At 40.3% G+C, this 144,179-nt stretch overlaps 1 protein-coding gene across 1 annotated transcript; it reads left to right on the top strand.

Moving 5' to 3' along the window:
- The first annotated feature begins 37,664 nt into the window (after positions 1–37,664).
- inpp4b (inositol polyphosphate-4-phosphatase type II B) lies at positions 37,665–142,706 on the top strand. Its single transcript, XM_070913925.1, has 23 exons — positions 37,665–37,828; positions 40,495–40,611; positions 62,530–62,609; positions 83,634–83,745; positions 86,534–86,603; positions 89,809–89,956; positions 96,801–96,931; positions 104,162–104,266; positions 104,945–104,971; positions 108,238–108,346; positions 116,002–116,179; positions 121,327–121,434; positions 121,491–121,516; positions 121,587–121,656; positions 122,457–122,595; positions 126,567–126,739; positions 127,094–127,217; positions 127,881–128,007; positions 131,634–131,774; positions 132,141–132,238; positions 132,645–132,757; positions 133,602–133,756; positions 140,721–142,706. Exons 1-23 carry the CDS (start codon positions 37,823–37,825, stop codon positions 140,851–140,853), a joined length of 2,490 nt encoding a protein of 829 aa, XP_070770026.1. The 5' UTR covers positions 37,665–37,822; the 3' UTR covers positions 140,854–142,706.
- The last annotated feature ends 1,473 nt before the right edge of the window (positions 142,707–144,179 follow it).

Genomic DNA, 144,179 nt, shown 5'->3' with positions numbered 1-144,179 from the left:
GTTCAGTTTTTGGTGGCATTGTTGGAAAAGTGCAAATTCAATTAAATTGTTTATTATTGAGGTCACAGTTAAAGGTGGTGTTGTACTGGGCTGCATTTATTGAGAGGTGTTGCATTACATTATACAAGTGTACCTAATAATGTGGACAGTGTATTTGTTTTCTAACTGTGGAATGAGTATTCAGGTAAATCAGGAAATGTATCAGTGTTCATTTTGATTATCAAAGCAAGTTTTTAAAAAGCGATTATAAAAATGCAAAATATAGGTGAAAATCTGTGTTTAAGGGACCAAAAGGGTGGTGGGAAACCAGTGAGGGTCCTGTCCTTAGTGGTTAGATGGGGCACCTGCACAGAGAGGGTTTCACATTAACCTCACACGCTTACCCGCCTGTTGAAGGTCAAAAGAAAAGCATGATGACACCGTGTGTCATGACACCGGCCAACTGATTTATACTGTCTGTCATCTGTTATAGACTTTATTGGAGTCCTCCTCTGCATGTGTCGCCGCTTTCTGAGAGTTTAGTCGGGTATTGGTACGTGGTCGCGTGCTCTACAGTAATAATTATCAGTAATATAGTCAGTTTCTGCTAATGGCACAAAAGATGGATGCACAAAGTCGCCTCGACTGAGACAAATAGATTTGGTACATATAGTTGAGTGGTTAAGTCTTGTAACTGTGTTGTCTGTAAAACTGAATTCAACTTGATCTGCCCTCTGCTTCTTCTGGGCTAATTAAAAAGGAGCAGTGAAAGCCCATCTGGACTTGGCTTTCATTATTTGGTTTGACAGCTCTGGACTAAAACATATTTCAAAAGTTTCGACCCCCTGCCTCTGAGTAGGGGCACGGCAATTTACCAGCACACCCAGACTGCTTTATCTCTAATAATGTTAACAGCACACAGAACTGTCATTGTTGAAAACACTCACTGGCTCTACCAGTGTAATTATCCCCACTCAACACTGACTGAAATGCTTTCCTGCATGTCATCAAGTACATTAAAAGAAAGATTATTGGCTGCGATGGAAATTATGAGCTCTGTAGGTGAACCGGAGTGCTAGCGGATGCTTGCAGTCACATTTTTCTGCTGCACTGTGTGTGTGGCAGTAATGTAGTCTGTGTTCTACATTAATGTGATGATTGCGATGACTGCGAAGATGACAGTGACATAGATTATTCTGCACACACTCACACTTGCCCTTTCTTTGAGTTTGTGTGTCCTTTTTTTCTAACCCCCTCCCTGCCTGACTGTGTTCCTTTTGCACTAAGCTACGCTGTGTTAAGCTGTATTGTACTGTTGGAGCATCCTGAGTGCTTGTGTCAAGGAGGCTTGCACGCATTGCTTCAATCCTCTGAGCCATGCAAATAATTGTGTTCCTGACTGATGTCCCATGCATTTTTCATACCGGAGCTTGACTGTGTGAGCAATGAGTAAAAAGTTTTTTCCCCTTCCAAGAGCCCCCACCTCCTCACCGCCGTACTGTGTCTTTCACCTCCCCACACCCTCTACCTTTACCTCACGCTCATCCCTCCACACGCACATTTCCAGCCTCTATCATTGAAATCAATGGAATTGATTCTCCTGGGGTTAATGGATTTTGCTGCCAAGGTGAGGAGGATGCACTTTAATCATGGCAGATCTTAAATATTTTATCAGGGAGAGCCAAAGGTTCAGAGCTGGAGCTGGCAATGTAGAGGAGGGAATGATAGGGGAGAGAGGTTCACTGTGCATCTCAGCACTCTGGTCTAACAATGGGACAAATGTTGCTCACTTCAGAAAACAGCAGCAAAATTGTATCATGGAGACTGTGGCCGAATGTGCTTTTGTGCTTGTAGACAAACCAAATAATGCAATTGAGTTTAGCTACTAGGTAAACAGAAGGCATTAATGTGCGTGTAGACAGTGTTGTACACAGATAATGGCCTACCGCACTGAGGAGCATCTGTGGGAAATCGGACTTTATGATGTTTTTTTGGTTTTGCATAATTTCCATAAGACAATTTTTTGGATGGATGAATGAGAACACTTAAGGAACAGAAACTGCAACATTTTCTGTAACCTTTACTTTGACATGGCAGTGCACCAAATGCTTCCCTGTTCTGTGACAGTTTAAAGATTTCACACCTTAAACACTAAAACACTAAAAATGTGTGAGTCTGAGAACTGCGCAGAGAACAAGAATAACTGCCACAGAAACATTTTATGTGCTTTTTATGTGAGTACTGATGCATCTACTTTTTGTACTATTTTAATCATTGAGTGGAGTGTGCAGTTTTTCCTCAATGAGGCTGCTTGCAGCAATCAAAGCCAGCAGCGCTGTCTCTAACATATTTTATTCAAAATCTGTTTTAGTGCTGTTTTTGTCAATGACACATTATATGCCAGTTTTATTATATTAAGCCTCTGTTAAGTGGAACATTATAATACATTTAAATAGAAGGCCCTTATTTCTTAACATTTTTCTCCACATATGAAATATCCAGTTTCCTGTGCTCTGCAGTAACATGTGGTGTCACCAGCCATTTCTTTTCACATACTAGCACTGCAATTGCATAATGCTAACTGCTCAAGTTCTACACTTTACTACGCAGGCATCCCTTCCAATTAGTAGAAGTCAATAGTGCAATGATAAGGATGAGAATCCTCGACTAGCTTCCCACTGGCAAACATGGCCAATTGTGTTAGTTTGAAAGCCCAACCAAGATGGAGGTACCGCTACTGGGAATCAAATCATCTTTTCAAACATGAACTAAACCCCTGCACCTCCCGAAAGCTTTGCTGTAATTAGAAGTTGAATCACAGTAGCTTAATTTATCACATTAAACAGATCACTGCAGCCTTTCAACTTTAAATTGTTACATTGTAGACAAAAAGGAAGGGCCTTAATGAAGCCGGGACTCTCTTCAGAGGTCAGTTAGCCATCGCACATTTAAATTCAGGTTGAGACCTGAAACGAAAAAAGAAAAGAAAAAAACGACAATCAGATTGTCACTCCAAACTGACAACCTATCACTCATTTGTGGTCAATAAATATAGAAAACCAATATCAGTCTTACAGTCCATCATTTATGTTTGTGCACCTTTTGTTATCAATATATATAGACAATGAATACAAAGCCAATTACCTAAAGCGCGGGTGCTTAAATCAACACAGAAACATGTCCAACACGTCCAATGACAATGCAACTTTTACATTAATACATGTAAGCAATTAACCATTCTATTATGAATGAGGACAGGGCTGATTTGGACTCACTTTTAGCCACAATGTGGAACACTGTAGGCCCAACAATGGTGTGTGGGGATGCTATCTGTATGACTCCAGAGCACAATTTACCTGACTGGGGTTCAACCACTTTTGCATGCACCTCCATTATGTCCATTTTTTTCCTTTCCCCTGGCAACAGTCCTGCGCTTATCTATGTGATACACTGTGCAAGTCGCACTTTACCAAAAGTTCAGGTGTGTCGAACTTTGAGGCTGGACTGCACTGACATTTGTGAGCACTGCCCCATGGCTTTATGCTACTGCTTATACTACAATCAAAGATGGACAAAAGTAATAATAATAATCCATAGTGTAGAACTTACCACAAAATGAAAATGAAAAATAATTCTTACTTACTAAGTTACTTTACGAGGAGTGCCAAGCAAAAGCATATGTTTGCATACTGTATGCATGAGTTACGATAAAATCTGTGCCTACCATTTTTCATGCCCAGTTTCTGCAACTCTCACTATCACTGAATGGTAGTGTTCCCCATTGTGAATGTCATATTCAGAATTTGTCACAATATCATCATTTGTTATCATTCTTTTTAGGAAGCAATGCCTCTAGATCAGTACAATTATTACACTAACCATTTAACAAACTTAACAAGCCCTTCTCTGAGAGAGCAGGTGTCTAATTACTTGCATTTTTAATGTGAAATGTGTGTTGTTTCATGTTTTCATAATTTTTAGAATCATTTCAGATTTTTTTGGGTTGACACCAGTAAATAAGCTTTAAATGATTGTCTTGGGGGATTTCTGCTTGCTTCTTCTGTCAGTTACGCTTGACTATAAATATAGATGTAAACTGACTGACTCTAACTCGAAAAATGCTGTTGTTTGCTCCTTTTTATCCAACAAAACGAACAAAAAAAGGAATTAAGAAATCAAAAAGGAGACGGAGAGAAGAGAAAAGAGCAGTTATAAATGAACAAACTGTCGAAGAGAAAGGAAAAGCATTTTATCACATTTGATCATAAAAGTGTTGAGCATAACGTATGCATGAAGTATGCAGTGACAGAGTCCATGCATTGGCCATTTATGTGAACTAGAAATGTGATGCTGATATTTGTGAATCTCCTGCAATAATAGCTGTAAAACAGATCTCGAGAAAATGACCCTTGTGGCACTTGAAAACAGGCACGTTTCTCTCTAAAAAGACAATTTAGTAAATTAATGTCGTAAAATGAGCCCTGCCATGTTCTTCTTGAGTTAATTATTCCACTTAGCCCTTCAGAGGAGAAGGGTCATGTAGATTCTACTGAACAAAATTTGTTTTTCCAGCAGCTCATTTGATGTCAATTCTTACTGGTCCATAGATAAAAATGTCAAATGTTTTATACTTAAAGAGCACACATCCTCTCCATGTCCTCTCCAAACCCGAAGAGCTTAATTCCACCTCATGTAGTCTACCGCAGCTCTCTGCTCCTGCTTCAGTCAAAAGTCATTCATAGATGGATGGATGAACAGTTTTGCACATGCAGGCCTTTTTAAATGTAGCATTTTTATATCTGCCAAATGTATAAAAATGTGTTAAAAGTCTTGAATTGTCCATAAATTTAAAATATAGATTCTTGCTGTATTTATCACTTTAAAATGAAACAGAAAGATGTTGAAGAGTGCACACAGTAGAGAGACAACCTTTCCTAAGTCTGTCCTTGTCTGCTATCAGGACCACATGCGTCACTGCATTCATTATGTCTGAATATAACACATCATAATGAAAGCAGTTTCATGTTCTAGCTTAATTGACAGTGTGAAAGTAGCTTAGTCATAATTACTACACTTCCTACTCAGCAGAAGGTTTGAAGAATGAGACATCTGCACCCTGAGACAACACTGCACACAGCAACATCAGAGGCAGAAATCTTAAATTAAATATCATCAGGGAATGTCACACCGGGCCATGTTCATAATATATTATTATTCTCTAATTCAGATTCATGTATTACTGATTTAAACACATTTTGAGGTTTAAAAATAGATTCCCGCTATCTAGATGTAAGGCAACCAATGTCATGTTGACAATGTATGAAAGAAATAATTCCAGTTTATTGGGTTGGAACTTGGCATGCTTTTGTATTACAGTTTCTTTTTAAGTATGCATGAAGAGATGTAAACTGTTTTTTTTGCTTGCAAAACATTTATGTATGGTCTCAGAGTTCTGAAGGGGCTCATTTAATGAAACAACATGTATGCTAGTATATACTTCTGAGCCAACTCATTGCTTCATTCCCAGTATAGCAGCGTCTTTGGCCACTACCAAAAATCAGCCGAGACCCCACACTTGTGCAGCATAGGTGTATATGATTTATTACATTTTCTGGTCTGTAGAATTAATGCCATTTCCTCTTTGAAGAAGAAACAAGCTGTGGTGTCGGTACCTGGGTTAAATGAAGGAAAAAGTATGGCTGTCCCACCATGGACGTATACCCTGAGTGCCTCATTTACTACGCTACAGCATCAGAAGCTCTGTGTTACCCTGAGACTTAATTAAGAGTTATAGGAGACCACATAGACGCAGTGTAAAATGTGTGAAGATGTATGCTGTGTTGAACATGTTGCCCCACGAGGAGTAAGATGAGCCGACACCGAGGACACACATGAACCCTCTGAGTAAGCGAGTGATCACCAAGGTTTGGCCAACGCACCATTGTCTGTGCTTACTAGTGTTGGGGGTGATATAAAGAGATGGTGATTAGGTGTCTGCATTAGCCTGTGGTAAATGGCATGAAGAGTTTAATGGCCATTAAAGCAATTCATCGTAATATGCAAATCATAGGGAGTCAACCAAACTAATTTCCCTCTAAGCCTTTGCAATCTTATGCAAAGAAATTTCCCTCATACATTTCTTTCTCTGCTGACTCCTAAAAAGCTGCCTTTGGAAGAGGATTTTTTTTTCAATTAGAAAGCAGAGCCAGATGGGAGAAAACGTTACTACTTTGAATCTGCCCGGCCTTTTGAGTGCCCATGTCAGGCTGTGGGATACCTTCTTAAAAATCAGTCATTTATATGTTTATACATTAGTTTTCAAAGTTTTCAGTTACTTTGACACCTAAGTGTGAAGAGCAATGGCCGAGTGCCAGCCTGAATATTTGAGCAATATCACAGGTCTCCAACAGAGTCCCAGCAGCCCAGACCTCTTCTAATCTTCTGATCTGTCTTTCCTGCTGGAAAAGATAGAAAGTCATGCATGCTGGGTTTGCATATAAAAAGGCGGGAGAAGACCACTTGTCATTGGCTAAGACTTCAGCAACATGGAGGATCGCAGGGTAACTTGTGAGAGGGCTCAGCAGTGATTGTAGAATTACATTTACAATAAGTACATTTACATGCACTCTACTCTTCTGATTTTGAGTCTCATCCTGGCTTTGATCATATTTGGTATATTAAGTTTACATGTCCAACTGAGTTACCTCAGCAGTTGAGGATGAACACTGCAGCATTCACCACTCTGCTGGATGTAGCTTCTCCATCTGATTACCAGTAATGGAAGACAGTGGTGACAATTAAATGTATCCTCTGCATTACCAGTATCAGATTATTATCATTTAAGCATGTAAGTCATCATTACGTAATTTATCTTAATTTTGTGTCTTATTGAATAACTGTTTAGTCACACTTGCTGAGGATGCACCTACCAGCAAAGAATCCATGAATAAGCATCTAACACACAACCAAAACTGTTAGCACAGTGGGGGAGGCCTAAACGGGGATTAAACGGCAGGGGGCTGTGTGTTTGCGTTGGGACGTGTTGTTTAAAGTACCGGTGAGACAATGAAATAGGAACTTTGGAAAGTTATCACAGCAGTAATTATTTTATCTTTCAAAGGAGATACAGTATGTTAGTCCTATGTGGGTCAGTTTGTGTGGGAAATTCTCCCTAAAAAGCAGGTGCTAATTTGCACCGGTACAGTATATTTAAGGAATCTTATTCAACCTGCATTTCATAAACAGGAGGGTGAGTGTACAACAACATAATTTAGCAAAAGAGCTGTTTTAAATTAGTACAAGATCAGTTTCAGGAAAAATGATGCACTAACAGACAGTTGAGTAAAACCATAGGAAGTGAAAGTTGTATTTTTATGATGAACTGAATGATGACTGCAGTTCTTTGACATTTACAATTGCCGTGTCTTTTCAAGAAGCAGTCTTTTATTGTGCATCTTTTTGTCGTTCCATGTCTTTTTCATTTCCTTAGAAGTTTGATTAATGACTCACTAAATTAGTTAAAATTAATTTTATTTTAGAAGTAACAGACACCCATAAATTAAATAAACAGTTTAATTACAGCCTTAGCAAATGTTTTGAAATTGTGTTATTTAATTCGAGTATATCTATTTTTGCATAACTGCACTCAGTTTGATTTATTTCTCTGATCTTGTTAATTTTAGAGGAATCCCACAAGGCTGTCATAGTCGCTGAAGCATAATTAGCCGCAGCCTTGGTAAATCAGATGCTAATTACACGCAGATTATGAGCGCAAATTGAATGAAAGGTGCAGCGCAAACGCATATCTGGCCAGCGTTAGCAAAGTGTCCTTAGGGTTAATCATGCCGTCTCACCATATACATTATGGGTGTAATCTTGTGCTTTCCTTTTCATAACCAGCTTGTTTAACAAAATGGGCCAGGCAATGTATAAACAAATGTCAAAATCAAGAATGAGGGACCAAATTAATACGTGATTGCTTAAAGAAACGCCTGATTTTTAGGCAGACTGATTATGTTCTGAAAAATGGTCTCAATTTTGGATCATAGAGAGATACTTGTCTGCATGTTGTTGCTCTTTCACCAATGCCATCATGGGGATCCAAAACCCTGCCCAGCATCAGCAATCTGTCATCAGTACCATTAGCATTAGCATTCACAATTCAGTCCATTTGTACAGCATGCGGGACTGCAGCACAATGAATGAACAGTTTTATCCTCCTGCAGCCTAGCAGGGGCAAACCTGCATGCTGGCAATCTGTAATTACCCCTCAGTGGCCTAACTAATCTGGATTGCATTGTGTAATGCTTCTGTGAGCTAGCTGCAGTGAGAGACATGCCCTACCCTAAGAATGGGCCAGACAAACAACAGGAGCACATGGAGCTGAGTATGCCTGCTGTCAGAGAATGACAGCAGGCATACCCAGCTGACAGAGTGCAGGATCAGGGGGCTACTCCTCTCAGCTGTCTCCGTGCCCTACCTTCAGCACCAGGCTGGCACGAGCTGAGTCGGCAGATCCCACGTGAATTGGTGCCATGCATTTAAATACAGATCATTGTTTTTTAAAAATGTGTAAGGGAAGGCAGTGAAAATAGACTGTGTTAAAGCTATGCTTGTATTTGTGTGTGTGTGTTTGTTTATATTTGTTTATGTTTGGAAGACATCCTGCTGGCCTGGTATGAGGCTCTCACATTGCAGCATCACCACTGTGCCTCAGATGCAGAATGACAGCTATGAATTGGAATCAACTCATGTTTCTACCTACAATATCTTTACTCCTCCCCTTATCCTCGCCTCCCTCCCTGTCCTGCAGGTGGCCTGACCTTTCCAAATAAAACTCATCCCTCGGCTGATCCCTTCTCACAAAGCTCTTACGTGTAGCAATGTTGCTTGTTCCTTCGACACACGAAAAAAAAAGACGGTAGCTTTTTTAAATCTGCTAATCTATAGGATGTAGGAATTTGTCTGCATCCAAATGTTTTGTTGATGGAACAATCCTCCTATCTGCTTGGCTTTTTAGCCCCACGCGGCTGTTGAAGAATGCTCCAAGAGGCTGTTTGAAAGAAGCTTAAAACTGAGGTTTGTCTATTTAAACATACAGTAGCTCCTTTGAGCCGGCTGACACACGAGTCAGAGGTGTGCCGAATGAGAGGAGGCAGGAGATTTCAGGGAAGCAGGTGTGAGATTTATGGTTTGTGGCTGACATGATACTGCGCACACATTACCATTAGTCAGTATTACATTAGTATAACATAAGAGTTGTACTGCAGTGGTCCAGTGGGAGATTTGATAATGGCATTATTCTTAAAATATAATCCTCTTGATTCTTAATCTTGAATCCTTGGCCACTTGAACTCGAGATGCAGATTAGTCTCTTAATGTGGAAAGAAAATTATGTAGAAGTTGTACATATTGTATGTGAAGTTGTATTTAAGTCGCACATCGTTAAATTAGTGCTTATTATTATGGTTGTTTTTTACACATAACAGCTTTGACGAGGAAGAATACATTTTTGTCATGGCAATAGTTGGAGAGTATTACAGTCCCATGGAACTGCTAGCAAGGCTATGGACTTGTTTTCTCATTAAAAGCACTGGCACAGCAGTTTGATTCACAGTGTAGGTTTTCTTCTAAGGACTGTGTAGGTTACTTAGTCACTATGGTTACTTAAGATGTCCAGCTACAAGACTAGAAGCTGGAAAAGTAAACTAAGCATAGGATTGAATATGTAGATAGCAGTGCTGGTATTTCTCAACCTGTCCCTCTCATAGCAAGTAAGTGGCTCACTTGCCACAACAATATGCATAAGCAAGGCATTTAACTTAATTACTGAAAACACTGAACACTTCTGAAATGAATTCTAATTTCTGTGTCTGAAGCTGGCAGAGTAAAGGGTAATGTTGTAGTTAACACTAACAGCTTGCCAACTGTGCTCAGTGTTATCACCTTCTTCTATAGACCTGTGAAGTGGGAAACAAATTGGAGTTAGCATTAAAGCATTAATATACAAGTGACATGTGGTTTGTGTTCAATTTCAACCTGGCTTGGCTTGTAAGTGCCACAGCTTCCACATTTAAAGTTTATTCTGAATATTTCCTTAGATTTGATATCTCAGTACATCACTAATAATAATAAAGCGATGTAGGGCTACATTACTTTGCTAGTTATATTAGACAACCAGACAACACACCTCACAATAGTTTGTGGGATTCCCATGTTCATTGGGGGTAGCCATATTTTGTCTTACAAGTCAAAAAGAAGATGGAATAAAAGTAGTTCAGGCACACAGAACACCTGTCTGAACAGAGAGTTGTGTAATAGTTGGGGGTTATATAAGTATTAAACTCTCTTGGTGGACATAATGTTACTTTAGAGGAACAATAGAAATATCCAGAGAATCAGGCTTGTGTAATGGAAAAACTCCTGCTGCTTCAGTAAGAGTAAGATACATGGATGTTGGCACAGTGATGTGTGTGTCTCTGCAAGCCAAGTAATTCAGAAACATAGTAGAAACAGCTAATCCATATCTATCCTGTACTGTCAACATTGCTGGTCCTCTCTGGGAGATTGTGTGCCCAAAGCCATTTCATTTCCACTGTATCAGAGCCACTGCTAGCATAGCTGGAGTCCCTCTCTTTCTTCTTTGTCAGAGAGACTATTGGAAGAAAAAGGAAAAAGTATCACTGCACAGCCTCTCCTGCAGCACCTGTGCTATAAAGGCTCATTTGGGGGAGTGTATTTATAATCAAACCACAACTGCCGATTCTCAATCAGCCTAGCCCAGGCTAAGTGAGTGAGCAAGTTCCACAGTGATAGTCTGAACTCTGTGGGAGTTTGGTATATACAGCACTGACCTTAATGGGCAATAATGAATACAGCATTAAATTGTTTTTGTGAAGGTAATTAAATACATGCATACAGTACCATTGAAGTACGTTTCCATCCACTTATTCTCATGCGCATTTTCAATTTGTGCATAAAAAACCAGAGTAGAAACGTCCACTGAAGCATCCAAAAACAAAGGGTGAAAAATAGCAGCAGATGAAAACATCAGATCTGTGTGGACTGATGAGGAGACTGTAACATTCCCCAAATTGATAAATGAAACAAACATTAGCTGGCTATTGGCAAGTTTGACAAGAAATGCAGCACTAACATCAGTAAGTATATTATGAGCAAGTGATATACATGTATGTTTATACTGTAATACACTGGAAACCATTAGGACTGATAGTTTTGTGGAAGACCAACCACTTTTTTCTGTGAAATATATTTGGCAAGAGAATGTGCCTTTATTCAACAAGGTGCAGCCAAGTATATAAAGGCAGGAGGAGAGACCTTGCAACTTCAGTCACAATGTCAAAAGACAAAGTGACGATTGTTGAAACCTTTTACATGGATTGAAAGTTGTGCCAGTACATGAAGTTAATCAATTTATTTCAAGTCTGTCTTTAAACAATACTCACATTGTTTCATTCCCCCTGTTGATATTGACCATGAATGATATTTTCATAGTTCATCTTCAATATAAGAGATGGGTGACAAGATCAACAGTTCTTGTTCTGTGCAAAAATGCATTTTTAAGTTCCCTTGAAGATCATATGCGGCTAGGAGCAGTTTGTGTTAGTCAAATCAAGAAGGTATCTTAAGTATTTTAAGTACAAAAGCTGCTCTTTGCCATCTCTTTCCTGCAGCTCAGAAAGGAAACACAGTCTGAGGAAACACAAAGGGGGAATTTTTTACTCAGAAGACTGAGAAACTTTAGCAGATACTCACTTGATTTGACTTACTCAGACTGCTAAAACCTCATGTTTCAGCTGGAGTGCAACGAGGACTGTGGATTTTGTCTCCCGTCACTTTGTCAGTTGCACTAGGAAGGGATCCCTTCACCAAAAGGTCATAATGTACTGTACGTATGGGCTTTGAGTATTGCTTTAAGACACGCTTGTGACGAAAAAATGTGACGTACGTCCAAGAATGCAGATGTTGAGTACCTGAAAGTGTAATTGCTCTAAGACATTTTCTGCAGGATCAGTGTTCGGTTTGGTCAGTGGGTGTGTGTGAAGGATGCTGGATTTCTAGATCCAGTCTTGTCAGATCCATCTTCAAAAAAAGTTCCTTCCCCAGGCAACTCAGTGAATCCCTTTTACAAGACACTGCAAGTCAACAGCTGGGATGTCAGTAGTGGTGCAGTAAGAGAGGATGTTGTAACCTGACATGACAAGACATGATGATAAATCAATACCCTCATCTCTCCAAATTCTCTGAAAGGAAAAGGAGTGAAAAGGAAAAGGTGGGGGGGGGGGTCAGTTCATTTTTAATGTGAAGAGGATTCATGTGGAACTTGACAGACACTGATTGTTGGTCATTAGGCCAGATGACAGCTGAATACAGATAATGTATGAACAGAAACTCTACATTATATACTGTATACTGTATATTTTATATGCACTAAATATGATGTACGCTTTACAGTATATACACTACACATACTAGTTTTGTTAATCTTGCTTGGTCACAATATTGACATGTCCATTATGTACATTGAACAGGTTTTTAGTTTCTGTAATTGTTCCTGGATTATTGTAATATCTACGGGATTTTGCTTTTATTTCATCCATTTGAAATTTCAACCTGTTCTCAGAGTGTTGTTCAGTCTGCCAGTTTAGTATTTCATTAGCGGGTAATTGCTACAGCGTGATACTATTCATGTCCACCTTGATTCCCACTGTGTTTAATGAGTTAAGTTTCCTAGTTACCAAACATACTGTATTTTCAATAAGAAATTGAATAATGTGTGTGTGTGTGTGTGTGTGTGTGTGTGTGTGAGAGAGAGAGAGAGAGAGAGATCTGCTGCCTGCAAGACCAGGATTGTTTCATTATTTAGCAAGCATTTACCAGAATAAACAACTCTAAGCACAATGCATTGTATTGGACTGTTTGTTGACACTGCTCGTTTTACTCATTGATTTGTATTAGCTACAGCCCTCCACCTTTAAACCAAATCTTTACGAAACATTGTAATGCTTTTCAGTCTACACATTCACCAAATTCTCTCATTGTTATTGCTTATGCTGTCGTCCCATGTGTGCAGTGGCTTGTGTCTGTGCCGTTTTTTACATTTATGGCTCAAACATGTAAATATCAAAGAAAGTGCACCCAGCAGGGGTAGCTGTCTCGAAGGTGAATACTTGATGTTGTCGGTCTTGCTCTTGTGGTTGCCACATTCAGCTTGCTGATGTCTTTAACCATAAATAAAACATTAATGCACAATAGATGTTAAAAATACAAGAAAACAAACCTGCAAAGCACACGTGTAAATCAATAGATGCAGGGATTGAAGACATTGGTTTAAGTGAGGGCAGAGAGTGCCCTGAGCAATTATCTTCCCTGCTCATTTTTGGCCACGGTGTGTATTTACACCATGAGAATGGGATGTCTCTCGCTGCAGCTTTTACTGCACTACAGCTGTGTAACACTGGCGGAGGCAACATGCACCCCAAGTCAACCGTGAATCAAGCTATTGGCTCTCCTCAGTTAATACTGTGAAGGAGTGTATCACAAATTCTAATGGGCCTCAAGTGCTATTGGAATGGGTAAATGTGAGGATCTATTCTCCAGGCTTTGGGGCCGAATAGCTAAAAAGGGCATGTTTATTTTCTTCTCCTCTCCTCAGTGTACTTGCACTATTCTCCATCTCTAGTGCATTGTCTATTGATTTTCTCCAGCCCCCTCTATCAGTCAGGCTTTAATAAGACAACACATGTCGCCTTTAAAAGAAACGTATTAGAATGTTAATGGATCACAGACCTGTTTGCCTCTCTGCTGTGTTGTGTGTGTGTGTTTGTGTGAACACACGCGCACGACAGTGTTTTTGTGTACGGGTGTGCCACCACATTTTCATTAACGCAGAAGAAGACAACATTCATCTTGATGGTTTTAGGGAGTAAAGCGGGTGGAAAACAAGGAGAATGTGGCAATAGGGGGATGAAGGGATAAGGATGGAGAGAGTAGTTGAAAGTGAAGAAGAAACCTCCTTGTGCAGACTGGATTCATCTTCTGTCTTATTGCTCCTGCAGGGACCAATTTATCTTCATTTAGGTTTTTGGCACCGACCCCAATCCAGACCGGCCGCCTCAAGAAAGCACATGACCTCAACGTGGCTCTTTAGCCCATGTGGCTTGCATCTAGGGTTTGACTAGTGCTGGTTTTTAAAGGCTGATTATATTGTTAGAGCTAAGGTTCCTGACAGTCTGAACAATGTCTTTAAATTCAACCACTTGTATAACAAAGAAAGAAATATTGTAAAATTTGTAAATAGGCAAAAAAGAAATTTGGGGGGGGGGTTATATTGAATGCATTACGTAATGGGACACACATTGTCTTCCAACCCACATAAATGATATTAGCTGGCAGGTCCAGTATTATTTGACATTAGCAAAAGATTCGAACTAATGGTATGAACATTAGTGATGTTTTTTACAATGTAGGAAATATTTTGTTGTTAAATTAATTGTATTCTCACATTGCTCATGCTGATAATTTGATGGGGAAAAAGACCGCATCAACAGTAAGGGAAAGCTGGTGCTAAAAATTAACCATTACAGATACTGTATGCAAATATCTTAAATATAGTGGTTTTTAATCCGTTAAAAACGGGCTAAAAGCAAGTAGTTACAACTATGTATCGCCTTTGTTTACGTGTTTATCATCTGATTTTTCAGTCTTTACATTTCAGGGTGATGCTACATGTCTTAGTATTCAATAATACATTTTGTAGATGTTCACCTCCTTTAGGAGTTTGGGGCTGCTGCCTTTTCCGCGTCTTTATTGAGCTTTCGCTCAGTCCACAACACCCTCTCCATTCAGCAGGGTATAAATTAACATTGATTTTAGATATGGTCTTACAGTAGCATCATGGCCTTGGTGGCCAAATAACTAACAATAACCTTCAGAGTGTGAGTGGGTGGAGAGGCGGCGAGGTGAACAAATGAAGACACAGAGGAAGAGAGCTGCATTATTCTGCAAGTGTAACTCTTCATTATGAATAATTGGTGATTAAAACAAAATCTTTTGTCGCCTCACTTTCAGTACAGTACTTGCAGATGTCCTGCCCAGATGTACGCCTGATGTAGATATATTTTGTTTAGATAACACAAGAAACATTTATTATCTCTGTCACTCTCTCTGTTCAACCTGTTGATTTAACCCTGTAGTGAAGTTGCCATGTTGGGTTATACTCATCAATTACATTATACTGCACTAAAAACTCTGTACTGTGAATTCTCTCTCGCCTTTGCCTCCTCTCCCTGTCTACCATATGTAACTTCCCAAATCACATGCTTCAAAGTGCTGGCTTCACCGTATGGAGCTCAGCAGTCAGATGCTTGTTAATTGTTTTGCTTCTGGAAAAGGAAAGGGGAAGGGGTGGTGGAGTGGCAAGAGGCGGCTGGGGAGGGGGAGGGAGAGACGGATGTCAGAAATCAGAGGGACCCCTGCTGCCATGTCTGGATGCAGTGTTGGCTGCGCAGTGAGAAGAGAAAAGGAAAGAGAGAGGGAGAGAGGGGCAGAGTTGTGTCTTTCTGACTGTGTTGCGCTGTGCAGTCTGGTCTAGGTGCCCCACTGTCTGACAGCCCAAGATTGATGGATAGAGCTGTGTATCGCACATAACATCAATTCTGTCCTGCTTTCTCTTTCATTCGGAGTCTCACTCCCTCATCACTCCTCCCTTCCCCTCTCTCTCCTGCTCTCTCTCTCTCTCTCCCTCCCGCTGCTGCTCCAGGTCCCTCGCCTGTCCCTCTCTTCCGTATTAGTTTCCAAAAGGCATCTTTAATGCTGCCGGAGAGCGCGCTGTGAGGCAGCAAGAAAGGAGGCGAGCGGATTGCTATCTCTGTGACAGCTTTTCTGCTTGGCAAGCTGTGTGTGAGCCGGGGAACTGGACTGGACTGTGGTGTTTCGTGGAGGAGGTGGTGGGAGAAGAGGTGGAGGCGCAGGAGGGAGAACTGAGGGACAAGCTGGACAGATGGAGGACGGCACCCAACAACTGGGACACTGCATGGTTGACATGACAGAGCTGAGCGCCAACCCTGAAGGACTGACCGCTGCCGGTGAGCTGACCGCACTGTGTTGTCTGTCTGTCTGTCTGTCTGTCTCTTCATCTGTCTCCTCTACCTCTCTCCTCTGTCCTTCCACACACAGTTAAACTCTGTGGCACCTTGTCTGCTATTCGAATTGATTTTGTCTCCTGTGCAGTATCCTACTGTCCCTATAAATGCGTGTCCCAATGCTGTCTAGTTTGTGCATATTTTCCCTCTATTTGTGTTTGCAGTGGTACTCTCTCTCTCAAACACAAATACAGAGAGAGAGAGTATGTGTGTTTGTGTGTGTGTTGGGGAGAGAGAGAGAGAGAGAGAGAGAGAGAGCGAAGGGTGGAGGTACCAGTGAGAGTGAGTGAGGTAACCAATTTTAAATGCACAATGATCAATGATCAAGTGACTGAATGCAGCGCAGTTGTATTGTGTCATCTGTATAACTCCGCCTTGTTGTCATATTGTTGCAATTATTACAAAAGAACATTTTACACGCTATTAACATGAAGTGATACTGGAGTTGGAAGTAATATCATGTTGATACATTAATAGTCAAGTGTCTCCACAAATTATTCCAGAGAATTGATTTTAAAACTTAGTGGCTGCCTTTCTGCCACTAAGTCTAAGCATTAAGTGTTGGGTTCTTGCAGTGTGGTTGAATTAAAATCACAAATTGTCTCAGAAATGTGGTCAATTATGTCAGAGAAGTCTGCCTTACTTAGTTTTGGGCAACACTGACTTTGATTTAGTGGCTCTGCAGAGAAAAGTTTGGAAAATCAGTTTGTTGACATGTTTGTGTCTACAAATTCTCATGTCTTTGTGCGTGTGTGCCTGTGTGTTCATTCACGTTTCTGTCTGTGGGTGTTCCTATGTGCATGAGAATTTACACGTGTGTGTGCTTTACATTTTTACTGCAGTCATATTCTATATGGCCTGAATGTGTTGTCACTAATGAGCACTGGCAGAGGCAAACTAGATGTCTCAGTGCCCATCACAACAGGAGAATGCTAAGGAGATTAGCCATATCAGTGATACCACAAAGCCTGCTCTCCAAGTTTAATACCTTTGCTCACCAAAGGGACAGACACTGCATGCAGCGCCGCTAAGCATTTGCATTGGCATGCAAGCTCCACACCATCATCTTCCCCATGGGGATAAGTAAATGGAGCCGTACAAAGAGGAATGAAAGCGCAATTCACGATGCCTTGTCTCTTTTGCCTTGAACCACGCAGATGCATGCTGAACCAGCTTACATTACACACATACACAAACACACACACACAAGGAAATAACGAAACGTTTACACCTACTCATCACGTCCTCACATAAATACACACATGCTCATACAACAGTTATGACCTGATCGCGAACCTTAGATATGCGCTATTATAAAATCACACAGTCACAGTTTGGAGATGACATCTGACAGGTGTAGGAGTATAACAGTAATGACAAACACCTCACTGTACCTCTGTTTTGTTTCCCGTTAGCATCCTGGGAGACAAAAGGGAAGAGCAAAGCACATAATTACCATGTTTGGCACGAAAGACAGGTTGACAACCCTGCATTATCAGTCGCAAGGTGAAATAGTTTATCTCCTCCTTCTTGACAGGAGAGAAAAGTGGGACCAAACCGGGTGCAGCTCAGTACTTATTAAGGTGGGACTGAATTGGCATTTTACAAACTCCCCACCATGAGGGGTAAAATTATTTTATTTTTCACTATTGACCATTCATACAGTAAAACTAGTAGAAAATAGAAAATAGTTTTCAATGCTGCAACATAATTGATTGAGTTTTCATTGCACAATTATTGACATCACGAAACTATTGTGGAGCCAAATGTCTCACCCCCTGTTCTTGTTAACCCTCCACACTCCATCTCCCATCGACACGCCAGTCAAGACCTCCTCAGCACGCCCAACTGATTCACAACACTTCATTAAACGTTGGCAACAAAACCACCTGTCCCCTCTCAATCTCCCAGGGCAGTAATGTGACGATAACTCACTCTCCCATTCAGCACCACTTGTCCTAATAGGACGCCTGTTTGTGCAAACATCAATCGAGTTAGAGGTATGTTAGCCTGGCTGATGACTGCATCATCAGAAAGGATGTGCAGGTGTTGTTCAGGCAATTTAAACTACAGAATAGAGAAGAACGGGGGATGTTAAGATAGAACAAAATAGGTGAAAAGAAAGAAAGATTGCATTTACTGTGTGTGTGTGTGTGTGTGTGTGTGTGTGTGTGTGTGTGTGTGTGTGTGTGTGTGTGTGTGTCTGTGTGCATGTGCAGTGAGGATGATTGGAATTGTTGGTGGTGTTTTGTGGTTGGAGGGGAATGGTTTGTTGAAGCCAGTTATATCCCGGAAATCTAAAATCCCATGGTGAGCCAGCCACATAAGTGAATTATTAATATCATCTCAAAATCCAAAGTAAATAATATTCAAAATATAAACAGCATTTTTTCTTAGGCAAAGGCTCTTACATGTAATATCTATTCATGAAGAGGATAAGGAGGAGTGATTAAGAATGTGTGCTATACCCACTGCGAGTGGGTTTATCAGAGCTCTTTTTGGAAATTGCTTGATTTTCTTAGTTGAGCTGGTAGCATATGATAGGGACCAGAGCAGCGACAGGCAGTACTTTGGAGCTTTTCCACAATTATTTTTTGTGGAGTCAGGAATAAGCAGCAATCCCATGTGAAATCGGTGTGCACACTCCCCCACATTTCCTACTTCCATTCCTCCTTTCAGAGTATCTGCTAGAAGCTAGTGAGTGGTTATCACACTGTGCAGTGGGCGAGGAAGCAGGGCAATGAGAAGGGAAGAGGGTTAAATGATCATCTGCAAGATGGACAATTTAAGTCCCTGTACATTAATTAACTTTGTCATTCCAGAGAAATCACCTAGCCTACTCACATCCTAATAAATTACCCTCTCCTCTCCCTTCAGCGTGCCTTTTCCCCCACTGATACCTCCCGCAGACAGGGGGGGGGGGGGGTGATAGATTGGAGGTACAGTGGGGCTGTGCTGTTATTTCTAGAGCCAGATGAAACTGCAGTATAGCGGGCGGGCACACCTCATTTGCTCTGGGCCCCTCTGGGAGTTGCATCTGCATGTGCCGCCTGCCTGCCTGCCTGCCGCCTGCCACCTTGCTGAGCTTATTACCATATTCATAATGCCAGCGGATATCGATTTTAAATACCACACCTGTTCCACTTTTCTCCACATACTTATCCACACATTGGATGCTGGATCACCTGTGAGCTTCATATGCTAAAGGAGATATGATTGAGGTGGACTGTACAGGCGGTTGACCTCTCCCCGTGTAATGGGTAATTATTGTAATTAGACTTGTGTATTTGTTTTGGTCAGCCTGATTCTCACCGAGGGGTTAATGAGATGCAGTGTGTTCAGTGCTCGGAGACAAGAATGATGTCACAGTGTACATAACAGGTGTTCTGTCCTCAGGTTGCATAATTTGTCCATGATTTTAATAACTGTGGACACTGTGAACATGTGAGCAATAGCTTCCAGAGCTACACTGGAACACTGTTAAATGTCACGTAGTCAGTATTCGTTCTCAAAGACGCACCATAACCTGTGTTGCCTTGTCTTATAATCAAAGCATCTGGCGTGATCCTTCTATAAATACTTGACACACTGGCAAGCTGTGCTCTAAAATTCAGACATCTTTTAACTCCAATCCTCCTCCTGCTTCACTATCAAGCATATCTAGTTGCTTTGCCATGTGTGTATGTCTCATGATCAGTATCCTCACCCCGTATCAGACCTAGACTTAGCTTTACTTCTTATCTGTCTTCAATTATTTCTGCAATGACAGACATTTTCCGCTGCTTTCTACCACTCCAGATAAGTTGGTGTCTAGCACAGATGGAGTCCTCCAAAGTAACTGGGCTGTTCAAGTGACAGTCCCTTATGATGGCACCAGAGACAAGACCCGGCAGCTGGCACTGTCTCAGCCCACCTAGCTAAAGAGCTCTCTGTTGCCGCCACACAACATGTCATCCAGGCTTATTAAAGTTTCATCAGCACTCACAAAGAAGCCTTAGTGGTAACAACATGAGGAGACATGACCCCTGAGGAATGGGATGATGGTGATGAGAGTAATGTGAAAACCAGATAGCGACTCAGAAAGTTTATTTACATACATAATTGGCCTATTTGTGTAACTGTGTGTGTAAACTTGCCTGCGTGCTTCAGCTATGTGTGCACTTGATTAATCAGTCGTTTACTGTACTTGTATGCATGACAGATATTGCGCTAAGTTTGCATAAGCCTGTTCATTCAAATGTAGCCTATCCTAAGTACAGCAACTGACAAACCAAATTCCCTGAAACTTCAGAAAACACTGGCAAATTAAGGTTTTATTCACAATTTTGTAAACATATTCGCTGAATTTAGATATGCACTGCAAGTTGCTTGTGTTTTTTTTTTGTTGCTGTGGATTTGGTTTTATTGGCCTCAGTAGGCAAGTGACTCTCAAGAGGGCACCGGATAATGCTAATGATTTCTGTAATTTATTATACTTGTTATTCATTAGCAATCCCTGTAACATTGTTTGTTTCGCATGCATTTAAATAAGCGTTCCAAACACCACACGTAAAACTCAACTCAACTTTATTTATATAGCACTTTACACACAACACAGTTGATCCAAACTGCACACACAGAACAAGGAAACAAACAAGAGAAGACAAATCAGAGTGATGATCGTAATAATAATAATAATAATGATAATAATAGTAAAGGCACATGGTCACACAGAGCCCATAATGACAACACAGACCTACAGAGACTTGAGGGGAAATTCCTGAGCTGGTTAAGTTCGGCACAGTTCAAGGCTAATGAGTGAAAGTGTGTTAATGAGTGTTTTAAGATGCCGATCTAAACGATAGAGAAGGCCTTGTCCCCTTAACACTTAGTCCTGGATCTCGGGACAGACAGCTGTCTTCGGTCAGACGATCTCAGTTCTTTCACAGTGTGATATGGGGATAGGAGTTCCGTAATGTAAGAGGGGGCGAGACCATTTAACACTTTGAAGACAAACATCGCAGCCAGTGTAAGGAGGCAGGAATGGGAGTAAAGTGCTCCCTCTTTTTTTGACCTTGTTAAAACTCTTGCAGCTGCATTCTGAACTAGTTGGAGACGGGATAAACAAGACTGAGTGATATCAAAATATAGTTGTAATAATGGAGGCAGGAGGATGTGAAGGCATGGGTGACTTTCTCCAGGTCAGAAATACAGGGAATCGTTTGGTGTTAAGAGATGATGTGGAGCAGCATGAAGCTTAATTTAACTTCTTGATTGATTTGTTTGTCAAACTAAAGTCCTGAATCGAATATGACTTGAGACTTTTTACATGTGGTTTAACAGAGGGGTCAATGGGCCAAGATGCGGAGAAATGATGTTGGTCAAATGCTATGGTCCAAATAAAATAACTTCAGTTTTATTCTCATTGAGCTGAGAAAAGTTTGCAGCCATCCAGGATTTGATGCCTTGAAGACAGTTATTGAGTTCAGTTAGTTTGAAAAATATTGTATTGGTATTCATACTATTTTAGTAAGAACTTGAAACAAGTTCCACTTAGTGTGGAAAAAGAATGGACACTTCTCAAGAGTTGGTTCGATTTTAACACACCATCTCTGAGTTTATCAAGACTAAGCTCACCATACGTTTCATCATACGTTTGATGTGGAAATTGAAAGAGTGTCTGAAATCAAATCATCACAGTATGTTGAAGTAAAAAATGTGTTCAGTCAATTGCATTACTGTATAAAATGTATGATCAAGTCAAGTCTTCATTATACACTTTATATTGTTCACTTATACTTTGATGCATGTATTACTATGTGGAAGTATGGAGAAGGATATATAAAGCAAATAAAAATCCAAAATCCAACCTATTTGAAAATAGTATATAGTAATCCGTCCTAAACATATTTTGGAACATTTCTGTGATCTTGGACAGTTCCACATTTATCTCTACAAGATGGAAACCGCGGAACCAAGACGTACAGCAAATCTGTGATGTAAAAGAACACCTTCTGAACATTCACTGACAGTTAAGGGAAACTACCTCTCTGGATACTGTTACGTTACCCGGGGGGGATTGTCAGTTATAAGCACGTATTTTCTGCCTCTCATCTATTAGCATACCCGTGGTATAGTAGGAAGTTCCTATGGATATAAAATATCCAAATATCTTCCTTTCTTTGTCAAAAGAACATCTGCAGAAAACAACAGTTTTATAGATGTTAATTATACAGATCATTGACTGTTTTGTTTTGTGCCACCCCAGGTCTCCTCAGTATTGTTTTCTTGCTCTTTACAGGGGTCAGTGGTGTTAGCTTAGGATAGGTAGGTTTTATGTCTTTCCAACATGCAATCCTGTCTTGCACTGTTTGTTACCTTGATATTGCATCATTTTGTCATATGATTGTTGTCCAGTCAGATCTAAGAAGACTTGTTCTCTGTGAAGACCTTGAAGAAATGCTTTGTGATGAAAGGCTTCACAAACAAACTGACCTGATTTGACATAAAAGCTGCCAAGAAGGTGTGGCGACTGAAGTAATTATAAAACACAAGTAAATCATTTATTAAATCATTATATAAAATGACTATTACCTAAAGTCGTGTGGCTCCCATACATCAGTAAGCATCGAGTATCCATGGCCCATTAGTGGGGTTGATGAGCCTTAGAGGGGCCAATTGTGTCCAAGCATCCCAGGAAGAGGAAAACGCCGTTTAGTGGTTTAGAGTCCCTCTACGTGTTGCACCATCATGCAGGTGTTTCATCTGTTTGGCGTTTGAATGGCTGTGTGTCGGACTGGGAAAGTGATGAATGAGAGACATCGTTGGTGACAGATGATACAAGCAGTCAGTACTCGACTCATCAATATGGCATAAGCCCTCAAGGACAATGGATACCTAGAAACTCTTGTTCTGACGCTCAGACAAGATTGCAGTGTGTTTGCATAATCTAAAATTAACAGTTATACCTATCACTGCGGCGTTTTGGGAGTCTGTCATGCTCCCAGCATGTTAAATTACTAACTAACAAAGAGATTCTTTTGCTGCTTAAAATAGTTTCTGTCTCCATAGTGTTGCCGCATTGGGGAAAACAGATCAGATTTCCACCCCTTAGTCTACTTTATATTCTGTGTCTATGGGCTATGTGGTTATCCATTTTCCTTTTAAAATAGTGGAACACTTTTTCAGGGCTGAAATAATTAGTCGATTAATTAAATAGTCAATTGTGAGAAAAATAACGAACAATTTTGTTAAATAATCATTTAAGGAAGGAAAACATGCTAAACACTCACAGTTTACTGCTTGCAAAATGTGAGGATTCGCTGCTTTTTTTGTTTTATATTATTGTAAATAGAATGTTTTTGTATTTCAGACTGATCATCCTGTACAAAACAACTTCTGGGACATTGTGATGGGCATTTTCCACTATTTTCTGACCTTTTATAGACTAAATGATTAATGTAATTGTAAAGTAAGCAATCAATAGTTGTGTTTTAGACATCAATGAAATCAAAGTGCAATAGTCAAGGTTCTGATTCTCTTTCAGTGTGTGTTATTTCTTTGTTCTTTCCATTGTTCTAATGTTTTCCTCTTCCTTACCTTTATCTCCCGCTCCCTCTACTTTTATCTAAACTCCACTCTATCTTTCTTTCTTTCTCTGTCTCTCAGGTGTTATTCTAACACACAAGCTGCCTCAGGTGGAGTTCAGCCTTGGTAAGTCCTGTGTTTACTCTGTGATTCAAGGGTCATTTTACTTTACAGGGAAGTACTGAAATTTAAGATGTCCCACACTTTCTTGACATTCTTGTAAGCACATTAGATAAAAGACATATGGACCCACTTGCATGGACACTCTTCCTTTGCCCAGAAACACAGCAAAGGTTTATAACAGCCCCCTTGGCTAAAATAAATCCAAATGTAAACACATACCAACAAACAGTCACATGCTGACAGTTACACTAATGCAGAAGTCAGTCAGAATTAGTGGCATATCTGCAGACATCCTTAATCTTTTGAAAAGATTAAGGATGCACATACACACACCACAACACAAAAAAAGGCAAAGAGAAGACATTAGACAGAATGGCGAGAGGGTGCTTTTGAACTTTTCGTTGAGATGGCCTCATTCATTTTTTATGCAACTGAGATGTTGGAATTCTATTTCTAGACAATTCATTGTGGCTCAGGTCAAACTAAAAGTGAAAATCCAAACTCAAATATTATTCCTATAGTCTTTGACAGACGAGCATCAAAGACTGGCGTCTTGGCTCCCTTGTCTCTATCTTTTGAGGCGACTCCAACAAAGGCTTCCCACTGTTACGTTCACAACAAACTCGAGAATGAATACAGATATTCCAGGGATGTGGCTACAGTTTCTGTTTCATCTCAATACTATGAGGAAAGACGATCATTCCACAAACGTATCCTCCCTGGTGTCACATGATGACATCCTGGCCTGAGCAATGCTTTCAGTGTGTTTAAACCGCAACTGCATGTTGATACCTCATGATTCTGAACGCTCTTGATAGCCCCATTGCCATTACATAGAGGGAATTACAGTGAGCCATAAAGACATGTGATCAGAGTTCATTTATACAGAGATTGTGTGGGTTTCAATAGGAGAACCATTATCCTGAAAACATGCACACATGTGGGTGTATGCGCACATATAATGGATACAGGCGTGCCATTATATTCTGCAAAAAATCTAATAAAGCCTTTGTAAGGCTTGCTTTGGTTTCTAAATGTTCATTCTATTTGAATTTTATCTCAAATTATACTGTGGGTTGAAGGTTTGCACTTGAGTAAAAAAACGATTTGAATGTAAATTCTCTGTGATGGTAGATAATACCGCTGACAGGTGGCACAGAGAAATACCATGCCCCTCTTTAATAGCCCTGCTTGAATGTGTGCTCAATGTACAGTACTTCTGTCCAACCTTTCTCTGATCTGTCAAACACTCAATGACAGTGTTTAATTTATTTCTTTCACAAGATATTTGCTTATTCTATTTTTATTCTTTGATCTGAAAGAAAGAAATACAGAAAAAGTTGAATTACTTTAAAGCTCTGGAAGAAGGTTACATGTTTTAATGTAATGGATTCTTTTCAACAACCAAGCACTCATCCTACAGTCAATAACATGCCCCTAGCGTCTTTGAGTGTGGTTTAAATGGAAACAAGCAGACGGGAAAGAAATCTTACCCTGAATCTGACAACCCACACAAACTACTCAGTGGCTACGATACAATACTAATTATTGAAAGGCAACAGAAAAAAAAATTGTGTTTTGAGGCTGCTTTTGAGCAAATTCCTCAGGAAGGTTATTTCAGCAACTTGGAGCAAAAGAAAAACAATGGCAGCACCATCAGACTTTCAACTGACCCTCAGTCTAGACCAGTACCTGATTGAGCAAGGCCGTTCAGTGCTTTATAGATAAGAAAGAGAACTTCAAAGTGAGCTCTAGTGTGTTCTGGAAGCCGATGCAGTGATTTTAGGAGAGACGTGATGTACTTCCTTTACTTCCTTCATGTTAAAGCTCTGCCTGCAGTTTTCTGAATGAGCTGCAGCTGCCCCACATTCCCCAGAGGTGAAAAAATAGTATAAGGAGTAATTGTTGATTGTTAATCGTGTGCACGTGTCCCTGTGTTTGTGGTTGTGTATAGGAGTGGTGCCCAACATCCACAATTAAATAGCAGCTAATTAACATTTAATTATATCACTGTAGACAGACATGGTGTTTAGGGGAAATAAGGCTGCGCTTAGCTGGTAATGATTAAAAGGGGCACTCCACCGATTTTACCCGTTGTGGGGAGTAACTCTCAGCCTGTGCAAACAGCCAGTTGTGTGGCTGCAGTTTGAAAGTTGGAAAAAATTACCCTGAGGATGTCATCAGGGTTATCTCGGCTTGAGCTTGAGACTTGAAATATTTAATAGAACTCCTACAATGGCAATGAGGGTCTAAGTAAAGCTGCTATCCAGCTGCATTCTGGGAAATGTAGGATCCAGCATTTTTGGACTAAAAGTCAGGATATCTCAGCCTCTGCAGATTTTGATTATTCTGATTTCCATCTGTCTCTTGTATGTTCCCCAACTATATGGAAGTGCTATAATAAATCAAACAAACAAATTCAAAAACACATGCACTGGTCTTTGCTGCAGCCAGTGCAATACCATAAACCAAAGCTTAACAATATGACCAGTGGTTAACAGCGAACCACATAAAGCCTCTCAGTTTATGTGGACTTTTCACAGACTGAGAAAACATCTCCTTACTTCTGCACAGATACAGTGGAATACAGTGGTCAACTGTTTATCAGGCTCATCACTTGCTGGATTTTACTACTGCAGCTTTGAACTTGTTTTTCAAACCAAAAATAATGAGGATCTTTGTGAGTGGTGCTATTTGACACTGTGTCATAAAACCTGATGTGAAGAATCCAAAGTGAACGATAGAAACAATCAAGCTCTCCGGAGAAATTTAAATGTTGTGTAAGTTTCTGTCACTTAAAATACCAACCAATTTAAAACAGTGACTTCTGTGCCTTAGCAGAGACAGTCAGCAGGAGAATTATTCCATTTATTCCACTTCTATCAACCATTGGAGGAGAAGAAATATTGATAAAATGAATAGTTAATTGTTTGTCTTGTTGTGACCCCCAACCGCCGAACACAGGTCTCTTTTTAAAGAGGTAAGTCCCCCCTGGCTCTCTCACAATGCAAACACTGAATTAGATGCAGCAGTACCGGGAAAGAGAGCGATGACTGTGTTACGACTTCTACCATGCTGGCCATTTTCTATGCAAGTAAAGTGTACGTTGCCACTAAAACTCGAAGTAGAGTAAATTGTGCCTCATACAGTTGCACTGCACATTCAAACTCTAATGCCTGCACAGACAGGAACTTAACAGCAGCGTATTGTAATTTGAATATTGCATACATGTGTCTCTCCTTTTACGTTTTTTAAATCTCAGTTTAATGATGGCTGTGACATGTTGAATATCAGGTCAATTCTGTGCTGTGATTAACCACAGTTATTTACCAAGTTATTTCTACAAAGACTCCTGCAGAGGGCTTTTGTTCTCTTTCAAGTAATGTTCTTGGTTCTGTACAGTAGCGACAGTGGAGTTTTCAAAAGACTTTCTTCCAAAGTGAATTTATAATACTCTTCAACCATGTTTGAGCTGCAGTGTTACAAGACTTTCTTTCAACTTTAACTTTCAACTTTATTTTTTTCCCCGGAGGGAAATTGGTTTTTCAGCCAGGCATAGTACAAATCATGAAAGAACATTGACATACAGTATAGTAAGGGGGAGGGGAGTTGCCGCAACAACAGTAGTCACTGATGCCCAACCTTCACAGTGTACTAACCCACAGCATCAACAACATCGACACGATTAAATAAGAAGCGCCAGAATATGACCATATAAATACACAAGGAGTGTAATGTAAACTACATAGTGACCAGGTATGTTGATTGCATGATCAACGTCTCTGCCATCACAACACAATCAACCATAATCAACGGCATAGACATCATATTTGTCATTGTCATCATCATCATCATCATCATAAACAACATCATCATTTCATCACAACTACAGTACACACTAGTGAGTAGCCTTAGGACTCACTAACTCCTCCCCTGGCCTGCATTCAGAAGAGAAATGGCTGTGGGGGTGAAGGAGTGGTTGTACCTAACAGGGGGGGGGGGGGCAGAAGGCAAAATCTGAAATTCAGTAGTATAGTGGATGGGCGCTGTCGGATAGGATGGCTGTAGCCGGCTGTAGCCTTCCTCCCTACCTGTCTGTTAAACCGGTCAGATAGCATACTCTGCTGTAGATCTTGCAGTTCACTTTCACTCTCCTGGTTAGTGCGTTTTTGGCCTTGTTGCTGAGGTTCCCGAAAAAGCTGATTAAAGAAAAGGTTAAAACAGACTCAGTATAAGATCTATAAAATAGGATCATGAGGGTCTTGCCAACATGAAACTGAGAAACTTTCTGGAAGCAGAACAGACGTTGCTGGCCCTTCTTACATGGCTGATGTCTAGAATATGTCAGTACTCATGTCCTTAGTTTTAGAGTCGTCAGCAAACGACTAAAATGTATGTGTTGTCGTGCCGGCCGTGGCTGTCATCACTATACAGAATAGGAGTAGCAAAGGAAAGGACCCTGTGGATGATGACAATTCCCCCTACATGCTTCCAGCCCACAACATTAAAATCTTAACCACAATTCTTGATGAGCTTGTCTATTAAAATGTGCAGTTGGATCATGTTAAAAGCAGACAAGAAATCCACAAATAGCAGCTCGGCATGTGTTCTGCTACCTTCAAGATGTTTAAAAACAAGGTTTAGCAGAGTGGCAGTAGCATCTTCTACCCTTTGCCCATCCCTGTAAGCAAACTGTAATGGCAAGCAGGAGCAGGAGCTCAGTATTGATGAGAAGTTCTCTTTTCATCAGTTTGTCTAAGGACTTAATGACTAGGGAAGTCAGAGCAACTGGCCTATAATCAGTAAAAACCTTGGGGTGATTGTTTTTGGCCACCAGGCTGCTTCCAGCTTTTGGCACCCTCTGCTGGTTGAGTGACAACTGAAAAGTGTAATTAAGGATGGGGGCTAATTACTCTGAACAGGAGGAGAGCAGGCTTATATTGTCAGCCCCTGGGCTTTTTTTTTTTAAATCTTCATTACTTTATTATTACTTTTTGCACACAAACACACACACACACACACACACACACACGTCTGAGCACACACAGAAACCCATACACATGCAGTTGATGTGGAGAGATGTCAGAGCCATGGGTCTGCCGCAGTAGAACTGCAGTACAACTTGAGGCTCCCATCATATATGAAATGGCAAATTACAGGCATTATAGTCTTGCAAGAATTCAACATCATATGCTTGTCAAAAACTCATGACTTTACGAGAGTGATAAGCAGCTCTGTGCAGCAGGTGAAGGACATGTTTATCACAACACGACAGCCCTTATTTTCCCTCAGTTTTCCCCAGACCCACTGGCAGACAGGTGTGCAAAATGGCGGCACATGCAAATAATGTTGTCAAATTAATTGAAACGTTGAAATAATTATCGTGATGAATAAGCGTCTTCTGGAGATGAGCATATATTCTTGTCTCCCGTGGCAACTCCCAGGGCTCCCCTCACGATTAAATGGAATTTAGATTCATTGTGGGGTCTCCGAGGCCCACTGCATTAAAACTCATTTCCAGCAAATTCATCTTGAAAGAACTCAGCTTATTCCAATCACACAAAATAAATACAGCATAGTAATTGAAGCCTCCAAGGATGGGCAAACATTATTACTCCAATTGCTCAATTGTTATGGTAATTTAGGAATCAGTCTCAGTATACTTTGATGGTTGAGTTGCTTGACTAAAATTGCAAGTCACATCATTGTTGAATTAATTTTCACCTAAGCTAAAGCAGGTAATTCACTAACAAATGACCAAAAATCTACAAATATAATGTTCTTTATGACTCTTTTGGTCACTCCCGCTCTTCAATCCATTATTTGACTTTAATAGGCCATACCCCGTTTTCCTCCTTCCATGTCACTCCCTCATTATCTCCCCTCTCACTCAGGCTTCCTTCCTCCAACCCTAAATGTCTCTCTAAGGGACTCCCTTGTCCTTTCCCTCTGTCGCCCTCTTTATTTCCCTTTCCTGCCACCCCCACCCAGCATCATAATAGCTCTGACCTCAGAGGGTCAGTCGAAGTGTCATATCCCTGTAAGAGAGCCAGTCTTGTGATGCATGGTTGGGCACCCAGTCCCATTTCCATCACCAGTCTGGCTGTGGTTAACTTTGCGGCGGGGTAGGGAAGATCCCTCAGGCCAGTCATTATATATGTCCCCTGAGGTGACTGATAGGGACAGTCAGCAGCTTATCTGCAGTTTAGGTCTTGTGTGTATGTGAGTGCTGCAGTGCAAAAGAATAAAAATAATGTTAGTCATGTCAAGTAAAGACGCCAGAGTAATTTAGATACATGGGGAGGTGATTATATGATGAAACCGACTGAAAGAAAAAAGGTCGAGCTCTTTGGAAACCTTTGTGGCCTCTAGCGATTACTGTATGTACACGTGTGTCATTACATACAGCACATGCTTAGGTTTGTCTATGCAGGTCCGTAAACCGTTTAACACCATTTGCACCTACAGTATTTACACAACAGACCTCCAATCACAGGCACACAGATGCTGTTTGTGTGAATATCAGTGCCATACATAACATATTTTCTGCAAGACTTCGTTTTGATTTTTGCCTGCACACAAACTCCTCTGCTTCAGCCTTCCTCCAGCATAAGCAAATGTGAGACCTCCTTTAATGTGAGTCCAAAAGACCTGGCAACAGGATCTTGAAGAGAGAAAGGGAATGTGGAATCAGAATAGCCCCTAAGAGATAATACATGCATGAGCTCTGCTGCACTGCTGCACAGATATTCTACAACTCTGTCTTTTCCCAAAAACAGCTGTTAAAGAATCAAAGGCTCTGAATGTTACAGTTGTTTGTACTATTACCAATCATAAACATATTTGCTGTCTTCTTTTTTCGAATTGGTCACAGAAATGCCTTTCTCCTTTCTTTTTTGCAATTTTGTTCGAATAAAACTTAATTGGAATTGTGAATGATAAAAGAACAATCAGGGGTTGCGTGTTTATGTTGTGAGCAAAGAAGTTGTTTTGGCCATGCAGAAAGGGTGATTAAAAGGTGTAGAGTGATTAAGAAAAACTGACAGTGTCATTAGTGATGCATATGACCCACCAAACATGCACAGGCACTGACAGGACATGGGAGTCCTTGGGTTGTCTATATAAATCCACCGGTCATCATCGGGTTCATTGCAGCAATAATGCAATAAAAAACATGCAATAAGACCTACAGAGACACCTACCAGACACCTACAGAAATTGAGACCCCAGATCACGTCAACCTTATCCATGTTTCATTTATTCTCTTTCATTACCTCCTCTCGTTTTGTGGGAAAACTTGGAGATGTAGATCAATGCTTCTCAATCCCAGTTCTAAGAGGTGCAGTCATGCTGCAGCATAGCCTGGCCATCCAAGGTAAATTCATACAGATTAGATGGTCACTATTAAAATGATCCAAGAGTTTTCAATCTTGTTAAAGAAACCCCTGATCTACCCTAGATGTCAAATCTAATGGATCATAATCTTAACAAATAGATTTCTTCCAACAGCATTCCCCTCTTTTTATCTCAGTAGCAGAGCAGCATTAGTAATGCATGTTTTTAGGTTTGTAAATGGCTTGTAATGGCTGCATGCACTGAAGTCCATTTTATTCCCCCTCATGATTCACTCTATGCTCCCCTGCTGTGGCGGTGCCCCTACTCCCAGACTTATACCCATTCTCGGGACTCAAGACTTAGTGTGCCAGCTCAAGGATGTAGAGACAGAGTTGTTAATGGCTTCAATAAAGCACTTTTCAATTTGATATCACAAAACGAGATGTTGTATTTTGAATACTCTTAAGGGAGTCTCATGACGAGACATACCCTGGATGAATTAGCAAACTGACTGCATTGGATTTGGTCTAATGCCGTCAAAGGTCTATGTCAGAATTGATGTCACATGGTTTGAATGTAATGTAAAGATGGGATTTTTTATCAATATCCATCACACAAACTTCACATCTAGTTTAGATCCTGAACAATGTACATTTAGCTATTTTGAAAAAGAAAAGAAGAAGTTATTCAGTCAATCCAAGGTTAGTTTTATATCCACTGATGACCCCTTCATTTGCTAGTTTATGTATGTTTGATGTTTGTTCAGGTTCAAAGCTAAAATCTCAGTTTACTTAATCTATCATCATTCAGGAACTGATGTAGATGCTTTTCACAGGCAACCCATCTTATCTGTGTGACATTTATACTTTCTGTTTGCTGTATGAGACATTTGTGTCCATCCATTTCTTTTTTTAACCACTCACTGAAGCTACATCAGATACGTCGCCTTTGGAATAAGATACAGCATGTATTTCTCAAAAGGCTTCACAGATAAGATAAAATTTGGATTGCTTTTTTGCTTTTTGCTAATTTACTGGAAAAAGACTACAAAAAAACTAGAAAGGTTAGGGAAGAGGAATGCAAAACGTGAGTGGCAGGGAGTAAATATGTACATTTACTCAAGCACTGTACTTAAGTACAATTTTGAGGTACTTTATTTGAATATTTCCATGTACTGCCACTTTTTACTCAACTACATTTATTCTATTACTTTAGTTACTAGTTACTTTGCAGATTCACATTATTAATACAAAATATAATCAACTAATAAATGATTATGTATTATTATAGGTTAAATATGATAAGATGTACAGCTGCAATTTATTTTCAATTTTATGAGGAAAGTCTTTAACATTTTAGGGGTTGTATGTATCAATCGTTTAGCAACATTATCTTGTGGGATTACAGGATACGGCTGAAAGCTTCCAATCTTTTCCAGCATAACTGACTGATGTGGTTGGGTGTGGTTGGAAGTGTGCTCTGTTGCACCTGTAACTATAGCCAACAGTGATATCATGGTATATTGCCACACCCTAGAGTACACTTTAATTGTGAAGTCACAGATTACAAAAAAAACTTTGAGTTTTGTATGCTGAAAGCGTCCTCTTTTATTCCTCTACTTTCTTGCAGACAAGTGTGTGACACATGCTCATTAAATCCCTGCTTTGTTTGCGTTGCTGTTCTTAAAGGACCAAGGACCAAGGTCACCTTGACAGCACAATCAGCATTCCAGTGCTGCTGGGAAATGTCTGGTTCTGTCTTAGTTTTACAATAGGTGAACATCACTGTGGGTTTGTGCATGTGTATACAAAGCAAGCCTTATGCTGAATACTGTATGTGTCTCTGTACATCTTGCAATAAAGGTGCAGTTTGAAATTAAGGGTTGCAACAGGTAGAAAAGAAACGCTTTACCATGCAGTTTTTCTCCTCTCTTTACCTAAAACATCAGAGACACGTAAACCACCCCTAAACCTGAGAAAATAAAGGAGCGTGTGATGCCCTGCTAATGAACCCATCATTTGTTTTGCCAACTTTATTCTGGCTCTTCAGTCCTTTTAAAATGCCTCCGACAAGAACCCCTTTCATCTCCTGTTGCTGTTCAGTTGCTTAAACATTCAAATAATGCCCATGAAGATGGAACAGCACACAAAGAAGCAACCATCTGCCCTTGCTTGTTTTTTTTAAATTGAATTTCACCCACTGAGTGATATTATCCAGACTTGTTTTGCAGAGAAATGTGTGAAACTGACCAGGCATTGCGAGTGGATCAATTGCTGTTTACATGCCAGAATTGTGCTAGGTAGATAAAATGCAGCTTTTGGACAGGACCCAAGGAGGTTGCTGAACACAGATTTGTCATTACTGTACTCGAGTGTATACAAATGTTCATTAATACATAAATTCAGAGCCATATGGTGTAATTTACTGGGTATCAGGTCGGATGTTTTATAGGCCTTCCATTTGAAGCAGATGTGAACAGAAGAGTCGCATCTTAAGCTTGTTGTTTTGAAAGACTAACCATAGAAATGTGATGATATTTTTCCTTTTTTGAAAGGTTCAGAAAAAATCAAGCTGTTTTGTTGCTGTTTGACTTGGTCAAAAGTGCAACTTTACTGAAGTATATCTGATTTTACAAAAGAGATAACAAGGATGTCTTAGTACAGTAGCGTTTGTCAAGGAAAGTTGCATCAGTTTAGCTGTGATGCGATCAGCGAGTGTTATCTTGTTAGGGGGAGATTCTATTCGTAACCAGGAAGCGTTGGTTTCCTATAAAGGAATTGTGGGATGCAAAGTCTTCCTGTCCTTGGAAGCCAGCAGGGCTGAGTGACAAGCTGCTTTTGTTGTCGGAAATGAAAGCCCTAATAAAACTGATATCTCACTGCCAGAAGGAATTCTACTTGCCTGGCTGCCATTTTATTCAACTGCTGAGGCAACAATTTTATATCTCAATGTGTATATATATATATATATACATATATATATAATTTATTTTCCCAAACTTTTATTGAGGCCTCAGAGAGTGAGGACAGTAGATCTAACTCCTTTGTTCCTTTGTGCTCTTGCAGCTCTTTAGTGCTTTGGTATGTGACATCTAATCTGACAAGAGATATTTATAAATCCTCTGTCTTAGCCGTTTTCTGCTCTTTCTTCTCCAATGTTTATTTACCGTGTTTCTCTCTCATTTACTGTCACATTCTCCATTTGTGACCCAGTGTCGTGTGATTTGTGTCACTTAAAGGGTTATCTCCCCCTCTCATCTTGATTTTTCGTCCTCTTCTTCTCCTCCCTGCTCTGCTTTCGTCTCCTGTTCTCTCCATCCTCTCCTCCCCCCATCGTCTCTCCCTCCCTCTCTCCCTCTCTGTAGCCTGTAATGATCTGGTGGCCTCAGGCGGAGACAGGAAGCCCAATGCTTTGGTCCAGGTGGCTGTCATAGATCCCCACAAGCAGCACCTCGTCTCTCATGCCTGCACAGAGATAGTGGAGGTAAGGCCAGACACACACACATACAGACACACACACGCACAATCCTCTCTCTGCCTCTCTCCGACCTTTGATGTTTGTTGTTTTGCTGTGTCTCTGGGTCACTGGGTCTTGGTTGGTGTTCTCTCCATCTCTGTCTCTCCATCTCTGTCTGGCCTCCTTTTTCTCAACCTTTTTTTCCCCATCTGAGTCATCGAATTGGAACAAACAATGAGCGTTAACCTTCTATGCTGTGACAGTCCAGACATCGAAAAGAGCTGGTGTGTGGCTGTCAATGAGTATCATCTCTCAATATGTAATATGTTTTTGTGGGTTTAATTGTGAAGGAGTTCCATACAGTGTTTTTGTGCTCTTTGACTTCTTTAAATGCTTCTTTTATGACCTCCAGTGTGACAGTGCTGTTCCCAAGGCAACAGCCACACAAGTGTTTTTTGGGGCGGCAACAGCTGCCCCCTGTCCCACTATGGAACACCCACTTACACACATATATGTACACGTACACACACACACACATTTTTTTTTCTTTCCTCATATGAGGGCAACGTTTCCTGACACACATTATTTTCCTGCTAATCCAGTAAAGCTAAATTAGCATAACCGTCTCTTTCAAAGACTGCATTTCGACTGCTTTTCCCCTCAGTCCTGTCAAGGGAACAGCAGCGTGTGTGTTTGAGCATGTGTGTATAGAAACACAGGATGTGGTAGGATACTGTATGCTGGCTCAGCCAGCTCTGCAGACACTCAGAGTGCCGCTGGAGTTTTGATTTCATGGCTGTAATGTTCAGGATTGGGAGCTGAGGATATGGACTGCTTTCGACTTCACAAAAACAGGGTATGTTCACATTCTGTGTGATTTTACAAGTCTGTTTTAAAGGAGAGCTTTGCAGCCTCATAAGAGGTGTTTCAGATAGTCTGAGGAGTTTTCTCTGCCATATATTCATTTTATTAGTCTGGATAGTGTCATAAAAGTGACGAACCCTACTATTTCATATACCAGTATATTTAACACTTGACACAGAAATCAGATCAGTAATATTAGTTTTTGTTTTATTATTATGAGTCAGAAGCAGCACAACATTGAACAAATTCGATGTGACTTTGAAATCCTCCTTGAATGAAGTGTTGTTGTTGTTGTGTTGTGTGTTGTTTAGAGGAACAGAGGTTACTTGTCAGGGCAGTGGTAACCAGTAGGGTTCCCCACTCATACATTACAATCCGACATGCACAGCAGCAGATGTTCATTAACCTGTGTGGCCAAAAGACAACCTGTGTGTGTGTGTGTGTGTGTGTGTGTGTGTGTGTGTGTGTGTGTGTGTGTGTGTGTGTGTGTGTGCGTGCGTGTGTGCGCGTGCGCGTATATATATATATATATATATGTGTATGTGTGTGCTGAGGAGCCCCACTGTGTGTGCAGTGTGAATCTGAAGGCAGCCCAACTGCCATTTGTGCTTCTGCTGTTTGTCACATTCCCAGGATGCCCGCTATCAACAGCTGCTGCCGGCTTTGCTGGACACTGATTGGAGTCTTGGCTGCATGAAAGCTTCAGCATTAGTCCTACTCATGTGTTAGGCGTATTATCAGGAATACGATCAGGAATTTGATATAAGGGTTTAATTTAAAAGATAAATGATGGAACATGCCAGCTGCTACAAAGCCCCCTTTAGTCTTACTCATGAATCACTAGACAAGGGTCAGATAAAAAGAACAGGACAGCATTTAATCATGTTGGATCTGGACTTTACAATGCTGTACTTTAAAGAAATGACCTCTCCAGGTGTTACTTATTGTAAAAATCAAAGTTTTACAGAATACAGAATATGCCAAATGTGTTAAGCACATATCTGTCTTTCAAGTACAGACTGCCTGTAAATATATCATAAATTACTAAATGCAACTGTGCCAAAATGTAAAACAATGTTTTTGTATTTAATATATGGTGTGTCAGCTGACAGTTTCCTACAATGCTGCTGAAAAGAAGAGTGAGAATTGTAGATGGTGGTGCGACGGCCTCTGGTGAACACAGAAAACAAAAACAAAGTGATAGATCCCAGCAAACACATTTACTTGGTGTTGAATTTTTCAAATGTGAAATTGGCAGTTTGTTTATTTGCATGTATCAAAGATAGAAAAGACGGTAAAAAGAATTATCAGGTTGAAACACAAAGATTTATGTAGAGCCAAAAAAGCCACTCTGTTGGCTGACTGAGGGCACAGTAGGTTCGACACACAATGACATAATGGTGTTTCAGTTCATTAGAACTAAGTTGAAACTTTGGCATCTGTCAAATCTGGCAACACTGATTGGTGCAGGCCTTGTTTCATTTCCTATTAGTACAAAACAGTGAAGTACATTAATTTATTTTATACTAATTTCCCAAACCATTAACATAGTACATAGTAAATACAGTATACACTCAGTAGTATTAAGACACTGTATGCTATGGAACTGGGACACAGTGCCATATTTCCACAAAAGCCAGATCCTTTTTATCTCCACACAGCGAGTGTCTACGTCTCTGTGTGGGTAGTGTATCTTAATCTACTGTTGGTAAAACAGAAAGGACCAGTGACAACTTAAGTAGAAAATCTAAAGCCCTCTAAATCTCTTTAAAGTGCAATGGGAAACATCTTCGACAAATTGTATTTGAAGCTGGCGATACAAAAATGCTGTCTGTATCTTGTAGGAAAACCCCATTCGTAAAACATGGGCAACGGGTCCAGGAGTGGTGGCACTCGAGGGGGATTTGATGTCACGCAAAGCCAAGGGATAAAACAGCCTTTGATGTCATGCTAGTCAAGCGAAGAAACCCCCTGCCTGGAACAAGTCCAAAAAGTCTAGTCTGTGTGTGTGTGTGTGTGTGTGTGTGTAATTATGAGTGGTCAAGGGAGGGAGAAAAACCTCCAGTGTAGGGAGATTCAAGCCAGAATACTTGTACTTCCCCTCAACCCAATCACACACAAACACACACACACACACCCTCTAATGGCCTGAATTGACCATTCCACCGAGGTTTGCAACCCAAACGGACAAAAAGACAAGAGAGGGGCATATGTTGACCACTTGTATGACAGACTGGCTTACTTCTCTGTGTAAATGAAGACAGGCTTAACACTTAAGCTCATCTCAGCCCATCAGTAGCGCTAAGAAGATTCAGCCGCAGCTGAGGCTGCCAAGCATGCTGGTAAGTCTGAATGAGGCCTATTCAGTGTGCCAGAGAGGGAGGTGTAAGGGGCTGTGTGTGTGTGAGTGTGTACCTGCACATTCTTGAGTATAATGGCTCTGTGTGTCTTTTTGTCGGTGTACTGTACTGATATGTATCCAGATTTGCGCTGAGCTCAAAGCAGTGGACTGGGTTCCACTGTGTCTGTACCCGCTGTGCTGAATCGGGTTGTGTGTTTAGGATGTTGGTGGACACAAACCACAAAGCTTCATGGCTGGGCGGCAAAATGGCACAGGGCATCAAGACCGATGTTACCATGTCTACAGAGGCTGAAACAAGAAGCAATAGACTTGTTTTATTTCCCCTCCGTCAGCGCATGGAAGATTTCTGAAGGATCAGCGGGGTTAGTGGTGCGGTGAGGAGGTGGGTCTGCGGGTTCCCTCTGTGTGTGTGTGTGTGTGTGTGTGTGTGTGTGTGCAGTTGAACACATAATTCTGTCTTTGTGTGTATGTGTTAAGCACACTGCTGTTTTTAGGGCGCTTCATGCTTTGGCTCCCAATTCTCCGGCCCCCTTTGTTGTAGTCAAGGACTCAAGGCTTGTTGGCGTGTCCATCTTATCTGAGCTTATCGAAAATGATTTACCATTGATTTGGCATTCTTAGCAACGCAATCTTTGGGCGTTTTGATAATAATCAGACATTGTGCAGGAATGCTATGTTTAAGGTCTGTGATTGAAGGACCTGCACACGGACTCTAAACCACGAATGTATTTAAGTAGAGTAATAGAGGGTGTGATATCCATTTTGACCTAACTAAGATCCAACTCTGATCGAAACATTGTCCTTTTCATCTGTGCAGATTTCAAGTTGCCTCGCACCTACATGTGATGTGCGTATAACTACGCTGCTTCTAATGTTTAAGGTTTGGGCAATAACTCGGTGTTATTGTTTATCGACTTTGAGAGACATCACATTTTGATGATATATCATTTTACACATTTTTTTCATTAGTTTGTCATCAAAATTAATTATTCCAAGAAAGAAGAAATTGCTAAGTACAAACAATTAAGTAACAAAATGTTGTTTTGCATGTGTTAGTTTTATCTTACAAAGTGTAGTGAAACACAGACAAACACACATTATAACTGCACAGTTATAATATTTCACTTACTGATTTTGCTCACATTTGCCATAAATATCAATATTGAAATATCAAAATTATATAATATAATTTCAACCATACTGACAGCCTTAGTTTCTTTGCTGATGTTTCTTTGAGTCAAGGGTGTGACCATACATTCATACATGTCTGCCAGTCTGTCTGTGTTGGTCTCATTACTGCTCCCCAGCCTGTCCCCACACAGTCCCTAAGGGTTGCATTCTAAAGACGCCCATCAGCGCGAAGCAGAGGAAGAGGAAGTCCCCAGTGTAAACACAAAGTGCTTTGAATTGGTTTAAATAGACAACACCAAATGGCTAAACAATCCTTGAGTGTTCCCAGAAAAACCCATCAGCTCCTGGTGTAATAAAATTCACTCATGTAAGGATTTATGGCAGATCTAAACACTTCCATCATGTCCAAGAGTTTATTTTGGGGGGCATGTCGCCCACAGAGTATCAGATTGAATTTAAAGAAAAGGACGATTGTGAGAGAGATGACCTGAAAAGGTTCCTGGGCTGAAAGGCCATAATTGGGCAGAGGTATGCACCTCAGCCAGCTGAATCTCTCAGGATGCCACAACATATGCGTCTAACTACAAATCTCCAGTTGATGCGGTTCCACTTGGTTGTTTTGCAAATGTTTTTAACAACAATTAAAACAACTTTCTGACAACAAGAATCTCCTGTCTTCCAAGATACAGGAGATTCTTGGAACAAGGTATATTACTTTGATGCTGTCAGAAAATGTCCCTTTTTTCAGAATGTTCTTGAAACTAGGGACTTTTTTTTAGATACTAGTAGAGAAACCTGCCTCATTTCATGATGCTCTCTGTTGTTTGAAGAAAATTCCTACCAACAGGTGAAACTGCACAGGTTGAAACAAGTGACATACAGGTCCACACTCTACTGGCTCTGTAGAGGTCGTAGAGAGGGTTTTAAATCTAAAGTAACACTTTTGTCAAGGTGGATATTTTTATGGTGCAAGGTCTCTGCAGGCCATGGCAAAACAAGCCCTGGCATGGAAGTTAAAGGTGACGCCTGGGTTATTGTGATTTCAGGAAAGTGAGTGAATATTAGCAAATGCCATATAGCCCTCTGGTATGTTTGAATACCAAACACCCAACAGAAATGGTTTAATCCCATTGCCACCCTGCCACTGTGCCAGTTTACCTGTCAACATTTGTTGCTCCTGGCCTGCAGTCTCAGTCCGGAGACTGTAGTTATGCCAGAGCTCCAGGTAGACCCACCAGGGAGAGCTCTATCTACTCTTTTTTTGTGCCCAGGAGAGGCAGCAGGGGAGGCAAGAGGAGTGGGGAGAAACACCGGGGGGAGGAGGAGGACAGACTGAGCCCAGCTGTTGGCTCATTTACCCACACAAGTCTCCCTCCCTCTGTTTCTCCCTTTGGCTTCCTGCTTTTTTATGAACATGTGTGTTGCAGTACAAATGTGCATGAGGGTACACACCACCACACATCCACACACATATAGTATCTCACCCTGTTTCTGTGCTATCCCTCTCTCTGACAGGCGAACAAAGACCCGCTGTTTCTGACGGGGGTGACCTTCCCTTCAGAGTATCCTGCTAGCCCGGAGACTCTAGTCAAGCTGACTGTGTATGATGCGAAGGACAAGAGCCAGGAATCAGTGAGTAAACAGTTGTTGTGTTTCTGTGTGTGTGTATTTGTTTGTTGTATGTTAGCATGTTGAATATCCAATGTGTGTGTGTGAGAGAGAGAGAGCGAGAGAGAGAGAGATAATGATGAGAATGTGTTCAAAGCCAGTCGTGAAGCAGTCATCTTTCAAGTGTTGGTTGTGCAGCACCCAGCTTTAAACTTTACAGGGGATGAACATGAAAAGCTGTGAGAAATCTGCAGCAGAATCTCATTATGTTTAAATTTATCCTACAGCTTCTGAGGTGCAAAGAGTTGTGTACTGATCAGACCCTGAGACCTTTGCCTTGAGTTTAGACACAAAAGAGGGTGCAGCCTTCGATGAGCATCTGAGCATGGCGTTCTCTGGCGTTGATCCCCTGGGAAAACCAGTGGGACTGGGAAAGAGAGCCAGTCATAGAATCCTGAATGGGTCAGGCCCTCTGATACAGACATTTTTTTTAAAACATGCTCTTCAGTGTGGGTGTATGATCTTAATAAAGCACTCCACTCAACCATGGGTGTCAAGATCTTAATTTGGCATAACTTACTTTGAAACATTCATGAGCTTTATGATGAGCAAAGACTCCATTGTAGCAGTGTTTAGTATTTGCAAAGGTATCACATGAAGGCCTCTGATTTTTGCACTTAATTACTGTTGTTTTGTTGCTTGAAACAAATCCACTTGGGGGGTGGGTTGTGCAATTTGTGACTTATTTCAGCCTGAAACGGTGTGTTGTTTTTCCACCTGCTGAGACAGTTTCTTATCGCTCTCCAAAAACGCTTTAACCTTTTCACATATGTTGAGTTTTGTGTCCTCTACTTTGGTATCCATTTTATATATATTATACACCTTACACACTTAAAGGTATGATATGTAACATTTCTGCATTATATACTAGACCTATCTCCTATGTTGAGTTGTGTACTTACATTTTCCCAAATGTTTCCAACAATCAAACCCAGAGAAATCTGTAATTTTATTCACAGTAATTGTGCGTTTCATTTGGTCGCCTGTCAGTGGCGTTATTTCCCCTTTACCCCCTCTAGTTGCAATAACTTACGGGGAAACACAGGAATTATTTGAGTGATGTGGTGGTTGAAGTTGAACACTGGTTAAACAGTGTGGCTATCTTCAATCAGTACTTTAATCTTCAGATAATACACCGAGCTTTACTAGAATAGGTAGACAGGCTTCTGTGTTTTTCCAAGCACAGACTGGTATATACCACTAAGTGGCTCCATCAAAGATCTCAGGACATTTCTTCTTGAAGCAACTCCAAACACCATTTCCTCTGGATGATTGAATTAATATTTCCATTCGTTCAGTGGGATTATTATGGGAAGCTGTCAGTTCATGCAGTTACGTAAACATCCAGACTAATGCTTTTCATACAGAATATGCAATAAACATGCTGACTTACTCAATAAGCTTTTAATTACTCAGGTACAAAAAACTTATAAGAAATAGACCATGATAAATTTAAACCCATTTTATTGTCCTATAGGTTATGTAGCTGTGGCCTACCAGCACAGGTTCTGTCTTCTTAAATAACTTGCATGCATTGTTTTGTGCGCAGGAATTTCTGTCCCCTGAGACGTAAATTTAACTGAAGCAGGGGTCTTGCATGCATATTGTAGTATTTGGGACAATGTATATTTGTGCCATGCGACTCTGCACATCCTGGAGACAATATTCTCCATAGAGAAGTGAACCTGGGCTCACGGTCTCCTGGTAATAAAGGGAAACAGGGGAGCTGATTTGAGGCCAATACAAACTTCACCTGCTGATAATATATTCGACCAGCTAGTAATGTATTCATCCCGCTCTGGCTTCTTTTCCAGGCTGTGCTGTGCCAGAATACCTTTGTTTGCCAAAGAATTGGTTCTGAGCATGTTCCCAGAGTTTGCTGTTGTGTTTGCACCACGTTTCAACAAATTAAAGGGATAGGTGTTTAGATCATTTTCAGATTCTTTGAAATTGAAACTCAAATGTATGCTCTTTCAAGGAACACGCTGTAATGTCTCTTGTCCAGTCAGTTAAAAATTCTTACTTATACACCAAAGATTTGATGTTGAAACATAAGATCTGTACATCAATTTACTTTAACTTTAACTAGACAACTCGTGTGTCTACCTGTATGGTCATTTACCTCTTTGAAATCAGCCTTGAAACATAATCCCAGAGGAAATTTGCTTGAAATGGGAACACAATGGTTTATTCTAAGGTGTGTATTGAATATTCATGTTGAACAACACCCATGTGAACTCAATCCTGTATAAACTCTCCATTCATTCCCTGCCTCCTTCCTAGAAGTATCTTGAGTGGTGCAGTGCCACCAGAGGTTTTACTGAAGTGAACATGTGGGCAGGCAAGCTAATGCCTAGATACAAAGATACTTTACTGATTCCTGGTAAAATGCTTACCACCTAAATTCAAGTTTATAAGAGCGGCTATATTAAAAAACAGGATATTTCCCTACGTCGGTGCTCTCTAACGGCACTATAATGTACCGGCACTGGATAAAATACTTTATTTTATTAACTCCTTTACAATTTGGGGGTTTGAATGTCTCTCTGTCTTTCATGCTGTCTCTCACTCTCTCTCCGTGAGTGATATTTCTCAGTAGCTCCTGCCAGTCTGTCAAGAATGTCACTGATACACAACACAGCATTTCACTCAAGCTTGGCTTTTAGAGCACAAGACTGAACCAACAGCCTTACAGGGCAGGTCCTGTTGAGCCTTTCAAACTTTTCACATACGCCTTCAAAGGAAAATGTTTTGAATTATGAACTCCATTGCAACTTTCTGTGACCATTTAAAAAAATATAATTATTTGAACAATGACTTTCTGAAGCCATTTCAAAAAAATGCACCAAATCCCACTCTGCCTCCCTCTCAGTAGACTTCATGTAGTGGCCTCGCAATACTTTATTTCCTTTTTTCTCTCAGGCACCACTGCTCTCGTGCTATGGTTGGCTTTTAGATTTCTGGCTCCGCTTGACTGGGCACAGTGTGCTTGTCTGGGTCTCATTAGAGAGTCTTTAAGTGACACAGGCATGACCCTGAACATGAGCTGGCACAATGCGTCAGCCCCCAGTCGTTTAAGTGGCAGATCGGGAATCACTCAGCCACGGCTCAGTCATTTAATGTTTCTTTTTTTGAGAGAGAATGAGCATGGGGGGCAATTTGCTGTGTTTGTGTGTGTTTTACAAATCAGCTGTCAAAAGTTTTTACATATCACTTTCAGCTCCAGTAGCAGATGTTGTGCAACGAGCTGATTCACTGCAATGGAAAGCAGATAGCACACATGGTAACCACAGATTATATATTAAAAAATTGCTGCAAATTTATAATTTTGTCTGAAATGTGATGCCGTCTATTTACCATAAGAGTTTTGCAGAGGAAATAAGAAGGTAAGGAATTTCAGCAGTGAGGGGGAGGGACCTGATGGAGCGAGGTTTATAGATGACTGCTTTAACATTCATAGAGGACCGGAGAATTTCATAGTAGGATGATTTCCCTCTGCCTTGGGCTTCCCATTTAGATATTCTAAGATGACACTGGCTGCATGGTCATGAATATTTGAGAACACGCACAGGGCTGAGAGAACGATAAGTGAGGGAGTGGAGGTGTGAGAAGGAGTACGACAGGGTTAGATATCTCTCAGGTGTAAGTGATCCCCCCCTCAAGCCCTAGTTGTCAAAGGATGACAGGCTAGCCTTACTTTGTCACCGATGTCTTACCTGCAACTGCACTTTGAATGGCTCCCAGGGGCGATAAATTCCCTTTCAGCTCGCATTCTGATCACTGAATCAAGAAATATTCACTCCAGCTGAAAAGAGGTATACTTCACAGACACTACTTCATTTAAAGAAATCTATCATAGGCTCAGCCAAATCTTTGAGCATAACGACTTAAACAAAGATGATTCAAAGTATAACTAATTTGCTGCATCGTGTCTCACACATTGTTTCAATGAGGAATGAGAGGAAACCATCTCTTGCTGTCATGGCAGAAAGCACAAAATGATAATTACATCTTAAATACAGGCTACAGATTCAAGTATAAAACAGCTTTTACCTGCGTTTGAGGTTGGCGTGGAAGATGTGGTCAGATGAACCATTTAGGGCTCTTGGATTAAATTCTAAGTAGCCAGTCATTATCTCCAAAGTTCAGAAATCAGAGCAAGGCTCCTTTGAGAGACGTCAGATGAATATAAGGCCTTGAGTTACAAGCATATGCAAGAGGCAAATAAGATTATTTGTAGGTGTTGGGTGCAGTAGGTTTGTGCTCACTTACCTCTGTGAAGAGGCACGAAGACACCCTGCTAATGACAGACCTGTGGTTTGTTGTCAGTGCAAACCTATTACTGAGTGTTCTTGTGGTATAAAGGGATAGGACAGCTGCCTCTGGAAGAGCTCTTCTCTGTAATCACAGCCTCATTTATCCTGCCTTTGCTTTCTGCAATCTGGAATAAACGTGTGTAATGCAGTTTTCAGTTTACATTCCTATTACCGGCCGTAGTGAGGAATTTTGATTGCTTTCTGTGATGTGCACCATAGTGTGACAAACAAAAGACCTCATCTGAGTAAAACAGGAAAATGGCGCATGTCCGGTCATTTCCATAAAGCCGCCATAAAATGTATTCAATCAAATAAAACACAAGCAGAGGGTTTTTTACTGTGTTGCTATAATGGCCGTTTCTTCCTCTGGCCACCACAAGCAGCCTGATGAACACACACACACACACACACACACACACACACACACACACACACACACACACACACACACACACACTATCTGCACTAAAGGGATAGAGCAAGATATCTTTGATTCAGAGGGCAACGGAGAAAGAGCTGATCAAAGTTCAATCTCAAACTGCTTGCCCGTTTGCCACACCCACCCACCCACCCACACACACACACACACACACACACACACACACACACACACGTACAAACACATGCACAGACACATACACTGAGAAAGACTGTATTAGGATGACGTATTGTTGGATTTTTTTCAGTGGCTTCCCTGCTTGAACTGTTCATACCAGTTCAAATATGATTTTGAAACAGAAATAATGAATGTAGTCTATGTGTTTCTCCATTTGTTCTGTCTCCCTGTGTAGTTACAGTAGTGACTTTGTCGTAGAAATCAGGAAGAGGGTGGCCTTACTCTGGTTGTTCGTACACTGGAAGCATTTCATTACCTGTGAGCAAATACACAGAGTCCAAATGATGTGCAGCAAGATACCGAGGGGGAAGTTGTTACAGCCCTGTACTAATCTGAATAACCCTCACATTCACCAGTTTATTGTAAGGAAGGATATATCTACTATACAGTCACACCAAGTAAAGGTAGCTGCAGATTTGTAAGGCACACCTGCAGTAACACTAAAATATCTACACAGTTTACTGGAGACTGACAGTGGTTGAGTGGTCACCACTGAATAGAGAAGAACATTACATGCCACTCTTTACCATTGAGAAAACTTGAAAACTGTCAAACCTGGCAACTACAAATACTGAACAACACACAACTAAAAATATTTACCAGCAAAAATATCTCGCTCTACCAACTTAAACTTGTTGTGAAAATATCTATAATATCTTTGCTAATACAGAACACTGACAACTGCAGCTAAATTACATATTTGATAGAGACGTTGCTCAATCTTGCACTTCTGAATTTGATATACTGTAAGTGAGTGTTTTGTTTCTTGCATTGGGCGAACCATAATTTAAAAAAAATGCTTAGCTAGCTCAATCTGTATCTATTTAAGTAAAATATTCACTGGCAACACATCGATGTATTAAACAGGCAATATCCACAATTTGCGCATCACCAATTGTGCTCTCGCAGGTCTATGGATGTAGTAGAGTAGACTGTACAAATACGTGATTTACTATTGTCTCTTTCAGTTAGATATCTGTTACCTTTTGAATTGACCTGTGTTCACGAGTCTATGTGAACAATATGCTTTCATGTTTTATATGGCTTTGTGAGAGTGGATTTTCTTACAGCATCAAGTTCACGAGTGGTGTTTTTACTAAGTGTACATATTTTCCTTTGTCTGTTTTGAATTGTGAAGCTATTTGCCAGATGTTTCCGGGACTTAAGGCCTTTGAGGAAACACTGAAGATTTTATTAAAAGCTAAAGAAATTTGAATTCCCCATAAACTTAAATGCTACATTCAAAAAGAACTCTTGTACAGATATAAACTGATTTGACATTACCCAGCACACAAGTGTGTTATCTTTGAGTCACTCATACCATATACAATTCTGCATTGTTGTGATCGTTACAGATTCTCTCGTTATTCTGCTGTCTACCTGATTTGAGAACTGTTTGACTGGCAGATATTAGACACATCTCAGGAGGTAGTTTAAGCAGCCACTGTTCCATGGTGAATTGTCGCTCCAATTATGAACTGCTGAACTATAGAGAATCCCAGCCTCAGTTAATCCTGCCCTGTCAATAATCATGATGTGTAAAAGTCGGTGACTTGACATATTTTTGGCATAGCCACTTGCTTTTAGTTGGATGAGTGTCAATGTGGTGGGAATTTTCTGTAAGTGCACAAGTTTACTGCCAGAAATAGAGAGAGTGGGGGGAGGCAGAGAAATGGAAGCAGACAGGGAAACAGAGCAGACAGTGAGAGAGGGCTAGAGGACACACACACACACACACACACAGAGAGAGAGAGAGAGAGAGAGAGAAACACAGAAACACACTTTTACAAGAACCAATCTCAGAGATATCCAAGAAAGGTCTTGGTAGTGATTGGATGGACAGCTGAGCAGTGATAACCTACGAGAGTAACAGTCCTCAGATAAGGACTGTCTCTTGTCTGATGGCCACTTTGCTTCCCTCACCATCATTGTGGCAATGTCAGCCAATGTCACAAGTGCTGAAAAGGACTGCTGTTCAAGTCAACAATACTAAAATTAGTCAAACTAGTGACCTCTCGTTTTTTTCTTGTTCGCTGGCAGTCTTGCCAGGCATAAAATGTAAGATAGTTTAATGGTACTGGTACTTTAGCTATGAGCACTATAAAACCATTTTCCTCTGTTTTAGTATTAGGTCTACTGCTGTAATGGATTCATGCCATGCCAATGGATGCGTACTTTCTTGTCCAATTAGTGTTATGCCAACACATTAAAATGTCACAAAGACAATCAGTACATAACTGTGTGTCCTACCTTTTAAATTAGGTTATCTGTTCTTGTTTTTTGCCTGCAGAATACAGGTATATTCAGAGCCTCCTCTACAATAATGTCATGTCTTTGTCATCTGAGAGCAATGTTGTTTCTGTTTTAAGATTAATGTTTGACGCCTTACTTGCATCAAAATATTGACTTAGTATCATTGAACATGTATAGTATTTTTGAACCATTACTTATTCAGGGTGGTCTGAAAGTAGTGATTTCTTTGAGTGACACACTTTCACACCATAGTAAATGGACTGCACTTAAATAGTGCTTCACTATTTTAACAGACAATGTACATTTCAATTTGCCTTTCATTCACACACACACACACAGACACACACCGATGGCCTGACCATAAGTCTGATAGTCTGACATGTTGGCCACTGAGAAGCTCCATTGGTGCAACTAGGGTTAAGGGTCTTGCCCAAGAGCACCACAGTGAAAATGAGGGAGGGGAGAAGCACCTCTCTTTGACTTTTTCCACACATTCAGCCTGCTGGGTTCAGGAATTAAACCAGTGGTCTTCCTTAGACTGACAATATAGTGAAAACAATACATGGCATGCCAAGCTGAGACATGAAGGGGCTGTGCAGTAACTCTAGAAATTAATGAGTCAAAGACAGTTTTAAAGATATAAAAATGTTAGTGTGTGCATGATAAAAAATTCTACCTAGGCTTTCATCAGGGCGTTGAATTTCCTGAATTTTAAGTCATTCAAACACTTGAAACTGAAATCATTTGTGAAAAGTTAGCAGAGGTGTGACTCCTGTCAGCCACAGTGGAGATGAGTGAGCTCCATGGATGGTGACAGGTTTGACATTTGTCAATCATGACAATGGCAAGTGGGCCACACGGATGGGGACAAATCATAACAGCGGGAACTTGAGGGGTGGCTACGGGCATCACTTGGGGGTGTGGGTGTGAGAAACTCTTGGCTTTAAGCATACAGCTGCAGTATGATGTGTTGTAACGCCCTCACTTTCACCAGAGAAAAGTGCAGCAGTACCAGTGATTATGATATGATATACTGCACACAGAAGTTCTGCTTTTGCCATTCTCACACATACCCATTCCAACTGGCCATAAATTATCTTCATTTATGTGCATTTAATTTCACATTCCAGCCAGGCAGGCAACAAAGACTGCATTTGATGGATTGCACAATTACACTTCTGTGAACCTCCAGTTGCCTCTCTTTTATCTGCCCTGTACCCATCAGGCATCACAGAGTGTCTTTGGAAATCCTCTTTTATAAATTCTCCTTGATTTGAACTCATTTTTCTAAGTTGAAATATATGTGCTTTGACAGCCTTGCTAATTATTCACTTGATTACTGAGCCTCTGATTTTGTTTTTAACGGTACTTCTATTACTGTCGCCAGTGGCCTCTGTTTCATGCCCCATTACAAGCTAAAGTGAGAGGATAAAACATCAGGCAAGAAAGGAGAGAGGAACCTGTTTTTCCTTGTATGATAATTGGTGAAGCCTTCACTTTGGCAGAAATAAAACACCTCACCCACGTTAAAGCAGCTGGAAAGTACTGTTCATGGATTAGTAGAGGCCAGTTGCATGCAAATGTATGGATAATATGGCAATATTAGAGGGGTAAAGTGTGCCTTGTTTGTGAACACGGTCTGCAAATTAAGCTCATCATTAAAGAACCGCGGCAGCTTTTAATATTATGGATTCAGAATATATAGTTTATGGCAAGCCTCCAAAACCTGAATGGGATTTGCCTTTCATAAGACCGATACATTTGACATAGTAATAAATTAAAGTGCTTCTTCAACATGAAATACCGTACAGATAGAGCAAGATTACCCTCAAAGCTTTGCTCTTTCTGCCTTTTTCTGATTAAAAAGAAAATCCTATTAACTTTAGCACACTTGTAAAAGTGTTGGAGCCAGACGGATGACAATTGAAGGGAAATAAATGATCCCTGACCCCAGAGAACCGAAAATTTAAACACTCTAAAGCACTTTTATTGACAACTGAGCACTCACTCTGCCACAACAGGTTAACACTACATACGTCTTGCATGCCATCTGAAAAGCCCCATGGACTGGCTGTTTGTAACATGTCACGCTGGAGCGATGTGTTAGAAAACGTTTCAGGCTCTTTCCAAAGCCTTTCCACATTAATGATATCATTTTCATAGACTGACAATACCGTGTTGACATGCACTTCAATAAAGTGACTCATTGTGCCAATGAATATTTACAATTGTTGGAAATTAAGTGCACTCTAGGTTTTGTTGTGAGGGTTTGTGCAGTCATTTGTGAAAATAGTTGTTGGAATAGTGCACGCTCATTAAAAGCAACCAACTAAATCTAAGCAGAGAAGCTAATTACTTATAAAAACTGCTGAGCAGATGTCTGGTGCTGCTGCCATGAGGAGACGCCCTTTCTTTCCAGGGTAAAGCCACAAGTTAACACAAGTGAAGCACACCAGTAAACTGTCTCTTTATAAACAAGTATTACAAGGAAGCCTTACTGAAATGGTCATTTCAGTGCCAATGAATTAAGTGTATTTTCATTTACAGTGGTGCATTTTGTAACACTGTAGAAAAGATACTGCACTTACGGGTGATTTAGAAACGCTTAGTCACTGTCTTGGTGAGAGAAGATCGGTAGCACTCTCATATTTGTCTGTTCAGTATTAAGTTAGCGCCAGCAGCCGCTTAGCTTACCTTAGCTTAGCATGAAGACTGGAGACTGGGGAAAACCACCAGTCTGTCTCGGTCCAAAGGTAGCAAAATTTGCCTGAGTTCACTAAGTAACATGTTTTGTTTGTTTAACCAGTACAAAAAAACTAAGAGTAAAAACAGCACATTGTAGTTTTCTTTATGCTAAGCTAAGCTAACCCACTGCTGGCTCCAGCATGTTTACCGTACTGACATGAGACTGGTATCAATCTTCTCGTGTAACTCTTGGCAAGAAAGTGAACAAGTGTCTTTCCCAAAATGTCAAACTATTCCTTTAAAGAAGGGATGGGTACATAACATAATAATTATATTTATATAACTTAACTTAGTATTCACTTACAGTAGGATGAAATGGACCTTAAAGTTGGATATACATCAGGATCCAATTAATTATAGAAAGAGGAGGAAACAGAAACTGCTGGTGCTTGAGTTTTTTCAAGGCCATCAGAAAGAAAAGGTTATGGACATGTGCAATATACTGTTCAGGCTAAATCTCACATAATCTATTATTGTGCATGTAACTCGCAGTACGTTCTGTCGGCATGCAGCTGACATGCATATAAATGGGGCACTGCAAATTGCCTTATCAAGCACCAGGTAACCACTTGATGCTGGAGTGCACCTTTCCAGGAAACCTCCTCTTTGTCATAACCTCTTCCAAACCCTTCCCTGTATAATCCTACTCCAATCTCCTCAAGGTGGGATTTGTCTGGATCAATTTCATAATGCATTATTCATTTGAGAATTTAATCAAATATCTTCTCCACCAATCAGCCCAACCTATAGCACTCCATCCACTCCCTCGCCTCTCTACCCGTCATATCAGTGATTGTTAGTGTCACCTGCAATAGCAGATTATCAGCCAAATGAATTACTGGGTCACAGGTGAATTAGAGGCTTGGCTGACTGTAATCTTGTTTTCTCTGGCAAAAGTAGCTTAGTGTAAGTTAGTTTTTTTCCTCTTCTTTTTGAGAGAGGAAGAGAGAAAAAGTGCTTGAGAAAATCCCCTTTCTGCCTGGCTTCCCGCGGGTTTCTGCAGTGTAATGGTTTCCTTTGAGAGCCGCTGGTGGAAAGTGCTGATGCTTGTTGGCTGTGTGTGTGCGTGTAAAGGCAGCTATTTTCCATGGCTAACTGAGCCACTGATGAGCTTGCCAGCCAGGCCAGGGTCTTGTACAGTTTGTGCATTTATGTGTGTCTACACATGTGTAAGTCTGTGGGCAAGCAGCATTTGTAATCGTGTGTGTGTGTGTGTGTGTGTGTGTGAGTGTCAGTGTACTGAAAAGTCATGCTGGTGGGTGCAATTAAAACCCTACAGTTGGTCAGTTGAGATAGATGTAAAACAGATTTTTACAGTAATTCATAACTTTCCGTGTCTGTCCAAGCATCGCTGTGTGCAAACATTAAAGTATATCAGCACTTGTACAACAGTCTGCCTTCAGAGTTTGTTGGTGAAGATAATGACATGTTGCTTTTCCCCTCCTCTCCTCACCCAGGAGGACTGAAAAGTAAATGAGCGTGGGGCAGAAGTGTTCTTGTCGCTGCTTTGTTGTTCCGTTGTTTTAGCGCAGATGGAATTATATGATAATCACAAATCAGCCAACATTGTTTCCCCTCTGCACACCCGAAGAGGGTGGGAAGCCTTTAAACATCTCAAAGAGGCTTTTTTTCCCCCTCCCCAGGAAATACAAATATATTTGTTTTGATCTTATCTCTTTTTTTTGAAGAAACAAAAAAACACAGTTTCTGAATCTATTCATCTGCTATTTCATAGCCACCAAGGACAAAGTCTACTTTCACATAAGCAGTATATTTAGTTCAAAAGCCTCTTTTGTTGGTGTTTTTCCACATCAACTGGCAAATATGTCATTTAGGCAACTAATATGGCTGTGGTGTGCTGAGGAACAAAAATAGCTAGCGGCTGTTGCACTTCTCCCACTCTTTCCTGCATCTTGTTGTTTACTAAGTCAAGGTGGTGCGAGCCGTCTGAAATTGCAGCTTCTGTATGGACTTAGCTTGACGTTATCCCACGGGAAAGGAAGGGGTAGGAAAGCTTGTTCTGAAACTCCTACGCAGTAAGAGCGAGTGTGCTCTCACAGCTTTTAAGCTACAGTTTGCGACTCACCTCTTGCACCGTGAGTGACACACACACGAATACACACTCACACCTGACACCGGATAGTGCGGTTTTTCAGTCTGTCCTTTGAAATAAAAAAATTAAGGAACTTAGAGGTAAGGAAGATTATCCTGACAAAATTTTTTTTTTTTTACCTGTTCTTAAGTCGTAAACACAGAGAGACAACAATTTAGGTCAGAATTTCTTTTCTCATTTGCCTCTCAGGTGTTCTGTAGCACAGAGATCACATAAGACTCTCATTATTTTCTAATGAAAGTTTATGCTACATGGTTTTTATGTATAGTGAAGATATTTATTAGTATTAAAGCACTACCAGAGAAATATTGCAGGAAGAACTGTCCACCCACACAGAGCTTTGACCCCCATCTGCTCCAACTTGAAATGTATAGCAGCAAAATCCACCCAATAGAGTTTGAATCTCCCACACTGAAGGACAAATGCTGGCAGGTACAGTGTACGTATCCTCAGGGCAGAGTGTTAACGACATGTATGTTCAGCGAGGATACAGTGCACCTCGGATTTGACTGTACACTCAAGTCACTGAGGATTAGACTCTCTAAATATTACGGGGCATCAATCCCTGTCTGTCTGCCTGTCTAGGCTGTTAACCACCTCTGGGCTGCACCATTGATCTCCGTAATTGACTCCTACTCTTCAAAGGAAGCTGAGAGTTGGTTTGATCCGAGCTGTTTACTTTCACAGCCCCTATAGCCCTGCTCTCTGAAGAAGAGAGCTATCAACCACTTCAGGCATGAGCTAGCATATTATAGTGCCATTACTGTGCATGCGCTTGTGTTTGTGTGTGTGTAAGAGAAAGAAAGCGAGGTAGAGAGGGAGAGAGAGAGAGAGAGAGAGAGAACCAGCATAGCCTGTAGCCTTACAGGCCTGGGGGTTAGCTAGCAGCTTCTTGCTGTTACATAAGAGCAGGGAATTGCAACCTGCACATTGTAACTCTGCTGTGCACAAAATTACAGGCCCCATTCAGCTATTGTTTGTCTGCGAAATGTTTTCCCGATGCCAGAAACCAAAAGCTTCATATTAATGTCACGATCAAGGTAACAGAGATGACGTGACAAACAGGATGTTCAGCGTAGCAGCATGTTTTGTGGATGATAAAGGTCATTCTTTCTCCACTCTGCATGCAACTTCTTTCCTCTGCTGCATTTGTGGGCCTCAACTTGAACCGCAGAGTCAGAGAAGGGGAAGCTGCTAACCACAGCCTCCTTCAGGTCTTGCTGATAGCAGCTTGCACTAAGTAGCTGATAATAAACACTTGCACATTGTGGGTGTATGATCATATGGGTCGGTCTCATCAAATGCAACTCTATCAAAGGAGCTTCAAGTTTGTTGTGCTGTAATTTACATGTAGTACTCAGGTCAATAGAGGGGATTTGAATGGGGCTGTACAGTCTTTGGACCTGCTACCAAGTCATGTTTACAGACTGTGAGTGAAGGAGCCTTGATTTTTATCTCCTAGTCTGCAGTGGGGTTAGCCATTAAAGTTTATGGACCAAAGAGAGAGTGTGTGGGGGGATGGCTTCCAGTGTACCAAGGGCAGGCTGCATGTACCACAACTTGAGTTTCTTTTCCTCCTACGTGCAGCTTTGTCTGTGACATAGATTGTTTCTTCTTCTCCTTCTTCTCCATTCTTGGACATGGAGGCTTCTGTCAGAGAGCCTAGGTTTCGTCGGACAGTTGGCCAGGCACAAAAAGGATGCAGCCAAAACGTGTTTAAGTAAGCAAGAGCAGGGACAGAGGCAGGGAGATGTGAAAAACGAATAGAGTGGAAGGAAGGGCTTCTTGTGTGGGGGCAAGCATTGACAAGCTGAAGAATGTATGTGAGAGCAGGTATGAACACTTGGCCTGTATCGCCCTTTTTTCCTCACTTCTCGTCTTCTCGTGATCTCGAATCACAGATACTCTGGAACCTTAAACTGTTTTGAGAGAAAGAGGGATATTAACTTGTCTGCCGCTCTGCAACGTTCATCATACATGTCTCTGTAGACCTCTCTGTACTTACAGCAACTGTACAAGGAGGAATCATAAAAAGGAATTTCCCCTGTCTCGCAGCAGTCAGCTTTCAGTGAGTATTTACCTTACAGGCTGAAAAAGTCCATCCTCCTTTGAGTTCTTATCAAGTCTCTGAGTTTCTGTGCTAAAACTATAGGAACAAAGAAGATTTCTTTTTTGAGAAACAGGATCTATGACATGTATTTTCAGTAGATAAACATATTGGACTACCTACGACAGCCACTAGCAGCACCTCCCTCTGTGTTTGGATGACGGGTGATTTTGTTATATTGTCTGTGGTAGCACACATGAATTGTGACATTATCTGATTGAAAAGCAAATTTCACAGTCCCAGAAAATATCTGGCATACTGCAGATATACAATGGTAAAAATAGCACACTAGAGAGACTGGTAAATTAATTCATGGGAAAATCTCCAGGCCCCAAAAAATACAGAGACTTGATATTCAGTGCAACACTTTCAAAGATGGCATAATAGGCTGGGATAATGATTGAGTTTGTTTGTCATTGTAGGCTATATTTCAGTACAGCGAGCTATATTCCTCAAACAGCTGGCTAATTAAACTACCAAATGCATTAGGCATCGACAAAACAGCACCATTCCAATTTTAACATCACTCAGATATTAAAATATTGATTCAGTCCTTAATCATGATGCACAGTAATGTATCCCTTGTTGTTCTTCCTCATAGTCCACTTCGTGATTTAGTTTAGATATGGATTTTTCTTAAACCCTCCGTGTGTTCTCATGGTAATTTACACTTGTCTGACTCCAAAGTGAGATAAGCATTATCACTGAATTATGTGAGCACAGAAGTTAAGTCATGGAAAGCTATGCCAATTAAGAGCCCACTTCCACGATTTTACACTCGATAATCTTACAAGAGTTGAAAAAGATTAAACTTTAGCTTTCTTTTTTATCAAAACCATACCCAGAAGGCATTCATCTCTCCTGTTTCAGTTTCATGTTTGCATAACGAGTCATGCTTTTTGTTTTACAGTAGGTGTGTTTGGTGCCTTTGATACATTTCAAAAGTTATTCATAAAGAAAAAAATGGTACAAACGATTAATAAGGCATGTAATGGCAAAAAAAAACACACTAGAAGAACACATCAAAGTATTTTCTATTTTAGAACAAATCGGTATTATTACACTCCGATAAGTCTCCCTCACATTGCTTGGAGCGCACATACTCCGCCTTTGAACCAGCGAGTCACACAACAAGAAGTAAACACCATCTGGAGCCTGCTACACTTTACCTGCACAGGTCAGACTGCAACAATTAAAAATCCCTTAGCAATTGATTATATCCAACTGACCAGTATCTGTACATTGAAACTCAGAGGCCGAACCTGCCGTATTGGCCCAAATATAATACAACCCTGATTGTAAGATGACCCCCTTTTCCAATACCTATTTTGGAAGAGACTTTTTGAAGATATGAAACACTTTCAGACAAGTCCAGTTGGGAAAGACACTGTAAGTCCAAGGAGAAGATCATTCTCATTCTTAAAACCTTTTCTTTTATAAAAGTGAAAATACTCCCATTAAAGCGGGGGGCTTCCAAAAAACTTGCAGGGCTGACTAACTCTAAAAGCGTCACTATAAACAGACTTAAAGAAACTTGCTAGCCGAGCAATAATCCATAATACAGCGCTCTTATTTAATACCACCTCCACTTCTTCAATCATAATTTCTAGAAAAATATAACATCTTACATTAAAACCAGTACAGCTGAAGTGAGAGAGAGTGCTGTTTGGTTGTCCCCTTCATGTAAGCTGCTGGCCATGCAATGAAGAAATAGAAGGGCAAACAGGGGTGAGCTCAGGTCTAGCTGCATCTCTGTCTGCAGACTTTTTTTTTCTTTTCTTTTTTAACAGATCAGAGGGAGGGGAGTGAGGTCAAGGTAGAGAGCCATGAAAAGAATAAGTCAGGGAAGAATGGGAGGACAATGTCGAGGGTAGACAGCTAAGAATGAGAACATCAGCTCACCCGGGGAAAACACAACTGCCTGCTTTTGTCTGTGCTTGTCTGGGTATGGGGGTGACTGAGATCCCTTGTTGCCGTCTGTGCGAAAACTTCAGCTGCCAGTGGCATTTGCTCTATGATTTTTACATGGACTAACACATCCACTGCCTACAGATTTATATAAGGTCCATGAATAATGTGCGTGTGCAGTGTGCAACCAGGTGTGAGTGCTGGTTGAACATTTCGAAAAAAGCAGGAATTAAGAAGTACTAAGGCTTTTCCTTTTACAGCCAGGAGAACATATTCACTGCAGTAGGTAGCTTGTGCTCCCCATGCTGAATGTAAGACCAATCCCTGCCAGTCTCAGTGTGCTTTTCAGGAACTCACAGTTTGAATGCTCTAAAATATGTCAAATATTTTGAACTTCAAAGTAGGGCATTAAAAAATGCCCATTTTCAGTGTGCTTGATTCATATTTTGAACAAGCTTTGATCTAGGATTTTCTATGGATGTTGTTACTCGACATATATTTCTGTTCCCTGTAAGATTCAAACAAATTCCTATTGTAAACAGATTTTTAGAGTGGGAGTGCACACAAAAAAAGGCCACAAAACACATCAGTAATCACTGTCAAAAAATGAGCAGGAACCAACAAAGCATGTACAAATGGATTTGTCAACAGCAGGGATCCACATAAATGCTGTTGCATAGTCAGAGTAAGCGGTTTGTTTGCAGCCTGAGAAGCATCTTGGGTAATCTGTTGGCAGGTATGAGTTCATGAACTATCTGACCCTGGCTTCCACTTGGCATCCAGGTCATCAATCCTCATGGTAATGAAAGCAGCAAGAACACTTCAAATCCAGTGTTTCCACCCACACTCCCCTAATTCCTCACCCCACCTCCCATATTAAGAAAGGTTGACGACTCATCACCATGACCTCCAGTGCTCAGTGTATTCGTACATTACAATTTGTGTGTGCTTACAAATGTCTGGGTGGGTGTGCGCGTGCGTGTGCGCTTAAGTGTTTGTGTGCGTGTCTTATTGTGTTTGCTTGTGTACCTGCTCAGGGTGATAAGGGCCAGTGTGGAGCGTGTCCTTTGTTCTGCCGGAATGACTCATCCCCCTGTGTCAGCATGGGTAAATTAAACCCTGCTTTAATCCAAGGTTCAAGCCCAGATAGTCAAAACCTAAGCTTGGTGTCACTGGTGTTGCTGTGTGGGTTTGTGCCTCATTGTCTCGATGTCTCTAAATCGATTGATGTTTTTTTTTTTTTCCTTCCTCTCTCAGTGGCAGCTGCATGTGTCAGTAAATATCTGGTTAAAATGTATAGAGAGCACTTCAACAAGCCACTCGTGTGATCCTCGAGTGTGTCAGTGTGTGTTTTGATGTGTTTATCCGTGTTGTACGCAAACACATACTCCTACACATATACCTTGCACCGTGTGGTCGAAATTCATGTTAATTCAAGCAGCCATAACAAGTGTTTCTTCTTCCTGTCGGCCATCTGAGTCACAGGCTGCAACCGAGGTGTGACACACAACTCTGTCTCTGTCTCTCTCTGCCTCCCCTCCCTTTCTCTATATTCTTCTATATCTCTCTCCCTTTTCTGTGTTGCTATCTTGGTTCTCTACCCATTAATTGTTTGTCTTCCTTCCTTTCTGTCTCTTCCTCTTCTGTGTTGTTCCACCCTCCTCCTCCTTCTTCCCGCTCTCCACCTCGACTGCTTATATTTGTCGACTCCCTCCCCCCACCCCCCTTCTCTCTCTCTCTCTCTCTCTCTCTCTCTCTCTCTCTCTCTCTCTCTCTCTCTCTCTCTCTCTCTCTCTCTCTCTCTCTCTCTCTCTCCCTCCCTCTCTCTCCCTCTCCCTCTTGCTGGTCTCGCTTACTGTCAAGCCAGCCACAGCAGCAACAGCGGTAGCGCCAGTAGCTCACTCTAGCCAGTTTTCAGTCACAGCGGAGGCTGCAGTGTGTGTGTGTGTGTGTGTGTGTGTGTCTATTTGTGTGTGTGTGTTTCATGTGTTGGCGTGTTTACAGTGTATGTATCAGCCAGTGTGCCTGCTGCTCTCTAAAGAGCGAATATATCGTATACATGGAGTTACTCTAACTGAGGACTGGAGGAAGATATGTAGGAAGACCGTCCTGGAGCTCATTAAGAGGAAGAAAGAAGACAAAACATCTCTTTTCTCTCTCTCTCTCTTCTTTATTTCAGTCTCTTTCTCTTTCTGTCGGCCTCTCCTCATTTCTGTAGCTCCTCTCTAACTGTCTTACTGGCTTGCTGCTGCTAGGATTGGGTGCAACATAACTGTAAGTGGACTTCCTTGTGTGTGTGTGTGTGTGTGTGTGTGTGTGTGTATAGTCACATAGTGTATGTATGTTGTGTGTGATCTCAAATATGTGTCAATTTTAACTTGCTGTGTCCATATTTTGTGCCCAAGTGCACAAACTTGCATGTTAGTATAAATGGCATGTCATGACATCTCTAATGACTTAATTAGGCCAATTTGTGAAGCCCTATTTGTAGTGAAGGAGCAGCATATTCATGTAGACACTACTGACCTCCATGGTATAAATCTGTTCATATTCATAAATGTTTCACAGATGTGTATTATTCAGTGAGTGCCAAAACTGTCACCGCTGCCATTTATATAAAATGTCATTTCTTGGCGTAGCATGTGAATGAATGTCCTCTCCTCCAGGTATTCTCTGCAGTCTGTCTATGTGTGTGTGTATGAGAGAGAGAGACAGATAGGGAGAGGGAATGATTGAGCGAGTGTGTGTCTATGTGTGTGTCACTCTGTCACTCAGGGTGTGGAGAAAATCAATAGATCTACAGCTTGAGTTGGACCGTTTACCTCTGCCAAGTGATGGGCAGACACTGTGGCCTTCAAAGGTCCACAGAGAAGTGCTTGAGATTACCTGCATATGTACACTATGTCAGCTCTGCGTGCTCCTGCACAAGTGTGTTTTTTTGTGTGTATGATTGATCTTTTATGCGCACACGCGTGTTCTCGAGAGCACTTTTGTGTTCGGTCAGGAATGTGTATTCATCTCTGAGCTCTGAGCGTGAAATGTCTCGCTGGCAAGCAACTGTCACTTTTTTTGAAAACTAGCGACGGAGATCTTCGACCCAAAGTTTCTCTTGTAGCTTGCAACCGGTATGGCCAATAGAACCAGTGAAGGGAATGAGCAAGAGCAGGCGAAAAGATAGATAGAAAAAAGAGAGAGCCAGCGCATGTGAGGACGGAACAGAGCGAGACCATCATAATCAATCCTCCATGATCCTGGAAGAGCATCATTTGTCTTCTTTTTTTCACTCCACTCCTCCTCTTGCCCCCATCTTTCTCTCATTTTCTGTGGTACAGCCACTTTGATCTTGCGTAAGAAGACGGTCTCCAGAGCTTCATTACTTTTAAAGCCTTCATCGTGAGGGGCCATAAAAAGATGCTAAGGAATGGATTTCTAAGACCATTTACCAGACGTTCTGTACCGGCTTGCAAGTAATGGCTACATAGGGATATAATGTTCCTGTGTAATGGCCTTCTGTGCCTTTTGCTCTGGGTTATCAGGGCAAACTAGGATTGGCTATGATACGTCAGTGCTGAAGAATATGACGTTGTGCATATTATGTAGTGCCTTCTGGGGGTCCTGGCTCTGTTTAATTCATAAGGACATGGCACTATGCTGCACAAACGTGTAACTGAATATGATGCTTGGGGTTGTGTGTCTTTCTTGGTAAATTTGAGCTGCTTCCTAAACCTTTCACTGTGTTTCAATGTTATGTATTGTGGTATTTTTGTGGTAGCATTGTGACTGACTTTGTTTTTTGGTCTTTTCCTCTTCCTCTTTGTGTGTGCACGCATGCGTGCGTGTCCGTGTTTGCCTACTTGTGAGTGGGCCGGGGCAGGGGAATGTGTTTGGGGCAGTGTTTTGCCTTTGCATATGGGGATTCGAATGGGGTAGCAGGAAAATGCTCGGGGAGGAAATGATTGAGAGAAAAGGTCAGTAGACAGGATGCCCTTTTTTATCTGATACAGGAGACTGCAGAGAGTCCAAAATAAGGGAGAGAAAGAGCAGCGCAGTGGTAGGAAGAGGGAGGAAACAAGATTAGAGGTAAAAGTGTAACCAAATAGCCAAACAATAAAAGAAAAGTCAGAACAAAGGTGAAGAAAAACAGCCCTGCATGATATTTTCAACCACAAACAATATCTAATCTCACAAAAGCAGTGAGTCTTGTCTGGGACGACTTTATAACAGGGAATGCAATAGTCATGTGACCTGTGTGTCAGTGTTTCAGGGTGACACCTCTCATCAGTCATGCCCTCTTTAGCACAGTTGCCATATGACCCTCGCTCTATGACACTGTTACACTTTTTCCAGTATTTCACAGTAGAGATGCTCTTTTTCCCCCCCAATTTTCCCACTAGTGACAAAGTAAAGTGGAGACACTGAATGTTATAGTAGTAGTGACAAAGACAGTGTATTTAATGTGGATTTGTCATGTCATGACTAGAGCTGAACTGATTATGAAAATTAATTGGCAACTATTATAATAATATAATCGAATAATCATCGCAGTCATTTTCTAAGCAATTGTGCCAAACATTCTCCAGTTTCAGGTTCTCAAATCAAACGATTTGCTGCTTTTTTTGTCATATATGATTGTAAGTTGAATATCTTTGGGTTTGGATTGATAGTCTGATAAAACAATGAATTTGTCATAGAGTAAACTTTGGATCGATTAATTGAGAAAAGTATCAGGGCTGATCTGACGTATCGGATCTCCGCATCTCATTTCCAGTCTGTCTTTATTTGTGCTCTGTTCTCTGTGAGTTGGAGAGTAAAAATCTATTGAGTGTGTGAAGCTTTCTGATGTTTGCTTACAATACCTGAAAATTTGCATTCATTACACAAACAGACACAATCCTGTTTTCATCTTCACAGGCAAGGTACAGCCTTTGACAGCTATCTAAAGGAACAGGCATGGGGCAAGACACAAATTGTCTTGTTTTGTGTTGTCACTTCAGTGTTCGAAGAACCATCACTGGAACTATTGTAAAAGCCTAGAAATAAATAAAAAAAAACACCTAGGTTTGGTAGATAAAAGGGCTAGTAATGATACTGTAGCATCTCAGTATCTCAGTGTGTGAGTGTGAACAGGCTCCGGATACTTTAATTAAGATCTATTTTCCCCCCCAGTAAGATGAAATATGTGGCATCACCTTTGTACCTGTTGTTAATTACCTACTCTGTGTTTTAGCTTTGTTCCGAGCAGCCTGTGTCCTTGGCTTGGCTCGGCGTTAGCCCTCCCCTCCTGCAGCACAAAGCTTGCATGTTGATGGCGTTACTTGCAGGTGCAGGACTTTTCTGTACGTGTGTGTGTTGAGTTGCATGCGTGCGGGCATGCCTGTGAAGGGAGTGTGAGTGTGTGTGCGCTTTCCACGAATGTGGATCATCTCTCTTCGTTATTGATGGGCTCGTCCCCTACCTCACTCTCCATGACCCAGTTCTCGTGTGCTGACACCCCCTGTTCACATCATGCCTGCAGCAAACACATGTTGTCAGAGCAGCGAGAAAGGGGAGACAGAGGGTGAAAGAGAGACGGGAAAGGAGAGTAGATTGTTCGTGCCCGTGCCTTGTGCCAAGTTCAACAAGATCTCACACTTTTGCCTTTCTAGATCACAGGCTGCAAGTAATTTCTGACACATTATGTCTGACCTGTTTCTAACACCTCTATGGTACGATCAAAAGAAAAAAAGTGTTGTTCAGTCGTGTCTTTGTATTGTTTTAACTGTTTACCTTACTGCTTTTCCTTATGTTAACTGGCTGTGTTTTTCCTCTCTGTCTGGTTCTACAGAGCAGCTTCCTGGGCAGTGCCACATTTTCAGTAGGCGATCTGCTGAGGGCTAAAGATGAACGCCTGGCCTTGAGTCTCAGGTAAGTGCATGTTTCTGTTCAGTGCTCTCTGTGTTTCTCCAGGCTAAATAAAATTCAGACTTTAGAGTCCAAAGATTGTGCCTCTTCACACGAGAAGTGGCAGACCAACTCAAACATCAAACTGAGATGAGTTGGGAAAAGAAACCTACCCACAGATGTTGCAACAGCAGCAGCTTCAGGAACGTAGTTGTAGCTGCCAAGGTTGTTTGTTTCAGAGATGTTGTGTTAGTGTGTGGGAATACAGTACTCTGATCTGCTTTTTTTGGGGGGGGGTTGTGGTAAATGGGGATGGGAATAAGTGTCTTTCTCTAGTTAAATGAAAGGAATGAAAAGGAATATCTGTATCTTGTTTGTGGGGCATCATATTGTGATTACTCTGAAAGATATAATGATTCAGATATGATTCATGATTAGTGGGAATGATCATTTTTGCATCACAATTTTCATTTTCACTGAAAAAAATAGTAAAATCATGGCGATGTGACATTTGTTGGTGTCTGTGCTAAACAAACCAAAATGTTTTCTTCCATTTATGGAACAAGGTGTGACGGCCAGGTTATCTCTGCAGCACTACGGTACTTCAATTTAACACTGTTTTGTCACACATCTTACCTTTATCAAACAATTGTAGGTTCTGCAATTTGGATATTGCACTTGGCCATATGGCAATTTCAGTAATATTTCGATTTAATGTTCAGCCCTACTTGTTTGAAAGGTGGGCCAAAAACATTTACTTTTCAAGGACATTTTAATATATTTCGGGATACACATGGAGCCAAAGACTGACCATCGTAGAGTAATAAATCAAGGAAGAACATTTTTTTTTAAATGTTTGGTCTGTATGCAAGCATGCTGTATAAAGGTTGAGAGCATGGGTGATAGCTGCTTGATAAAATCAGCCAACAGGAAAAAAAAAAAGAAGAAGGGAGAGTTTTATTTTCAGAAAGTTGATGTATATCACAGAGCACTACCTTCCTTAAAGACAGGACTATAAGGATGTAATCAGTTCATTTTACCACAAAGAAGATTGGTCGTTTACCTTTTGGAGGACGCGTCGACACGTCACAAACAACAGATAAGCTGTGCACATGAACATGATTAATGGTGTGTCCATCTTATGAAGCGCTTGACATGATTGCTAAGAAATACAAAGCAGTTTTATAAATGAACGGCCACCAAGGCTAGACAAGCATGAAATGGTATTTTGCTGGTAGAATGTTTTTATGGTGGAAGGATTGAATGTCGAAACGGTGCCAAGTGCAATTCATGCATCGGTTGAAAATGAGTGTTTGATAATTGTTTCAATACTTTGCGCCACTTTAGAGCAAGAGGAAACAGCTCTGGCCTCTTGTGTGTTAATTGACTTGCATTTCACTGTAAATTGAGCTGACAGCGTAGGTTTACGCAGGAATGTGAAGTCATTAGTGCCACAAAGATCAGGTGATCATCACCTACACACCTACACAGAACACATCCACATACTTGACTCATACTCATTTATTAAAACTGTTTTTTAATATAACCAATTAACAACAACTCTGTTTTTTTTAAGCCTGTCTTCACTCATCTAATTGCTACTGCTGATGCTAAATATTTTCCACTGGATTGGAAACACCACCAACCACGCCTACTTAACCCATTTAAATCAGGAGAGACTTAAATGAGTGAACAATTATTTACTGACACATGCATAATAGAGATAAGAAATGTGAAAGTGATTAGACCCTAGCGTGATGCCATCATATTTTAAGGGGGTGGTGAAGCCTTAGTATAGCATACCCCCCCCGATGGAGTCTAGACACTGGTGATGGTGGTGAAAGGATGCTGAAGATCTGGATGTGATGAGGAGTGGCGAATGGGGTGGAGGAGGGTTGCTGCGATTCCACACTGAAATGGCCGCTGACAGAGAGGTGGGGGAGAACAGATTTAAATTTTGGCAGCAGCAATATGATTGGCTGATGGAGATCGGGGCAAAATCTGGTTGGATAGTGAGAGAGTAAATGCCCATGATTAGCTGACTAGAGAAACAGGAAGAGAGAGAGGGATGTGAATGAATGAGCATAGTGTTCCTGACTGACTCATTGAGTTTAAAGAGTAACCTGCTCTTCCAGGTCTTTGCTGACCTCCAATGGTTCAACTTTTAAACCAGGACCCTGTGACATCACTGTCGAATATGGTTACAGGTGCAACATATCACACTTCTGACCACACCCACCATTAATGTTGGAAACAGACTGTCGACCAGAGAGGACAGTGAAACATTGCTTTTCCTTTGGTTACTCTTTAAGATGATGCTGCTGCTCACTGCTTACTGTTGTTAATCACTATTAACTACTGCGGCTGTTCACAGGCCAGCTGCGACTGTTGCATTTTAAGCTGATTCATGAAGTATTTCTCCATAAAGTGTTACTCAACAACACCACATTTTAGCATATATTTCATCATCTAGTGTGTTGTCATATACAGAATGCAGAGAAAACACAAAATAAACCTTAAGGCTCCACTCCATTGACTCTTGGGTTCTTATATACTTGTAGACCAAAATGTTTGTCCCAGGCGCAGTAATCACACATGGCTGTCTTGACCGAGGAACCATATTGCAGAGGCTACATGGAGAAAGGTCAGAAGGGTTACCATGGTGACCAGGGACAAAGGTCCATCCACTGGCCGTCCTGTAAATTTTGTGTATGCTTCTAAGTGTTGCATGTGAACATTTCCTAGTATGGGTTTGTTTTTGTTTGGGGGGGGGGTTGTAGTTCCATACTCATGTCTGTGGCAGTCAGAATAAAATGAGGTATTCACAATGCCTTATGGCTTTTCATGCAAGTAACTGCGATCCAGTGGTCAGGATGTTTTCCTCCACCTGTAAACTGTTGAGATGAAATTGTCTCCACTTCTCCCAGTTATCAAACTGAATTTCCTTTTTCCTTCACACTCATAGTTTGGCCTGAAAATATGCCCCTTTGGCAATCCTCTCTTTTTTGTCCATCTTTTTCTACTCTCTTTTGTTATGCTTTTCATTTCCTGTAGGTGATCCCAGGTCACTGGGTATAATTGTATCTTGCACAATTGACTGTATGAGCTGCAGTGAGGGTTGAGATTACAGCCCTTTGTATGTTTGCACACGTGTGTGTGCATTCACACTTTCATGTAGGTGTTGGTCTTGGTCAACATCATCATTTTACTCCTTTGTTGTCACACTGCATTGTTGTGTTTCTGGTTCCTTTTGTTGTATGGTATTGTATTTTTTTTATTACAGAGGATAACGTGAAGTCAGATGCACTTTTTAATAACAGAAAGAAAAAAAGTTTGCTTCATTATTCAGAAATTGCTGTTGCTATGCTGTCTTTGTCACTAATACTATTGCTCTCTCCACCTACACATACTACATGCTACACAGACAGTGACTCCCAAAACTGATCTCAAAATAAATCAGAAGGCTTGCAAATTTATTAACAGGGTAGGACAGCAGAAAAAAGCATATTTCTACCAAACAAATCACGGTCATGTTTTTTTTGTTCTTGTTTTACTTATTTAGATTACTCAAATAAAACAAGGAAAAAACAGTTGGACTGGTCCCAACTAGGAGGCAACCAGTGATGAGGTGTTGCAAGAGGGCATTCCTTCGTTTTGAGGGGTCATAATCCAAAAAGGTTGGGAACCCCTGCTTTAGGGGTTATTACAGATTGTTAAGAAAGCCACTCACTGTGTAAAAAGAGTAGGTTTTTAAGTAAAATGAGTACACCAACCAAATAAATCAAGCACGATTGTTTTAAGAATCAAGGAAAGGAGCCTGTACTGTGCTAAATAATGACAGGTACCATATTTAAAATCTTCTCTAACCAAACAGACACACACAAAGATAACATGGCCTGAAGAGCTGTTGCTGGTGTGGTGTTGGAGCTCGAAGGTGTTACACTGCGCAGTCAGCGGTGCATGCGTAACACATACAGACACACAGAGGAAACTGTCTTGATTCTATATGCTGTTTGCTTGTTGGTTCAGCCAGTGAGAAAACATTTCAAAGATGAGCAGCTTTTCATGAGCATGTATGATTCATTCTGGGCTGTTTGACCTGTGGATGAGCCTATGATTCACAGTTCAAATTAGTTCTGCTGGCCAAGCAGCTCAGATGCTGCAGCGCTGACATGGAAAGGAGTGCAACTCTTTCTGCCCGTTAAGGAACAGATGCTTCCTTTTAATACAATGTTCTAATCCCCACTCAGTTAGTTGTTGCAGAAAGTCAGTTAATTTGAATTGACTTCGCTCAGCAGAGGCAAAGTGGGACTACTTTATCTCCATGAGGCATGGATTGATTCCCTTCAGTGAATCTCAAAACCAATATGACTTTGGCCAACTTCTCTTCATAAGCTCAAGATTTACTTTGGTGCTGAGCATATGTAGAGAGGAAATTGGTATTTGACCAGCACCAGTGTGTGTATGTGACTTTTGCTTTTACTTTGGCCTTCAGTAAAGTTCCCTCTGCTACAGGGCTGTCCACCTCAAAGCTCATTCCGTATTCCCATGAATTCTCTTTGCATTTCAGCTCCTCTCTCAGGTCTCACGCTCACTTTCATGTGTGGCTGGTTAAGATGTTTGTCACGGATTGTTTTTGTTTCTGCTAAGGCACGACCGGTTTGATTTGGGTCACTTTTTTGGAAGGTCCCTGACAGTGTTGTGCGTTGAGTGAGTGGGAGTGGTGGATACATGGACTCAGCCCTTGTGCAGATCTGTCTCTTATGTAGACACCTGAAGCCATTGAGGTGATGATGAGAAAACCACCAGCATATAAACAGAAGCAGTGCAGACCCACATGCCTATATAAAACGCAGACACAAACTTTCAACAGCTTAAAGGGCAAATTTGAGAATTTATTTTTTTCTTTGAAGTCTGGACCTTTATTAATCAAAGAGCAGACATCTTATTTAAAGGGAATTATTGATGATTTGTTTGGCTAGCACATAAAGTCAGCTCAGGTTTCCCTGACAAAAACGACGTGGATTTGTTAGTAAAGATGGGAATGAATTTAAAGCAAAATGAAAGCTGGAAGCTGAGGGGAAATAATCTATCACTACTTGTATGAAAGTGTCTGTGGGCTGATAGAGATTAAAAGTCTGAGCAGAAGATAAATACTCAATACAGAAGTCATCTAAAAGGAAATTAGTGAGCAGCAAATGTCACTGTGTCATCTGAGGTCAGGTTTTAGATAGCTAGCATGATATCAAGAATATGTACATCTGTATGCAGGTGTGTGCGCATGCCTGCATTGCATGGCCCCGTGTCTGCATTTGTGTTTTGAAGATACGCTTGCGTCAGAGCAGCATGTCCTCTGTGTTCTTCTGCCTCAGGTTGTGCCTCCGAGAACTCAGATGCAAGCACCTCACAGCAGCGTCTTTGTTGTAACATAAGAGCAGCATCATGTCCAATGATTTATAATGTATGTGTCTATTTCTGTGTATGCTTGTGCATGTTCTGTAATGTACTGTATGAGCACTGGGCAATTATTGTCAGTATTAAGTGTTTGCTGCAGCACAAGCTGTAAACACAATATTGACATATTATCACCATATACAGTTAGGCGAACAATGTTTGCAAACAGTTGCCTGTTTGCACATCCAGATGGCACGTAGCAACATTAGCATTCATTTGGAGTTGTGTTTCTGTCCACCTGATGATGTCCAATATTTACTCTCTTTTTTGCTGTACTTTGACTCCCCCAGTTCCTGAGGGAATTTAAGTTCTCCATTATGTTCCCCAGCTATGGTCAGTGCAGCTTTAACCTCAGTCCTGTATTGTTGTTTTAATAATGAAATACATATTTTTATATCTGCAATCACCGTTAACCCTTCTTCACACTAAATATGCTGTCATAGTATAAGACTGTGAACAGTGACCTCCGTGCTGCCTTTGCCCTGGTACCTGCACAGAGGCTTGTAGTAAATCTCTCTCTGGTTGTGTGTTATATGGACTCGGACTCCTTGCCTGACTCCCTCGTGGCCATTACTCACACAGAATGAAGGAGCTACTGTACCTTAGAAATGCTCCCATATCTTGGCTGAGTGATGCATCACATAGACATATTAAGGCAGACGTGTTTGTCATAATTGGGCTCTTAATTGTCTGCTGGTTGCAAACATAGATGAATACAGTATATAATCTGTACTATTTACTGCAGTGCCATGCTAACTAATGGTCTTAGGGTTTCAATTGAACTGTTATACCAATTGATAGCAATGTAACAAGTGATTTAAATGATTTGCCTTTCACCTTTGGTTTATTCATGTTGTGGATTTTGTTGCATTTTATTTCAAACTTAAGTGAGAGAAATCCATTTGTTCACATTTGCAAGTTTTTATCCTGCCTCTCTGCAAGCTCTGTCGACATTCTTCTACTGACTAACTTGAGCGGGGTTGTACCTGTTTCTCTCTCCAGTATAGAGTTTGGCTTGCTTTGCAGGCACGCACATTCTAAATCTAGCATGGTTTAAATGGGGACCCGGGATGAGCAACACAACTAGTGTGCTACAGGAGCTGAAAGGATGGCAGCGCTGCAGAGGTCTCTCAATAATGCATGTTATGTATACACATGGGAGGGAAGATTATCATCTCTAAAAAGGGAGGTGAGCCTCCTTCACCCCACCACAGAAGAAAATAGTGTTGTCTAACTGGGACAATGAGCAATGTGCTTGCAATGTATGTAGAGGTGCACGTGAAGAATATACAGTATAAGCATGTGTTAGTAGTGTGTTAGTTAGTTAGCGACATGCTCTCTGGTTTTCATGTTGCTATTTCAGCCCTGCTGAAAGCATCACGTTCATTGTCTTACCCTCTCAGTCTCTCACACTGTAGTTCCTTTTTGCTCTTCTTGTTATCTCAAAAAACTTTTTACACTCAGTAGGAGAGGCACTCTATGACCCAGTTCTAGAGCACAGTTTGAGATTTGATTTTGATATGAATTTGTATGCTTGTGTCAGTGTGCGTGCGTGTCTGCGTGCACATGTGTGTGCATCAGAGATTTACCATGGCAAGGCTACATTATCTCAGACCAGTGCCTCTGCTGCCTGGCTTCATGGCTTATTCATCCATTCCCATTGGATAGACCCTCTCTTTACTGTCCCACCAGTGACAGTTTAGCTATCATGCTATCATGATAACACCGTTTTACCACCCCAGAGCCCTCACTATCGCCCTGTCCCGATTCTTACACTTATCCACAGACAGCCAACTCTCCCTTACACTGAATCCCCTGTGACTGATTTTATCTGGGCCTGACTAAAAGCCTAAAACATCAACTTTCTGAACCAGTTATACTGAAGAAAAAATGCATGTGTGTGTGGGTTTGTGTGGACTCCCCTCCCATTTGTGGATAAAGAACTGGTTCCCACATGGTAAACATTTTTAGGGTTAAGACTATGGACATGGTAAAGGTTGTGGTTAGGCATGGTTATGGTGGTTATGGTTTAACTTAGAGTAAGTCTGTCCTCCTATCCTCCTATGTCACAAAAATAGCATGTTGTGTGTATTTGGTTGGGAAGTCCTTTGTGTCCCTGGGGAATTCTAAATGAATGATCTCCACGTTGTTAACAGCATGACACAAAAACGCCAGGCAATATTTAAATAACTTTTGTGTGTATATGTCTGCGCGTGTGCCAAATGTAAAGCAGTGCTGCTAATTACGCTACTCTGTGGAGTGATTCTTCTTCCCTCCCTTGTGGCAGTCACACACACTCACACATATGTCACCATTTTTCACTGTGTAGTCATTAGCTGCTCAATTTAAACCAGGAATATTTAGTCTGGAAAAAGAGAAAATGAAATAAGGAGGATAATTATTAAACCTATAAATGTTTTTATTTATGGCATTTTAGTTTTATCAGTGTAGCAGTGAATAGAGGAGCATATGTACTGAAGCACTTAGGGGAGACTAAAGGACACTTAAGGCCATGGCATTTGAGTGTATGGCTGGTGGGAAATGTTTTATCTGTAGTTTACACATTGAAGGGACTGTTGGAAGCAAGTTTGTGTGAGTGTGTGAGGAATCATTGAATAAAATGCATTTAATGCAGGTAGAATGGGTTTACACTCACATCACCTTGCATGCACGCAAGCACACACACAAGGATAACCAGGCACACACATACACATTACACACGTGCATGCACAGTCAGAGTTGCTTCACATACAGTATATATATGGTAATACTAACACACACAACCACACACACCACATGTGTATGTAAAAGAGGGAGAAAAGGCACTCAGTTGGGCTGAAATAAATGCACATATGGCCTCTTCATTTTTCCGCACAGTTCTTCTGCATAATCTGTGAGATCCCCCAGGCTTTAGGGCTCATCGGCAGAATATGAAAATAACTAACTCGGCCAATGCTGCACCGTGGCATCAGAATGCGACTCTGAGAGAAAAATGGGGTGGGGTGGCGGGGGGGTATTTCATTGACAAGCTGCCTTAATTACCTGTCATGAGTAATTACAATTCCAATAAACTGAGCAGGAACATCAGGGATAACCCCAAGCACAGTATAGAACCGTTAATCTAACATCCATATTAAATAAGGCTATGGTAAGATCTATTAGTCGGGGATCAGGTTCTTCCTATAGCTCATCTCTTTGCAACATAACACATATAGGTTGAAGAGATGGGAAAATAGGATGTGGTAGGAGCCAAAGATGGGGGAGAGAGATTTAATAAATCTGGCCTGACGTGGTGCTGAGGCATGCTAGGGGCACGGCTCACTAAGTGATGAGAGGATGATAATGAGGACAAAATGGAGGGAGGAAGAGGGGAAGGGAGTAGGTGTATAAAATCATGTCTCACAGGTTTCTGTTTGTGTTTTCTTTTTTTTATGCCATCCTGTATTTTTGCTCTGAGATTAATGTGTGGTGTTCCATCATTCAAGCACCCTGCTGGGGCGTTGTAACAGAGAAATGCAATCTTTCCTTTTGCTCCAACTGCAATATGTGCACCATAGAAGATGAGGTCATGCATAATATCCTGTCTGCCTTGCTGTTTAATATCATCCCCAATAATGCAATGCATTTGTAGGCATAGAATAGCTTTAAATATTCAAATGTTTGTATTTCTTGCACGGTGCCTTGCATAATAATGTGCTGCTTCATTATTTCTCTGTAAGCTTAATTAATTGGGGGTTATATAGAACACTCTAGCTATATGTTAGTATAAAATTACAAATTGCACACATTGCATCAGTAAAGGAAAATCAAAACAGGAATACCAACACATTTTGTGATGTTGCATGATACACTCATCTGGTAGCTTTTGATTTATCTCATCTCTGTGAAGTTTCTGCGGATCCTTTCATTTTTTATGTTCCTCCTCACTTTGGGGTTGAATGTGTTATTGCCTCTCCCAGTAATATGAAAAGTTGAACGAAGGATTGCAAATATGAACATGAGGAAACAGCCATTCTTACCAGAAGGGCAAGCATATATCTGCACAAGACCAGTGTATTTTTCTTTATGTTCTCTTCGAAATGTGCATGTATGATATACTACCTGTAGTAGAAAGCTTTACAAGCCAGCTTTGTGGCCCATTGTGGCTTGTTTTCAGTAACTGTATTGGAATACTATTCACCAGTCACCACCATACTATTCACACTTCCTTCTGACAAGCCTCGTTTTAAAGGCTCTGCACATCCACAAAGGTGCTGATTACATCTCTGGCCAAGTTTGGGCAGCACTGTGCTGGTAATTATGTCACCGGACTCCATCTATTGATTACCTCAAGGTGTTATTTGTCCCACCTTTAACATCTGCAACAAAGCTAACAGAAGAGGGAGAGAGATGTCGGTCAAACTCAGTCTGGACACGCCCACACAGTCCTGAGAAGAAGTCTAATCAGGTAAAATAATCAAAATCACCTGAGTGGGTGTACCATACGTGTGAGAGGGCCTTTAAATTAGATTATTATAAATTAGAATGAAATCTTCCCTTTTTTTTTAATGAAGTTAAGTTGTTAAAGTAAATCATAAGTCAATTGTGAAAATTTCAAACAGATACAGCCAAAGAGTACAAACTCCAAATCCTACAAATGATAACTTTAAACACATTTTTAGCACAACCTAACTGCATCAAGGTTGAAATAGGTTGAAAGACTTGAGACGTTTCATTTTAATTTTGTTGCTGTATTTGTTTTGGTGTCTGATTCCACTAACTTTAGGAAATCTCCAGAGTCACCAGCTCATTGCTGTTTTGAGCATCTCAACAAACATGAATAACTTGTATCCATTGGACTTGTGTTTGTCCAATCATGCATGCTGCATATCCACTGTGACATGTATCCTACATTAGCATAACAAGAAGCTCATGTTGACTCATAATGTTGACACTATTTGGAATAAACTGTGAGTTAGGCTGCACTGCAGAGATGTGCTGCTCGGGTGTATTTCTATTATGTTGTCCACCTGCATTTACATGAATGGTCACTCAGGTCTGGTCGCTCAGTTTGAATGAGCAACAGGTGTTGTGATGTGTTCATCAATTGTCCATAAATTTGTTGTTTAAAACATTGGTACGCGTGGAGGTACACACCCACACATACAGAAACACACACACCACAGGGGCTGGTAGATATGTGTGGCCAAATCCTCCATTAAATAGCCTTCATGTTTTTGTAATGAAGGCTCACTGCGTCTTTGCAAAGTTCAAACTCAGACTGCCTTCATTTTAGGTCAAGGTCAAATTTTTATCTTGTTGCCATAGGCCAGTAATAGTATGCTGCACCATGGAATTGTGTCTTATTTATGTACCTAGGCTATATTTGTTTTATCACTTTAGAGAAAGACGGTGAGGTTGAGAGAGATAACTACTCAACAGTAAAGAAAAGAATATTTCCTGCCAAAAGTTTTGGCTTCTTTGCACACTTGAACTTGAGGTTCTATTATTATTACAGTGTACATACTCTCCGCTATTTGCATAAAGTTCACATTCCTATACTGCTCCATGTTATGTTAGTCTGAAGTGATATTTTTCAGGCAGACACATAACTTTGCAGAACCCAATCCCTGTGTCTTTTCAACACCCTGAGAGGGAGCCCATGCAGAATGCTAACTACTTGCCTTGTCTATACCAATGACCTGTATCAACACAGCTCTTAAATCCCTTTCATTCACTGAGAAGGAGAAGAGGGCTCTGTGCTGCCCACCATAACCTGATTCGAAAGGCTAGTTTTGATAGCAGAGTTATGACTGACCTTTCTTATTGTGTTTTTTAAAGTGACTTTGACTCTGTTATGGAGACGTAGCCTTAGACTCACCTGGTTGTTTTGATCTCAGTCTGCACACTGCACATTTCTTTGTTTGGATTCTCTCCCTGTCATGTTTGCATGTGACTGTGACTGTGACTTTCATGAGCTTTAAACTGTAAAATGTTCTGTAAAATGAAATAAAAAGCCATATACTGTATCTACAACTTGGGCATCCTTGTGGGACAGTGACCATTTAGCTACCTAAAATAAAACAGATCTACAGTAGCATGGCAAAAATAAATATTTTTTGACACACTTAAGGCATACCACATGAGTCCAGAGTAAAATATCTCAGCATTTGAATTTGGTCATTTGAGTCCTACTCCGACTTTCCATTTAATGCCATCAACAGATAAAAATGTCCCCTTGTTCAGCATTTCTAGCTTGAAACTGGCCATTAGCATCCTTTTAGCATTCAGCTCATAACATAGCAACTGCAGTTGAGTCTAAGTACATGCAGAGCTGACAAACAGTTTAGACTGATGAGCATAGGGCTGAGCCTGACAAGCCGAGTTTGAAATGTCCTAAAATGGCCACTTTATGGAGGATTATCTATTTTGATAAAGGTAATAACATGGCTACATTTTCTTGCCCACTACTGACAAGGACCTAACTGTACATCCATCCAGTAATGCCTAATGTATTTCTTATTATTATATATTTATTTATAATCCATACCTGCTGGTCATTGTTTTGTATGAACTGTATTCGGCACAGCAGACTTCTCCAGCATTCATATTGTTATGAGCCTGTGGCATTTTCTGAGCAAGTGTATTTACTACCTGTAAAGCTCTTTACAAATAGGATCTAGCTGTGAGCCTTTCAGCGCACACTCACACAAACATTTTCTCATGCAATTTTATTCCCACACACAAACAGATAATCTTTAATACGCAGCTGATTCTTTGTTTTGAAGTACCAGGTATCAACCTGTCCTTGGTGCATCCAATGAAGACTTCCTTGTTGTGTTACTTTTGAAGGTTGCAGTAGAGCTTTTTCTTAAGATTCTGTGGTATGAAAATCTTTCCACAGTCCTGCAGTTATTTCACTTTAAAATTCTCTTTTTGTCTTTCTAAACATAGAAATTGTTTCTGCGGAAAGATCACTGTAGATCATTCATATGTAGTAAGTCAGTAAAGCAGGGAATAGACCTAAAGACTATTGAAAGCTAGAAAAATTAAAACATCCACACAAACTCATTTCTACCAATTTACAGTGGACAGTACACAAATCAAGTGGTAGACCCAGAGTTGTGTCGCTAAGCAACTCCACAAATCCCGTGAGAACATGAATTTGAACAAAAAAGGCAAAGAAACTGAGAAAAGCCTAAACTTAATTAAATGGTCATGGGAAAACATGGACTATGAACTCTGATATATAGATATAGAAAATATATAGATATAGGAATTATTTGATATTTTTGAACACTTGTTTTGCTCCAGTTCACACCTGTGATGTTGATGGTCCTAATTTCAGTCAAAAACATCTACAGTGTTTTATTATCATAACATTTTATATCAACTGGCTCAGCGGACTTGGTCCGCTTTGGTCTGACCACTTGTGACATCCAAATCATAACTATAATTGGCCCAATGTGTGCCCAGCCCTTAAATAAACTTTAATCCTATAACCTATAAAACTAACTAACTAACTAATAAAAAGAGAGACTAACTTGAAATATTATTAAGAATGAAAGTAAATTCTTGACCTTGGAAATAATAGTTTGACAAAACAATCTAACTCAGGGTTCACTCACTAGCTTTTTCCAGAGCTTTCAGTTGTATCACATAGTCTTTAGTGGGTGGAGTATGCTAAGTTTTCTTGGTGTTGGATTTCATCTGTGGCATTTCATAATTGTATTTGTCCCTGTTGGCTTAAAAGCTCATTCTTGACCTTGGAAATAGCAGTTTTTTTTAAACAATTCCAGCTCAAGGTTCACTTACTAGCCTTTTCCAGAGCTTTCAGTTGTATCACATAGTCTTTAGTGGGTGGAGTATGCTAAGTTTTCTTGGTGTTGGATTTCATCTGTGGCATTTCATAATTGTATTTGTCCCTGTTGGCTTAAAAGCTCATTCTTGACCTTGGAAATAGCAGTTTTTTTTAAACAATTCCAGCTCAAGGTTCACTTACTAGCCTTTTCCAGAGCTTTCAGTTGTATCACATAGTCTTTAGTTGGTGGAGTATGCTAAGTTTTCTTGGTGTTGGATTTCATCTGTGGCATTTCATAATTGTATTTGTCCCTGTTGGCTTAAAAGCTCATTCTTGACCTTGGAAATAGCAGTTTTTTTTAAACAATTCCAGCTCAAGGTTCACTTACTAGCCTTTTCTGGTGCTTTTAATGATTGAGAACAATCATGAAAATGTGAACACACCCTGCTGTGACATTACTGGCCATTACCACCATGAAGTGATATTGTTGAAAGTTTTTTTTTAAAAAGTGGACCATAAGCTGTGATTGTTTTGTCTGAGAAATGATTTCTTTTTAAGATAAGTTTTTGGGCTTTTTGCCCAGAAAAGGGACTCAGCCTTTGTACATGGGACGCCTGCTCTACCAAGTGAGCTACAGGGCACCCCATTATTATTTCTTTTTAAGTTAACTGCCCTTTAAGGTGGTTGGTAAGAAATCTGACTGGCTGATTGGCTGCTCTAAGATTTGGTTAAAAGCTTTTACCAAAGATGTGGAGCCACACAATCATCATCAACCTTAATACAGCTAATAGTCCTGCTGTAAGGGTGTGAGGCTCCATTACACTGCAATCAGCACCACTAGCAACAGTAGCTCTCACTTTCCATCTGCTTTGCTGTAGATCACACATACACACTCTTTCTTCCACTCTAACACACATATACACGCAGACATAGTCTTGTTTGCATGCAGCACCGCCTTCAATCCCCCAATGAAAGCTGTATGGGGACACAGATAAAGGCTTGTTAGTGCTCCCTCCCCTGTGGTCAATAATTGAACCTGCTATTCCTCATGGTTTGGTGCTGTTAGGTCTGCCGGCCAATAAATAGTCCAGCACATAACCCCAAATAAAACCACAACCTGTCGTTTTTACTCTTTGATTTTTGTACAGATTAAAAGGAACATGATATAACATGTTAATTAGTGAGCATTAGAGAGGCTGGTACGCAGATTTTGTTGCCTCTGGACAGAGCCAGGGTAGCTGTTTCCCCCTGATTCCAGTATTTATGCTAAGCTATGCTAACTGTCTCCCCTCCATCTTCGTATTTGACTGACAGATATAAGAGTGGTATCAAGCTTCTCATCTAACTCTCAGCAAGAAAGCAAATAAGCATTTATAAGTGAGTATTTCCCAAAAAGTCAAACTATTCCTTTAAGCTTCAGCCTCATTAAGCCAACTGAGAAAAAAAACAAAATTGAACACACAATTCATACAAAGACTTACCTGCCATCCACCAGTGAGTGCTTGCATGTCAGAATCAGTGGCGGTCTAGATACTGTTGGTTGGCTTCTCTTTCAAGAGCAATTACAGGACAAAAACCATCTGTTTGACAGAGATAAAAGGAGCTCTTTTACAGTTTGTTGAAAAATAATTATGAAGCCTTAGTGGCTCTCTGTGGGGGCATCTACTCTCTCTCTGTTTCTGAGTCATTACACTTGAAACAGACTGTGATTTTCTCTGCAGTTTTTCAGAATCAGATGCCTGTGTGAGAACGATCTTTAGGGTTTTTTCATGTTTTGCAATGCAGCTTGCTAGCTTAGTTTGACCCCTAACCACTTACGTGTTGATAATGTAGTATTCATTGAGTGAGTGTTGATGGAGGTCATCATCTGGGCATACAGTACGCTCTTTGTCACTGCACCACCTCCCCTCTACCACTCAAATGTCATCTCTAACCACGCTCATTCAATTGATATTAATCTGCACTTCACACTGAATGTATGCCCATCTTCATCATCAGAAATATATTCACACAACTGAATGCACAAAGTTGAGAACTTATTCACCTTTTGAATGCTCATCTTAACTCTGACACTATACTTTTATATATATATATATATATATATATATATATATATATATTCATATTTGACACCTAAAACTCAGGTTCATACAGCATAATCTGGCCTTAAGTCCAACTTGAACCATTTGACACATAATAATTGTCTTGTACAGTCATTTAAAGGGCTCTTCATGGTGGTAATGGCCAGTAATGTCACAGCAGGGTGTGTTCACGATTTTGCGTTTTTGCATATACCACTGGGTTTGTGTGTATGTGTGTGTGCGTGTGTGAATTTGTGTGCGCAGTATCACCTGTGACAGACAACTCACTGGCAGTCGCTATAATTCAATTTAATTCAAACTTTACTTCAGGCAGAGTGTCCATAGCAATAAAAAAGAAAAATAAGACGTACAAGATAAAACCACAACAATTCATCATTCAATTTAAAAAACTGTACTTATATATACTGTCTGTATGAGAGCAGCTCTTCCTAGTGCTGGTTAAAGGCTCTCTGATGCTGTTCTCTGGCCCATCCAAGCGACACATAATGTTGTACATCAGATGTCTCAGAAGTGCCTCACATGTAGGAACACCAGAGAACAGTTGACTGGCACTGTGCCATCTGGGAGCCTGAAGCAGCAGCCTCATTGCATCATTGTAAGCCACTGTAAGTCTCTGCGTTCTACTGAGCAAAAGATGAGCGTAAGATGAGCTGTATACGTAAGTGTGCAGAAAGCTCTAAATAATGTTTACATTGACAGACTAACTACTACATATTGGCCTGAGCATATAGTTTACAGCACTGTTGATAAATATCTCTGTTGTCATTCAAATCATCACCGAGAAAGTGGCCAAGGAATTTTTTATTCCTTGCATGTCATGAGAGGAATATCGCACAAGTGAAACACACGAAAAAATGAATTTCCTAATCTCTCTACTTCTGACGTGTAAATGTATTAGTCTTTGCCGTACTGTGAACACACCTTCTGTAACTGCTGCAGCTCAGCACCATATGGGCTAAAAATTACCAGGTTGTCAGCATACACTGTGGCCTATTGTAACATTATGTAGTCATGCTCCTCAGCATAAATAAAGCTTCTCACAGAGTTTTACGGTACAATATTCAAACTTTCATATTTCTCTAAAGTTACTATTGAGAAACATTCTATTTCTGAAGCTCTTCTCTTTGCCATAGTAGCCTGTATATGAATGAAGCACAAGGGATTTTCTCACTGAGTTGTCGGTGTTCTTTTGCTACATCAACACTATAAAATTGCACAAAACAGTCATCAAGCGCCTAGTTTTGAGCCCCAGCCTGGATTGATGTGATTGCTGAAAGAAATAGCATCCTTTCTGGATAGTTTTGTCCACCTTGCCTCTTCTGTGAAAACAGCTTATCCCAGAATGTTCCTGACTCTGGTTGAGCTCTAACATAAAAGTAAATGTAGTGTGAAGACAGTTCTCACCATGCAAGAATACAGTAGTGTGTCTGTGTGATGGAACTGGAACAAATAGGATGCGTTAAAACTCACAAATCTTGTGCAAGTATGCATCTTGCCCTGACATGGCTCCTATTCAGCTTATTACAGATGTATTGCAGCAGACAAACAGATTTTTTACATTGCATAAATTTGCATGTTGTAGAGATTGATCACACTGGTGTATTCCGAATAAATCATCTTGTTTTGATTGAAAATGTAATGCTTGCTCAACCTTTCAAGCATAAAAAGTCCTGAGCGTGCCACCGCCACCACAATTTAGTTAATTTCAGTAGCAAACAGATTTTTACAAAACTTTAATACAAGATACACAGCATGTTTTTCATTAATTTTAGATTCAGACTGAATATATATTTTTTGTGGAAGTCTCTTTCATCAGGAGGAAACCAGGGCAGTTCTTTCTTTGGGAATGTACTTCAAGTGGTCCAGACAAGCCAGGGAGTGTGTGCTCAATTTAGGGTCCCCTGGTGATTCTGGCCAGCTCTATGAACAATGCCTGCAGTGTAGTCTTACTGATTGAGCCAGTCTTCCAGTTGCAAAATGTGCCATTACTGCTGAGTCACATGATAATGTCAGTCATATCCAATGAAAATCCGGAGTCTCAGTATCACTTCTAAAGCTTTCATTCTCCATTATAACAGTCCCGTGTCCTAACATCTGTCCTCAGTGAAAACTAGCCAGCGCTATATTTAGCCCACCCGCCCAGCTTTATATAGGTCAAGAATCCCATCTACACTTCCACTGCTACACTTCAAGACTGTAGCATTCTTGTTGCCTGTGTCTGGCAATTAGTTTTCTCTGCCCACTCCCATTCCACAGGCAACATACAGTTTTAAGGTATCCTGAAGGACTCCTAAACCAAATCTCCTGTGGGCAAAATCCAGAGCAAAAAGCAAAATAGTTTTTCCAGGTCCTGCTGTGTATACTTGGTTTCCTACAGTTGAGGCAGAAGACCTTGGTGAGGGGAAAAGCCAAAGGTGTTTTGCTTCATTTCTGTGGCTGTCAGGTGTTTTCCTCTGTGAAGCTTCCCACAGAGAAAAGCGACGACCACAGAAGTATTGCTGCTTTGAAGTTTTTTGATGAACTTTCCCCACCCACGGGCTGTTAAATTCAGACCTTTGAAAATGTATTGCAATTGTCCTACCCATGGCGTCACTTCGTTTGGCTCACAAAGCAGCAGAAAAAAGGCATTTGTTTGGCCACTTTTATCCGTGTAGTTGCCTGTCTTTGTCTGACTGTCTTCAACTTCCCATGGTCTGTATTATGTAAAATATTATGTACAGACCTGTACTACCTTTACCACTTCCACTCTGTTCAGAACAAAAACAAATTGAGCAAAAACAAGCGTCAGGTTTTATTCAAAGACAAAAACAAAACATCTTCTGAATATTACCTACTGTATCTATCTTGCACAGGCCACCATGTTGCCATCCACCACAGCATAACTGCTCATTTCACCAGACAAAAATATTTATCTGCCATCTAACCATCAAACAAGCAAATAATAACAGTAATACAGTAATAGTATTTACAGTAATAGGGGAAAATACTAATAATGGTAATTATGATACGATGGAAAACGTACAGTAGCGCTCAGGTTTCTGCATTTCTGGTGGTGGTTTTAGGTATGACTAGTTTGTCTTAAAGATCTAAAATTCACCATAACCTCTACTCGATTGCTTTTTTCATTTTTAAGCCAAAAACACTCGTCCTCAGTATTCATTCTACAAACTGCAATGCGACAGACAGTTATAAAGACTGTTGAAGTCATTATTGTAGAGACAAACTCTCACCAGGTGCTGAGTGTCACTTCACTTAATTTGTCTGTTGTTATGAATAGACAATGCAGTCAATGTTTATTGGGTAAATTAAGTTTCCTAGCTTGTGTATTTTCATCCCAAGAATAAATTGGTTACACATAAGTTCACAACTAAATAAGCATAATACAGCAGCGTCTGCAGTGACAACTACTAATTCACTGAACCTTTGTAGGAAGTAGGAACAGTTCCAACTTAACCATAACATTTTATTTTGGGGATCCTCTGTGGATAATATACCGTGAATTTTACATAAATGTTTCTCTAAAGAGAGAATGTGGTTATTCATGTTATTATTTAGAAGAAGTAAACGTAAGATTTGACACTCGACAGGATACCTTGATTTTATACAGATCATTTATAGTGTACACGTACTTAACGCATATATCTGAACCCTCTCAGTGTACAGATCTGTTATTTGAAACAAATTCCACTGTGTGTTCCTACAGTGGAATTATAAAATGAGTTTGGAAATTGCAGGAGAGGCTTTCAAAAGAAAATAACTGTTAAATGTAAGGCACTTCCCTGATAACTAATTATTTTTTGAATTGTGCCAAATTCATAGCACACATTTTAAGCACATTATTTTTGTCACTTTAACAAAGCTGTCTGATTAAGTGTTGTCATAAAAGAGATCCTGGGCCAATTAGATTAAAAAAAAAAGATGGGCTCGCAGGCAAAGAACAATCTGCAGATTTGTTTCCATGCCAGCTGTAACAGACGGAAGGAGAGGGGTGGAGGAGGAGGGGATGGGGGAGGGGAGGGGTAGTGGGAGACGGGCTCTGTTTTCATCCACAGCTCTCATCGGAACCTTCAAAGTTAATTCGAGGTCAGTTAGTGTGCAAGCTAAAAGACTGTAGTTTGCAAAATAAAAGTTTGTGACACTGCAGACCAGACATTCTGTCAGGAAGTTGACGTCTCTGCCCCTTTCTTTGCTTGATTTTAGCAGAATTTGTACAGTAAACCAGCAGTGTGGTGATGGAACTAAATCAAATCACCAAAATGAGCTGCTGAAGAGTTCTTTTCCTCACAGGCAATAATATATAAAGATTGTATTTGAACAGGTGCTGAGTTTACGTCTGGCCGCAAAAAAAATCACAATATATCTCTCAAAGGCATAAAGCAATTATCTTCTAACAAATTCTAACAAAGTCCCCTCTGTCTGTTTAAATGGAGAGTTTCATTAGTGGATTGGGGCAGAGCAATCTAAAGAGTAGAGGGCCACTGTAACCCCTAAGGTTTGCCTAGGGAGGACTATCAATGAATGCGATGCATGTTAATCTCCATTTCCTCGATTACGTGTGGGCCACTGTCAGTACATACTGTTTGTTCAAAGTCAGGGTGACTTTCTTTTACCGTGCTTCAGTCCTCTGTGTTGCACAGAGAAACAGAGGGAGGGAGAGATGATGAGGAAGGGGGAGAAACAGGAAGATGAGCAGAGGAGTAAACACTGGGACAGGTGTCTGGCAAGGGACAATGATTAGATTTATAAACCAACCAATGTTATTTCTCTGCTTGGGGACTGCTGTAAGACATTAAGCGCTAACTGAAGCTCCCAGTGTCCCACCGCAGAGCCACTTTTCTCTCCACCTCCCTCCTTGGAATCCCAGTCATCCTCTCCTGTAGTGCCTCGCATTCCTCCCTACCTCTCCTCAGCATCTCTTATTCCCTTTCCTGCTTTCCCTCGGGTACGATTACATTTTCTCCCCTGTGTCTGACCAAGATGGATTGGCCTTGAAAGCATACTTTCTGCTTCCATCACCATCCTTGCGTTTTCTCCTCCTCAGTCAGGGGTGTGTCATCCTTCCCCCCTGTCTCCCCAGACCACTGGCTGGCACACAACATCCAATATATTCTCCAGCTGGAGTGGAACTGAGCACATTAGGGATGGGTCTGTTAAGGTGATCATCTTGCTCGTGGGATGCCCAGGGACCATTTTTCTTCATTTGAGAGTGTCTGTCTTGCTGCCAATACTATAGATTTTCTATCAGCTCCTTAATCATGGCTTCATGATTGGGAAAGTGATCGGCCAGGCTCCCTGATATGAAAACTCTAGTATCAATTTCATGTCTGTCAGGGCACATAGCCTGGGTTATTAGACGGCCATTTGAACAGTTATACGAAATGTTTCTCGCTCCAACCCCAACAGCTTCCCACTGGAGCAGGCTTGGCTTTATTCTGCATGCATACTCTTCTGCAAAATCTGTCTGAAACAGAAATCGCCCCAGTGCAAGCATCTATGTCCTGATTACACTTTATAATTTCACAACCTGTTCAAGGCTGGAAATAAGCTTATTAGGTTCGGAGAGTTGGAGGGCCCAACATGGAGATGAATATTTTTCAGGTCCATGGAGGGGTAGCAGTCAGAGGAAAAGATCATTTAACAGAATACACTTTTTATTCAACAGATTAAATGAAGAGGCTAACACTCTGTAACTCTCTTCCTGTCTCCCTCTAGGTCATCTGATGGTGTGTGCGCAGCAGGAACAGTGGTGGTGAGTCGTCTGAAGATGGGGGAGATGGAGGAGGTTGACGTAGACCACATTACCACCGACATACCATCACAGAAGGTAAAATATCAGAGTGAAGAGACAAAGCAGGAGTCTCCATGCTCCAGATGCCTTGTGCTAATGACTGGCACTGCTCAAGTCCTCCAATGAGATTAAATAAACTTCAGTAAACCCTAATGGGGATTTAGAGGATGTGTGTGCGTGTAATGTCTGTGTCCGTGAGTACATTTGTGTTGTCTCTCTGTCATATATAGAAAAGATTAAAGAGAGACTGACCAAATTAGCATTCTAACATACATGCACTTGACTCTGTTTGTGTGGGATTGTGTAGGCAGTCTCGCAACCTTCCCTCTTATGACCAAGTGGCAGATATTCCCTGAATGTGGCTTTCTTACTGCCACCACCCCCTTCTCAGCTCTAATCTCATACAATACATACCGCTTAACTCGGCTCTGAAGTGACTCACGTAATCAGGGCAGAGAAAGAGGAAGAAAAAGTATTCTCCTTCAGTAAACCGAAGATTGTCATCCAAAATGGGGTGCCACCACACCAGAAATGAAGTTGTATGTACTCTGATTTCACTTAATTTTCTGTTCCTAATGGATCGCAATTTGCTGAACATTTGTCAAGTGTGCTGTAGAGTATTAAAAAGTTAAGAAGGAGCTTTAATGATGTTTCTGATCTGTAAAGGGGAACATTCTGATTTTCTTTCACTACAGCACAGCTCTGCAAGGCAGCATGGAGACTTCCCGAGATTCCTGCTTTTGATTTGTGTGAAATGTTTGTGTGTGTGTGTGTGTGTGTGTGTGTGTGTGTGTGTGTGTGTGTGTGTGTGTGTGTGTGTATGTGTATGAATCACTGTCTTATATAATTGACCAAGGGCTTCTACATGGCTGACTGGCTTTCGCTTCTGCCCACCCCTGTTGCTGGTGCAGGGAGGTTCCCTGCCAGGCTCCAGAGTGTCACTGACAATCTGCCCATGTCGCCTTGATGAATGTGTTGCTGTGTGTGTGTGTGTGTGTGTGTGTGCGTGCGTGTGTGCGTGCGTGCGTGCATGCGTGCATGCGTCCGTGCGTGTTGGTTGTCACAGCACATTTCCCCGTGTGTATGTTGTTTCTGTTGTAGAAGATGAGAGGAGGAAAGAGGGAAGGGATATGACAAACATTAGGGAGGGCTCACTTGAGACTCAAGACTCACTTGTGGGGAAGTTCTTGTTCAATTTACCTTTGTCGTGTACGTGTCTTGCTGCTTGAATGTATTGTATGTGTATGTGTGTGTGTGTGTGTGTTTGTGTGTCTGTGGGAGGGTCTGAGGCACTTGTTTGATCATTCCCTGTCATTGCTTGGGTGGCTGCCGCTCATGAATTTCCCACTGACCCCACAAAACAGTCAGCTGAAACAAGAAAGAGACTCCAGTCACCTTTGATCTGATCTCTTTACATATTTTAGTCATCAAAGAGCAATCGAACACATGCTGTCCGCTGCCTACAATTACATTGGGACTCCTTTCACAGCTGTGGCCCTTGGCTCATTGTTAATACTTTCATTATCAGAGACCTTACTTGTATTGCTCACTGAAATTTCCAGATGCCAGTTGTTTTGTTCAACTGACACGTTTTATTTTGGGGTTTGTTTGTGTCTGAGCATGGGCGTTGGTTGGGTGTCTGGTTTATTCAGGATCAGTTTCTAAGCTAGGAGAGGTGATGGATTGTTCCTAGCAGTCATTAAAGTCCTTTTCTGGGGACAGGTTTGGCTGTCTAGCTGTGTTAAATGGTTCATCAGGCAGGGCAGAGCTGACATACAGCGGGCGAAAAAGATTGTTAGTTGTCAGTATTGCTTTTATGAGGAGTACCAGACTTAATGCAGGAAGAGGCACTGAAGGTTTTCAGAGGCGTAGCAGAGTGTACAGATATAACGGTATAGTTTTACACTATTTGTTAAATTAGCTTGATGATTTTACACTTAGTAGCACCAACAATATGCTACATTACAAACATTGAAATAACGTAGTAAAGCCACAAGAACTTGTGTTAATTTGTTTTGCCTTTACAAAGCAAAAGTGTAAGGAATTGACTGTATGTTTATCTTTAACAACCTAGTCAGTGATGTCGCAGCAGATGTTTTCCTTCAGCTGTCACCTGCTGTGACATCACTGATCGCAGTGAAGGCAGAAGAGCAGCATGGTTGAATGTTTTAACTAAAAAGAGAGCAATGTGCTTCCATATGGGTCTAGTCTTTAATTGTAGTAATTGTCATGTACATACAGAAGCTACTATTCCTGTCTGTTTGTCACCAAAACAGGTTGTCGTGGTTGAAATTGTGTAATTTCCCACCAGTGATCAATAAAATGACTGTATTGTAGAAATGCAAACACAAATCAAACAAATGCAAACCAAAAGCCAACAAAAATATTAATTCACACATTAAAACATTCATGCATTATATCTGTAGTTATTTCCAAAATTCAGTTATGATGTACTCATGTGAGCATGTTTAGAGTTTCATGTTTCATTTTAGTTTAAAAATCTGATGGTTCATAATCAGCCACCGAATTTTGTTGTTGTAATTTTGGCTCGATACTAATGCTGTATTGCTTCTGACTAACAAAGCTAACTGAGAATTTCATACCTAAACTGGCACTAAGATGTGAGATGAAATATTGGTCACAGACTGCACTTGCTTAAGGGTATGTCTTCTCCAATGTACCCAATAAGTAATGGTCATGATCCAAGCTTGCCTGCTCCTTAGAAAAATACTCCAGCATCCCTGTTGTTGTCTCAGAAAGAACATTTTGATGTCAAGCAATATTCTATTATCTATTGTCTGTCTGCTGTTCTTTTCCTTTCCAGTGTCCCTTGGTTTGTGAGTCTGCGTCCCATGTCTGCATCGACAGAGAAAATAACCCACTGACAGGACCAGGTATGATTCACACACTGAACACCTGTAATTTATACATTCATCGCTGAATAAAGTGGCAAAAAGAAAAGAGAGTTCTCTAATTCCCTTCTTTTCCTGCATGATTTGTTGTCCACTTTGTCCACAATAAAAAGATTTAACATGAGTAAAATGTCAAAAACCCTGTAATGGCCTCAAAGAAAAGAAATGCAGAATTGTGCTAGTTAACATCCTATAACATCTTCCTTTATCCAAAAGTCCCTTAATGTTTATATGTATTTAAGTGACCTTGAACTCGCCTTGAATATCCTTTCCATTAACAAGATTTGAGGCATCTCTGGGGTATCCTAGGAGTCTTGGTGTTTTTATGCTGCGAGAAAGAATAGTGGGAGGTAATTGACAATGAGGTAAACCCTCTCGGTTCTTTGTGGACTAAGTGAAGACAAGCAAAAGATGCCATGCTAGCTGTGTGAGACTAATTTAGTGGCGACACAGAAAGCCAGCTCTCTCCCTGGTTGAGAAAGAGAGAATTGTAGAGAGAAAATGAAAGACATGTAGACAGAAAAGGAATAGACTTGAAAAGGTCACGACTCCTGCTGTTTTGAAACTTCACAGCCCTTGTTCAGAGGAGACTTGGGAAACGAGTTTCCTTTTTTCATCCCATGCATTCATTTGTTCCACACATCCATTTTCTCTTTTATCCAGATTCCCATCACCTCCCTAAGCTCCCTAGCAGCCCCACGCCTGTTGTCATGGTGTCATTGTCTCTTACTTTCTACTGTGATTAGCTAGTAAACTGCAGCCACGTTTGCAGGTGCACATCTGCAGCCCGTCAAAACAATACCCTCCCTGTAGACCCCGCCAGATTGAGTAATGCAATTTAGTCTTCCACTTTTATTACCTTTCAAAATGAGCATGCGGAGAGCATGGAGATAGGGGAGCCCACGCACAGCACGTCTCGGGAAGTCATTTTCTTAAGAGGTGTCGGGAAGGGAAACAGAGGCATCTGATTGGTGGTCAGATTAGTGTGGTGGCAGGGGGGAGTTCAGGGGTTAATCTGCATCTCTGACGGTGGTAGAAGGCAGCAACTGTCGCTCTTCCGATTAAGGTCGTGCCTTCACTCCCCCTTCTCTCCATGTGTCCCTTGCTCCCCATTTATTTTTGTGATCCATTTCACCTTCTCTAATCCCCATGCCAACAATGTCTGAATATCCCATTTCATTTAGTTGCAATTATGAATCCTTTTAGGGGTCATTCCAGTGCCAGGCTAAGCTTTAATCTTCATTAATTTCAACATCAACTTCAGCATCATAGAAAAACAATAATAGGCCTCTCTGTTGCCTATTTGGCTTATTGTCCTTCAGAGGCTTTCTACTGTCTATACGTCCCTGGGTTTATAGTGTATCCACACAATATTTCTGTGTATTATGATGTAACACATTTGAAAATAAAATTGAGCTAGAATTAGCCTTATTGATAAAATACCTTCAAAATATTCTTGCTGTTAGTCAAGTGCTAAACAGTGCTAAACAGATAAACAGTGACAGAAGTGTCTTTAGATGTTCACAAATATTGCCACTCTGCCTCTCAGAGATGTCGTACCTGATGGTGCTTCATTTCTAAGTTGCTCATCAGAGTTACTGTATACTATACTGTATGACTATCAGCTTGTCCATTTTAATCTTGTGTATATACTATCAACTACGGTATATACAATTCTTACTGTGAACAAATACACCAAATCAACAACTAATTAGTTTGTCTCCCAATACTACCCAAGCCCATTAGTTCCTACTGGAGACATAAATATTAAAAAACTTAAAAAAAAATTTTTTTTTTAAAAGGCTTTCCTAAAACAGCGGGACGCTGTAGCTTTTAGTAAACGTCCCAACAGGAGTAAATAATGTAATGACACACATTTGCTCCGCTAGCAAGTATTTAACACCAAAATGGTTTACATAGGATTGACTCAAAATGAACTACACGGCCCATGTGCCCATGGAAGACAATGGAGGTCTATGGCACATAGGAATGTCTTTGGCTTCACAGACAATATTTGTTAGTAGGATCAATTAGTTGATGATAAAGAAAACGATTTGTACATTGCAAATCAATGACAGACACTAAATATTTGTGTTGTTGGCTTGTTTTGATGCCTAAAGTTCACTTTCTGAAACAAAGTTGTTAAAGCTAACCAGCCAGCACCCTTGACATTGTATCTCATATTAATATCCTTTTTCTACATAAGAACTTCTACTGTAGTGTGCCTTGTTGAACCTGAACTTAAACACTTGAGGACACATGACGTAGCACCACCAGGATTAATGACTTGGGCACTTAGACAGATGACTTTGACCAAAGGACAATCTGAGGCCAGATCAGGGTACAGTACAGTATGAAGGGTTTGGTGGTAGGAGTACTGCCTGTACTGTAGCAGAAGTGTGGCTCCCACTTTTGAATTCAAGCAAAAACATTTTACTGGTGCCATGCATGTTCGACTGCCTAGACTGAGATTGTCAACGTTTCACCCCGGGTGCTTCAGCTCCGACTTATTGAGTGACTCCCTTTATGACTGCAGCTCTGGAAACGAAAGGGGGTAGTAAACACTGTTCAAGGCACACAGCTTTCTTGCCCTTTGCTGCCAGCATGCAGATAAGAGCATTAGAGCTGTTTTTCGTTTCCAGCCTTCGATTGCTGCTATTAGCCACTCTCAGTAAAAATGAAGAAGATGGGGCTGAATCTGAATAGGGTTTAATGGCAGAACTGGGCAGTGGGGTTAGCAAGCAAAGTTTCAGAATGATTCAACTTCCTCTACCCCACTGTTGTACAATAAACACGCAATTAAAATGGAAATAGAGGAAATAATAAGGCAAAGATTAACAGGACAAGGTCTCTGTATTTCAGTCTGTATTCTAGTCTGCTTTGCTGCCTCTGAAGTAGAAAGAGAGAGGGAGAGAAGGCCTTAGAAGATGAGAAACGCCTTATCTATGGCAGACACACTTATTGATTATAGAATTTAATTTGTGCTTCATACCTCATGTGACTTTTGAAGAGTTTCTGTCTGTAGCATCCTTGAGGTTTCCTGTTGTCAAAGTTGGTTTAGATCTTCTGTTTTCCCTTTGTAAAATGTAAAAAGTTAGAAATATCATTGATGAGAACGTGATGTATTTTCTGCTGCGTCAGATGGTTCAATATACCTTTCTTCCCTCCCTTTGTGTCCCTCTCTCAGTGTTCAAGAACCCAGTACGCAAGGTGTACAGATTTCAAACTATGGACAGCAAGTGGATGCTCGTGCGGGAACAAATGGAGGAGTGCACGTTGTCCTTTAGCATCCCCAAACAACTGCTCTCGCTGTATATTCAGGAGGACATGAGCAGGTAAGTCACTTTGAAGTCATACTGTTGATCCTGTGGATGTCACTGCCAGCTTTCTCATTGCATCAGATGGCTCATTTCATGTTTGTGCAGGTATCGACCAGCCAATGGAGAACAATCAAAAGTTCAAAGTAAAACTCCAACTAGGGGTTACCTCATTATGCGTACAGTAGGTGTGTGTAGTTTCGAGATCGTCTTTCCCGACGCAGTTCACCAATGTAAGTGATTATTTAAAAGTTCCGCATATATTTGGAGAGGAGCGAATTATTCAGATCTGCTTAACACTTCAAAAGAGGCTTCTATGCCCATGTATCCAGAAAACGACAAACATTGTCTCTGTCAAACACACACTCATGCACACCTTCTTTCAGTCCTCTCACGAAGCACTTTAAGAGCTCCGGGAACATCCTGCCACTAGTGCTGAATCAGACAAAAACTTTAAAGCTATAATCCTTAAGATTTCAGTCCTGGTTCATTTGGCAACACCCGCAGTTACTTGTAGTAACAGCAAGCGCATATTAATACTACTGGTCCCTGAATTCTGGGGGGAGAAAACACCTCTTACAATACAACAGCAGATGAACTTATGTATCTGTGAACAGTGTGGCCAAACAAACTCATGTTTTAATAAAGAAGAAAACTGGCCTTTTTCCATCATGCGATGAGCAACTACGGTCTGACATAACGTCTCTACACAACGGCAGGTCATAGTAAAGTTGGTTAGCTCTTCATCTAACAGCTCACTGCTAAAACTGATCCACTGTCAAAAAATGCCAAAAAGTTTTGTTTCCTGTTTTGGATTAAAACTTTGAAGAAAAAGATTCTGTTATAAATAAATGTCTTTGAACACATAAAACTACACCAGAACATTATTGGAATCATGAACATCACTACAATTAAAGTCCAGTCCAGATAATACTGTGTGAGAATGAGGACAGGTTAAGGCGAGGTCAGAAGGAATTGACGTTTCACCAGTCTCTGAGGCCCTGTTTATGGCTTGTTTTTAACTGGCGGGGGGCAGCAATACACTTCCTGTGCCTAGTCTGTCGCAAATTAAAAGAACAAAATAACACAGATCGGGTCTATTTCTTGCCGCGTTCCCGCAAACCAAATCTCCCAAGATGTTTGACGCACCCCTAACATATCTCTATGCACGAATGAGTACGTACTTCCACTTACGCAGAGGAAATCAGTTGAGTAGGCGGTCCTTCAATGTGGCAATCGGATCTCAACGCTTCCTCAATGTGAATTTTCACCTGTACTTCGAGTCCACTTGTGATTGGATCACCCAAGACGCATGTTAATGCCAGGTGTAAACAGAGCCTGAGCGTGCACCCGTAATGATATCAAAGAGTCCCTTCCCTCAGGCTCGACCAGTGTTTGTCAAGGCAGATCATTACTCAACTGGCCTGTTGTCCCTGGCAACCCCTTCTTATACAACACACTCAAACGCATCCATACGCGCGCACACACACACACACACACACACACATGCACACACAGCTTGATAGGATTTCTTCATCACTCACTTCAACAAAAGGAATAGGCACAAAAAGATGCAATCAGATGAACTTGGTAGTGGGAGGAGAGTTTGATTTGTAATCACCGTGTGCGCCTAAAGAATCACACAGAGTTCAAGGACATGCAAAAACATACACTGCAATCCTCCCCTCCCAACACATATACACATAGAAACAACTGCACCGCCATTATTGACCGATAGACTAGACAACCTTTGTTATCAGTTTACCTGTCTAACAGTACTGGAATCTGTTCTCATTCCCAGACCATGGTTCCCATGTGTCCTCTCTCAGTATTTCTAACCTTCTTTCTGTTTAAATAGAAGACGATCTGCTCTGCAAACTGATAATTTAAATCACAACTAAATTTAGAAGACAGTTATAGCATATTTATTAAATGTCTTATCTGTATAATACAGCTCATGAGCACACAGCAGGCTCCAAACCATGACTACCATATATAATGTTTGTTTATTAACAGGCATGTGTACCGTATCTCCAGCTTGGTCGCTTAAGCACCTCTCCTATAATCCTCTTTAAATGTTGTCTTTCTCCACGGTGCCTCTCCATTTAGCCGATGCTGTCAGCCAGCCTCACACTGGTGCTAGCTCGGTGTTTTTAATGATTCAGCTAGTGTTGCAAAGTTGTGAGTGCAGCAGTGGATGGTGGGTGTCTTAGTTTGCTTTACCACTCTGTGATAATCTTGGATGTTTCTTCCTTCTATTTGTTCTCTTTGATGTCTACAGTCATGTTCTTATCTAACTCTGCGAACACAGAGGTTGCTGATTTTTCTTCGTTCCTGCAGTGAAGATGTGATTCCTTGTGTGTGTGTGTGTGTGTGTGTGTGTGTGTGTGTGTGTGTAAAGATAATTAATGCATGTGTAGTAAAGTGTCAGTGTGTGGGTGTCGATTAAACCCCATTCATTAAGAGCTGCCTGGTTTCTCATTAATAGAAAACTCATGTCCCCCTTCTTTTCCTGTTAATAAACAAGTACTGTGATTGTTTATCGAGATCATATAGGTGACATTTTGTCATCTTTCTTCATGGTTTCCAATTGTTCTGTACATTCAGGGTCAGCATTAATGACTGTGCTTGTTGGAATCTTGTTTTTTTTCAGAACAAGCTGCATGTATTGTGAAAGAAGGCTTTGCTTTTCAGTCCTCTCACGCAGTTTTTATTGACCCCACACACAAAGCCCTCTGTGATTAAATTGAACAGGCACTACAGCGCACCATGAAATAAAGGTGCCCACATGACAGGTCTTTAGGAAATGTATATTGTTATCCCAGTCAATTTTAAAACGTTTCTATTTGATATTTGTCCGTTGTTTCATTTTCTGATATCTGCATAATTTTTTAATCAAAATAAATGACTACACTGCGTCAGCTACTGTATGTCTTTATATCAAATCTCAGTCATTATCTCAGTTGTTATTCTCGGTAACGATATCCCTCTCTCCCTTTCTCCCTTCCCTTCTTCCTTCTCGTGCAGGATAATGTTTTCTGTCCATCCATTCTTATCATATATGTTTTCTATTTCTATTGTTATTGTCTACTGAAGTGGAAAAAGTCGAATGCAGCTTGTGCATTATTCCAAATACTTTTAGTTATTTAGTTACCACATAACATACCCAATAAAATAAATAAATAAATAAAAGTTTAAAGATTATAGTAATAATGATAATAATTATTATTATTATTATTAATAATATTGTTATTATCATTGAATAATGTCTTCAAACCCCAACTACCGTAGTAATATCATCAAGAAACTAATAATCATCCAGAAGACAACAGAAGATTCTTACCACAGCATACAGTTTTATAGTATGTATACAGTATCTTAATATTATGGAATTAAACCAATATATTGAGTGTACAGTGAGTCTCCATGCATGAAACAGGTTAGGTCATTTAAACCTTGTAAAAAAAAAAAAAAAGATCCTACTGTATAATATTAAATATTTTTCCCCATTGAACATTTAAACCAAAGAAAACTCTGACATTTTCTTGTTTTCTTCTTTTTTTTCAAACGTCTGCTGTTACATGTAATACCAAAAGACCTGATTGACATTGTGACCCTTTATAACATGCATATAGTTAAACACCCTACACTTACTCTTATCACGCCTTTTCTCAATCACACCTTTACTCTTTCCAGACAATAGCACCCTGATTAAGGAGGTGATACTATATCTCTTGATCCACCTTTCCACTGCCTTATCACCCTCATTTAGCAGGCAGATATGTTTCTCTACTATTCTGTCCATTATCCATTATTTACACCGGGATCATCCATCCTGACCTCCACTCCAGACACCCGACACAAAATAACAGATCTCTCAGCAGACAATAGTGCAGTTTGACACTGTGATGCACAAATAGCAGTGGCTAAGAGGTATAGTCAGAAGATATAGATTATTGTGAATGGTTGCAATCTCTTAAAGAGCATTGTAACAATCTAGTATCATCCAGCCTTTGCTATATATTCCAGAAAATTTGAGAACATTGCCCCTTGATTGGTTAAAATGACACATTTATGTTATTAGGGGCCACTTCAACTGAAGTGGGTATGTTGGAAACAATATATATGATTGAAACCCTACTCAGACCTCACTGGGAAATCTACCTCAATGCTGTCGTTTTAACACCACAAGAGTCCCGATATATTTATTTTGCTCAGCCCCAGGCTTTCATCAGCATGCTTCAGAGAGAGAGCAGTGATTATTTTTCCCTTTTTAGGAACTGATGCTTAATTTTTCTTTGTTTTCATTTCAAAAATAGGAGTTTTGAGCCTCTCACATTTACAAAGATGCTAATCTCATCTCTGGGACTGTTGCACACAGCAATACCTTTTGAATAAACATGTATATTCATCATTGGTCTCTGTTTAAATCCCTTTGTAAGTGCTTGCTCATGGTGGGAACTGTTGGGTCTAATAATATTATAAAGAGTACAGTCTAAACCTGCTCTATTTTTTAAAGTGTCATGAGATAACTTTTGATGTGATTTGGCTACATAAATAAAATTGAATTGAATTGAATTATAATTAAGAATGGTTTCAAGCACTATTTATACGCCAAGAATAAAAGAGATACTTCCTTCGAACAACCTAAAATCACATGCATGCCTGCTGCCCATGGTGCTGTAAGCTTCCTTTCCTCATGGTAATCTGGAATGTACTTACTTTCCATAAGCATAACTTACTTACAACCACCTGTAGAGCACCTCTCTGCCTTGAGGTTGTTTCCAGATGCAGGTTTGTTTTAGAGCTAGAAAGAGGCGAGAGATAGGGAAAATGTTTCATGTATGATCTGTCATTTGTTTTACAGCCAGTTCACTTGTTTTTAGGCGGGCTAGAAAACTGCATCTTCTCATATCATTTGCAAATGTTTGCTGTATGTATATGTTGTGAGCTGATGGCATACTGCTCTGCTGTGTGTGTTTAAAGAGTCAGTTCACCCAAATTATAATGAACAAAAACATATTTTCTCAATTACCTCTAGTGGTATAAACCTATGTAGATAATTTTGGTTTAATTTGCGCAGGTTTTGACAAATCCCTCCCTGAGATTTCTGCCTCTTCTGCAGTACATTGGAGGTGAATGGAATTTCTTTGTGGAGCTCACTGTAGCCTGACTGATGGATTTTTTGAAGCCAGTACAGATATCAATATTTAATAGTTTAAAGAATTGTAGTGTAGAATATGTATAGCATTAATGTTTAGCACTCTTTGAGCCAACAGGCGGATGCTGGGGTGGAGGTAGGGCTTTTGAAATGCAGCAGCAGTGGCAGCAAGGTGAGCGGTGTAGCAGCAGGCATGCAGCAAAAGAGCTAGCAGAGCACTGACAGCTTAAGTACACCTCCATGATTAAAAGGGTGTGTTTAATGTAGAGATGCAGTGAGAAGACTAAGCCATGTGAGTGTAGCGGTGGACTCGAGTTGGGCTGCCTGAACTGGCTCGCAGGCTTCACTTCATTAAGCTTATATCAAACAATATATCAGTCTAGCTCCAGTGCTTACAGTGTTAAAAAACATAAAATTTCAACCACAACATGTACTTCCAGAAATATTGTCCCTGTTACTTTGGATAATTCTCAGACCTCACTGTGAACACAGTTCTTATTGGAACTACTTTCTAACAAAGAAATAGTCCCTATGAAAACTGTATGACAGCATGACAAGATACCACTAGAGATACATGTTTTTTTTAGGTTGTTCTTTAAAATATTTCATATATCATCATACATATGACAGTGACTCTGTCTCTCTCTCTGGCATCATTTCTATTGCGTTCTGCTGTGTGCAGTACTTCAAAGTAATCTAAAAATAACTTACTTACCTGGAGGAAACCAGGAAATAATCTGGAGAGGCTATCAGCTCCTAATGCTTTGTTGTAATAGTTGAACTACAACAAAGAAATAACTACTACATTATTCATTCAAGCAATTAAGCCTTGTCTTAACTATAAGTCGAACCATAGAGCATTTATACATGCAGCCTTTCATTTTAAGATATACAGTCTACAAAATGCATGAGGTATAATCACAGAAAATTGAGCTTGTTATCATGAAAGCAATACATGCGACGGTGTATTTGTTACCCTGAATACTATATTGAACCTCCTTCAACCTCTAATTTCTATAATATCACTGCAATTTACTTTTCAATGGGTGCTGGAAGGCGGGTTTCTGAATGATATCTGTCCATCTGATGTTGCCTTTCACATGCAAATGATAAGCCGATGATAGAGGCTTTACGTCCTACTAGGAAATCAGCCCGCCCGACTCACTCACACAAACACACACTCATTCACGGTCACTATTATTTCCTAAGAAGGAGCACAGATGATTTTGGCCTTAGGCACAGCCAGATGAAAGACAGGCAACCGATCGCTCCAGTGACACCAGAAAAGACGGGATGGGTTTATTTTATAAGTAATGGTAGAACAATGGTCGGAGCAGGGGAGGAATTTGATAGGGCAGAGTGGATAAGTGGGCACCAGCTACTCGCCCGAGGTTCAGAAATGTGTTTATCTGACTCTGCATAGGGTGCTTCGGGACGTTACTGTGTGTGCATATGTGGATAAATTAGATAATTTGAAAGGAGTTTGGGAAGCATGGATATGACCCAACACAAGATGTAGCATTACAATAATACTCAGTAGTTGTTCCCTCTTTAAATTAGACTGTTTGTCTGTGTGTCTAATGTTTTTGTTTTAAACACAGAAGCTAAGCAGAGCAAGCCAAGATTTGTGAACTTCCTTGATGATCTGTTTAATATCTGTTAAAAGCACAAAGGTCCTCATAGATCTGTGTTTATCTGTAGGGTGCAGGACCTGAGGGAGCTGGGGGAGCTTTCTCCTCACTGGGACAACTTAAGAAAAGAGGTGATGACACGATACGGAGGAATCATCAGCTCCTACCAGGAGACTTTGGCTGAACTGGACAAGATTACTGGTATGACTTAATCTCGCCAAATGAATGAAACATGCAACATTGTGCAGACCTTATCAATCAACCAACCCTCTCTTTTCAGAAGTATGATTAAAATGCCTTCCTTTGTAAAACAAAAAATCAGTGTTATTGGTGGTGAAAGTAGCCTCTTACTGTAATGTGTGGTCCCTAAATATGGAGACATCATGGGAGTAATTAAAAGAGTGAGGTATACAATGTCTATATTGGCCTGACTTGCCCCTAACCTGTTAAGTCCAAAAAGAGAGGACAACTTTTTGAGTTGAAGGATGGATTCTGGGTGATTTGTGTCACTGGCAAGCTTAGCGAGAGGTTGTTTCCTTTATCTATTTGCTGTCAAAGAGTTTCCATAGCAACACTGGTCTCATCAGGGGCAACTGAAATGTGTGCGCCCATGTGCTCTTTTGTGTTTTGTTAAAGTAAACGTTTGCAGTGCACATAAAAACTGATACAAATCTCTGCCATGTGCAAACACAAACACGAGTTCTGCATCTCATTTACAAATATTCAGTGTTGTACTTGGTATGCAAATGTTTTTTGCACACTTTTTGCAAATGTTTTACATAATATAATGAATCCACGCAGTTAGCTTTAATGTGAACACAGAAAGTAATTAGGCCGTTTCTCATTTGCCTCTGACATTGAACAAGGAAACATTGGACATGTGATTACGCCACAGAATGCCACCGATGATGGGTTGTGAAATGTATTTAGAAATATGTAGATGATGTATTTGTTATGTTTAGTTTCATTACTCAGAAGCAGGATGAAAACTCATACCAGTGTACATACATACTATACTGTATATACAGTGTAGTATACATGCACAAGTCCTCAGACACATTTTATTTTACAAAACAGATGTTTTGATGAAAACAGGTGTTAATACATTATCTGCCTCTGTCCTCAGCTAAACTCATTACATTATTACTAATGGAAATCATAACAGGAATAACAAAACAGACATTAAAACGCTGATAGACTGATCAGTCACTTTGTTTCTTTCCCTCTCCATAATCTCTTCCTATGCATATTTTAGCTTGCTATGGACATAAGAACATTATGGCTACTGATTGATTTTACTCTGATTTACTCTCATCCCCATAATGAGATATTTGTCTCTGCTGCTTTTGGCTTTGCACAGCTGATAAGAGATGATGGTGGCTAAACCTCTGCGCTGCCCGCCTGAGCTCTGAGGAAGGGAGTTAAGGGCGAGCCAAATGGATAATGTGACGTTTGTCATTATAGTTCCTGACAAGTCCCTTGTGTGGCCCAGATACTGCAATACACAGAGGAGCCCCTGCCCAACTCACCATTCTAATCCAGCCCTGCATTAACTTAACAGGATGACAGACATTGCTAAACAAGTTGGGTGGGCAAGCTGCTGCAGATTAATTATTGATAAGCAATATCATTAAAAGAGGCGGAGAGTAGAGACAAAAAGAGACAAGAGTGCGAAGGTGGTTAGAGTGTGAGGACCAGTGGGTGAGCAAAGACAGGGGAGACAAGGAATGAGAAGATAATTACTCAAACTAAACAAATGGCGACAAGTAAAATCATTAGAGAATCAAGAGAAGTTGATGTAAAAAAAGAATTGTTCTCTTAACTTGTATGTACGCACAAAATTCACCAAGTAAGAGCTGAACGTAGTCAGGACGGCTTTTAAGCTTATTCCTCAAATCATATTTTATGGCAATGCGTAAGTCTTTAAGTAACAATACAAAACTGAGGATGCTAAATATAAAATGCTCTAGAGTTTGTATTTTCTACATTTTTAATTATTTTCAAAATTGTTGGCTTTTGCAGGTTTGCACGTGGCTCTGAGGATTGCTGTCCTTAAATAGGATTATTTATACAGTTATATTAATGAGAGACTAACTCTAATGTGCATATAATATAAGGTCAATCCTGAGTCAGAGGGACTTTCATGTGCAAAACAAGAATCAGTGGTCTGTGCACATTTCATGAGTCTGATGTAGGTTTTTCTTTTGCAAAAACAGAGATTAAAAAAGAAACCTGGAGAAGCTGCAGGTAATAGAATAAGAAAAGGAAGAAGAGAAGCAGCCCCCATGTTCAGGTTCAACACCCTCACTGATTCCATTTTATCCAATAATCATGAGCTGACCTCAGTGAACACTTCAGATGCTCTAATAACTGTATTCCAGTCATAAATTAATCATCCCTCCTTTCATTGTTTACCAGCCGGCGAATTAAAGGCACAGACGTAATCCCAGTTAGCGCGATGTTTGTTGGACCTCCAGTAACTGCCGGCATTTCTCCGCACAAAACTGTCAGTCACTCTTAAACTCCACTTATGGGATAACTACAGTTTAAGGCCCAGAGCTACGTATTGTAGATTAAGGCTTATATCTTACTTTCTCTCTTTAATATCTGTATTAGAACAGTAGACTCTGCTGTCTGTTGCCTCCAGGTAAAGATGTTCAGCTCTGGAGAGCACAGACATTTTCTATTTGCAGGCTATTACAGTTAACGTTATAAATAGTAACAATAAAGAAAAGCCCTTAAAAATAATGACCAAAATGTTCAAAAACATAAATTGGATAAATCTACTCTCAGACATGACTTACGTCACTCAGACGGATTCCACTGCTCACTCAGCATGTGTCCAGTCCTTCTCTGTGTCTATAACATACGTAACTGTGGATTGATTTAATAAAGCCTGCTGTGCTCTCAGCAGCACAGGACCATGAAGATGAAACCCTTCACATGCTTAAACAGGCCTACATTGATCTGACAGACCTCACTTAAAAGCCTCTGTTTTTCCATTGCTGGTTGCTGTAGTTTGTGATCTTGTTTGTTTCTTCTCAGCTTGTCCTCAGGCACCCAGGCAGAAATTTCTAAAAGCATAGGATATTGGTAACTCATCTTCTGAGGGATTCAAAGGAGTATAGAAAAGTGGCTAAGAGAAAAGAAATGACAGGAAATATTAAAAGAAGAGATAGTGGCCAGATGTTGGTCAACACTGCTGGCACCCAGCCCTTCTGTCACATAGCCAGCCCACCTGGGCAAACAGATGGGGATCTGATATGACTAATTCATCTAACCTACAAGGGCCACTAGCTCCATTAGCCTGGTCCCCAGAGCTCTGCAGCCGACAGTGGGAGCCCATTGAGCAGGGATGACAGCCTAGCCATTGACTTGAATGCCAGCCTTTAGAAGCAGCTCCTCCTAGTACAGAAATGTGTTGATGTACACTGAGGAGACTGGTTTAATTCTATCTGGGTGAAGACATTTGCACAAACAGTATATAGGTCAAGAATTTTTATTGCATGCCGCTTTGGATGGCAATGTCGGTCTGTCGACTGAAGTATCTCAACAGCTATTGGATGGGACTTATAATTTTGTACAGATGTTCATGGTCCCCAGAGGATGAAGCATTCTGACTTTGGTGATCCTCTGACTTTCACTCTGATGCCCACCGTGAGATTGATATTTTTGGCTTTTGAGTTTTTGATTCTTTTATGGATTGCTGTGAAATTCGCTACAGATATTGAAGGTCCCTAGATTATAAATTCTCATGACTTTGGTGATCCTCTTGACATTTCATCTAGCACCATCATCTGGTCAAAATTTCAATTTGACCGATATTTTGGTTTGTGGCCAGATACAGATCAAGGACAGATGCAAATCTAACAGCAGTCTCAGCTGGTAATTAGCAAATGTTAGTGTGCTAACATGCTCAACTAAGATGGTGAACCTGGTAAATACTTAGTACTGAATGAATTATGGCATGTCTTAATGTTTCTCTGGTGCTAAATACTGACAAAAGGGAATACAAAAGGAGATGAAGTGTAAGACAAATCAAAGACAAAATATACACAAGGGACATACAGTTCTGCAACTGGTGGGGGGGGCAGACGGAGGTGGAGATGGTGTTAATATGGATGTTAATACTGAGGTAAATGTCCATCCACTATTCATTTGCATTAAAGTAATCAGATATTGTGTTCTTTAATAATAGCCTAAGTGTGTTATTTTTGTTTCTAATAATCAGTTTTTAGTTACAATCAAGCCGATATTTAATGCACATTTCTTTTTTACTGCAGCCTTTCTAGTGGCTCTTGTAAATCCATCTACGTTGTGTTTGCACCTCTTTTTCATAGGCGGAGAACATTCCCCACAAAACTGACAGCTACATATAGCTTGACCTCTGTAAATCCAGGGGAATACATAATCCACCTCTGTTAACATCCTCTGTTAAATGCATATACAACTAGGAGAGAGGCATACCTTGCAAACACTTGCTCAAATGACACTCAAACTGCGACTCCAGCCTGGTGCGTCTGCTTGATTAATACAACACGTGTTTGGGGCAGAATGCGTCACATCTGTGCCTGAAAAACAGGCTCAAAAGCCTCAGTAAATCTGGCCTTTAGTGTTCTAGTCTGCACATTTCTGCATGAGGAGCTTATGTTTTGGTCTTCACTATATTTAGTCGACAGATTGTATATTCAGTGGTTAAAAAATGGCATCTGTTTACATTTGCACTTTGATAAGTAGCAGCAAATCTGTTGTCACCTTAGGAAGAAGACATGATTGATTTTCAGTGCTTGAAAATAATAAGCCACATCGCTGTCAGCTCCAGCTGAGTCAAAAGTGTTATCCATTTCTGAGGTAACACATTTCAGCTTGAGTAGGTCATCAGTTTCAGCATTATATACAGTAATGGAGGTGCAGCAAATTTGTTTTCATGTTTGGCCAACCTGCCAAAAGGTGTTAATATCTGTGGCAGGTAACAGGTGTCCTCACCTAGAGCTTCTGTGGCACCGAGGCTGTGATTGGTACATACTGGTCTGTTGCCTCAAGAGTAATTAATGAACAGGACAGAAAAGAGTGAGTACTGCTTAGTTTGGTTCTTCTGAACACAAAGCAGAGTTATGTGCATGTCAGAGAGCAGAGCTGGAAAGTGTGGATTCTTTGTCTTTTTTGTCATTATGGTCCAATTAACATACATTATAAGCCACAGTGCAAGAAACAGACTCTTACCATACTGTACCACCGCACACACACAGATTAAATATGTTAAGTAACTCAACAATCAGTGACATACGAGCAATTCATTACAATGTTGCCAGTTAATAGCCAATATTTGGAAATAGTAGCAGAATTTCAATCCTTAATTTTGCTGTCATATGTTTACTCTTGTCATAATTGTATTAGGATACTGAACTTGAGACATATAGAACCAAAAGGCTATCTTCACAATTATAGTCATGCATATGTAATAAATATCTATTCATTTATGTTAATATTAATGGATAATCTTTTCTGCTCTAATGCTGAGTGACGTTAGAACGTTTTATTCTTTCTGGGTCTCTCTTCAGGAGAAAAATCACTTCCTCTCTGTTATTATGTGTTTCCCACATCAGCAAGAACATGTTGTCTGAAAAAAAGAAACGAAGTGGGTGGATATCATGATAAGCCGAAACGACAGAAGACCATTGCCATCAAAATGTTTTAACTTTATCAACAGACAATTCAAGAAAAAGACGTCACACCAATGGCAACAATGGTCAAATGATCTTTGTGATCACAGCACGCCGGCTACAGTACATTTCACAAAAGATAATGTAAAAAACAAGGAAAAGGAAATCTTGTAAATTACCATTGTGATGTTATAAAATTGAAATATAACCCCATAACAGAATGCAAAAGTCTATGCAGTGCTTTACTTGATCGTCCAAAATGTCTCAAGTTAGTTATAAAAATAGTTCACTTGTAATGAAAGTAAGGTGCCACTCCTCAAGCACATGTATTTTGCATATTTACACCCTTCCATGACACTAATTTACAGTACATTACCTTTTGGATAAATTAATTACATTGACATATTCCACATAAATACCATCTATGACGAAATAACTTTAACCTGGAAAACATGTAACTTGCACTAGAGCAGTTTTTACTGGTTTTCTAACTCAAGCTTGGATAGGAAATTCAAAGTCATGTGTCATAAAAGAGAATTTAATTAAAAGTTTTGATACCAGATTAGATTATGAAACTTTGTGATATGGGAATTTGTGTTCCCTTTTTGGTCTTCTGTACCTGTTCTGAATAGCTTCTTTTGAAGTGACTTACCTCTATTGGCAAACATCACAACACTTCTAAATTGCCTCTGTTGCATGATTGTTCTTGAAAGCTTAGCCTCATCTCAAAGAGGCTCATCAACCCTATTTACATATTTGAGATTTGAGCAGCCAACACGCAGTGTCAGATTGTGATTTTTAGCTTAAATATAAGCCACAAACAAAGAGTATCGTTTGATAGAAACACTTAATTGGACGTTTTGAGCAAAGTAGGGGCTGCAAAGTGCATAAAATCCTGTGCTTAAAGGATTACACTGCACATTAGTGGATGTTAGAAGCAGCTGGTTGAAAATGAGTTACTTTTGAGATACTTGTTGATCTCTAATTGATACATTCTCTATCTGATATACGTAGATGTGTGTTAAATGATCTTGCATGGGCATTTAAAAGTGGAATGGTTTGGAGGTTTAACATCATCTTAATCAAAGAATAGTTTATAGCTTACTGTTTTAAATAGTGTTTGTGTATCTGTGACTATTTATGTTACAATAAATGGGAAATTGGCTGAGTAAATTGGATTTTACTCATTTGTAACTTTGGTTGTGCTGTACTTTGTTTTGGGGTATTTGTAAAGCGACCACTCACTGGAGACAAATGGAAATAGTCATCTGATTTCATGCATTCTTTGCCACCATTTTACTTACTGAATATTGCGGCAATTAAGTTGTGAAAACCTCCACACCCTTACAATGTATAATTGAATAGGCACTGCAGCTACTTTTACAACCTCTAATTTAAATGGATTTTAATTTGGTGCTATGTATTCCCTTTTGTCATGCAGTTGTTCATTCAATAGATCTCAATCTCTCAATAGAAGTCATTCAATTGTACAAGTGTTTTCTTTTCATTGGAAAATCAAAGAGAACATTTGAACATCAATCCAGTCTAATGTTTGCTAATCTGTTTGTGTGTCCCTCATAAGCACATACTGTAAACAAGGTAATAAAAAGAAAAGCCATAGCAGTTATGTTGGAAGGATCATAATGTAGCTGTAGCAGACGGTAAGGGCTTTCTACAACACAAGAGGCTTTCATAGGAATGTTTTTATCTTTGAAAACTTCACTGACTGTGTTGCGATAACATGACATATACTTGTGTCTTTTTTCAGGTCGTTCATTCAAGCCAAGCTGCTGCAAAGCCCAGAAATCTCTGGAGTTCATCCCAATAAACCTGCACACCCAGAGGATGAGGGTGACGTGCCCCAGAAAAACAGGTATTACACTACTGCCATTGATTTGTGTCAGACATATTATTACACCTAACTTAAAACCTGCAATAACTTATTTTTCTGGCCAAACAAGCAGTGAACACAACATTGACATATCATCAGCTTTTAAGTTGATATGGCGAAACAGTTGCTTATTTACACATCCAGCAGTTACAGAGCAACATTAGCATTCATTTGGAGTCACGCTTCTGTCCATCTGATGAATGTAAGTGAGGGAAATATCTGGCTCTTTAGCTGCTAAATGCTCCACCAAGTTCACCAACTAACTGTGTCTGTCTGCCATTTGGTGCTGGGCAGGTAGCGTACAGTGAGTTTTTAGAGCTTTATCACTGCAAACAGCTGCCTGCTTCAGCTTAAAATGATGCAATGGGAGCGGTGAGAGTGAACAATAAAGTTGTGGGCTGAACATGTAAACAATGAGGTGAAACCCTCTATAAAACTCCATAAAGCCGAGGGGAGCTGCAGATTTAGGAAATAATTCTCTGTAGGTTCATCACTATATTGTCATTTCATACATTGTTAATAAAAAAAATGAGTTTGATCTAAAACTAAAAGAAGAAGCAGGTACTGTGGAAAGGTGGCTTCATATGAAACACATTTCCATAAGCTGCTGTGGTTGTCACAAACTGTTGTCTTTCTATGCCTGATTTCTGCATCTGTCAGAGATACTCAGAGGGCTCAGACAGGGTGGTTCTAGGTCATCACCCAGACTGAGAGGTGAGAATTCACTTGGCCTGAGAAAGATAGACAAAAAAAAAACTAATTAAGCCCTTTGCGTATTTCTGGAGAGAAGGACTAGGCTGTCTCTGCCACGGCTGCTCTCTAGCTGGCAGAGCCTGTTATTGGCCTGGAACTGTCTCAGTGTATTAAGGCGACTAACTGCTGCCTCACTTTCTGTGAGTGGGCTCCATTTCAACTATACACTCCATGATTGATGGAAAGTTGAAGAGAGACAAACCTTGACATAAACTGTGGTTCTTACAGTGAAGACGTCAGGGATGACAGATAGAATAGGTAAAATCAAGTCATCATACAGCCATGCAACTGTCTTGCACAGCCAAGGCAGAAAAAGGGGAAAAATCAAGATAAAACGAGCCTGAGAGGAGTTTGTCAATTGATTGATAGACACTCTGATAATTACCGTCTGTGGGCTCAATTCACACCTCCACTCAATGACAGGCAGTGGTGCATTAGCTGATGTGTCTGTGTACGTAAACTACAATAGGACCTGGGGTTACACTATCCTGCAGGATACACACAGATCCCATCGGCTTCATGATGTTAATTAAAAAATCAGGGTAATCTCGACTAATGGCGCATGGTGTTTAAAGGCAGCGCTGTGGCAGAAAGACATGAACAGCAGATTTTTTAAATATCTTACTGATATTTTTCAAAATACATTTTTACTTTATTAAACTGCCTATGTTGTTGTAGTCTTGAATGCAATGCATTTTAGCACCATAACTATTGGCTCCCACGTGTTTTTGATATGAGCTATAGAAAAAAATGACAAGGACACAACTTGAACCGAAATAGCTTCAGAAGATCCCATCCCTTCTGTGCAGACACCTTGATCCCTCACTGACCTTCCATGTGCAAACACTGCATATTGTGTTCTTGTGTGGAGTAGAGGATATAACCGGGTTCCCTGACAAATGTTTTGCTCCTCCTGTACACCCAGTATCTTTGCTTTTTTAGTGATAAAATTGTGTTTATTAGGTACACCTAGCTAAAACTAATGCAGTCTAATACAACTGTCCTGCAATAAATCCTTCCTTCATAACGGTTATTATGCTCACTTTTTGTTGAAACTGTTTTAGAGAGGTGTTGATTCAACTGTATGGTCATTTAGGAGGCTGCAGTTTGTGGTGCTGTTGAATTGTATTATATTATACTGACAGGTGTTTCTATTATTGTGTTCACCTCATTTATATCAATGGAGGTACGATAAATAATAGAAACGCCTCTCTGTACAACATCCTCCAAAATGATCATACAGTTGAATCAACACCTATGAAATTGAAACATTATAACCTTCATTGATGATACGATTTATTGTAGGACTGAGTGGTTTAGCAAAAGTGAAAGCATCCCCACACTGAAAACAGCTAACAAAATGGCCATTCAGTCTTCCACTTTTAATTTATTGTAACAACCTTGTTTGATAGTGAATTAATATTACATTGCACATTTTGTTCGATTTTAAAAAGTAAAACACATGGAATAAATGATTGCAATCAGCCGGGCGCAGGAAACACAGGAACCTGCTCTGTAATGGAGCTGAGTCTCAGTTTCTAACCATAGTCAATTGCTGTATTGTTCCATTTGATTTTCTGAAGTGATGCATTTCATTGAGCTTGGCTATGCAATCCACTCAACGACACTCAACCATTCATTTTCATTTTGTCTATTTATCATCCAGCAAGTAAAGGAAATAGTGGGGAAAAAACACTTAGCGCTCAAAACAGTATTCATTTGTTTTGCTGGGAATAGCTGTCTTCTGTCTCCAAAGTGACAACTGCAAAATATTTCCAGCCTAAAAAGCTCAGTTTGGAAAAGCTGAACTGAAAGCATTGTTCAGCACTCATTTGGGTCAAAGGATGTTTTGTCATTGTTAAACAGGATTGTGGAATGGGTTAAGTACGAATTATAACCACTCATCATGACTGCCACAATCAATTTCCAGCAACTGTCCTCTCACTACTTTAACAGCCTGTTCTGTTGTTGATTTATTGAGAAAAGGATGGTGTGAGAGGAAGAGCAGGCAAATCAAGCACAAATTGGTCATTGTGCTTGATGTTCTGAAACCCGCCATTGTATTTCAGTGTAGTTCTGCTGTGGGAGAACCAATTAAGGGAACTTGGACATCTGAAAACTCCAGGGGCCAAACGTGTGGCGGACAGGGAGCCTCATGGCCAGGCACAGGGATAATTAATGGAAGAAGCTGTGGATAGTAGCGAAGCCCCCACATCAAACCACTATTGGTCTATTGTGGTGTTGTTAGGGGACGGGAGGCGGGAGGCTGTTGGCCACACTCATTCACATCTCTGTGGCAACACTTGGAGCTGTGTTGTGTCATTAATTCCTATTTTCAACCATTTTTCAAGCAGTGTTTTCCTATGGTCGGAGCTGTGCTTTCCCGGGTGTGCTCATTAACTGACCTGGCACTGAACCACACCAAAATATTCACCCCCATAAACCCCTGTCCACCCCATCTCCCTCCTCCTTGTTTTTCTGATTTAATTGTCAGCCTCATCCATTACTCATTCAAAACAAGGCCTGTTGTAAGCACCTCTGTGCCTGCCTAGCCGTCTGTGAAGTGTTTATTTACTTTTGACGGCGGTGTGCAAATTGGAATGAAGCGCTGTGACATTGGCCGTCCTTCTGTTTCAACATGGGACCAACGCTACATTAAGACCGAAAGATGGCTGGACAGAGATGAGTAGTAATAGAGTAATATAGACTCCATAAATCAACCTGAAATAAGTATGCCTAAAAGCAAATGTACTGGCAGAGTGCAAAATAATGTCATACCTCTTTTGTGTGCATAAATATTGTGTATCTGTGGGCTTAAAAATTACTGTTGCAGGTTATAAAAGGTAGCACCTTGCAGCGACCCCACCATAAAACTTTGACATTTTAATGTGAACTAAAGCCCTGAAAAAGCTACATGGCATATTCATAAATACTGAATCAATCCTCATGTCAGGTTGGTATAACACTTACCAGAGGTATTTCTGTAGAGGACATTTTGCGGAATTCCGACCCAAAATTAAGTCACAGTAGTCCATTTTAAATTGGAAAAACACTCTTTGACGGGGATAATTGATTTTTTTCAATCTCATTCTTCTCCCCTCAAGGTTAATGCTGATGTTTCCAAGGTACTGTATTATATACTTATTGGATGCTATTTATATATTTTAAATCCTATCAATTCCTATTTTCTCTCTTTGCAGACGCATTCTATGACATTGTCACTGTCGGTGCCCCTGCAGCCCATTTCCAGGGCTTCAAGTGTGGTGGCCTGCAGCGTCTTCTTAGCAGATATGAAGCAGAGAAAAAGAGGTGAGAAAAGAACACCTTGAAAACTGGTACACCATGGTGTTTAGATGGAGCATGATTTAATACAGGACACATGCTGAGGTGGAAACAGGCTTGTACTGACAAAATAATTTAACTTGGTCATAATTGATAGTGACAGACACATTTGTCCCTGGCCGATGGACTTGATTTTCCAAGCCCCATACAGTTACTTACAGCCAAGCAGTGCTGAATTTAGACTGGAACTCCACTGCCTCTGACAGCTCAATTTGACTGGAGGCAACAGGCATGATGGAAAAGGTTTGTTGAGTCAGAAATTCCTCTTTGCTGGTTCTTTTCCCTGGCATGCATTTTTTTCTCCCTCCTGAAGTTGTATGTTAACTGAAGAGCCACTAATTTTGCTACAACTCCCCATCTGCCAGCTGGAGCTCGCCCTTAAAATGCACTTGAATTCAAAAGCAAGCAAGTCATGAGTGGTGCTAATATTGTTGCTACAAAAAGTGTGAGATGTGTAGAGTGCAGTTGAACAACAATCCATAATCAATGGCTGCCTGATGAGTCTACAATAAGCACTGTAATAATCAACCACAAGGAGTGAGTGCCTAATCTGAAAAACAGTCTCAGTAATATACTGGCTTTGCTCAAACCAGAGCTCAAACTAGAGATATTTTGTGAGTTGTTCTCACTGACACACAGGGAGTCTCTCAGATTGAGTTTTATGTTAGATTTAGTTCAGTCTGTCGCAGAGAACCAGCTCTCTGCTTAATTGCTTGATGGGAAAAATATGTCTTGTGTGTTTCCTTTACTGATCGAAACCGCTAGCTGCACAAACACTCGGGTTGACTGAAAAAAATGAGACCATGTTACTGTGATTGCATTATACGCACACAGATACAAAGATAAATGTATACGCACATACGCTGACTGAAAGTGCACTCTTGGGCAACATATCCATATGACTTCCTCAAACCTGAGATCAGCACTATCCTGTAAATTTTGCTGTCTTTGCCCTTTGGATGCAGGGTGGAGGTATATGTCACTGCAGTTCAGTATGTGGTCACTTGAGTGATGCCAGAAGAAATGAAGGGTGATTTTTCCCAAAGCTCCCCATAGAGTGCAAAGTCATTACAGACCATGCCAGATCCAATTAGTTACAGAGTTTGCAGCTCAAGAAAGAGGGGAAGAGAGGCAGGATGGAGAGGGGTGAGGTGTGGGTATGAAATGGATAAGTTGATGGGAAAATAGTTGGGGGCCTGTGCTGATAATAAAAAATAAAGACAGGACTACTTTACGCTAAAGTACACAAGTGAATTTGCTGAAGATGGTCAGTTTTATCTCCTGGCATGAACTATGATAAGGTTAGCATATTTTCTAGAATCCACTGAAGTGAAATCATTTTCTTTGAATGAGAGATTAGACTTCAGAAAGAATTCTCTAGGGAGACAGAGCTTTTTGTTTCATATTTGACTTAGCTAATGACTCACTGTAGCTTAAATTTTCCAATTTTCCGCCTGGCTAACTGACTACAGCCTGCACTGAGCCTTATCCATGTTTGACCTGGAATGCAGTCATTTGTTAGTCATCGTCCGTCAGAAATAGGAATGAAGTCAGTTTCTTTATGGTTTCGCAGAGTGTTCGCAGGGGCCATTGTAATGAAGGTGCGTGTTTACTTTAAATGAGGAACATTCATTATTTCATGTTTTAATTTGCTTTTATTATGCATGCACTAAACGTCTGACCAAATGTTTAGCCAGGAAGGACCTGATGAGGTTTTTTTGTTGTGTCTGAATGTGAACTACTGTAGTCGAGTGCACAAGTCCAGTTGAGAGTCACTTAATTGCACGGAAAGTCAAGCCTATTTGAGCAGAGCAAAGATACATGGGTGCACACAGACACTCACACACAGCGTGTCTTCTCTCTTTCAGAAGCAGCTTTTTGTAATCACGTTTGATTAAAAAGGGAACAATCGGCGAGATGTGAGACTTGGCTATTCAATGTGGTATTAATTCATCAAAGAGAAGATGGAAAAGGATTGAGGAAGGGGGAAAAAAAAGGAAAACCTGAGCACAGAGGTGGTACCAGGAGGGCAATAAAAGAGCTATTCGTCTTTGTTCCCTGGACACTAGAAGAGAGGGAGGGGGGTTCTATCCAGACCCATTAAAACCTGCATTGGCTAAACTTGGCAATGACCAGAGTATGCAATGTAGTTTGTCTCTTAGGATGGGCCAGGAAAGAGTTTAATCAATAGCTACACTTAGTATTCCTCCAGAAACCTTGCACATGTACACACAGGGCAGGAGCATTTATCTTTCATTAATGCATGCAGTCCCACTTAAATGGCTGTTTTAAAAGTCACTGGATTTTTATCCGTTTTTAATTGAACCCTGTAGACAGAGCTGTGGATTTGCTGAGGTGGTCTAATCTTTCATTAACAGCCTCTTTTGAATTATTCAGCTAATCTGCATAACGATGCAACATACTTTTTTTGGAGACAGGTTTTATGGAACCTGAACATTGCCAATTTCTTCCTACCTGGACTGACGGTGTGTATGTGTCTGTGTGTTTTTATTGCACATGTATGGGAGAAGGAGATATACAGTTGTTCAGTAAAATGTTAGACAGACCCCTGCTTGTAAGGTTAGTTGTGCTTAGTTGGTGCAAAGGCTGTTCAGTAGAGCTCCTCTCTACATGTGTCTTTGAATGCTGTCCACCGTAACAGAGAGAGAGAAAGCAACAGGCCCCCTGGTCAAGCAGAACTGCAGAATGACACATTTCTGGGACACAGAGACTGGCTGAGACTACATTGCACACACTTAATAGAGTCTCTTGGGGTCGATGTTCAGATTTAATGTGACTAGCAGCATGTTGTCCAACAAAATAACTTCCTCCCAGGATTACTGTGTGTGTTCAGAGACAGGACATTGGCACTGGCTGGGACTCCATGCTGATGGACAGCAGCTTGTTAGTTCTTTGCCTGCTCTGGAGTCAGCCTGCTCCAGGTTCTGGGATGATGGAGAGGGACGCTGGCAGTAGCCTTGAGGCTTATCTGGTCTCAGATCAGGGTTTCTAGCTTGTGTCTGAATCACTGAGGAAAGCTTTGGCTGATGTGAGATCAGTGTGCAGTGTAGGATTCAACAACAGATGGAGTTTGGCAGTTAAAAGAATCTGGTTTGAGATCAGATCTTCCAGCATGTATCTATAGCAGACTGTACATTTTTACGGTGGCCATGTGGCAGTGGCCTGGTGTAAGAACCGTGATTAGAGCGTGCTGTCTAAATGACGGAGGAGGCTTTGGCAGTCACCTGGAGTGCTGCAGGGCTCTCTGCTGACGTAGCTGCATTTTCCTCCTGCTGGCTGTCAGCAGCAGGCCACAAGCTCTTCATTAATTTCCTCTCCACTATTAATTAGCCATGCGCTGGTGATGCTGGCTTAATTAGGCCGCTGGGCCCAGCAGTTTTCTCCCTCTCATTACCGTTATAACCAATTTCTATTGATCATTTAGGAAAACCAAGGAGTAAGTTTGTCCCGGACATGCTGCTGGTTTTAGTAATCTGTTGGTAGACTGGAGTCTCCTCCGAGACTCAAGTTTACCTGATGAAGTGTTACGCTACATGTGTGTGAGCATGTGGATGGGTTCCTTTTCCTGAAGATCCAGTTTTTCAGAGTGAAACTTGAATTATGAGAAGATGAAGGGCGATAATTTCCTGAGTCAATGTGCAGGAGCAAAGCACAGTCAAGTGCCCTGTGCATATTGTGCAGAGGGACTCGCAGCACACCTTCGGTATTTTCATGGCTGGAGGCGCGTGGCGCACCCAGGGTGCACATGGAAATGCGGTGGGATTAAGAAGAATCCATTATCATACATTATCAGTGAGTGTGTTGGGGTCTGGCAGAAATTCCTTCTAAAGTCATTGCTCTCCCCACAATGACTTTCTGACGTCATGTAGAGTCTGGAGGCGCTTCACCTAAGAGGAAACTAATTTCTCTATATATATAGTCCACATATGCCTCCAAGGCCTGATGAATTTAATTTTTGTTTCTGAACATATGGAATATCCAGCAGTTTCCATTGTTTTCTGTGATAATGCGTAATTTTATTTGGAATCGGAAAATAGTTGCATTCAATTGGCTTACATGCACCAATAATGTGACTGCTGCCAAACAGGGAACGAAACCATTTTCTGTGTTTACTGTACATGTCTTTATGTAAACTATAAATAACTGCAATGAAACTGGATGTGAGCCACAAATGCAGTAATTGTTTTTAAAGCAAATTCTTTTTTCCAGTCACACCAATTTAACCAGCACAGTTAAATGACCAGTCATGATTCTGCTCTACACTTCCACATCATGCTGTTCATCACAGCCACAGGTCAACCTTTACTGCATGTGTCTTGAGGACGGCACTGTCTCCACTGTGCGCTGCGCTGTATAAATTGGGAAGCTGTGTAGTTCGGGCGCATGTGATTGAAGTGTGTCACACAAATGTAGAACTTCAGATGAAAAACAAACCTGCCACCTTCATGCATGCAAGCTGTTTTGGTTGTAAAAATCAAATATTAAACATCCTGGAATTAGTGCCATAATTGTATAGTTGATGTTATAAGTATAACTATTCTTTCTGTGCTGGACAAATGGCTCACATTCACATTGTGAATATCAATAAACATTCATATACTGTAAACAGCCGTAAACATTCCCAGCACGGCAAAACGTGTACAAACAGCCATCTAACCTTTTATTGATTTTCAAAGGATTTTCCACTTTATTGTGATAATTACAGATAATATAACACTGCAAGGCTAAAGAATGCTAGTGATATCAAACACTCACAATGGTCTAATCAAATGGCAACTGCATAAGAACAAAATGTTTAACTTAAAAGAAATTCATCCAGATTTCAACATGAAATAGGTTTACCATCAAACAAACACTAAATAACAAGTTCTTCTGAGAGCTCCTTGAATCAAAAGTAAAGGATTTGGGAAGAACCTTTTATGAGTTCAGGGGTGCTGTGAGTCAGCTTGAGGCTAAGTCCCGCTAACATAAGACCTAGACTGGTGGGCAGATTTTATGCTCTTGTATTTGACACCACAAACTATGGCCTCAGACATTACTCTAGGGTTCAGTCACCACCTCTCTGTCACACATTCAACAAAAGACAAATATTATAATCCCCACAAAAGTAGTATTTTTTGCAGGGCTGTTGTATTGGATTATCTTGTGCCTTTTTGTGTCCACCCCCTGTTTTATTGGCACCATATTTTAAAAGCTTGGCACACAGCACTCCCAAATTACATCAGGGATGGAAAACATACCCAAGGCTTGAAATGAGGATCAGATCCTCGTGTGCAACATCCCCTTTGGCCTTTGATCAAGTTCACATTCACAGATTTATGCTGTTTTACCTTTGCATTGTTTGCTGTCTTGGTAGACCCGTTTGGACTGACAGCAATGCTGATGAGGCAATTAAAGTTCCTTGCCTTAGCCAGCCTTAGAGGGGATCAATTCTGTCCTCTAGCATCAGGTGGCAGGTCCCAACATTCATTATTGCTTGCATAGGCTCCCTAATGGGATTGGATTTGTACTTATGAGTCAACAGGGCTGTTATTGAATCTCAGCCGCTGAAGCAATTGTCCTCTTCCAACAACTTTCTCCTTTGCCTCTTTTCTGGAGGAGCTGTATTGTTGCCGTCCTGTAGGATTTTTTCTCTTTAGTTCTGCATAATGTAATAAGATGAATGTAAGCTCACAGGGGATAAAAGGGTTTTACAGACTTTACTTTGTTGCAGTAGATTACTCAATTATGGTCTTCTCTGTGTCTGAAATCTTGGCATTTGAAGGTATGGTTATGGAAGTAGGGATAACAGAAGTTTTGCAAGTAGAAATGGTGGTGTTCTGTGCGGTCCAGTATTTCACACTGTTTGCCCTGTGTCTCTCTCGCACTTAGTGATTCCTTTGATTAGCTTTGAGCTTGTGGGTGGTAGTTCTCCAGGGGGCTCATTAGCTGTAATGACAAGGCCAAGATTTTAAAGTTAGCCAGTCAAAGACATAGTTAGTGGCTGGTACCTTCTACAGTGTGCCTAATTTCTTAAGGCCTTCGGATTTTCACACTTATTGATACATCAGGTAGTGCTGTTCCACACCAGGCGACTTCTAAAGAAGCACTTTCTGTCCCTCGCTGCAAAATATTAGGAGCGCTGCAGAGAATACTGTATTATGCTAGCCCTTTGTAAGTGCCCCTCCCTTCCTCGCTGTCTCCCTCTCTCTCTCTCTCTTATGTCAATTATGCCTTAGGATCTGGCTCTGGGGTCTGGCCTACATAGAGGCTTGCAGAGATGACTCTAAACTAGCTGGGAGGGTTGCAAATGACTGCCTCGCTCCACGCTACATCTGATGGCAGGAAGTCAGCGGAAACTCATTGAAAGTCACTGGAACTTTACCCGAGGAGAATGTTTTATTGGAGTGATTTGCCCTGAATCTAGGAACTGACAAAAGGTGTTTTTGTCTGAGATTAAATAGCTCCCTAGAAATGAAGAAGGGATTAATTATTCATAAAGCGAAAATGGGTTGACATTGGACTGCAGGTCCAATTTGACAGTTCCGGCTAAGTACCTGGAAAGCGCAGCAGCTATACATTTTCAAGGCAGCAAAAGTAGCAACACATAATGAATTGAGCTGAGAAAATTAGTGCACCGTAATGTAATGTTTATAGTCAATAAAAACACATTATTTGTCTGTGTGTCATTACTTGACCTCAACACAAGGAATAGCCATTTGATATTGTCAAGCAATGATCAGATGAGAAAAGGTTTGTTGTAAAGCTTTTCTACTGTTGTTGGAAAACAATAAGAATTTTAATTTTTTTCATTCTCCTTCCTCAAGATCCAGAGCCATACTGTGTGTTATTTTAGCGGTGTGGTTAGGCACTGATTTATACCTGTGAAGCAAGGTAAATACAATTTGGTGCTAGCTGTTTTCTTGTTATTCACAGCGGGTGCCCAGGCTTAACGTACAAGTTATAGGTGGAGTTTAGAGCTTCTACAGTTGAGTGAACAAAGCAACACAGCGTGGTGCATCACATGTTCCACAACAACCAAAGGAATTGAGAGAAATAATTTTTTCATAATATGTATTTGATGTGTTGATGTGTTATCAGTAATGCTATTTTACAATAACAGTCCTTGTTAGAGATGGATGGTCTAACCACAAAACAAGTCCGTGTAGAAAAGCATTAACATTGCTTAACATTACTTAAATAACAGCTTGCAGGAAAAACGCAAAACCTGTTCTCGATCAGTTGTGTACGTTTGGATTTTTTGTGTCAGCACTGATCTTGCGGCCAGATGGAGCAGGTCAACCAGTGCATGCTGCAGTGCAGCTTCTAGCTTGTAGCTTGTTTGATACCGTCAGATACTGTCTCTTCCCACTCTGCTAGTTTTGGCAGACGCCGGTGGCAAGTGGACACTAAGAAAACCACTAGCACTGATCTAAACAAACGTGGGACGAGTCTAGTATGGCTACAATCTTATTACAAGCAAGTGTGGCCCAGTTCTTTGGGGCCACTTTCATATGTATTCTGAAAACTGATACAGCACTGTATCCAGTCCATGACTGTGCAACTGCAGCGAGTTCTGTCAAATCTGAATTGATGTTTTTCTTCCTCCGCCACAGCTTCAGCACTGCCTACCAGTGTATCTACTACTCTCCAGAGCACACCGCCAAAGCTCAGGAGGTACTCAGCACTATGAGCCTCCTCCAGCCCCTCATCACAAGCTTAGCAGACCAGCTCCTCCAGGCTGCCCAGGAGCACTCTTCCCCTGGACTGAGGGATGCACTCAAGAACCTCTCTGACAAGGTGAGGCAACCCCCTCCACCCACCCTCACTTCCATCTAAACTATTCCTTTATTCTTCTTGGCCTCAAGCTGCTACAATACTCAAACCCCCTCTTTTATTCTTGCACGTATCTCCAACATTGTCAGGTAATACCTCAGGCTGATTAGCATTTTAGATTAATCATTATTTGTGGTGATAAGTTCATTCAAACCCAAACTCATCTAAAAACAACATCCCTAAAAACAACAAGCTTGGGGGTTCTGCTTCTAAGCCTTTAACCAATAGTTGTCTTGGTAGAGTTGCAATCTGAGGACTATTCAGGTGAATGTAGTGGCCTAAACTGACTGCGACACTGTTTTCCCCCGCAGAGGTGTTATCCTAGTGAGAGTGAATTACAGTGACTTAGTACCAGCCCTGGTAATATTACTCTGCTAGTGTCATTGCAAACAAAGCTATAAAATGTATAAATTCCTTTTAATCCAAAACTTTTAATCCAGCAGTTGCTTCGACAAAGATGCACACACACACATGCACACGCTAAACAGACAACGTCAGGAAAAATCCATAACTCATCATAGAAACGCCAAACTAACAAAAGTGAATAGCAGCATGGAGGTTTATAGAGTTGAGGCGTTTTTATCAGTATAATTAATGAATTACATCTGGTGCTGTCAGATTGCAATCTGTTGTGGGAGAGATTGTTTTTGCCACAGTGGAATAGAGCCCAATCAGCCTGCTTAATTGGTACATTCGCTCTGTCACCACTTCCTCTCATCCTTGATTAGACACGCACATATTGGCCAAGTAAACCCCTGGCCTGGTCAGCACAAGCAGGGATGCTCTCTGATTAAAATCTCAAGCTGTGTTTATGTGTGTATGTGTGTGCGGTTGACGGCGGTGGAAGTGTGAAACTGTGTCTTTCTGTGTGTTTGAAAGCTGATGTTCAAGTGACATCACTCTCTTCAAGCCCCAAAGCCTCCAATCATGAACAACATCACACGTTTTATGTCAATATTTCCTCCTCCACATCTGGTCGTCTATCACAGAATTCAGCTTTTTTACAGACACACACAAATACCTACATGTTTGCATACACACACAGACGAGACGGTTTTATAAATCACAACTTTGCCTCAAAAAAAAAGTAAGAATAGTTTATACTAGCTCATATCTGTCCATTAAGTATAAGGCTGCAGCCAGTGACTGGTTAGCTTAGCTTAGCATAAAGACTGAATCAATTTATTGCTTTAGTCATTTTTCATACAAAAATGCCAAATATTCCCTCGTCTCAGCTTCTCATAGGTGTTGTCCTCAGTAAGTTGACTGTTTACTCTGTTGGTTGAATAGAATAAGCTGTTTGACATTTTTCACCATTTTCTGACATTTTATAGACAAAACAGTTAATGGATTAATCAAAAAAAGTAATTGGCCGATTAATCGATAATGAAAGTAAGCATTAGTTGCAGATAAGGAACAAGTCACCAAAAAAACTAAAATGGAGAAAAAAGGGAGAAAGACACACACATACACTCCTTACTCACACTTAAGGTCAGACAGATATTTGATATCCTTCTTACAGACATATAAATAAAGATGGATGCATTTGAGAGTGCATCTCTGCAGTGTGTGTGAAGTTTCTTCAATAAAGACAGTGAGTCACACCTTCCAAGAATCTGGGAAAGATGAGACACCTGCAGAGAAAATCAGGGGGATGTAAGAACCTTTTTTTATCAAGCACTCGCTGCCTCTGACTTTTTCCTTCTTGGTTCAGACCGCCTGACTCGAGGCCTAATGCAATATTTCACTCCAGAATACTTCTCCTGGCCACATCCTGATTAGTGTTGGACACGGCAGATGCGCTGTTGCTTCTCTGTATATGGTGATGATTCTGTTGATGATGATAATAATAATTTCTCTCTGATGATAATCACAGTGAGAAGGCAATTGCAACGCATCTCCCCTCCCTCCAGCTGTGTCCTAGGACAAGTTATATGTCTCCACTGTAACGGTTACCTGGGAAGAGCTGTGGGTTTGATCGTCTATGCATGATTATGTTAAATTATATGGTGTATAGAGGTCATACACGCAATAGTGAGTAAGTGTCCTCTCAGCCAAGTGCTGCTGGAATCCGACCAGCTTCATCCATTCAGCCTCCCTTCACCTCTCAAGTGAAGTTACATTCGGTGAGAAAGCTCTATTTTTAACTCAGCCAAGTTCCGCTTATCCTTCAGGGTAAAACCATTGGAAACCATTCGGGGTGAATAGATTCCTACAGTTTTCTTCTTTTTTAGATCAAACGTAACTTATTTTTTTGCAGTTGGAGTCCACAGAGGCATTTTCTGACTTGCACTTCTGCTCAGTCAAGATCATATCAGCAGATATATTGAAGAAAAACTAGCAACAGAATTCCTCCCGAAGGATTTTGAGCGTTTCAGATCTCTGAAACAGGTAGGTGTGGAAGAGCTTCGCTAAGAGTAGTTTTTGCACGTGGAAAAGAAAATGAAGGTGCGGTGCTTTTCTCCTTTGCCCAAAGAAGCGCACCTCTGATATATCACTTTGAACACAACATCTATATGGGTCCTGCAGTAAAGTGTATCATTAAAATGTTTTCTGCACTTCGCTGTAGATCCTGATCTTACAAGCCCTGGTACGACCGGCTGAATATTTACAAATTTCATTGAATGAGTGGCTTGTAATGTAATCAATTCCCTTTTATCCACAACAAAAAATGCATGGATTGCATTCATAAGAAAAATAAATTCTCCAGCATAGAAAAGTTACTGTATGAGAACTGGCACAGTCAAGTACATGAGCTATGTGACCCTGTGGTTAAGAAGTGCAAATATGATCCAGATTGTTTTAAATACAGTGTGGCTTTGTTCATTCATCACAGGAAAAATAATGAATAATACATGGTCTCATAGATTGCAAATTAACATTGAGGTCAGATATGCAGAGTTCAATTTGAATATGAATTTACATTTTGAATTCCCAGTTCCTGATAAGTGTTTTGGTTACTGAATCAAGCATGGCTCATTTGGACATCTTTATCTTTTAAAATGATGTTTACTTCTTTGTGTACGATTGTGTGCATTACAGAATAGTATTCCAGCAGATACGCTTGTTCTCAGGCAATTACACACGTAGTCTTATCCACAGATTTCCACTCTCACATCATGGACTTACAGTAATGGAACTCATTTGGATTCATGCAAGGCAATTAAAATGGATCTGAATTAAATACAATGGTGTTTTCAGTGTAGTCATAATTTGCTTCCTCTGCTCAAACATTCATCAAATGGGCCATTTCAACAATCCTTAAACTTTTTTAAATCAAGAGCAGTTAAACCAGGCTCAGATGGAACAGTGTGTTGTTTTCTTCGTGGCTGAAGTGACTGAAGTAATCAGTAAAGTAATTTAGTTCACTTTTAGTGACTTTTAGTAACACAATTTAGTAACTAATTACTGTTTTTCAGTAGCTAGCACAACACTGCTGGAGACTAAAAGCACCAATATCAGCTCAGCCGGGATTACTTCCTAGTTACTGTTAAAGCTTACTGAAAGACAGTGAAAGCCACAGAAATGTCATTATGTGATTACATGAATAGTTAGTTACTGAGCTATTGATCCTATAAACAGTACTTCTGTAGGCCTAGTTTTGTACTGAAGTGAGCGTTACAGTTTGAACCTACTACAGTCAGAATCAGCATTGTACTTCACAGCGTTACAGGATGAATGGTGTGGCTCTCACTCACTGACTGTACGTATACTACGATCGCTTAGCTTAGAAAAAAGTGGACAAACATACTCAGTGATTACGAATCTTTGAGCTGAGCTGAACTGAACAAACGTTTGATCTGCAAAGTGAATCGTAATTTCCACCTCTACATGATGGAACCTCTCGGTCGATTCTCCCAGAATGTCTTGACGTCCCTGATTGGCTCAAGAAACGCGGGCAGAAGGATGATTGGTCAAATATGATGATGTCAGAAATCCACCCACAGAAGAATACATGCTAAATGTGAGAGAAAAGATAATTGTTTTTGAACTTTCAAAGCTTCACTTTGTTGCAGACCTTCAGCAGCACAATGATGATGATTGATAGTGATTACCATCATGGAGGTCACAACCCACCAAAGGGCTACAAGATCAACTTGAGGTGTCAAGATATGATTTTATCAGAGAATTAAAAAAGATTCTACTACACAACATTTATTCATACAGACATTTATGCCCTTTTCTTAAGTTATACTGGATGAGTATTCAACTGACACTATCAGAGAAGTGAAAATCCTTTGAATACTCCTTTGTTAAACTGCTGACAGTTCATTTACACATGCAGCCTGTTAAAAGGGGTCACAAGTCGACTTTGCTTCATTTTAAGGGGTTACAAGCCAAAAAAATTCAGAATCACTTCCTTGTGACATCCACATAAAGCGTCTCTCGTACGTGGGACAGAACTGGGCTTCTTTGCCACAGTGATCTACTTCTTTGTCGACTAAGCCGTCCCCTCAACTTCTGGCAGTCTCAACAAGCTCACTATTCAGTCCACATCAGGGAGGTAGGAACAGGAAAAGCGTGTGTGTGTGACAAATATATGTATATAATGACCTCGCAGGTTTCTTTTCATGGAGGTTCGTGTTTTGTTCGACTTCATTTTGCTGTGGTAATAAAATTGCTTATTGCACTGCTAACTCAATTACTCTTGAGAGCCCTTATCATTTTTTACGCAGTTGTGGCAGCGAGCGCGAGGCTCCTTGGTAGCGGGATCATCATCAACTTACAGTAGCTGGTGAATTTGAGATCAAAGGAGGTATGCTCCTCGGAGAAGCAGGCTGGAGGAGGAGTAATTGAATTGTTTGTTGTTTGTTGCTGTTTTTGTTGCTCACCGGCTGTGCTGCAGTAATGGAGAGCAGCTACTTTATGGTGAAGGAGAGTCTTCATTTTCCTTGTTTCTTTTTACTTCCACTGTAAATAGTTACCTGCTTCCAATCTCACTTCCACCTGTATTTTGTTTCACCCACTCACCCCGCCAATGTGACAATCTCTCTCTATCTATCTCTCTCACTTACTCTGTCTCTTTTGCTTTTTCAGCGCTTACATTTTCATTTGTTTTGCTGCACCACAATAACTTTTTTCCCATCTTTCTTTCTTCCTCTGTGCTACAGACAGAACAATTTGTTCACACACTTAAGGATGAATTGGTCAAGAGTGCACTGCTAGCGCTGCACGTAGCGCGGCCCGGGTACGTTTCCAAGAACCAGAAGCAAACCCCGGTGCAGGGAGGCCAACATCAAGGCCACGTCCACCAGGGCAGTGAGCAGAATCAGAGTCCAGTCCAGGGACTTCCAGGCCACAGTCCAGCTACGTCGGTCACTGAGAGCACAGCGGTGTGTAATAATGTGGAAGGATCCCAAACCACGACTAGAGGAGAAGGTGGGCCTTTGAAGCACCAAGACTCCATACCGCACCATAAAGAGTACGACGAGGAGGAATGGGTGAGTGTGACAACTTTATTCATTAAGTCATTAAGAAATCTTTCAAAGCTCTGACTGATGGTTTTATTTAAGGACAATATGACGAGCGGTTATTTTTAATGCTGGTCCTCACAGTAGAGCACACATGGGGAGATAAACTATTACTATATTAGAGATCATTTTTATGGCAAACCATTTCAATTACTAGCAAAATTAGATTGTATACCAAACATCACTTTTAATGAGAGGTTTACTATTTTGTGGTATCCTTGTCACTGAATCTAAGCCATGCTGCTTCTTTTCATTGAAGTGTGTATGGCTGTTGGTTTGTCTGCTTCTGCCACACTGACAGCAGGAGTTTGTCATGATTTCTGCACACCAATGCCTAATTATTTCTTAAAATATTCCTCACCGTTAAAACATGTTCAAACCATATTTTTGAAGCAACAAAGAGATATTCACACACACTTGGTCATATTTGTACACACACACACACAAAAGTGAAAGCATGTATTCGTCCGCCAACAGTTGGAGCTCAGGAAAAGAGAGAGAAAGCTGGAATCGCTTTGAGAGTAATCTCAGAATATCCAGACAGCAATTCTCTTTTGACCTTTTGGACACGAAGCCCGTTTAAAGGGAAACACCTTTCTGCTTTGTTTTTTAGACATAAGGGAATTATGTTTTATGGTTTTAGCTGCTTCAGCAGTTACAGTTTTTGCTACACATTTTGGTTTCCCTCCATTTCACTATCTCAAACAGAAAGAGAGAGATCTGATCAGTGAGGCTGATCTGACTGCTGATTGTGTATTCGGCTCTTTTAGGACAGGGTGTGGGCTAACGTGGCCAAATGTCTCAACTGTGTAATCGCCATGGTGGATAAACTCCAGGAAGAAGACAACAACAAGCAGGAACCAGTCCCTGAGCAGCAGCTAGCTGATGTCATCACCTCACACAACCCCGGTAAATAACTGTTGCTGTGAAGCATAATCATGTAATCATCTCTAGTAAATATGGGTACGTTTATGCTGTAAATGGATGTGATTTTTCGCATTGGCGGGTAAGTGACCATCACTGTGAAACCTGTTCTATTATTAGTCCTCTCCAGCCATTGGGCAAAAACATTAGTCACCTGTCTTGAAGGTTGTATTTTACTGTAATGGACATCCATCCATCCCCCCACTTTCCAAACCACTTTTCCTGTATTTAATTGATTATTTATACTAGGCTAGTAAGTCAGTTCCTTAAATAGTTATTGTTGTTTAAATTTGAATTTGCAATCTTAATTTATATAAACATGGTTATCTGGTTCTGTTTTCTTTTGTTGTCATTATAGTTGGTCAATTTCAGAATCAGAACCCAAAGCCAACCTGCTGATGATGAATCAAATATACTGTACCTACCTCAGAGAGTAATCCAAACACCTCTCTGGAGTTCACATCTAGAATATGCAGAGCAAAATATACTTCAACAGCACCAACAGGTGGCACAACAGAGTGCTTTTTTTCTGCATGATCGGTCCCCAAATTGGTATTAAGTGTCTTCATATGTGGTAATTAAAGCTATTTGTCTATAAGTCAAAACCACATAAATACAAAACTTAAAGAATAGAGTAAATAAATGTGATTCATTATTGATTCCTGTTTATTGAAAACTTCCCATTTTAAAGTTTTTTTTCTCTTCAGTTAAACAGATTCTAGGCAACAGCATGTGTAGCATAATGCAGAATCTAACTTTAACTTATCCATCATCATCATTGGCAACATATGTGATAATATTGTATCGTGACTTACCTGAGATTTTCCACTCTCTGTTCCCATCACAAAACAGCTAATTTTAGCTTAAGAGCTTTTTGGCCAAACAATGATATTAATAAACTAAATCAAAGTGTATCCTCAGTCTCAATTGAAAGTGAGTGAGATAAGACCCTGGTCCAACTCAGACACTCCCTGTTGTTTAAGCATTAGCAAAAGAAAAACCTTAAATTGTTGCCAGAGAATTGGATGAAAGCAATATTTGATATGCAGTTCACTGTTGACCGCAAGCTGCCCAGTCTTCCCTTACGTCCAATGAAATCCTGCCTCAAGCTTGTGTCCAAACAAGTGCCCAGCCTGTTACAACTGCCAACTGGCACACAGAGCAGCAGCATTAGTCTGACCAGGCAATAAGGAGAGGCTGTGTGTGTGTGTGTGTGTGTGTGTGTGTGTGTGTGTGTGTGTGTGTGTGTGTGTGTGTGTGTGTGTCATCTGTGCAAGCGTTGGTGCATTTGTATCATTTTGTGCCTGTGTATGTCTGTCTGTCCAAGTGAGCTGGCAGGTAAGAGGTCTGAAAGATAAGCTCAACCCCCCAAGCACCTTTATTAAGACGCTGAACAGGCTCAGAGCAAGTGGTCATCTGCTTGTCTAAATACAAACACGGACGTAATAATGAGAGAGGCTTTATCTCCTAGCGGAGACCAGTGAAGGCCTGGCTTTTGATGACAAGGCGTTGTGGGGGTTTGGATGTTTGGACAGGTGGGCTGGCGAAGAGATGACAGCTGGAGTTCTGTTTCCTCCTTCTTCTGTGCAGAGGCGGTATTTGCAGAATGAGATAAGACATGATTTCTCTGACAAGGCAAGGGCAAGGCTGATGTGCTATACATTCTTGGTCGTATCAAACTGTGTGTGTGTGTGTGTGTGTGTGTGTGTGTGTGTGTGTGTGTGTGTGTGTGTGTGTGTGTGTGTGTGTGCGTGTCTACACTGATCCCCATTCCACCCCAAGAACTTTTCAATATGTCGAAGCTGAACAAGCTGCATAGTGGGAAAACTCATTTTGGACATTACCTAACCAACACTGCCCCCTGTTGGCCAGAGAGGAAATAATCAGAAACTTTTGGATAGAGGAAATGCATACTGTTTTAGACACCATGACATCACTCTATAGCTGTGTCCCAATTCCTACATACTGTTTCCAAGCAGGTTTTTAGTGTGTAGTGTGACAAAAGCAAGTATACCCAAAGAAGTCAGCGTGTTCTGAATCTGTTTCATCTTTTCATGTGCTGTTGACAATACTGTCTCACAGTGGAATACACAAAGGAAATATAGGAACTAATCACAGCTGTAAAAGTTAATAAATCTTAGATAAATATCAAATCTGTGTAATACGACAATTAGTATATAGTGCATAGTGTATACCTATGATTACCAAGTAGAGGTACTTGTGCAGTTGTCAGGACGTACATGGAAAGCTCAACTAATTAGCTCATCCTAACTACTTGTGATTTGATATAAGTGTGAAACGGTACAAATACGATGTGATTCTGATCTTTAATAATTTACACAAACTGCCTGAGTTATATATCAACACCCTACCAGCACAAGCAGCGCTCAGTTTGGCATTTTCCTGACCTTGAAATCAGCTTTGCCCTTTGTGGTATTTCGATGCCCAGAGCAGTGCGCATGGTGCACAGGTGTGAGGTCCATTCAAATGAGGCAGTGCAAAGCGAGTTGCTGGTATTTTGGTTGACGTTGGCTTTTAGACATTGTGACAGTAGACGTCTCAGAACCACGCTGCCAAAGTGGTGACTTTGACAAGAAGAGCAAACGAAACATTTGAGGCAAATGTTCAGCTATAACAGAATAATGCTTAAAATGTAAAGAAACTATTGAAAGTCAAAACTCTCCAACCAGTAGATGCGTTGAAAGCAGCATAAAGAATAACTTTTAATGTGGTTAAAGCAGGAACGTCATTAAAGCTGTCTGCATTCATCTGTAAATGAAAGGGTGATTCTTACAGTATCTGTCGTCCACAGCTGTGTAATACTTCGTGAAAAGCTTCTCCCTCAGTTCATTAAATCTCTGCAGCCGTCAGATATGTTGATAAATCTGCAGCCTCTGATTTGAGAAGCACTGCCACAGAGCGCAGTGCACGGCTGTTCACTGTGTTTCCCTTGAATAAATTACATGCAAACGACACCAGGCTGCTACAAAACAACCACACACACCTCTACACACCTCTACGTTGGTTATAGCTAATAGTTACGATATTTTGTGTGTTAATATGGGAGACGTCAGATTACCGGGGCTCATTAATTCTGTGTATCATTGCCTCCTTTACAACTTTTTTTTTTTTTTTTAACAAACATGGTGTTTGATGTTTTGCAAATGCTGGTGTGTCACATCAATTATGCTATGACGTGATCATTTAGGACGTAATGTAGTGTAGAATTATGACTGGAATAGTGTCGGATTGATGCGATCATACAAACTGCTTCAAAGTATTGTTGATTATATATAATATTTATAGTATTTATTGTTAATTATTTCTTTCTTTCTTTCTTTCTTTCATCAACGGACTAATTAACTGTTAAAAAAAACCCACATCTGCTTTTGGTGCTGTGTGTTCACGTCGTGCCACTATCCAGACAACAATATGATTTCCTGGAGGAGTGTGGAGCCATTGCTGTCATACTTCACTGATTGGCACAGCTGTTTCAGAGCTAAGAGACCAGTGATGAGGCTGTTTGAGAGTGTATTTATACTTGACTATCACCACACCCTCCGATCTATATTTCTACTTCACCCAGCCCTTTACGCAAAATATATTTAAATAGGGTCCAAGGTGTTGCCCTTCAGAAAACAACAGTACCAGTACCGTAAGATACCAACGTGGTATCATGCATTGGCCAATCATTTGCCATTATTTTCCTTACAATAAAAGAAATACTGAGGCCATGTAGGCTTTATAATTATAATTAATAATTAAATTGTTGTTTGCATTTTTTCTTTGACGTAATTCCTCCCCATGTTAAAGAAAACATGAATGGTGGAACCGGTTTCACCTCACAGATAAACTGTGTGTCTGTTTCTGGCTGAGCACACAAGCGTCAAGACATATTTTAATCTACAACCACATCATAACTTTCATCTTTGTCCCCATCCCGTCTTTCTCCGCAGGCGACTGGAGGGAGCAGCTGCGTCCTCTGGTGACCAGGTTAAAGGAGTGTGTGATGGAGGTGGTGGAGAAGGCTAAAAGAGCCATGACCTTTGTGCTCCTGCAGGAGGCAGCCTGCAGCATTCCACAGGGCTTCCTCCTCCAACAGAGGCGAGACGTGGTCTTCAGTCAGGCAGTAGGTGACCACACTGAGATGATAAACAAGTCTTTAGAAGGCCTCAGTAATTTTCTTATCTAGTTTAAGAAGATCTGTAAAACACTCCTGGTAAATGTTAGCTTGTATATGCCCTGTGTTCACAAAACCAATCACAGATTTGCTAATATTTAACTTTGCAAATGCAAATGTCAAAGAAATACTTTGACAGCAGGAAGCAGTTTGTTATTTAATTGTCTGTCCTTTCTGGTCCAAAGTGCAACGCGCTTACTATTGCACCTTACATGCATACAGTTTGTGGCTACTCAGCTGTTTGTGCCAAAGACAGCTTACAGGAGATATGGCGCACATGTGTGTGTTTGTTTTTTTTAAAAGCTGGCAGCCTTAGCCTGTGGTTTCGTCATGAGGCTGTATGCAGGAATGCAGGACAAAGGCTTCCTGAGGCAGCTTCACCTGGTTGGCCTGGTGGCCCAGTTTGAGAGCCTGCTCAGCACCTACAGTGAGTATATCTGTAAGAGTAAAATCAATACTGGCAACCTCAAAACCTCCACTGAACGCATCTGTTGACTTTTATTCACTTTCTAGAAAGGAAAAAACCTAATAGGGGGGTTTGGATTAGGTGAGCCCGGCTGATGTGATGAGTTATTGTGAGGCTGTAACAAATCACAACATGTAGTAAGGTGATGAGTCACGGCAGTGTTTTTTTGGCATTATGCCTTTATTACAGGCACTTTCATCCCTTTATGTTTTATACAGCATGTTCCCGGTGAAGGTTGACCTCAGTGTTTTGGATGGATGTTTGCCAGATCAATACAGAGAAAGACTAGAGACTGAATTTAGGGGAAGCCCTCGTAAGATATGACTATATATCATAGTTACCTGCACCACCGTGATGCAGCTCTCAAAGAAGTGAAATGGATTGGTCAGTAAAAAAAACATAGCTGTAGGACAGCTAATGCCTTAACCCATTTTTATGATCCATGTTTCCATCAAAATAAATCCTCTGCAGTGTAAAACCTGGGCAGCTTCTGAATTATATTCATCATCCAGTTAACCCTGAGACATTTTAAAATTTGAACTGAACCCGTTTTGAGTAAGTAAAAAGACACGTGACGAGTGAGAATTAAATCACGACTAATCTTGTTTTGTCAAACTTTTTAAGGTGAAGAGATTGGGATGCTGGAGGACATGGAGGTTGGAATCTCAGACCTGCAGAGAGTCGTGTTCCAGATTACAGAGGCCAAGACCGATGACCTCAGTGACCTTCAGCCTTTAGTGTGTGGCCGACGGTGAGACATTATCTCCTTCTCTGTTCAGTCTGTCTCTTTATGTGATAATGGTATATCCTAGAAACAAAGCTATTGCGTACCACAAGCTGTTGTAGTAATAGCATACTAGCAGTTCAGTATATTATAAGTCAGTTCATTAAAAATACTTATTTTCATTTCAAGATGTGAGAGTAACACTTTATTTTACGGGCAGTGGTTAATTCATGAAATTTAAACACGGGATGGTGGCCTGTGCAGGTGATCGAGACTAAACTTTTCCTCGAATTATGTAACTGTAGCAGCTGAGCGGGGTGCGGTCAGTGCAGATTAATTTCCTCAGTCACATTACCTGCTCCACTCCCAGGTTACACCAAACATCTATAGTAAAAACTAAATCTTTAGTCATGTTTCCCCTAAAATGTTTTGTTACAGAGGTGGCTTGGTCTGGGGGTGTATTTTAAGGAGCACAGACGCTACTGAATGATCATAGGGATACTACAGACAGCTAAGCCGAGAGCTAAAATATAGTATAGAATAGATTCTAACTTGCACAAACCTCAGTCAGATAAAGGGCCAATGAGTCAGGCATACTAGACTAATATCAAGCGTTTTCGGACTGGAGGACTTTTTTATAGTTCCACAAACAGTGAGAGGACTCCGCCGCGTCGTTCTTATTGGGAACAATTGTAGTTCTTAGAACTCAGGAACCTTGAGTGACGTAAGTGTAGGGTGATTTGTCTAGATTTAAGCGTTCCTATTTGCGAAGAATAGCCCTTGAAGGTATGTAGTTCTTGGAGGAGCGACCCAGTGGGCAGTTCCTCTCAGGGAGTCCCTAGACCTGTTTGGTCCGAAAATGTCTATATTCAGCTAAACAACCCCTCTGCCCCTACACTCTCTCTGCTACTAGGGGATGGAGAAGAGGGATGGCAGGTTAACAAGGGGGATGCATTTTGTTCATTTTGCTAACAAGGGGGATGGCATCCCTCCTCAAATCGCCTACTGTTTATGGGTCCTATAATTTCTTTCCTATTATATTTCTTAGAAAGGGCCTGACATGTCACTGCAGTTTCTTAGAAAGCTTGAGGGAAAAGAACCATGTCATTTGGTACTAATTATAGGGAGTGGGGACGGTGTTCATTTAGTACACTTTCAGTTAATTCCAAGTCACTGGTAGTATAACCTTGTACAAAGTCAAATTCCATTTGGAAACACAACCCACACTTTCTTACTGTAAAAAAGAAAAAGAAAAACCCTGTTTGTGAACATATGAATATATATAAATCTTACGGGATGAAGGTCTGAGGACTGAAACTTTTTAAAAAAGTGAGTTCAAGTGATCAGCAGTGTGGCAGTTTTTTGGTATTCCCTCAATCAGAGTTTTTAATCTGACGCATCTGTCAGTAAGTCTTTCTGGTGTGCAAGACCTTTGTAGTAACTGTTACCAGCTGGTTCTCAAGTACTCAGTTAGTACAGAACATTGTCTCTTTGAGGCTAGTAGAAATAGTTTAAAATGTAGTTATAAATTGCTGGATGAGTGTTAATATGTTTAGTGATGCATCAAGCAGCATGCAACACTGAATAACACCACAGTCTCAGAGCAGAAGGTTGGGTTTCAGTCCAACTGGGACTAACTAACTAATTACTGCTGGACGGAGGTGCAGCCATTTCGTCTTTCACAAGAATCTGTTCATTGTGCCGACATCTGACACCTCCTCTTCCATGTTTGGACTCTTCCACAGACAGAAACCCCATTTATTATTTCAACAGCCTAGTGTTTTCACAACAAGAAGGTTCCAGATCAAATATTAATCACACGATGAGAATCCAGAGGTGTTAAAAACAATAGATGCTGCTGGAGCGTGGAGTGTTTCTGGGGACTGAGCCTCACTGATTACTGTACAAAACACACAACTTTATTCACTGATTTTGGTGGAAATCAATCATTTTATGGATAAAATGATCTCTGGTTTTCCCTCTGATGTCCTCCGGCTTCTCTGCCTCAACTCTCGGTAATTTATGGAGTTTCCTGATGGACAGAAAGCTTTAAAAAGTAACTGCTAACTGCTGCTAACTGTAACTGCCGTTAGCTCAGTTAGCTCTGGGCAGGGAAGTGTTGGTGTTTACACCGCCAGCACAGGAGCCTTGGACCGCCAAGAGGAGAAGGGTTTTCAGGCCTGGGCTCTGAGAGTCAGCCTACGACCTACTACCTACCTACTTTCCTTCACAACAGAAAAGGCACTTTCTGTGAGACATACTGAATAACCTGAGTAGTAGTAAAGAGTAATCCTGAGCAGAGCAGCCGAATAAATCAGACAGACTGAGCAGGTGGATGAGCGCGTCCCTCGCTGTCACTGCTGTGGCCTGAGCAGATGACCATATGGGGAAATCTGTGTCCTGTCTTACGTAAGGCAGAAACGGAGACGGAAACAGAGCGTTCTGAGCAGTTTGAACCCTGAGCTTTTGGCTCACAGGGATTACTTTTAAATACGTTTTCCTCATTATTTGGCAACTTTGGCAACGGTTAATATGAATATCCAACATTGTAACACTATGTATATGACAGAAAATAAGGAAAAGCATAATAGGTCCTCCTTAAGCACTCATATGACTTTATAGAGACATTAGAGTATATGAGCAATAATACACAATTATTTATAGTGTGTCATATTCAGTATATTGATAAGCAAAGATAAAATTAGTAAAAATAGTTCCTATCAGTAGTTACTGTAAAAGCACTGGATGTGATAGACTAATCTACTAGGACAAATGTATTTGTGTTATTTTTATCAACATTCAGCCTGTGAATCAAACTCCAGACCACAGGGCAGGGATTTGTATATTGTCTTGTTGTAGAGTATTTATTATCCACTCTCTGACCATAATTATTATAGGTATATGTGATTTACCAGGCGCTTGGGAGGCAAAGCCCTACAACATTGGGTGTGTTTGTTTGTTCATAAAAATGATAGCAAAGCTTGGTGCTGAGGGGCATTATGGTATGAGCTCTTTGGGCCAAACAAACCTCAAATTACTTGCAAAATGAAAAAGTACTGTGTCATAGTACGCCAAGCAGTACTGTGCAGCCGGTTTTGGATCTTGGTGAACTTTAATCCACATCTGGAGAAAATCATTTGTTCTGGGATTCTCTTAGTCACAACAGTGCTGCCATACACAGCATGAATCACAGTCATGAATGAGTAGCTCTGACTTTTGAATCTTGGTGAATTTTAGTGCACATGTGGATGAAATCATCTCTTCTGGGACTCTCTTAGTCACAACAGTGCTGCCATACACAGCATGAATCACAGTCATGAATACCCCCCCCCCCCCCCTTCCTAAGGTCAAGCCAGTTTATTTGAGCTGGTTACTGCGCATTATGCCAAGTGTGATAAGATGATACACTCCTCTTGCCCCACCCCCCTCCATGTCAATCTGTAAGGCTATCTGTCTCACACACTTACACTCTCTTTCTCTCATGCATACACACCATCAGTTTTACAGCTTGTTCAGGCCTGTCTTTTTGAATTTTACAACTTCCCAAACATATCAAATTCTACAGCATTTCAAAACATATTGAATTTCTGTTTCATCATTTCATCATCTCTTTTACCTTCCATTTCTTTCTTTTTTTCTCTCCCTACTTTCAGAGACCACTTCACTGTAGAAGTGCCATTACCACGACTGGTTTTCCAGACCTTGCCAGAGGAGATCAAGGAGGGCAAGCCTTTACGAGTATTCCCGGTGCTGTTTAACGTGGGCATCAATGAACAGCAAACTATAGCAGAGAGGTACAGCAGACACTCTTAGTTCACTCTGAAGAATCTGTTGCACTTAAGGACAAGCACTCCTCCTGTGAACATGTCAGTCAAGACCAAGGCCGGTGTGGTCTTAAACTAATCAGTAACACACAAAAAAATAGAGTTGTGCGTGGCTTATTCTTTATTCTTCATTCTTCAAAGTGCATCTATATCCAGAAATTAAATTAAAATAATAACTTAAAATACTCACTTTCCCTCATAGGCAAAGAAGTGTTCAACATGTAACTATATTGCATTTGTTTGTTTTTCAGCTGAATGCAGCATTCACTGCTCTGCATTTTAGTTTTACTGATGCTCCACCATAATTGCTCTCGTTCTCTCTGTCATCCTCTCAAGGTTTGGAGATATCTCTCTACAAGAAAGAATAAACCAGAAGAACTTTGAGATGTTAGAAGCCTACTACAAATCATTAACAGAAAAGGTGCCGTTAGAATGTAAGTGCACAACACTTTTATACTCTTTATCTTTGTAAATCTTTGAAAAATACTGGGACTTGTGTTCTAGGTCCCACTGCTGCAGAAAACTCTTGTGTGCAGCTACAAAGATGTGGGGAAAACAGTATTTGTAAATAATTGTTCAAATTTGTTTCAATGTGTGTTAAGTATTTTATGGAGTTTACCACATCAGGACAATTTGTACTTTATCAGTTAGAAAGTGAGTCTTGGATTTTAATCATCAACATGTGAATTGTTTTCCTTTTTACATTACATTACATTTTCGTCCAATAACACACATTAGTCCAACAGAACCTGCATTCAGCCCTGAGTGACAGTCTGTCCTCAAACAAAACAACAAACACAACCACTTACTGGCAATGTCTTTTGTGTTTTCTATGAACAGGTCTACCGTGTTTTCAGACACAGACTGACATAAAGGAATTACTTGAAACCCTGGGCCAGAATGTAGTCACAAAGAAGAGAAAGAATGTGGAGATACTATGGATTGCTGGAACGGTGAGCAGTGTTGTTATTTTAACTTTCTGTCCTTGTCAAGGAAGACAGTTTTCTGTAAATCTGTAGCTCTGTAAACATGTACATGTAGTCTAGTATGAAGTTTTTGACATATTGACATTTCATGGGCTTTAATGGGAGCACTGAGCTGAACAAAAAGTAACTGCCTGAGCATGATGGATTTTCTTCGGAAGACGATACTTTATAGACACTGACCTTACACCTGATATTCAGTATCTGTCAATTGTTGAACATGTCCTTACAGTGCTTGAAGTCACTGCAAGAATCTGTTAAAACAAGACGAGTCTTTACTGATGCTAAGCTGGAATAATGTTCACTAATATGCACTATGTTTAGTGTGTTTCCATGTTAACATTTCACAGTACAGCTGAGGCTGATGGGAATGTCATTAGTTTTATATGTGTTTGGTCATAAGCTGAAGAATTGGACATATAAAAATGTTGACCTGATGACGGAGCTCGAGGAAAAGTTAGAGGATGACCAAAGTGACAGATCAACCGTCATTGGCATCCGTATTTTCATGCCGCTATCGTAGATAAAAAGGCATCATAGAGGATCTTTGGACCTTAGATGATACTCACAATTGCACTGTATGTCAAGTTATGTTGGGAAACATGTATAATTGAAGGTATCAGTGTTATTTGAGTAATCTATGTAAAATGTATAATTTCATGTTAATGTGTAGTTTATCAATTTTACTTGTAAATGTAAAACAAGGCAAAGTCTTCTTACACGATGAGTCACCTTTACTGACAAGAAAGGAACAGTTTGCATTAATGTTGAATGTGAACACAAGCGTGTGTTTTTTTCCTCCACTTCCCTCCAGATCTGCCGAAGGTTAAATGGCATCAGGTTTACCAGCTGTAAAAGTGCCAAAGATCGGACATCCATGTCTGTCACATTAGAGCAGTGTGCCCTCCTACGTGATGAACACCAGCTCAGCAAGGATTTCTTCATCCGCGCTCTGGACTGTATGCGGAGGTAAGACAGTGATAAAAGATGGTATAAAACAATCATGGGTGCAAGTTATTGTTCCAACCAATCCAAAACATGATGCATTTAAAAGGTCAGCCTTCCAAATAACATAAAGACATAGTTTTCTTCTTTATTAAGTAGTATGTAGTAGTGCAGATAGTTTTTGTTTTATTTGCTCAGATAAAATCCCCCCCACCCACCTTTCTACAAAAGAAATAGAAAGAAATCTACATCCTATAAAAGTGATGACAATGAGATCTATGGATTATCCAGAACGTTGTTTCTAGAAAGACACAATGTTGAGTTTGTCAAATTGATTTATTTTTTAGTGCTTTGAGGAGCACAAATAAATAATATTAGGCTGTCAGCAGTTTTCAGCTGGGATATCTCACAATCTCAGTTTATGAAACCGAAAATATCAGCATGGCTAGATACTACTAGAGGCAACCAATACAGCTAAAGGTTCAGCAGTTGCCTTTTGTAATAATTTAATAGACTTGTAATTACAAGTCTGGTTAAAATAATAACCTGCACCCACAACACATGATATGTGAGAAAAAGCTGACACCATCCATCATACACATCGAAGACATTTTCTCTGCACCTTCTCCTCCCAGCTTATCACTGTTAGATGTGCCAGTATAAACATCATTGTGTGTTCCCGCCATCCATCACCACCTTCCCTCACACATTCAAAGGTAGTCGTGCATATTCCCATCAGTGCTGCAGGGACACTGCTGTCTTTAATGTTTGCGTCTGCCGGCAGGGTAAACATCTACATCTGCATCTGTCTAAATCTGATAACTTTGAATTCAAGAAGAGGAACATTTAAGGCAGTTGGTAAAGTGCATATCTGAAATGCCTGTGGTAATGACCTGTACAGGCCAGCTGATGGCAGTTGTGTTAGATGAATAAGAGGACAGGAAGTTAAATGACCAAAGACACACATAACAACTCAGTCGCTCAACATATTCTACAACTAATCAGGGTCAAATTAGACTTGGTAATTTAATAAACTAACCTCAAATCATACTTAAAGTTACATAATAACCTGTTTTTATAAAGTTAGGCAACAAGTTAATACATACAACTGATGTGATGGACATTCGTTGATGTGAACTAAAACACCTGACGACTTCACACAAACCACACTCGCTGTAGGTTGGCTTCTTCAAACACAAAGCCAAGAAATACAATAATCCCCAAAAAAGCTTAACGGACAAGCAAAATGGTTACAGTCAATACACTCGATAAATAAGTGTTCACCCAGCCAAATGTTTGATACGTAAATAACAATACAACCTTGGTCAAGTGTGGTTAAAAAAACACCATAATAAATGCATTTATTGCATTCTTTACAGTAGGTTTTCTGTTTAAAATGCTATTTGAAACTACTGAATGTTGTGACAGGTTTGTCACATCTTCTCATATACAGTAATATGCATAATTGATTTGTAGAATACTGCAGTTCCATTGATGCATTGATATAACCTTAAAAACAAAAGACCCCAAACACTTTCCGTGTCAGAAAGTGGTGTTCCCAACAGATTATAATTATATACATAATACATTATAATATATACATTTTTTTCTTTGACAGTCATGGGCAATTTATCCTTGTAATTGCATTATTTGCCAAGACAATTACAGCTGGCAAGCGTGAAACTAGCCCTGGGCCTATGTGTAAACCTTAAGTAGACTGTAGTGAGGCTATTATTACACCAAAATGTTCCTCTGATTTAATGTGCGGCAGATTATTATTATCACTTCCTGATGTCTGGAAATTTTGAACCTATGCCATACAGCTCCCGTAGGGGGTTGAAACAACAGTGCAACAGTAGTTCACTGTCTTACTGCAGGTGCTTGTTTGAATACCTTCAGTAATAAGTTATACTTCTAAGATGACTGCGTTTGCATCCATTGCGTTTGTTCCGAAAATGAGTGCTTTGGGTTTTCTCCTCTTGTTGATTTCACATTCAGATGTAGTAAAAAGGTAAGCTTGATGGTGGGAGATCAGTCATGAAGGTCTAGAGTAAAAGAATAAAAAGAAGCTGCGTTTCGGCTGTGAAAGTACACTCCAATAATCTGCAGGGATATCCTGCAAGCATAATGATGTGATCCTCTTTGACCATCTGCGTTGTTTCCCCTCTGACACCAGCACACTCATTGAGAACAGTGACTATTTTAAAATCTTATTAAAGTCTTAAAACCCTGTAAACAGCTCTATTTTGTTCTAAATTAACTCAAGCTCAAGTTAATCTCTATACGTAGAAGATCGATTAGCCTTTAAGAAGAAGAATTTATCTTTAATTTAGTGTTGAACTGAGGTGAAGTGGGAGAGGATAATTAGAGGAAGCTAATAAGTGCTAGCTAAAAGCAGTATCTTGATAGTCAGTTGTATTTCGCTCCATCATTTTTATGTTTTGGCTGGATGCAATTTGTGTGTGTGTTTACTGAAATTAGTTTGGATTTAGATGCAGGCATTACTGTGTTTATCTGTATGGTCAAGAGCTGGTTAAAAAAAACACTAACATCAGTACATTTATCATGATTGTTACATTTTGCATCTATAACATGTACAGCAGCTTCAGCAGGTATTTAAGGTAACTGAGCTTGTTGTTGTCAAAAAAAAGCTGAGAACTTTTATCTCCTATTTGTCAATTACTTGACTTGACAGAGTTTGTTTGTAGTTTGTTTTGAATGAAAATAAGGAAGGTGATAAGACAGGCTGGACCGGTTGACTTGTTATACTGTAGCTACGTTTGTTCGCGCAACCACACACACACACAAACACCCGACAATTTCATTTCTATGACTAAACCAAAACCTCAGGCATGTGCGTGTCTTTCTTTTCCTACTTTCATTATCAACACAGGCTAAAGATCCTACGAATTGTCATGTCAACAATGAAAAGGAAGCAGTCTCACTCTTTGATAATGATGTTTTCGGTACTGCTGACAGTGAGCCAAGGCTGTCAAAAACAAAGAAATGAAGTGCTATCCAAAAAGGAAATCAATACTGTAAAGCAAACTTTAAAAAAAAAAAAAATGCTAAACCACAACTATAAATTATTCTTCCCCTCCAGACGTCAATGAATTCATATCAGCTGGATCAGATGCAATGAAAACACATTCTACTTCTATTATTAACTTTGCATCAAACTGCATGACTTCTCTCTCCATCCTCTGCCAACCAAGTCATTTCATTATGGCTCATGGTACAGCTTTTCGTGAGCCTGTTTCTCACATTTCTGCTCCGTCCATCACCGCCTGTTTGTCTGTGGCTGTGGCTTTCTAAGGCAAAGTCCGTACTAATGGCTCTGTGTCTAAGTGGGCCTTCTGGTACCAGCCTGTATGGGCTTTCAAGTGATCAATTGGTGCTAGAAGCCCCACTTAGACTGCATCTAGACTGTACTAACACCACAGTGTTTTGATCTATCTCTGTTCGTTCTGTTTCACTCTGATGGGTGCCCCTGCAGTCGGCTGACCCAGGGAGACATTGGGCAGTGGGAGGACCCTGAGGCTGGCGCAGTGACAGAGAACAAACCAGCGTCACGACACTTTTACCCCATTGCCCTGCTGCTCGTTAGCTCCCACTTACTGGTTGTGTGGCTCATTTTAAGTCTTGTTTTTCTGCTTGCAAAATATCAATAAATTGCTGACAATGCCATCTCTACTCGCTCCTTTTTTTCTGTGTTTGCTGGTTATTCCTTTATGAGGGGTGGAAGCGTGATTTGATTTGCTCTCTCGTATAAGGGTAATTAGCGCAAGTGGTTTAATATCGACCTAAAGCTTGTAGGGTGCTAATCCCTGAGCATGAGTAGAGGATTGGGGAAAACTGATTTCAGTCAGATGGTATTAAGTAAACAACTGGCTTGGTATTAAGTAAACAACAATTAAACGTTTACTCTTCTCTGATTTACCAGGAATCTTTTCTGAAAAACTCTACATTAGACAAGAACAAACTTTCCTAAGAAAGTTCCTGAAGTTCACACTAACTGTGAACCAAATGCATACACAATACACATAAAACACAGCAAATACATCACATTACAGTGTTCTCAGTGGGTCTAAAACAGCTAATGTATTGTCAGCTGAGGAGGAGAGAGACACTTTTGGCATTTTGCGTATTTACACTTGTATTGTAGACCTTGAGAGCTTTCCCCCCATACTGCTATTCTCTCCCTGTCTTTCTTTCATTCTTGTTTCTGTCTCTAACTCTTAACTCGAACTCAATCACAATCACAACAACAATATTACTAATGTTTATTTCATTATGGTGTGCTCTGTGTATCTGTGTGAGTACGGCTCTTTGAGAATCCTGTCCTTGTCCTGATACTCAAGTAATCTGCTTTCATGTCACCACATGTACAGTAAAAGTCATACATAGAACACTGCGTAGCTCATGCTCTGATCCTGAAAACACAATGAAGATACTTGGCTCAGCAGGATGCCGAGGCTCGCAAAAATGTTACTTCTTTTACTTTCGGTTTTGGCCAATTTATTAAATCTCTATGCATAGTTGGTATAAATGGCCAAAACAAACTAACTTTGAGTGAACTGGCCAATTCATGAACTCTTGGAAGCACACAGAAGTTATGTACTGATCGAGTTAAAAAAAAACACACAGTCCATCAAACTTCAGTGGTATCCCAGAATTCAAATGGTCCCACTTCTCACTACTTTACACTGTGCTCTTTTCCAGGCTGTTTTAATGCTTTAACACGGTGTTATGATTGAGTATGGACCTACGGCACAAATCTGTGAAGCTTGTAATGTTTATTATTTCTTGATAATGTGTGACAGATGAGTTGAGTTCATGTTTGAGGTGTTTTTAGGTCATAGTTGTGGTAGAGGTGGGGTTGTAACCTTCAATGTCGAAAAAGAAGGGACACCTTTGGAGACACGAAGAGGGGGGTCTATGAGATTTTGAGTATCAGACACTTAATTTCCTGCATTCTGGTGAATTTAATGCACCAACTTGTGCTTTTTATGCATCAATTCCAAAGTTCTCTGCTACTCTCAATATGAATGTAAAGGAAATGAGAGTAAAGCACAGTTCAAGCATCAATTATATTAAGGATTAAAACATCAGATTATAGACATGGGAAAAATGTTTGGTCTGTCTGACGGAGGCATCCACTGTCGGTCTACATAACCAGGGATTCAGTACTTCTCCGCTGTGTCGTGAAACTTGGTTTTATTATTTCTCATGTCATTCCAAGCATGTGAAACCGCAGTGTTTGCATTAGAGTAGGCTGTGCACGAAAATATGGGACAAATCGTGCCTCAAGTATCAGGATAAGGACAAATCGTGTCCCGTATTGATTCAGTTAGGGACAATGCATTTTATATTTTAATACAGCACCATCCCGTATTACACAGGACGGGTGGCAACCCAAGGTCGGGATGTTGTATTGGATTTAATTTTGGATTGTATTTTTTAGGTAAGTATTAGGACAGCAGTTTTTCATTGTTTTGGCTCCAGAGCACTGGATTTCACCACACTGTTCATCTAATGTGGATGAACACCTTCAAATTGAAATCAAACCAAAACAGAACTGTCATAAAACAAGCTTGAAGCACTTACCATCCTGGAGGGCAACACTCGTCCCTGGCCTGTCACGTGTCTAGAAATCTAACCCTCTGGCTCTTCCCCCACACCACATTATGCTTTAAAAACTGAAACATAATCTTTGATATATGACTGAAGCATTAGCAGACACGTGTTAATACAGTCTCAAGGCACTCTGGGGTACTAAAACCTGAATAAATGAGCCAGGTCCCAGCTGAAAGGTAGTTTTTGGGATTGACATTGAAGGTTTGTCATGTGATTACAAAGTGCTCTAACTTTAAATCAAAAGGAGAACATTTTTAAATATAAAATGATCTGATGCTCTTCCTCTCACACAGTTCTCTGAAGCACTGGAACGTGTTAAAAGAAGTATTTTGGCTAATCAAGAAGTCTGCTGTCCCGGTGAAGGAAGAACATATTCTTAGTGCAAAGTGCTTGGGGAAATAGGATTAGAGAATAGGTCAGTCTTTACCCCCGGCATTGCCAGGTGCTAATCATACATTGACTCTTGTATATTAACTAAAGGAGGCAGTTTCTGAGAAATTGCGGTGTGAATCCTGGATGTCGAAAATTGCTGGCTTAACTTTGTATGAAGAAGCAGCTGAAGAAGTATTACGAATTGGAAAAACAGATTATTTCTGCATTGTGTTATTGCTACTTTTACTTAAGTAAACCACCACTGATGAAACTTATTATTATCCCCTGTATATAGCAAGCAAATAGTTTTAGAGGTATAGCATTTTGTACCATAAACCATACCAAGCATTTGAGAAAACAATCTCACCACAAGGCCCAACAACTGAACCACTACTAAGTGGCCTGTGAAGTTCTTTTTTTCCAAGCTCAAGAATGAACCTTGAACCGCAGCATACCAAACAAAGCTTGAGTAGAATCAAACAAAATAGTTTGACACTTGAATCACACCAAGCAAAAGTGAAATACAGTCACAAAGAGTTTAGAAGAAGTTGTGAGAGGCAACAGCGGCTGTCTCACAAGATCTCTGCACAGATGTGATATCATTCACGGCTGATCCACAGTCAGTTTCCTATAATACAAAAGTTATCCTACACCAGGCAACACTGCATTTGTGTCAGACATAACTGTAAGCCGCTTTATTATGTGTCTTGTTTATACTACACCAGCTAGGCAGCCATGAAATGTGTCTTGTGATCACCCTCACATTTCAAATGTGTCACGCATGTATTTATTTATTTTTTTCATACTAAACAACTCAATAATACACAATAAGAACACAAATTAGTATTTTATGAAGTCATCTTTTAAAGGCTTGTGTCCATTATTACAAATATGATTTAAAAACTCATTCATGTTTACTTTTTTGTTGTCCTTTCTTTTCCTCCCTCATTCCTCTTCACCCTCTTTGTTTGATGACCAGAGAAGGATGTCGAATTGAGAACGTTCAAAAGAATATTAGAAGCAGGAAATATGCCTTCAACATGTTGCAGCTGATGGCCTTTCCCAAGTGCTACCGACCACCTGAGGGGACTTACGGCAAAGTTGACTCTTGAGGACGTAAGCCATGTACTTTAAAACAAGTCATTGTGTGTTACCCAAGTAGTAAATACAAAAGCTTAAACACAAAAGTGAAAATGTTTTATTGTTCATAAGCACAAAACCTTTCTGGGCGCCATATATCGCTGTTTTAGTTTGTGGTTGCTCTGTTTTGTGGGTTCATTGACTCCCAAGCTGGATTTGCCAAACACGTGTTACTTGTAAAATTAATGCACTTTGCATTTTTGCCTTGGTTATTTTTCTTGGCCTAAGCAGTGATAAACAGTACAACTGCCTATCATTGTCTGTAGATAACCTCTGTGTGAGGCTGTACAGTATGTTAATGATCTTTTTTAAGACCTCAAGCAGTTCAATCTTCGTGTGTGTTCATAAAGAATTTCCCTCTCGCAGGAATTACTTTTTTCAAAAAAGATTTCTAATGCAATAGCCAGTTAGTGCTAGTTAGTTAACATAGCGTTATCTTGCTAGCTTACTATTAGATGAGTCCCATACAGCTACTTCAGCTAACGTTTTTTGGGTAAAACATACTAAAAATAACTTCATGAGCACGTTGAATATTGTTGTAATGTTATAACATTACCGTACGCATTAGCTTGGTGGCTGCCATGAGCTACTTATCATGATAGCACATTGTAGTAAGCTAGATCGATACTGAAATATCATATCAATAAATTAGGTGTTGCAAAATGGCACGCAATTAATGAAAATATTATGCTGTGTGGCAGAAAAAACGCTGTATCATTCTCTCTCTGACGTATCATTTGGTGTTTTCCCGGAAGTTATAGCAATGGGGTTAAGGGGATATGACGCCATTGACAGGTGACCCAATGAAACGCACCGTTATCTTGATTAAAAATATGGAATTCTCTGGGTTTGAACATTGTTGGAAACATTTGGGATAATGTAAGTACACCACTCAACAAAATATATAACATAGGTCTAGTCATTTTAATGCAGAAGTGTTACATATTCTTTCTTCTAGTCTTTAACTCAAAGGTCCACTTTCTAGCTTTCTCTAAACTATTTAAGATAAGTTAAAAGCTTAAGAAAAATACGAGTTGAGGCTATTTGTTTTTCAAATAAACTGTTCCAAGGTCATGGAATTCCATGCTACAGTGATTTTTGTGGTATAAATTCTCCACAATGAATTGGAAACAAACTGTTTATGGCCTCATTCCATGTTTGGATGCGCGGAGCTTTATTGGATGAAAGTGCAACATTCAAAACTTGTGTCCTGCTCCTCAGAGGTTAATCCATTTCTACAGTTCCTCAGAAATGCATTTCTACATTTTTTAGTATCACATCCACGTCCAAACTTTGCCTATATTGTTTTTGACTGTTGCACACATATCATACCAGTACACATATAACATACCAGTATTTCAAAGCGGACGTTGAATCTGGTTTCCTTTTGATAACTCATTCTGCTCTCTTAATGGTTGCATTTGAGCTTTTTCAATAATATTTTTATATCTCAAGGTACAGGCCAGTGAAAACCACATGAAGTACAGGTGGAAGTTGGAATAGGATGACCAATATTGGACCATAATTTCTGAATGCTATATAACAAATTCCATTATTTATTTTTGTATTCTAAAAATTTTATATTCTAAGGGTTGATACCTTGGACTTTAATGCATGTTTAAAATGTACTTGTTGTGTTATACATTGGACAATTGTCTATTTAAAATTAAATAAAAGAATGGTTTGATGTGGATATTTGTGATCGTATATGTATATGTGTAATGTTTTGCATACTGTTCAATTCAATTTCACAGGTGTGCGTTTAATTGAACAAGTAAGTAAACTACTACAGTTAAACGAGTCATAATTTAATCCATGTGTTGCATTAAGAACATATGTTGTGGGTCAAAACAACTTCAACAATTTAGTTTATTGAATTAAAAACCCTATAACAATATACTTAACTGAATACTCGTCTTAAAAGGTGGCTCTGAAAGGTTTGTTGCTTGCTCCTTCATGGTGAACAGCAGCTGTATTAGGCTTCAATTCACAGCAGTAACATTAGATTTCAATGGCGATTCAAGGTCACGGCAAAAAAACGCATCAAAACGTTCAGAAAAACCTCAACACACCTGTGAGCTCAGTATGTTCAAATAATCTTCACTCAACCAATAAATCACTAACTACACCACTTCTGCCAGAGCTTCAGAGCTATGAGGGGGTTATAATACTACAAGGAAGTTAAGTGTATTTAGCTATGAGGTGAATAAACACACTCTGACAGAAGAGAGAGAGATAATGCTGCAGGGGTGGTTTTGAAGTTTCAATTAATTTAAAGTGAATGCCTTATCCACTAATTGTTTCCCATGTTTGTTAGATAATTCTCTTATTCAGGGATTTGATGGCTTGTGTTAAAGATTACCACATCACAGGTAAGTGTTTTTTTCTGTATTTTATATATGTGGTGCTGTTTTTCCTTGAATCTTTTACCTTTCAGCTGATTCTGAGGATTCTCTGGAGCTCTGGATTGATAACTGCTTTGCCAAATTCCTCTTCCAGTCATTTGTACAAGTTGCTAACTTTTCATCCACGTTGGCCAGGTATAATCTTCAAGAAACTGCCAAACTTGAGACTCGAGGCAAACCCAAGACCAGAGGTTATGTCAATAAAATACATTTAAAAATAACCAAACCTGAACCAAAGCCTTTCGTAACAAATCAGCCTGAACCCGAGCCGAAACACGATACTTTCGGCAGCAGAACTTAACAGCTCAAATGCTGATTTTCTGTCATGGATTCAAATTTGTTCCAAGTAACACCATCAATGGATTTCCAGGATCCTCATCACCTTCATTACAGCAAATTGTTGCCGCATTCAATTTCAGTCTAATGTGACAGAAAATGCCTCCCTTTAAATTAAAGGAAAAATTCAACACAACCTCAATCATTATCAGCATTGCCCTATGACTCTGAAACATCTACATCACTGTTATATATCAATAAAAGAGAATGCTTCTGACCCGGTCAATCTCGAGGAGTTCTTTGTTGAACAAATCAACATGAACAGAGGAAATTAAACATTGACATTAAACAGAGCCGTTTTTTATTAATGAATACGCTTTTGTGGTTTTTCTATTACAAGAAATAGCCTTTGTAAAGCACATTGTCTCCACGAAAATAGCAGGCTTTTTTGGCAGATTCCTTATATTTCAACTGAAGTCTGGTGCTTCTCACAGATGTTGACTTTCCACAAGGCAATTTCTGTAGTGTCAAACCTCACATCCTGAAGTTGCTTTCAAGCTATTCTGCTAAAAGGCAGTTGGTAATGGAAACCAGAAACCAAAAAACAAGAAATAGCA

The sequence above is a fragment of the Enoplosus armatus genome, chromosome 2 (assembly GCF_043641665.1).
Source record: "Enoplosus armatus isolate fEnoArm2 chromosome 2, fEnoArm2.hap1, whole genome shotgun sequence".
Lineage (NCBI taxonomy): Eukaryota > Metazoa > Chordata > Actinopteri > Centrarchiformes > Enoplosidae > Enoplosus > Enoplosus armatus.
Note: the sequence above shows the minus strand (reverse complement) of the source record. Positions and strands in the feature narration are given on the sequence as shown.

Excerpts from the sequence above, each read along its gene's own strand:
- inpp4b (XM_070913925.1), top strand. Across the intron at positions 108,347-116,001 it reads TATGAAGCAGAGAAAAAGAG|CACTGCCTACCAGTGTATCT; the intron begins GTGAGAAAAGAA and ends CCACAGCTTCAG. Across the intron at positions 133,757-140,720 it reads GCTCTGGACTGTATGCGGAG|AGAAGGATGTCGAATTGAGA; the intron begins GTAAGACAGTGA and ends TTTGATGACCAG.